Here is a 144,179-nt window from a genome sequence, read left to right on the forward strand (position 1 = left end):
TCCTTGGAGGCTCGAGGGTTTCTTTCAACGCCTATCGCCGAGGCAATTAAATTGTGTTTCCTTTTCCTAGAGACACATGCTGATGATGCTACTTCCGTGAAGGCCTTTAGCGAAAGCTCCGTGATGGGGTATCCTGTGGCAGATACGCTATCATGGTGCATCAATTACGGTTAATGTGCGGTTCCGCCAGCTCATCAGTATAAAATTATACATAGCTTATTTTTTGTTCGCATCTTAATCATTCTTAGCTTGCGCAAAGAACCAACAAATTAATTCCAGGAGAAAACGTCCAGCGACGAAAAGAGTTTCTTAGATTTTATGCATAAAATTCCATTGAATGAGCGAAAAGTCCACTCGCTAGAATTTGGGAGTACATTTTTATTCACAAATCGTACGAAAATTTGCTACTTTCCGCAAAATGTCCACGTCGACGAGTTAAATTAAACACATAACAGAAGCGTATCCTTGCGCCGATCCTTGCCGCACATACGATCCGATCCGCCTCTTTTGCATCCCATTCCCGGTCCCGCGTGGACGTGTTTGAAGATGAGTAAAACGATAACTCCATTCTCAACCGGTCGCCAGCACCGTGTGGAAGCAGTTCGTTAGTGGTTAAAACTTCCCGGCACCGTACGTGCTTGGGATGCACGGACGCAGGGTGGGCTTCGAGACGTTCGTCCTTGTGTGTTTTTTTCTCTCTCTCTCTCTCTTTCTCTCTCTTTTGCAACCCCCCTCGTTATTCGCCCAAACGCAAGCAAACGTACATAATGGTGAATTGCATCGCCTTATAATGCAAACCGAATTAAATTTCCGATTTGGCACACCGTCACGTACTCGTTGATTACACATGAAGATTCTTTGATTAAAAATAACGACTCTTAGACTCGGCGTCCTGCCCGGCATGATTTAGGAATAATGGCGGAAATCTGTGGCAACGGTCGAACCGGAATGGGTACGTGCGAGCTTACTGAAATAGCGTCGAGAATGCTCTCGAAAGGAGCTTTCCACATTTGCACAACCTCACAAGCGCTAGTCGATAAGTTATGCAGCTCAAACGCCTTAGACTGTTGCACTGTGTCCCTAATTAAACGATTTAACGCTTTCGCTTTGTCTGCTTCCACGTCACCGACTCCATAATCCATTAGGCCGAAACTTAATCGATTTACTGCGCGCTGCTTATACACGGCTGCTTTTACATTGGCGTGCAACGGCTGATGCACCAGTTGAAACCACCACCAGAAAATGGGTGCATACGTTTTTGGCGGATGCGACGGCTCGAAACCGGCACCCTTTGGTAATCGATCCGAAAACCCGCAGTGCCTTGTTGCACTTGCACAAAACTGCGTCTGACAGGCGGGTGGGTTTTGGTTTCATTTTCCACCCTTCGGTGCTCGACGATCCTGGCACGACGATCCTGGCTGCATAAAGTGGCCACAAAAGCCCCACACGGAAACCCGGTACCAGTTCAGTGCTGCCAGTGCCGTCAGAATTGATGATGCTAAATGAAGGAGCGCCATACTGGGAACCGGAGCGTCTCACATTTCCCGAGGATGAGATAAGCGTCCTGGGGGAGAGTTTTCTGCTGCCGCCGACGCCGCATGAAGATATCCTTCAGCGACAGCCTGACGTCGTTCGTCGCTCGGGATAGAGGGGTTTATCGTTTTCGGAAAGCCAGCGTGGCATTCTTTCCCGGTTGAGCGCCTTGACCGCAGGAGACGGGTTTGCGTGGGGCGAATGATTTATCATTCGCCAGCCCATTTGTTACGTCATATTTATGTAAGCAGGCAAATTATGGCCACACGCACACGCACCGGAGAGTAATTGTGCTGGCGTTCCCTGGCAATTCCCTGGCGAAAGGACACAGTGCCGCAGTGCCGTTGGGAAAATGCAAACCGACCGGTTCCAGGCCCGCCAGGGATGCGACACCCCAATCCAGAGAGGACCGGTTCGTTCTCTGGTGACTCAAAAAGCACCAAACGAGCAGTCAAACACGTCGGCCAGAGTTCCCGGAGCTGGAAGGGATCGCGCGAATCACAAATGACTGGCCCGTGGCTTTCCCGGCGATAGAATTATTGCCTACGAAACGTCTATTCACTGGCTTCCAGCGAACGTGTTATTGTTCGTGTTTGAATGCGGCACAACGCATTTGCAGGATTTCGGGAAATCGATCATCGGTTCGATTCACGAAGCTTTTCGGGAAACGCGCAACAAAACGCAAATGTAATCCTGTTTTTCAACGCAGCGCGATTGCATAAATATAAATATGTTTTCTCCAGGAATTTTTGCTCCAAAGTCGATTTTGATGAGCTTTTCTAACGCACGGTCCATTTGAAGTTGATTCGTTCGGTCGGAGTAGTTCAATGGAACGGTGGAAAATTACGACCACGCCCCACAAAGACTTTAGAGGCGATGACAAGTTAAAGCCACCCGAAGAATGTGCGTCTTTGTGTGTGATGCGAGAAGATTCTTTTCGGTCCGTCCCATGCGACAAGCTTTGGTGCACGCGGCATTCATTCGCACCGTTTCCGGAAAACCTTCCCCCCATTCAGCAATGCGAAAACGCTCGATGCTCCAAACGCTTCCAGAAGGTTGCCAGAACACCGCGTAGCGTAGCGTTTGCTCGCAGTCAAATTATGGCGATATTGCAAACTCGCGCAAATATTGCCCCGTGCACAATGCGAAGCGGCGCGATCTGTGCGCGTAACGCGCACGGTGCAATATTAATGCCGTTTTGTTTGCCGTTCTCAAAGCAGGGCGGCACGCGCCTTCAAATTACACCCACATCGGGTTGTTTGGCGAGCGGGAAGAAGAAGAAGAAAAAAATGTCACGCGAGCGTAACAATTGAAAAAGGAAATGCGTCCACACGCGGCAACGGAGCAAACAAGATATCGAGTTTTAATTTCATTGTACGGCAGCCGAAAAGAGAAAAACTCCGTTGGCGTTGGAGAGCAGAAACGTTGGGTAATTTGCCAGCCTAACGATGTTTTACATCATTTTACACGCCTCGCCTAGCTGAGGTCGAGCCCTCGGAAAGGTTAACGAGATTAGTTTCCCGGCCCTGTTATTTTCGTCCTACCTGGGCGGCTTTCCGTCGCATGTCAATCGTCACGTTATCCGATGACGAAATGCGGCGACATCAGCCGACAACAGAAATGGAAGAAGACAAAAAAAAATGACGAACGGCCCCACACTAACCATCGATCATCTAATAAAGAAAGCATCCGGGTGCGAGAATCGAGCAGTTAAATCGATCATACCAGAGCCCCGGTTCCGTTTATGATCGATGCTTTAGAGGCCGAGCAGTGCGAGCTGGAATTGGATTTGAGCTTTTTATGTATTCCGCACGGCAATCGGCGCACTGCAACGGGGTAGCATTTTCAGCCCGGTCGAGCCGGCAAAACGTGCACACCGGCGTGTACACCGGGGTCCCGGGACACTCTGGTGGTACGTCAGCTATACGTGCTCCCGGGGCGCGCATTTAGGGTGAGTTTGAGCCGCATATAAACTAGGCGGAAATCTTGGCTTAGCGCGTTGGGTGACTTTTCCGGGAACACGCCCAAGGAAATCGTGTGGAATGGGCGCACGTGCGTTCGCGTGTGTGTGTACCGGTTCCACGCACCTTCAGCACGTGCTTCGCGCGATGTCAACGGTTTGAAGCCGGCTTGGGCCACGTCACTCAGGCCACAGTCGGCGTGACACCGAGGGCGTTCGAATACGCAATTTTCCCGCGAATGCGAGCTAACCCACGCCGAGAAAAGCGCAGGAAGGAAGAGCCAAAAGGAATGGCAAACGGGTGCCAAATCTGCTCGTCTATTCTCGATGGACGCTTGTCAAAGATTGAAGCAATAAAGTGAGGGAAAAAGCTCTCCCGGATTAGAGGGCTTTTCGGCTGGCTTTTCGACAAGGGTGGGGGGTCCAAACGGATGTCGCTGGTTCACGGGCGGTAGGTGCTGGTTATTTCGTTCTGTAACCCTGCGTGTGAGTGTGTGGCCGTCTATTTTGATTTATTTGCAGCGTAATCCCCTTGCGAAGGAGGTACTGCGTTACTTACGTGCAGGAATAAAACCGCACGTTTTGATGCTAATTTAAGCGGAGTGCTGAAGGTTCGCACGGTTCGTGATTGAGTTTCCCAGGGGAAAATGAGGAAGAGTTTGGTGGTTCCGGTAAACGAAACAAAAAAAAATCAACTAACCCAATAAATATCATGGTAGCGTTTCAGCGTACAGCATCCTTGCGCGGGTTTATGGTTGCTCATTTATTTCTTCATCACAATCCCCAATCGATGGCAAACGTCACGCGGCAAAGGTAACTTCGATCGTCCAAAAAACCATCAATCAATGGTCCCAGCCCTAGCGTGGGGCGTAGAGTGAGAAAGTTACTGCCCAGGTTCGGTTGAATTACAACCATTACCGGTGCTGGGCTGGGTAACCATAAAGCACATTAAGGCGAATGAAAGTGTAACCATAGCAATGGTTTTTTTTTTGGCCAGTTTCCTTCACCGAGCACCCAAAAAAACAACCCGCACAAGATTGATTGAATCGACGCTTGCCACTGGTCGGTGAAAATGAGCCGCCCGAGTGGGATTGATTCCCATCCAAAGCCCTACCCGTCGTCCAAGCTAACGAGAAATGATTTGGCTTTTCTTTTTGTAGCTCTTGTTGCTGCTGTTGTTTCGATGCCACCTCCGTCACTCTCTCGCCCGGTGGAAGTTTGTTTAACAGATCAATTTCAATGCCTCGCCCCGCGGTGGAATTGCGACCCGAAGTTATTTTCACGACCCATCAAAGTTCGCCTAATTACAGTCCCCGGTTCGTCGGTTGTGTGCGATTTTCTTTCCAAGCATTCCAAGCGCACTTATTCGTCGTTTGACAACTAATCAACCATCGAACGCGAGCGGTCTCATGTCACTTCCGGCGCGAGTGCATGCAATGCCCCTCGGCACGGTGGTTTTTATTCAATCCCCCGAAAGCTCACTCCCCAGCATCCATTCACGAGCCTTTCGTCAATTCCTCCCTTCCGAGATACCGAGCAGGCTGTTTCATTGTGATGGCGAAATTAAAAAACTTTTCCACCATCAGTTATTCCGACCGGCGCCCACAATCATTTGCATTTTCGATTCCAGCGACCGGAACCCGTGGCGAAATTGATTCAAACCGACTGCCGAGCCTGTGGAAAGGGCACCTTCACCTTCATTAAGTAGCTCCCCTCGGCCCTCCGACACCTTTCACACCCCACCCAGCAGCCCGCGAGTTCCCGAAAGACCGAAGTAATTAAATCGTTTTTGTTGGAGTTCGCCAGCAGGGCACTTTTCGCCTTCTTGCACGGTACACGATCGTTGGATCGGCAAGAGCCGGATAGGTGAGATACGTGCACGGTGCCGGCGAAAGATGCAGCGCCTTTCGCTTGACCTAATGGCAGGATGCAGAAGCTAGGGCTGGCACGGGCCAAGGAGCCACGCCGTCACGGAAGACGACAAATTGAACCCGACGGAGCATGTGCTAATTTTTATGGACAAAGTTTCGCCGGGTGCGAAAACCCGGGAATGGGCGTTCAATATGGTTGCGCTTCGGTGTGGACGTGAAGGACGCTTTTCACCACCTACTAATTGAGTGTCGAGCCGATACAGGGGCAAGGGAAAATGGTGCGAGAAAATTGCTTGGCTAAGAAAAAAGGCGTCCCGAACGGTGACACCACTGGCGCACGCAATTGAATAGTGTGAAGCGCGTTAAGATGATGATTATCGCGTGACAAGGTACGGCATTACCGCTTCAAATTGACTGGCAGGCTGTAATTTTCGTGGGCAATTTGCATGACAAACGTTTACGACCCGGTCGCGAGAGACTCCGGGAGTGCCCGACGATGGTGCCGATGCACGTTGGGCAATTGCCGGGATAAAAGTCAAAAAAATTGAGATTTATTAAAAACTGTTGTTATATTCTGAAACTGATGGGTTAAGCTTAGTTAACACCAAAATATTATGAGCTTCAATGGCAATGAGCCTGTCAATGTCGAAAATGAATGGAAAAATTGATAAATTTTCATTTTTTTAGCTGACTAATCTTTTATTTCTCTTTGACTAAAGCTTTCACTTAACCTTTCAGCTAAATAATCGAAGTTATTACTTGGTATTGGAAAAATCCTTTACAAAAACTCACGAATTCGCAAATCATGTAAAAATTTCAAAACGGGTCACCCGAATTTATATAAAAAAACCACGTGACGCACCCTGCTCGCTAATCGAGAGCATTTCAGCGACGGATTTTGAACGCCAAAATCGGCTAATCTGAATTCGCGAGTAACAGGAGATCATGCGTCGAGGAGGTTGCATGCACCAGCCGAATTCCGTTTCGAACATCACTTGTCACCCAAGGGTTACCAAATTTAATGGATTTCCCCTCCGAATGTTATCAGTACATATCGCCGATCCTTCCGGCGCATGATAATCAGCATCCTATCTCGTTTGCTCTCGTTTGCTATCGATCCCATCGTTCTAAGCACACTGTAGGAGCTTATTGAGCGTCTTATCTTACCGGTCATAATTCGGTCGCAGCATCTCGCCGGTCATAATAAATTGTCTGGCTGCATACATTAAATCCTTTTATGATACAAAACAAATCAGCAAACTGCGTGCGATAAATTTCTGTTACTTAAACCACTGTTCCCCATATCATTGAGCATCTTTTTATCACAAAACTATATTAAACTAGCGGGATTATCAAACACGGTGTCCAGCTAGCACGCATCATTCCATAGTGCAAGCAATCATCACCTCCTATGCGCGCCTGGTACAAAAAATAGCAGCTTGTCCTTGTTGCGCTCACGTGCTGCTCCCGTTATCCGAAATAGTAATCTTTAAGCACATGGCGCACGATTTTTTATCAGCAGTTCCAACTGAGGCGTCGTTGCGCGTGGTTCTTGCGCACATGGATTTCACAGAATTCTCTAGATGGGCTACCAATATCGGAACAATTTGACCGCGCGCTGCTAATTGGGAGAATTTCGAGGGCGATTTTGAACGCCAAAATTGCCAAATCTGAATTCGCGAGTAACAAGAGATCATGCGTCGAAGAGGTTGCATGTACCAGCATGTTCATCGTAGTAAATTTAATGGATTTCCCCTCCAAATTTTATCAGCACATATCGTCGATCTTTCTGGCGCATGATAATCAGCATCCTATCTCGTTTGCTCTCGTTTGCTATCGATCGGATTATTCTACGCACACTGTAGGATCTTATTGTGCGTCTTATCTTGCCGGTCAAAATTGGGTCGCAATATTTCGCCGGTTATAATATATTGTCAGGCTGCATACACTACATTATTTTATGATACAAAACAAAGCTGCAAACTGCGTGCGATAAATTTCTGTTATTGAAACAACTGCTGCTTTGTTTTGTATCAAAAGAGGATTTAATGTACGCAGCCACACAATTTATTATGATCGGTAAAATACTGCGACCGAATTTTGACCGGCTAGATAAGACGCTCCATAATACCGTACAGTGTGCATAGAATAATCCGATCGATAGCAAACGAGAGCAAACGAGATGGGATGCTGATTATCATGCGCCAGAAAGATCGGCGATATATACTGATAACATTTGGAGGGGAAATCCATTAAATTTAGTACGATGAACATGCTGGTACATGCAACCTCCTCGACGCATGATCTCTTGTTACTCACGGCATCAAATTTGTCGATTTTGGCGATCAAAATCGCCCTAGAAATTCTCCCGATTAGCAGCGTGCGTTCAAATCGTTCCGATATTGGTGGCTAAACGAAAGAATTTTTGTGATATCCTCGTGCGCGAAAAACACGCGCAACGACGCCAGATTTGGCACTGTTGATAAAACACGTGCGCCATGTGCTTAAAAATTACTATTTCGGATAACGGGAGCAGCACGTGAGCGTAACAAGGACAAGCTGCTATTTTTTGTACCAGGCGCGCGTAGGAGGTGGCCATTGCTTGCACTATGGAGTGATGCGTGCTAGCTGGACACCGTGTTTGATAATCCCGCTAGTTTCATACAGTTTTGTGATAAAAACATGCTCAATGATATGGAGAACAGTGGTTTAAGTAACAGAAATTTATCGCACGCAGTTTGCTGATTTGTTTTGTATCATAAAAGGATTTAATGTATGCAGCCAGACAATTTATTATGACCGGCGAGATGCTGCGACCGAATTATGACCGGTAAGATAAGACGCTCAATAAGCTCCTACAGTGTGCTTAGAACGATGGGATCGATAGCAAACGAGAGCAAACGAGATAGGATGCTGAATATCATGTGTCGGAAAGATCGGCGATATGTACTGATAACATTTGGAGGGGAAATCCATTAAATTTGGTAACCCTTGGGTGACAAGTGATGTTCGAAACGGAATCCTGCTGGTACATGCATCCTCTTCGACGCATGATCTCTCGTTACAAGCGAATTCAGATTTGGCGATTTTGGCGTTCAAAATCCGTCGCTGAAATCCTCTCGATTAGCGAGCAGGGTGCGTCACGTGGTTTTTTTTATATAAATTCGGGTGACCATTTTCGAAATTTTTACATAATCTGCGTGCAAATTCATGAGGTTTTGGAAAGGATTTTTCCTGTACCAAGTAATAACACCGGTTATTAAGCTAAAAGAAGTGAATTTCCCGGCAATGAAAATGCAGATCTTTTGGCCATTTTTAACAGTCCTATCCTACCTCACGAATATATGCGGGCTCCGAGAGATATATGCATGGCACGATGGCTGACCAAATTGGATACAGACGAGTTAGGGAGGTACCTTTACCCAATCTCTCCTAAAATCTCAACCAGACCTTAGTTTTACGGCCCCAATGTGGATCGCGCCTTCCGTTTTATTGGGCGCAATTGAGGCTGTTCTAAAGCTGTCGAAGATCCTTATTCGTGAGCTATCTAAGAGCAATTCATCGGTTTGCTTCGGCCAAGACTTGGTCATCTGAATCCCTACCTCCCTATATCCTAAACAACAACAGCTGCAATTCGAAAGAGTCCTCTGAAGGAGAGAGGAATAGCATAGGTCCAGCAGAATTGCATAGATAAACTAACCTTACCCGCCCGGGATAAAGTGCAATTCATACGGTTGATGGGAGGATATGCCCACCAGCCAAGGAATTTGTAAAATTGAAGTTTTGGAATTCGAAAATTCGGAATTGTTAACTGTGGAATGAATCTTATATCATGTATTGTATTTTGTATTATGAACGCAGTTTACCGGTCAGGCCATCACTATAATAAAAAAATGTAAGAAAATTATTCCAAAATGATACTGCATCGTTTCCAATAAAACCAATTTGTACGTTCCATTTAAATTTTCCAATAAATAATGGCGCTAGACTTTTATCCCGGTATTTGCATGGGAGTGCCCACTGTGCGATGGTTGAACGGGGCCGTGGCGTTTGGAGGCATAATTCATCGACCGGGGGGGTTCGCACTCGCCAGCTGGTGCGCCATCGTCGTTAAATTTTATTAGCGCTCATTACTTGCTAAAATTTATAATGATGTCTTGCTGACGGCCAATGAAAAGTTTGCCCGGTGGGATGACGGATCGCTTTTAAAAGTTCGCGCCGCTAAATAGGTCGTCAATCCGTCGGGCAGGCAACAATAATGGCAAGCAAGGACACTCTCTCGAATGGTCTTTTGTGCGAGCGCTTGCAAATGACTTACTAATCGACGTCTTAGCCGCAATTAAACTTAAACTTTCCATCCATCCTCGTTTTTTCGGGGGCTCGATACGCCAACACCCTTGTCACACGATCGATTAGTTACAAATTTGAACTCACTGCGCTCCTTCAAGGATCCTTCCTATCTCTCGACAAAGGTGAATTTAACGTCACAGTTTAATGTGCCCAAAACGACCATGATGGTGTAATCAGTGCAGAAAGCTTGATTGAGTTTTGTTATTCTCTACATGTTTGAACGGATAACACTGGAGGTTGTTAAATGTCCTTACCCACAATCACCCAGCGGTAAAGTTGACATTAATCAACGTCAGTTTTCCAGCAGCAAATGATAGCATAAATCCACCACTCACATAGCAAAGCTTGAATCAGAATATTGCTTTCCATCGGGATCGGATGCCCATTGGAATCTATCGATTTTTTCTCCCACTCGAATTAAATAACGTAAAGCCGAGCAAGCGTTGCTTCTACCTGTCGCCAAGGGCTACGATCTAGTTGCCACAGATACGCAATCGATGAACCGAAACCGGCTTACGAAAGCTAACGCAGACAGAGCGCGCGCTAGAGAGGGAGAGAGAGAGAGAGAGAGAGAGAGAGAGAGAGAGTGAGCGTAAAAAAGAGGAAAAATCGAAGGACAACACCAACGCGCTCCTTTGCCTTTCGCTCGGACGGGCGTCCTCTGGCGAGGGACTCACTATTTTTCCGTTCGCATCGGGAAACGGCACCCCACCGGGAAAAGCCACACGGGAATGCGATCGTCCGGCCGAGTGCCGCGTGGAGGAAACTGTCACCCTTAAAGGGAAATATGGTCATGTTTATGCGCAATAATAATATTTTACGACGAGAGAAAATGGAGCAAGTTATGATAAAAGTTCTCCCACACGCCAGGGGAGGGCGATGGACGAAAAAAGGGTTCCACTTGCACTTTGGTTGAATTTTTGTAAGTTCCTGTGTGCTGCCCCCGGCTGGGCGTGGGTTGACAGGGGTTTTCACTAGCTTTTTTTTTGATATATTTTTTCTCCCATCTTGCGATGGAGTTGGAACATTTGGCCTTCGAAAAAAGGGATGCTGCGGTTCGCCACGAAGATCGGAGTTTTGTTTTTCAAATTTCGTTACTCTGAGGCGCCGTCGCCGTTCCGGTTCGCTCGGTTTCCCAAGCGCTTCGGTTCACAATTTGCGCTTCCCAAAAAGCACTCCCACATACTCGTGATCATCTATCAGGAAGACAAGCGGCACCGTTCTAGGGGCGAAGGGTGGGAAAAATAAAATCTCACACACAGCCAGTGAGGGCTTTCATCCCTTCTAAGGTAAGTGCGAGAAGTACCGACGCGCTCGCTGGCAGCGTGTAAGTCAGCCCACCGGAAGCCCGGGATTGAATGGGCAGCTGCAGCTCTTGAAGATAATGGTGCTGGTGCAATGAAGACATGAGAAAAAAAAACACCTCGAATGAAAATGTTCGAAAAAAAAAAATACAAGAAGCAAGCCTTACACCGCAGGACCAGCTAACCGCAGAACGAAGCGCCCTCGAAAGGAAGCCGAGCCAGCTGGAATGAATATGCATGGCGAACCGGAGGCGGTCTGTGGGCTATCCCGGTGGACTCTCGAAAAATGAAGACGCGAGCTTTCGAGCGCTCTATCGCGGATATCGCGCGCTCCTGCCCAGAGTTCCTCCCCAGGGATCCTCGTTCAGCTCGCTGGGTCGGTCGCGGTGGCTGATCCTGATTTATGATCGCCAAGTCTCCAAATTCATCCAATTCAACCCGAGCGCTCGTTTAAATTCGAATTCCACCGGGAGCTGGCGGATCTGGGTTAGTGCTTGCCATTGCCGCGACTTGTTGCCGAAGGGTATCGTCTGAAGTTGGGAAAGAAAGCGAATGGAAAGGACCTTTCGTAGGACCGAGAGTAAAAAAGAAACCCCCCCCCTTAGCACAAGCAACGCATCGAACGCTGAATAAAACATGAATGTTGCTTTCAAATGGGAAAATCATCAATACACGCGCATAAGCAGCGGGTGGAGCATTTATGTATGCGCTTCCATCGCAGAGCATGGTTCTAGCTCCCGGATCTGAGCACCCGAAAGTGCCGTGGCCATGAAGATTTGTTGGAAGTAAATTGCGCTAAAGTGTTGCTAAAAGGTTTACACACAGCGGTGCAGGGTTGCTGGTGAAGTCGACTCAACTTCACCCTAAGTTGCTTTTCTGGTTGGGCCAAACCAGGCGATACTTTAAGCAAGTATTTCATACCCTATTTCACCCGTGCAGCACGAGTGGATAATTAAAATTGCTTCCCAGCGGATGGGGAAACACAGCAAACGCAAAAATCGATGCCGGCAAAAGCTCCAACAATCCGCCGTTACCTTAAAGGTGACGTTTCAATCCGACCGCACCGGAATGACGGAACGAAGGACCACAGCCTCCCGGGTGTACTGTACTGCAATATCTCACATTGCAACGCTGCAACGGGCTCCAGCACGAGGCAGATGGCGACTCGGTCGCGGTTATCGCTTTCTTAATGGGTCCATAAATTCCTGCTTCTCAACGCCCTAATTGCGCGGCTGAAACAATTTCGCTGTTTTGCTCATTATCTGGCCGCCACGGTGGGTTTGTCTTCCGGTTGGTTTCCTGTTTGCTTTGTTGCCCCTTTCGGGCGGGTTTTTTTTGGTGCAATGGGGCTTTGGCTTGCTTTTTTTTTCTTCATTTCTCTCCTCGCGCTTTGTGTGCTTAGCCCTGGTCTCAATTTTTGCGCCCGCTTTTGACCTCGCTTCAGCAAAGCAGGAAGCTGCCGGATGGTCGAATGGGTTCGGGTGACTCTGGTTGGGCGTTTTATTTGGGTTGCTTTTTTTTCTGTTTTAGGTTACGTTGTTCAGCCCACCCATGCAGTTCATGTTACGGACACGGTCAGCAGTATATTATGAGAGTGTTTTTTTTTCAGCTTTACACAAATAAGTTCCAATAAACAGACGTACTGAAACGGTTCGTGTCATTTGGGTTTGAACTGTGAAGCTCTACTACCAATAATAAAATGAGTATATTTTAAAAAGCAGTGCAAAGTAGTCTTCTCGTTAATCCATCCAGTTGTTGTTGCGAAACGTGTTTTCAAACATTTCGCATTTTATACTATAAACGCCGACGAAGACAAACACCTTTGCTCAGTTCTAACCCCCTTAATTTGCTGGCTCTCGTATCAAACCACCACACAATGAGGCAAAGAGTTTTCCCAAGAAACACTCACACCGGCCGGGTTTCCCGCTTTGCCAGCAAAACCATACGGTGAGCTCGCAACACAACAATTGGAGCACATTTGTCACGCAAATTTGCAACACCTTTTCGCGTATTTCACATTTAATGCGCCCGGCTGGCGGCGATAAAGAGCTTTATCTCGGAAGCAACCCGCCGTCCCGGGGCTGCTGCTTTATAGCCGGGCAAAAATGGCAAAGCAGCGCAGGATTATTACGAGAAACACGCGACTAAGCAAACACCCGCGAACAAAGTCGCTTAAGTTTGGGTGGAAAAGTCTGTGTGTTTCTTTCCCACGTTGGCACCCTGAACAAGCTTGCTTTTTCCGTGCGGTGTTCCTTTATTCATTTTTAACGAACATTTAATGAGTTTCACCGGGACCGCTCGAAAATAGTGCGTTGTGTGTGCGTTCTGCTGGAAGCAAACAGGAAACGGACGCGCCTTGTTCGGACTCGCTCGTATGTTTTATAGTTTGGAACCGGTTTTATGGTTGGTTGTGCTGTAGTAAGAACGAGCAAATACGACTTGTTTCAGCTAAATGTATGCTCTGAATAAACTGTTCAATTTTTCACTGTTTTTAAACCATGCAAAGGATTCAGTTTGCATTCTGATAGCTGTAGGAAACCGATCAACTGTTTTAAAATGCTTTCACTCAGCGTTTCATGCACAAAAAAAGCGTAAGTTTTGAAAGGGTTTTGCGTGAAACAAAAAATCTAGCCTCATTAAACTTTATTCGCATACACATATCCAGCAAAAAAAAAAAGAAACATTCGTAAATGAAAGAAACAAATAGCGGCACGTAAGACAAAAGCTACCCCGGAAGGGAAGCTGCAAAAGCTTCAGCTTACCAGCAAAATACACACCGCAGCTGCCATAGAAAATGAACTATGGTGGAATCGTTCGTTTTCCAGTTATAAAAATAAACCTGGAACCCATCCAATCGCAGCAAGATGTACTATCGGACGCAGAAGAAGAAGCACCAGCTTGGCATTGGTCATCACATGTCTGGGGAGTAGCAAATCAGCGCCAACGTCTCGAATAGATGCACCAGAACAACAGCCAAGAAAGAAAGCCGCACAACACAAATGGTCATTCAAAACGAATGGCTTTTAGACGGCTGGGTGTCTGAAGCAAAGCAGTAAGCAAGAAAAACTAATGTTAGAACATAGATTTTTTTTTTAAATATGCTAGATAAACAGTCAGAGTATTCAGTGTGTTCAGAAAGCAAGCATTGATATAAGGATATATTGGGTAAATATTTGAGAAAGCTTCTGATTACGAGATACCATTTCTTGGATGCCAACTTGCTTGTTCTGAAACGTTTACTGGGAAATTTTCGTAAACATAACCGAGCATACACGAACGCACGTAGCTCATGTGTAATAGATCGAAGCAATTTATATATGAATAAAAAAAAAACTTTCTCGCTATCCAGACATTCCTTCGGAGCCACCACGCTCTGGCGTGGATGTTGCAAAACGGTGAAGGATTTGGCACCACATTCCACAGCCAATATCCGCTTTGTCTCGGTGCCACTGCCAGCTATTAACGGCACGTGCACGTGACGCTTCCAGCTCCCGGGGTCGGAATTTGCAGTTCACCTTGCACCGCAACGGGTACACGGATCGGGTACGTGTCTATTTCCGGTATCGAGGCGTGATTTCGTCGAATGCAACAACGCTCCCTACGTGCTGATACGTACGAAACGTGGCACAGGCTCGCGCGCACTCGGTTCTATGGTAAATAATTTGGTACCGTCGGGAGCTGGCTTGAATTCCGGACGCACATACACACAAAAAAAAACCCTTGCCTAACATTGGCTCTAAACGAACGGTTCGGATGGAGTTTAGCTGGATTTATTTTTGGCGTGTTTTTTTTTCAAAACAAGACCGTTTTCACGGAAAATTTCGGGAAGTATAATGATTGCTCGAGCGGGCGTGTACGCGCCCTGTGAACTTCAGTGCAAGAGATAACGAGAAACGCGCATTTAATCTAGCCCCCGTGTGTAGGTAATGTGCTTTGAAAAATGTTACATGCTACATCCTTCACAAGCGGCGTTCCGCTCGCAACGAATGCTGATCATCAAACCTTGCGAGCAAGAACAAACATATCAAATACCACCGTGCTCGAAATGCTCCATGCTCAATAAAGCATGTTGTTTGATCGATGGATTGATGCAATGCCAAATGAAATCATTATTTGCTCGCTGCTGAAAGTTCTTTAATGTTCATTCCGATATGTAAACCAAAAATAGAAGCTCCTAGCGTCCGCGTTTTTAACTGATGAAAGTAAACGCATTCAAACATTCCATTGGATTCGATTTCAATCCATTCGATGTTTCGTTTTAATTAAAACTATTCGTCTATTTGATTTCCACCAAAATATACCCCACCCCAAAATGTGTTTTGTAGCGCGATCGAGAAAGCAACTCCCTTTTCCCAAGAGTGAGCAAAAAAACCCATCGTTGACAATTGAGGTGGCGAAAGCGAGCGCTTGGCAAAGTGCCAGTACAGCCCTGGCACCCATTGGGTGGTGTATTTTCAGCAGCAAATATTTAGAAATATGACAGATTGAGTTACACCAGGCTGGGAGCTGGTGCAAGAAACCCCTCGGTTTGGCGCGAAGCCAACGGCTGGAAATATCTCTGGCAGCGCTTTTCACACTTGTCTTCACGGTGGCGTTGAAGTGGTCTATCAGCACCCAGGAGAATGTCGCAGTTACCGGCTATAATGGCCCAAGAAGCACAGGTAATACGATACGAGCTCACAACTTGGCCAGGGAAGCAGCCAACGAATCTTGTACCGTGGGATGTTGAGCCAATGTACGTGAATAACCGTGGCTGGCCTAGCGTGATCTTCCGTTTGAGAGTGGTTCGTTTTAAATAACTGCGTAAATTGATTGTTATTCTGCCTTCAGCTGCTCGATCTCAAACACACAAAAAAGGAGAGCTTGAACAAACGCAAGGGCAGCATTTGGTCTATAATCTCTACCGAGAACCCTTCGCTTCGGTGCTGGCGGAACGGCGGAAAATGGCAAGATTGGCGTTAATCAGGTTTGAGTGCTTTGTTTTTGATATGCATTTGTGCTTCGTCCTGCCTGGCCTGTGATGCAAAGCACCCGACGAATGATGGGAAAAGTTTACGGTTCGGAAAGATTTTTAAATATCGTTAGAATGGAGCTTTGGTGTTTAAGCGGATTAGAAGTTCTAATTGTTTCTAATTGCGATACTTTGCCAGCTGGAAGGAATTGAGCCGAGCGTGCACGATCGTTCCAGTCTACTGGCAAGCGAATGCTGATCCCGAAGAAAATCAAGCAACAAACAGCAACAATAGCTTAAGTAAAAGCGCTGTAAATATTTTCCTAGCGTGTACATAAAGCGCTCCCGATATTGTGCTTGTTTTCTGGAAAAATTATTGCACTTTTCCTCGAGATCCTTCGAAACGAAATTTAAACATTCTACCACACGCGCACACATTCAGCAACGTCCCACAAGATGATCGTGACCGGGTTGGGCTTCCTGGAGCAGGAAAATTTGCATGACGCTACAATTAGTCCACCGGCTGTACAAGTGCAGCCCTGCAGGGCTGCATTGTTGCACTGTTCGAGCGAACATATGATAAAGAATCAAACCCAAACCGAGCGTTTCTGCTTGCGTAAGCTGGCCACCGGACCCACTCATCGACGGGACACAGGCACCTCCGAAAACTGCACTTGTTGGACCAGCTGGCGTTTCCCCGGGATGCCGATGCGCAGTAGTTGCCGCATCGTGGCCAACCTCCCAGTGGTCGCCTACACGTCCGGTTCACTACTGCTGCACGTAGATGACGACGACGACGACGACGTCCTCGTCCTCGTGAACAAAGCCGACGACCCGGGGTCCGTGTATTTCTGAGGATTTTGTGGTTGGCCGGGATGCGACTGTTCATATCGAGCGATTCCGGTGCCAAAACTGCCGACGAAACCGTATGCCGGTTCGAGGTGAAACGAGAGCCCAGCTTGCAGCATACACCAACAGGTCTATTAAACAATGCCCCCTTAACGGAGAAACCAAAGAGTAAAATTGAATGTTTTATTTCTTCCTGCTCGTTTGTATTGCGATGTGTACGTTGGCCATCCGTTTGGTTGCGGCGGGTGTAAATCTACAGATGCACCACCCAACCATGTATGTAACACACCAAAATCCAGCAATATGGCGTGGTGTTTTAATTCGAATGTCCCGGTAAAATTCCACCCCCCATGACAGTCGGCTGAGAGAGCCAGCTGAAGAAAAAAAAACAGGAAAAAGAATCCTGTGGCATGCAGGCTTCACGTCCAATGATTTCCCTATCGGGCTGCAATGATGTCATCTGATTATGATGTCATTCCGGTGCTGCCCTTCCGGATTACGTCAAACGAGCGCCGATTCTAGTGACCGATTACCATACAAATTGCATTTTTTTTTCGCACACCCCCCCCCCCCATTGACGGTCGCGTACCAGGGTTGTGGCATTCACACGCGCTGTCCACCGGACTTAGCATAAATCGAGCTGATGTGCATCCCGAGAATCCCACCGGATGTGTATGATAAAAATATGCAGGCAAGATGTGGCGCGCTATAACTGCACTGCGAGCCGATGCCAGCAAAGGAAGGCAAAATAAAACGGTGAAAAGCTTTAATATGAAATGCTTTAATACTCTCTCGCGTGTTTTTTCTTTTTTTCGTTTTTCCGGCAGGTCTTAATAATGTGCCCCACGCATATTACTGTAGCGAAAAGCATCGGGTTTCCAGCAACCACCAGCATACACTCACGCCCGATTAAAGCAAACAACAAAATTGAAGCGTAAATATCGATCAGTGTATGATAGCAAATAATGTCTCATTAAATGGAATCCGTCTGGGAACAATGGCAGGTGCATTTAATCATCGGGATTTACAATCAACTTCATGAATATTTTGCCGCTGATTGACACAGCGCACAGTTGAGCCGCACCGGAAGCCGCGCACCGGTCATTCCGGGTCCCGTTTGCAGGCGAACGCACGCGTTATCAATGCGGTCCTGGGTGGTGTTCGCAGGCGGACGAGGGGTGTAATAAATTTATTTTAAACCTCTCATCACCGTCCATAAGCTTTAACGGTGCATATGCTGACGAAGCAGATTGGAGGGCTTATGGGAAAAATCGCTTCATAGGGTGTTTTTTTCTTGCCGCTTCACGTGAGCTATTAAAATTTTGTACTCATTTACCGCGTCTGGTGCGATACGCCGATCGGTAGGTGATTGTGATTGAACGTATGGCGTATTGCGCTGAACCCACACTGAAAACGGATGCGGCGCATTCCGCAAAACGTGGAAAGGAAAATGATTTTTCCAAAAATAGATAGCAAAAGGTTCGCCAATCAAATATTGTGCCCCAAAAACGGTAACGTGTTTCCCAGCAGGTGTGAAAATCCGTGCACTTTATCGTACCACCCCCACGGGGCGGCTGTCTTGAGTGAACAGGGGTGCTTGAAAGGAACTCAACAGCAACAAAAACGATGCCCCATCCAACCCCTCGAAGTGTAGCAAAAGCGGCAAGCAAACAGCGGAATAATAATAAATATTTCAATAAACCAAAACAAGTTTCCATCGGGTGGAAAGATTCCCGCACGTAATCCTCTGTCCAAACAGCCATTGTGTGTTGCAGTCCGGTTCGGTCCTAAGCCGAACCGGGGGCCCTTTAGCTGGCTGGCTGGCTGGCTGGCTGGGGCTGGAGTGCGCACGCCGGTGCCAGTTTATCCACCGTATCACCGGGGCGGCAAGCTGACCAAACAAGAATGGCACAAACAGAATGAACCCTTGTCAAGAATTATGCCAGCAAAACCGGAATGCAAATCCGACGTGTCAACAAATCAGCCTATCACTCAAATCCACCCGCGAGGGGGTGGCCGTGAGCTGAGCCCTAGTTGATAGCTTCGGACACTTGAGCTTGGACAGCTGGACGGTAGTTTTGCCTACATCGACGCTTGCGTCACACCTTACGCTTGACGCTGGCCGAAGCCGATTGATGTGTGTGTTGTGGAAATTTGATAGGTATTTTTCTGCGGATTGACGAGCGATGTGTTTTGTGAGGTTTTTAAATTCCATTTTCCACCCTTGCGAGGACAGCTTTACAATGGCGTTGGACGATCTCACACACCATCACGTTCACCTTCACACAGTAGGCTGCGTGCAGATTGATCACCATGGCAACTCACCGCTGTCATTGAACTGCGTTGAAGTAGGGATTGTTTTGCAAACAAAAAAGTGCTCACGCACGGCAAATAAAATGTACTCTTGGTGCCGACAAGCTTATTCATTACATTAAGCGAAAAACGTTTTTCTGTTCGCACCAATTTCGTACCGATTCGTTCGAGCACGCGAACAACCGTCCATTAGCGGGAAACATTTCGCGCCCCACGTGTTCATCTAATTCCCGCACGCATGATTGAAATCGATACGACATCTAAACTCATTACGCGTTACAATGTGCGCCTCGAAAACGCCTGTTCCGTAATGATTTTCCGGTTATGGCCATTCTTTGTTCCCGCCCGGCGAGCGCTTGGCGCTTTGTGTTGCATGCTGCCGTTGGTGTGTGGGGTTTTTTTTTTCATTCGTTTCTCCTCCCATTACCACCCACGCGGCGTAATTAACATTGGCAGGTACGGAATGCAATTACAACCACGTCATGTGTGCAATTAAATCGATACTGCATTACTGCAGCTGATTCCGCTGCAGCGATTTTCAATCACAAAATTCGGTTCACATTTTGCACTTCCGCGGGCGGATCATTACGCAAATGCGACCGGAATCGTGGCAACGGATTCCGCAGCAGGAGACCGACGGGCGAAGGGCTGGCAAACTTCCCGCGGGGTCTAATAAGTGATGCACGGAAATGTACCCGGTGGTTTTGCCATCGCCAACAATCAACCGTTTGACAATTGAATTGAACATCCGCATTTTGCAGATTAAATTTGCCATTTTAGGAACCGACCGAGCCAGGCAGCTGAGATGCTAATGAAAATTTTCTAAATGAATTATCCAGCGCAATCCATGGGTCAGAGAGACATAAAACGACCTTTTTGGGGAGCGAAAAATGTTGGTGACAATAAATGATTGAGCGGTGTGGAGCTTCGGTAGCACCCAAATCATGCTGTGGGTGTTTTATTTCAGCTCTCTCTCTCTCTCTACTTTGTTGGACACGAAACACGTTCATTACAGCGCCAAGCGGACCCATTTATCATCCTTTCATCGGCCCGGTCGGGATGGATTTTCGATTGCATTCTTGCATTTCTTCCCCTTCACACTGATGTATGGCGTCTTTTTCGACTGGAATTGATTTCCACCCATTTCCGGCCGTTAATTACCGGCTGAAAGCGTGATTGATCGTGGAGCTAGTTTTGCTAGTCCGTTTGTCCGCCACCCACATCGGTACCACCCACGCGTCGCACGTTTTTACCATGCACTAGAAACACGATCCTGTCGGCTTCCGCTCTGTCCGACACACGGACGTGCCCGGAAAAGCGCCTGGAACCGACCACGCAGCTTTCCACCCACACACATACATCTCACTCGCTCGCTCTATCGAGGATGTGCTGGCAATCACTGGCTGAATGTCACCTCACACTGGACCCCGACTTTGTGTGTGTGTGTGTATCTGTTTCGTTGCACTTCCGGTTCAAATTCAATTTCGCTCGTCTCCTGCTCTCCCAGTAAAAGCCTATAAATTATTTCGCTCCCGGGACCGGGTGCGTGTCCCGTTCGGCTGCTAGGACCGGATGGGACCTAGACCACATCCCACACACCCCCACGGCTTGTGTGAGGTGGCGTAGAACACGCGACTACGAACGAGCACTGGGCAATAAAGACTTTAGCGTCCATCGATTCCGAGCCCTCCCCCACGGTGCGAGTGGGGCACATTTTTCTCGTCACTCGGATGGCCCCGCTTCCGGTGGGGTGTCACCTTTTTTATCGCTCTTTCTCTCTCTCTCTCCCTTCGGGGAAAAGCTTCCAGCGGGCCACATGTGCAGCATAGTTATGGTATTGCATCTGTTGATTATTATCTTCGGGAAAAAACCCCCCCTGCTGGCGCTTCGTGGGTACGCCGGAAGGGCGAAAAAGGTTTCAATTACTTTACCGCCACCAAACAAAAGGGCACGAAATGCCGTTTCCTGCCAGCGGGAAGGGCACAGCAAAATGTTCTGTTTTACGTTGCACTTTCATTCGAGAAACGGCTGTTCAGTGTTATTGCACGCGAGCGTTTCCTGCGACGCAACCAATCATTGCAAACACATTTCGACTGGAGCTATCGATGCTTTGCTCTAATGCATTGTACCCTGGAATGCTGCCCTTCCCGGGTGGGTGAGCGTTCGTGATCCTTACGCTTGTCCCTTCGTGGCTCGTTCATCATCGCGTGCGGTTTTGTAGGAAAAATTTCATCTCCCAAAAGCAACCCGATCTCGACGCACGACGCACCCAATGCCACATTACGGCAGCATATGAGCTCGGTCTTGTGCATTGTGAAGTGGTGACTGGAGAGAAGAAAAAAAAACTCCCACACATCCGTTTCGAAAAGGACCCAGCCACACTCCCAGTTGGAGGAATATGAACGGGCGTTCGGAAAAGCGCACAGATGAACGACAACACACACAAAAAAAAAACACTCCCACATTGCTACACCCCCATGGTAGCCGTTTTCATTGTGCAAATATTTTATTGCCTTTATTCAAAAAATTACTTGCATAAATTTCACTTTGTTGCCGGTACCAGTGCCCGGTCACTGCTGCAACCAAGCCCAGTAGCCCCATGCCCGAGGTTATGAAGAGGTAACAGGCAACAGAAAAATGTGCAAAAAACCTCGCACTCCCACATACACACACACCCACTCACTCACGAAATAACAAAACATCACCGGCGAAAGAAAATTCCCCACGGCCGTTCCTTGACGCCGGCGGTAAATTGTGTGTATGTGCGAGTGTATGTGTGTTTGGGGGAAAAAGTTTCTGGATGGCTCGCAAAACTGCAATCTGTCCGGGTTGGCTGGAATGGACGCGCTGGGATGCACACGTTGCAACGCCTGGCGGCGTCCTAGCCTTGCGGGGTTTTTCGGTTGAGGTTATAAACGAGGCGATGGTTGAAAAGTTTTTCCTTCGCTTTCGCCGGTCGCAGCCCCCGCTGGTCGCCTGTGGGGTGCTGTATATTTTTGCCGGCCCAAGTTGGGCGAGATGCGCTCGGGCGATCATCACTGTTGTGCAGCCGTTGCAACCGTGAGCGAAGCATTCCAACGGCTTCGAGAGTGGCTCTGTTTGTGCGGTGGAACTCGAGCGTTTTTCCTGGCTCGTGTATTCGTGCCCCCTTTTTTTTTTGTTTCGTTCGCCTGTTTTCGACTATTTAGTTTGACATCACACATTTTGTTTCGAGATATTTTGTGTTTGTCCCGTTTGGTGTGTGTGTGTGGGTGTTTTTTTCTCATGCTTTGCCACATTATTCCTTTTGTTCAACCACGAGCGCTCGTTATGCACGCATCAAAAACAATCGTGTCCTTGTTGTGCCTGAAGGACTTCCGCGTACTTACTCGACACGAAGTTAAGCAAAGACAAAAGCAGAGGGAAAATGATAAGCGATAACAAAAACCCCACTACAATGTTGAAAGTTTTTAAACACTGTTTTAATCGTCCTGAAAATAAGTAGGAAACATCATGCCTGGGCTTAAAGGATACCACAAAAATGTCTCTAAATATGCTTTGTGCTTAGTATTAGACAACAAAAAAAAGCCATACCCTACGAAATGAAAAGTAATGCAAAGTCACGAAAATCAATAACGGCCACTGAAAGTGTCTGGTGCAATGGAGAAGCATAATTTAAACTTTTGCTACTTTGATGTTACTTTTAGACGCAAAGTTTTTCGGCTCTCGATCGGTGGATTGCATTCTACTTCGTCCCGAAATTGTATTCGCCATGAATAACCATTCCCATTCATGGAGAAAACACTCCGGAATGCAGACAAAAAAAGGGGTGCAATGCGGTGCTGCCACCGGATACGAGCAGAAGGTGCTGGCTTCAAGGGGTTGAAACAAAAAGGATGCAGTCTTTCACAAAAAAAAAAACAAAAAATAAAGAGCAGCATCCTCGAGAGTGTCACAGGTAAGAAATGAGAAAGTTTGCCAAAACGTCGCATGGCATAAATGAATGCTGAAAAGGTGCACTCGAGGGCGGTGTTGGGGAGACACTTTTCTTTAAAGAAACAAAAAACACACACCATCGGACAGCCATGCAACGGGACGTTTGTGTTTCCACAACGACTGCGTGCGTTTGTTTGGTTTAGTGTACAAACGGAAAAAGCGGACAAATGCTCGGAAAACACACACACATACACGCAGCATATGGTAATTACAGAGAGTACATTCTCGAGCCACTTTGGAAACTCTCGGAAGCCGGGATGACACACAACACACGGTTGCGCTGCAGAGCAGTTAAACTGGCACTTTTTGAGCACCTTCCGAAGCCCTTCCCGAGTGGCGTTTTGAAAACGGTCAGCCAATATCTTGTGGCCTTTTGCTGGATGAGTTTTTCACAGGTTTCCTCGCCCGCTAACCGGACGCCTTAATGCTGCAATTTCCTCCGGTGGTCTCGCATTCAAAAACATAATTTCTGCCCCTGCTGATAAGAAGCAACCCGAACGGGGCCACTTTGCGAAGGAAGAGCGCGCCGGACAAATCGGTAACTTTTTGCTCGACGTGACTTTGCACTCAACGTAATCCTTCTTAGAAACAAGCGACGAATGATAATGGAATTACTTTCACCACTCCCCGGGTAGGGTGTGCCCGAGATCAGAATCCTCGCCATCGCCGCCCCAAATGCCATCCGTCCTTGACAATAGCGACGATTTCGCGCGTGCCTTTTCGCCTACCACGCCAGCTAAAGGACTTTGCTGAAAGACGGATTATCTTTGAATATGCAAAGACAGTTGCCCCAAAAAAGAATTCAAAGGACCCGGCTGCCCGGCCCTCGCACATCACGAACCGGTTGGAATGTGCCGCTGAGAAGGGGGAGGGGGGACAAAAAAACGGAACCCAAAATGGAGTTGAATTTATGAGTTTTGTCGTTAAAATGATTCGATTTATCACAATTTGCACAAACAAGCGTAACAAAATTATCCCACTTGCTACCTGATGGTTCGTGTTTCTTTCCAGCTTAAGGATACTACCCCATTTTCCTCCAAAAGCTCCGTGGTTTGCGTTACGCCTCGAACAACAAACGGATTCCGTTGGGCCACCCTCGCGCAGAAGTGACAGATTTTGCGAGTGCCTTTTGAAGGAATTTATGGCATTTGTTCAAGCGGTACGTAAGCAAGCAAATAGTTCTCGATTGTCTCCGGGGGTGCTTTGTGTGCGCCCTGTGATCTATCGTTTTAGGGGAAGGTTTCGGTTGCGAGGTACGAACAAACATACGCATACAACATGCCCGAAAATGGGGCACGGATTTTCTTTGACTTCGATCGAAGGCCACCCACCGCTAATCCACCCGCTTTCGAGAGCGCACTTCTACACTGCGAGCCGTCAAACGGTTGCTAGGGTGACTCATAGCTCGCTTGTCAGTACTTGTCCCATTACGCTCGTTTCGCCGTCGCCATGACAACGCGCGTACCCGCGGGTTGGATGAATTCTTTCTCGCAGAAGTTTATTAAAATCCATCCGCAAGGCAGGCGCGATTCTAGCGCCCCAAAAATCTCATCCCAAAACCCTCGGCCAGAAATGGTGTCGCACCGCGTGGCGAATCAGTTTTGAATTTTGATGCGACTTTTGCGCTAGCGACGAATGCCGAGATGCGGAAGCCTGCGAGTGATGAGATGACATTGTTGACGTTTTCCGTGCCGGTGAGAAATGGTGTGCCGGCACGGTGGCTATGTGTGTTTGTGTGCCGGCACACTGCCTGGTGGCGGCGTCCCCCTTTCGGGTAATGGTGCCCATGATGAAGATGAAGTGGTAAAGGACTGCTTTCATTTCCTCGCCAGCGGAAGCACCGAATGAAAAATGATATGAATGCCTAAATAGAGGAAATGAGAAAATTTCGTCACGTTTCCATAATCAGTCGATTGTAACTGTGTAGTGATGCCGTACCGTTTCGGTTTCCAAGAAGACGCAAGCCCCGGAACGAACAAACGCCATTTCTCGCCGCTGCCGGGAAAACCTCGCGGGTGCGGTGGGGTCGGGTGAGATCTTCTGCAGTTTTTTGTCTTCCGCATTCCGCCCGACGAATATGATCTACAGCCGGTACGACATCGGTCGAAGCTCGGGAAGACACTTTGCCTGGTCGTGCACACACGCGAACATTTACACCGTGGCAAAAGTTTTAAAACAACGGATGTCGGCTTACCGGGTGGGGGTTCCGGAAAGTGTGTGAGTGTGAGAGAGAGAACGAGAGAGCTGAAGTGAAACGTGCCTCCCCGCGACGATGGAGTAAAGCTGCCACCCCGGGAAGGAGTCGTGAAAATATGAAAATATTAAAACAAATGAGAAAACGACGAGCTGAAACGGAGCCAGATTGGCGCTGAAGAGCGGCAGCTTGGCGGGGAAAGATTGACGGAGGGAAAGCGTCATAGAGTAGCAAAAAAAAAATCGTGCAAAACGAGGACAGCAAAAAAAAGGCACACAAAACGCGATGAAAACCGCCACGGCCCTTCCAGCTTGCTCCCGTAAAACGGGTAGGAGGGCTGTTTGGCGAGCAGATAAGGAAAATATTTTTATAGAAAGATTGATGAGGCTAAAATTGCTTCATTACATCTACATCGTTCGGTCATTTTTTTTTTCGCTTCCCGAGCGCCCCCGTGTGTTTGGCCGGACGAAAATTCCGTTCCGCGGGCGCGATCGTTTTTATGCGGGCGCTGGAAGGCGCACCGGAAAATGGCGCACCCGTTTCGCGTTCCTCGTGGATGCCAATCTCTTGCCCCGTGGATTTCTAGGAACTGTTTTAAGGTTAAACGCTCAAGCGATTTCCTATCTCCCAGCTCTGCTATTAGCCGGGTTTGATATCCGAATAGCGAATTACAATAAAGAGCCTTGAGAGTGCGTGTTGTAGTAATACTTTTCGATTCCGAACAATTTAAGAACAACATTTTAATAAAGAATTTCAACAACACCATGCTATCGAACCGTGGCGAAAGAAAAAAATAACAAACATCTTAATCATGCCGCTTACTGAACGACTCCATCCGAGAGGTGACAGTTTAGCATAAACTTGTGCCGAAAACTTTGCCACGTCAGGGGATCAACCTCTGGGACTGGCTGGCGGCACCTGACGGCCAAGTGAGAAAAAGGCTCTGGCGATCCTTTTCATAACTCAGCGGCACGGTGGCAAAAACAAACCCGTCCCGGACGGACGGCTTGATGTTATGATTAATTATGCGCCATTTAGGCGTCGTCTTTTGTCACCTGGTGTAAAATTAGCTGAAATATGCATAGCGTTGCTTGTATTTGCTTTTTATTTGGGTCCCGTCGTTTGCTTACCTCTCACGTGGCTGATCCCCGAGCTGTGTTATAAATACCCACGCACACCGCGTGGTTATTCCATTTCCGACTCTTTAATTGGGGTACGTTCGTTACGGTAATTGTTTCACGCTGCAGGTTATGCCCAGGGAGGTGTACGTGAACTTTTTTCGTACAGCAACACACTGTATGGTCTCTTTAATAAAACTCCCATCACCGATCAGCGTTTGGGAGCTATCTTTATCGTGAGGGTGGCTCATCTATTCGACTGCAACAGCTATAATCTCAAAACCCGGTCTCGCCTGACGCTGATGCTCGTTCGCGTTCATGCGGGCTGGAGAAACAGCACGAAAAAACTGCCGTAAAGATCCCGTAATTAATGCGTCTGGAGGGAGGTTCATCCGTCTTGTGCCGACTGCAGGCACAATCGACGTCTGAGCCATCTTGCAAAAATGCGTGCTCCAAACAGCCAGCATCGGGGTGATGGCAGCCCATAATTCGATGTGGGTATCAAATTAATAGTTAGGTTGTAAAAACTGGTCTCCGCTTTGATCTGGAGGGGAAGGCCAATCAGTTCGAGTGGCTGCAGAACCGGCACGCCAAGGGCGCCTCTAATCTATGGTTTGGCTTGATTGGCTGTAATTTTGTGCCAGACGTCGAGTTGATGAATTCATGAAAAACCAAAAGCACCACCATATGATTTTATCAAGCCCGGGTAATTAATATCGAAATTAAACTGTAACCTTCAATAACTGTAATAACGACCCCGAACGGTTATAGGATACTGGTGGAGTTTGACGTCAAACATTGAACCTAGCACAAAGCTGCCATTTTTGCGTGCCTTTCGATCAGCACCTTCGCACACAGTAATTGTTTTACGATACCCATAAAGTGGGGCTCCATTTCATACCGCCCAACGATGAACGCGTTGCATGTTTGCTTGCCAAGCGGCTAAAATATACAAGCAACCCGGTTCTCTGCTGCCAGAATTTCCAATCAAAATTGGCCTGCAGCGAACTCTGATGCTTTATGTCTGCCAGTAATGGTTATGCGGATTTAAACTGGGAGGAGCTCAGGCTATATTAAACTTTTTCCCAATCAAGCTCGTACCGTCGATTGGATGCAACGAATACTCCGCATGAAACTGATTCGAAATCAACGGCGATAATCTATCGGGTAGTATATCTGCCTCACTCGATACCATTAAAAAGCAATTTAAAAAGAAGCGTTAAGGTTGAGGTTTGATTTAAAGAAATCGTCGTGAATCAGGGTACTTTAAGAACCAATGCACAGATAACTATGCGAATTACCGATGCATGGTGGAAAAAAAAAACTCGGCGTCCTACGATAAGCTCATAGTGAGTTATATACATTTGCCATCAGTAATGTTATCAGCAATGTAAATATAGCAGCTTGAGTGATGTCACACAATCACAATTACGGGCAAAGTTTCCGCATGAAAGCCAGCCGGTGATGATAAGTAATATTTTTCTCACTTCATCAGCTGTAAGAAATTGCACAATTCACATCCAACATTGAACACGGGCCACATATGAGAATAAAGGCAGGCAATAAACCATCATTACTCGTCTCTTCATCTTCGGTCTTGCGCAATTCTTCACTTTGCAGGCCCATCCTGACTCTTCGAGTTTCCCGGGAGCGTCCCAGCAGTTACGTAGCTGGACGTAGCCAGCGTGCCCCATCGTGCGATTTGGCTCATGGCCAAAAAACATCGAATCGTACGCTGCAATCGGTGGCTGAATGGACGATGGTCGCCGTTACAGTGCGGCCCCGTTTGTAGCGTTCATGTGAACGGAGGAGCGTAACAACATTATCGTTTTTTTTTCATTCTGCACAGTCACCCTTTTCTACGGTGCAGAGACCGGGCACTGATAATCAATATAGATTTCTAACGATATTAGTTGCGGCAGATCAGGTGATGGATGGTTTCGTCGATACAAACTTATCGCGCGTACCGATACATCACAGCTGCGCTGAAATACCAGGCGCCTCCATCAAGAATCGTACAAAGCAAAGGGCTTCTGCATTGGGTACCACACACACTCGTTCTCCATCGGGAATATCGTTCGAGTCACCAGCAGGCATCCTTAACAATACACGGGATAGCTCCACAGACAACCGTTCGAGGCACCGGACTCCATCTCCATCAAAAATTGTACAAAGCACCAGGCGCCTCCATCGCACTATCGAAAGTGTTGGCGAACATATTTTATTGTAAAATGCGCTCTTTTATGAGTGTGATAGTTTCATTGTCATGCACTCGAACACACCACCGTGGTACAGAAAATGATTTTTCCTACGCTTAACAATACCGAGCAAAGCTCAAATCACTCTCCCAAGCTTGCGTCATAGGGCCCGTCTTCGTCCATTCCCACTATAGCTGTTTCACATGAGCTGCACGCTCGGGTACGTCAGTTTATAAGCGCTGACTTACACTGGAGAACCATCATTCACGTGAAGTGATCACGGTAAGTAGGGATAAATCATCCCCACCACTCGGTTCTTTGGTGGGGCCCGCTCGAGAAGAACGATCTCGCTGGCTCGTTGGCTTTGTTTTCAGGTCCCAGCTTAGCGCATCGGATCTCCTGCACTATCCATTCCGCAACCTCACCCACTGGCAGGTGATAAAATTTCAAAAAAGTGTCTTCATTCGCTTCCTTGTAGTGAACCTCGTTGGTCCCTCGCCGGCACGAGGTGTAAAGTAACCTCGATAGCCGCGGTGCTAACGGCTACTGGTGCTGCTCGACGACAGGTAAGTTGTGAATTTTCCACAGATCGCCTTGAAAGATGATGCGTCGGGAATAAATTTTCCATGCGACAGGTACATCAGCGCTGCTAACGTGACGTTGCTGGTGTTACGGAGAACAAATACGCTATCAGCAGCTCAACGTCTTACCCAGCTGCGAGCGCTCGGTGAAGACACACGTAAATTTGCACGCTCGAGCGTCTACCGGTGGGAAAGCTCGTGATGTAGCAACACGGAAGGCGTTGCTGCAAGCTCTGTGCACTTTGGACGATGCAATTTCCTCTACCTCGAGCGCGTCACATGCAAGGCGCGTGTGCATAATGGATTAGACCTCTTACGTTGAACCTAGACACTGTACACCGGACACCATTTGAAGGGATTTTGGACGCATGCACACTCTCTCAAAAATAGCAACATCTTCACGTATTGTGCGCTAAAGCTGTAAAGCTCATCGGAGAAAAAAAACCCTTAGAAGAGTTCCATTAAAAACTGTGCACGAGTAGGATGCGTGTGACAATTGAAGCGTGCGTGAATGATGTCGCTGTTAAGCGCCTTTAGAGGGCACAGTATGATGTTGCGCTTCTTGAACTTCAACACGTAGATCGTAGGGGGTAAATCCACCGGTTTAAGCAAACGCATAAATTACCCTACATGACGCTATAGACCTTCCGTAAAAAGCACATGCACAAAAATTGACAATATCCTCTTTCGTGCGCTGGCAATGGCAATCAGCAAAAGCGGTAATGATACAATTTCCTTTTAAATAAAGCCATTATGCCGCCGAGCGGTGCGTGGCACGCATATCCATACGATTCATTATTTATTGCCATATACGTTTTTTCCACCCCATTCGGTGTTTCCCATGGCAATGAGAAAAAAGCATGCGAAAGGTACACTCAATGAGCAACAAAAAAAATGAGAATAAACTCGGGGCGTGCGAGTACAATAATGATTTCAGCAACTTTACGCGCGCTGCATGACGCAACAATTTTCATAATCTCAAGCCGAACCACGTGGCAGTGTGGCCTCAATCAAGAATTAAATTTTAACGTTTTGCTGCCACCCAAAAAAAAAGTGTAATAGCCTCATTGGGGTAGGGCTTAATCCATCACATTTAAACTGCCGCGTGGCACACGCGGGAACAACTTTTATTGTTATGAAGTGAGCGCATAATAAACGGGTTCTTGCTCTCCGTTCTGCTTCCAGCCTGCCCAAGTGTTTGGGAACTTTTTCTTTTTCCGATCAAGGGGAATGTTTCCACCATCTACTGGCCACTTTACCCCGTTCAACTGCGCCAGGCGCAGCAGCAACGTCGTTGGTGAAAACCCGTCGCGTTCACGCATGGTGCCGGCGAAGCATACGCATTTAATGGGTAAAGTTTCGCCGTTTATTTGCTCGCCAAGGTTTAATCTTTCCCGGTCGCCGATAGTTTATCGCTCGTGTTTCGGACGATACAGTCGGAGGATATGGTTTCTTTTTTTTTGCTTTAAATAATGGGACATTAAAATTTGCACGCCTGAAAACTTTTGCTTCTGTAAAAAGTTTCACTTGTTGAGCTTTTGTTATGTTGTGGCTAGTATGGACCAATGCATTTTCGATTTATAATAAAATTTCGTCAAAACACTACATCAAAATAACGCAATTGGAAATCAACACTTTTCCAAACAAACAAAAAGTAACTGTTTAATTCACACTCACAATTTGCAGTCATTTTGCAGACATGTTAATTCAACCAGCTGTTTATGCTTTTATCGAATGCTGACTCGATCATTGATGCTTATTGACGGTTGACTTAAACAAACGAACAAAACCTGTTACAATAAATCAACCTTTTCGATGAAGCTCACTTCCAGCATAATCGCACTAAAAGCAAAACTGACCCTCTTTGTAGCGAGACTATATTTACATGCGAACTGCCAATTTGCAGTTTCGTCTATTGTTCTGTGGAATCGCGACACAATGAACAAAACTGCTCAATATAGCTCACGCAGGGCAAATGAAATGATGCCCACGAAAGGGCTACGTGCAAAAAGCGAATGAATAATTTTATTTACCAAACAAATTGGATGCAACGAGTGCCAGGACAATTGTCTGTAGCAACAATTCATCACAGTCATTGTAAGCGTTCAAAAATTAAATACATGTTTTCATCTTCATTCCCGTGCATGTAGAGTTAATTAAAAGTGACAAAGCTATGCACAAAGTTTAACACAAAACGAAACAGATAAAGCAGGCTTATACCAAAACCCAAGCATATATAATCAACGAAATGCAACGCACCTGCAGCGCTTCCTTTGCGCCATCTTCTTTTGAAGCAGGTCGCCGGCCAGTTGAGCCCTGAACAAAGATTGATTGGACTAGATTGAACTCATCTGTCCACTTGACCGATCGAAAATCATCAAACAAAAGCGAAACACCGGAGGCACCACCACGATCAAACGATATCTCGTGCCCAACACTTGAACAGAACCGTTTTGCATACCGTATCCTTTCCATCAGCTCCGGTCGCCGGTTTTCTGACGTAAACGTGAAAAAAAACCGTCCCCAAAAATCCGTTCACATAAAAACACAATGTACGCTGGAGACCCGATACGAGCCAGCACAGGGAGTGCTGGAAAATTGTATGCTACAGACTCGGTATTCTCATTTCCAATCGATCATTGAATCAAATGGCACTACGCACAATTACTGTACCGTTCGCAATCGGCAACCCGGCCGTATCGGGCTCCGGCAGACCAGCACTCGGATGGAAAGAATTTCTATCCCAAGCTGGGATGGATCGCATCGTGGAAAGTACAGCCAACACGGGTTTGGCTGCGTGAAACATCTGTCTTTTCGGGCCATTTCGAACTGACAATTCGATTGCGAAACGCGACCCGGTCCGATGTCCGGGTACCGGTGCTCGTCCAACGAGCACGGGTTCGGATTACAAACAATGATCGAGTAGCGGCACCAACCGGCACGTCCTATTGCGCCCATCGACTTCCAGCACGGACGACTTGCCCGACGAGCCTGATTGTATCCAAGTGAACGAGTACGGCCGTGTATCAGTTTTTAATTGTCTTTCGCTCGATCGAACGAACTGGCCAGCACTGTAACGCTGGTACGGACTGACGCACACGTACCCAATCCGAAATATCCGGCCGGATGAAATTCGATTGCACCACCGGCGACCGCCTTCGTGACTTCACAGTAATAACGCACCCAATTTCAATGAACAACACCATGACCGCTCCGGTGCTGCTAATAGGCGGGGCCAGAAAATAAAACTAAACCAGCTAACAGTAATGTTCATTAGATAATTAAGCTCTGAACGGTTCCGGAACCCAATGGGAGCGTATGAGATTAGCGCCATGGTATGGGGCAGGGCAGAGAAAAAGGGCATTTCCGCCGGAAAAGCCATCCACGGTGTTGGCTTGAATCAATTTAACCACCACCACGCGGGCCATTTTCCTTCCCATGTGACCCACGTGCATTTGGGGGCTTGTGGCATCCATTTACTAGCGCTATGGCCATCTTGCAAGCGAAAGATGTGAACCGCTGTAATCGACAGCGTCGACTTACAGACTACGTGCCGCGATAACGAATGCCGCGTGTGTGCCGGGGCGGAAAAATATGATTATGTTTATGTTTGTACAATAATAGTATTTTACGCCCCGTTCCCATGCGGCACACGAAGGGGGCTCGCTTGATAGTCCTGGTCCTGGTAAACGGGTGGAGTCAGTCCCATAAAAATGAATAGGGAAGATGGATGCACTCGCCCTCGTTCCATCGCAACGGCATCGTCGCGGGTGGTCGCCAGTTTCGTCCTCCTGCTAATGGTGGAAAATGGAAAATTTTTGCACCTCCTCTAGCGGGCGTGGAATGAGCGTGTCGCATTGAAGGAAAAGGATGCAAAAGGACGAGCGCAAAAGTAAGTGTAAAAAAAAACGACCATCTCTCGCTCACACTAACACACACACGTGGAAGCGTGCAGATGGGCAGGAAACGGAATAGATGAAATAAAAATAATCCAATTTCAACCCGATGCGGTTTCCTTATGGGGCTTGCCGCGCAGGCACCGCAAGTTTCTGGCTTTGGTAAGCGTTGCGGCACCGTGACGCCTTTGTCCAGGATGCGGGGCGCCATTGTTGTTCGTCCGCGCCGGTCTCGGGTGTGCGACAAAAGCGCACCCAAACACCCCGGTTCCCGTGTGGGTGGTAATCAGAGCGGAACGTAAAAACCCGTCCCGTCCCAGCACGTGAGCGGAGGGCGCAGATAAAATGGCACACCGCACACTAACTAAAACCACACCCGGCACCCGGCCGGGAAAGGAAGCCCTCGAGGATGAGATGGTCATAGAAGTGAGACGACAAACAAACAAACAAACAAACAAACGGATGGCAAAAAACAAATGGTATAAATAAATAAATTGGTTTCACTCGTGCCGAAGCCAGCAAGCCTGGTTGGGAAAATGCCACCATGCCACTAACCAAATGACGCCACAATGCATTTGTAAGGCGAGGGTGACAAAACTCACACATGGTGCCTGGTGCCGTGGTCGCGGGTTTAAAGCACAACCCACCCATAGTGTGCATCCCGGTGCTGGTGGATCAATTACGGAGGAAATAACGTGCTCAAGTTTTACGGGCCCGTAAGCAACACTTACAACGCGCCGGACCAGATCAAACAGTAATAATCTCATCCTCCATCGCCGTGGCCGTGACTGCTGTTGCAACCGCACCGCAACCGGAAGGTGCATCGGAATGGCCATTCCTCCTCGGCAGCCAAGGGGCACGATAAAATCAATCCCAAATGACCGTTGTGGCGGTGGCTAGGAATAGTGATTTCGTGTATTCCCACCCGGAGTTGACGTTAGTGCGCTCACCCAACCGTCTAGCGCATGTTACACCCAACACCAATGTGAGCTGAAGCTGGGTGAAGTGAATCACGCTTAAGACGTACGCTCATCCGTTCGTCACGAACCGCACATTCATCGGGATGCCTCCCCCACACACACACACGGGAGGGGAACGTTCCCGTGGCGAGCCAGAAATGAGCCACCCCAAAAAAGGACTAATCCCTGTGCCGTAGCATCGGGGCGTCCGCCTTTTACGACACCTTTGCCGACGGGCATTCCGGTACCCGGGTGTTGTGTTACATATTTTTTTTTTCTCTCTACTTCCTCCTGCTGTGGCCTTTAGTGCACAATCAAATTTGCCGGATATCTTAATTAATATCAGCTGCTTCGGCACTCCCGTATCACGTTTTACGGTGCCATAAAAATAAGGGGCTGAATCGGAAAGTGCTTGGCACGAGAAGTCCGACCTTTCCCGTCCCATTTCCAGACGTTACGTGCGCTTTAAATCGTGTCCCGTGCGATGGGGAACGTTTTGGGGCATTTGTTCATCACCTGATTAGATGAAGATCAACGGTTTAAATGTTTGATACGCAGAAGCGAGAATCGTACACTCGGACGGCGCATTCGGGTTTAACGGTGTACTGCTAGCAGCTTGAATTAAACGCCCACTCCTCCGCGTGTGGGTGTGTGTGGGTGGCACAAATCACGCGAACGCAAAATTGTATCATTTAAAATGCATTCTCTCAACCAAGCGCAGGACTCGGTGCAGTTTCGCACTGCCCTGGTGGAAACCCTGTTCGAACCGGTTTTTGGGCACTCCTTTTGCGCCTCCGGACAGTAAACTACCTTTAATGGCATTTTTACGGTGCAACAGAACCGACGCTCGGCGGACGTTGCTCTAGCTGATCAAAAATTAAACGTGATGATTTATGAAAATATGATTTACAAGTGATTTGTACGCCGCACACGAACACTGCCTGCCACCGACAAACTGCCAGTGCGAACTCCTCTCGCACACACCGGTTCAAGGTGGTTGCGTTTTGTTTTCCTTGTTTTGTTTGTTTGCCTGTTTGGTCGTCCACCAGTGTCGCCAGTGTGACCGGACCAGCATGGCACACGAACACACCACGTGGATGGGGTGCAAATTTAAACCGATTATGGAGCCATTTTGCATGCATTGTCTGACCGTACCGCGCACGTCGTCGTCTCGGGAGAACATTGAGGTGACTTTTGGCGCCTCGTGCTCCAAAAGCCAATTCCACCGGACCGGCGTGGACACCAATGGGGGGGCTTGTGCCATTCGAAAGTGGGTGGGAAAAAACAATGAGAAAAACAACCGTATCCGCACCCATCGCCCGGTCATTGGATGACGGGGTGAAAAATACGTTATGGATGAGATATGGGCCCATCGTTGGTGCATCGTTCGTTGGCTGTTACATTCGTGATTACAACCGGGTGAGCGGTGAGCGAACGGCAGACGATTAGAGCAGTCGTCAGAGCCTCGTAGATTTATACGTTTAATCTCCAGCGCTAAACTGGTGTCGAGGGCACACCAAAAGAGAGAAAGCTCAAAGGAAAAAGCTTATACCCGGGCCGCTTCAACAGCTGCATCTTCATCGAACGCGCTAACCGTGATTGAACTGTTTCCAACGTCCATTCATTCCTTTTCGTAAATGCGAGCAGAAAGAAGCGAAAAAACGCACACAAACGTTGGAATAATTTCGACATCATCAGCAAAACAGAACAGCAAGTACTCCGTGTCAGTGGAACAAATGTTCACACGTGTGCCGCTGGGTCGTTAAATGTTTCCGCCTGAATGGTTCTCTCTCTCTCTCTCTCTCTCGCTTTTCCACTCTCCACTTCCGGTAGGCAAAATTGTGCTTTCCGGTTTTGCTTTGATTTGATACGCGTTAACGAAATGCAAAATTGTACACTTCGCATGGCAGCCGGTTTACGAGCATAATGGGCATCCTCCCGGTTCGAATGGGAAAGTCCTGGGCAGAACCATCGGGACGGAACAATATCGAGATGGGTTTGGTTGTGTCGGTTGGCGCGAAAAAACCCAAAAGTGCACGCGTCCGAAAGTGTAAATGATGTCGAAGCGTAACCTCCACCCACCAGCCCGTTTACGTGGGTGTGGGTGTGTGTGTTTGTTTGTGAGTGCATTTTTGCGGTGCTGCACACCGTGCTGACCTTTTTCAGCAGCAAAATGCAGCAAAAAAAAAACACTCTGCACTCGCCACCCGTGTTACATGCAGCAGATTTAATCAACAAATGGCAGCCGTTGGTGAGCGGTGAGCATGCGGTCCGCCAAGCGCCCTTTCTGTGGAATTGCAACCGGAATGATGTGTGGCCAATTGCACAAAGAGCGCTTGCCAGGGGAGCTGTTTATGTTTAAACGAAAAAGGGATAAAAAGAGCGAGAGAGAGAGAGAGAGAGAGAGAGAGAGAGGGAGAGATAGCAAGAGAGCGAGAGAGAGAGAGAAAGTGGAAAAAAAGAAATCACTAGCAAACGCATCATGAAACATGTGGAACTACATTAAGGATATAAGCATGCTAGGGTCTGTCCGTTTCAAAGCGAACGCTGCAACCGCGCGTTACACGGCTTTGTAGCGTCATCATGCGGCAAATACGCGTTTCGCTGTGAGGCACATATTTTCACAAAGAATACTGGCCTTTTCCCCCTGCGTTGCCCTTTTTTTTTTGAATCATTGTAGCGAACGATCCCGGACGAAGATTTTGTACCGCTACGCTCGGGTGGCCACGAATGGGAATAAAATGCGCAAAAGTTTGCTTTTCACCCACGATACCCCGGGGTTTCCTTTCGCTGCGATTTCCCCGTTCATCGTATCCGCCAATGCGTGTGAACTATTAGAATGTATTGATATGGGCTGCCTCGAAACTCGAACACTTGCGGATGGGCTTTCACGGGCCCTCTTATTCCGGCCCTCCGGCTCGTGGAATTCCCCATAGAATGACCTTGTAACCGAGCTTCCGAGTCTCCGTGTGCAAGTGTTCACAATCATGTAACTACCGGCGACAGGAAAAAGGGCCACCCCGGCGAGGATGTCTTTATTTATGATAATGATTGTGCGGATCTTTATCGTCCGTAACGTCCGTTTTCAACGGATGCGGTGACCCAAACAATTTCCTTCTGCTGCCCTGCGTCTGCTTCGTTCGTTCGACTCTTTTCTTGCTTCGCCTCACGCGCCAGCATTCTCTCTCGGTCTCTTCGCAACAAGTCACCGGGTGCGGTCAAGGAGCACCCGATTGACTTCCAAAATGCGCGCCAGAGGACCAGTTTCGGCCGGAGGGGAGTGAAAATCGATATTAAGAGCACAAAAAATGCCCCCAAAAAGCTTCGATGCGAACCGGCTGCCTTGGTGAGGGCTATTTACACTCCGTACGGTGGTAGTTCATTAAAGGGCCACGAATTGTCAAGCGAATAAGCGTTCTCTTTCGGCTACAGCAAAAAAAAGAAACAAATTTCTCAAATCACATTGCCCCCAAATGTGCACTTACAAATTCGCGAGTCATACACGCGTGATGATGCGATCCTTTCTGAGGCGAAACCAACCGTGGCGAATGCATCCATCCTGCGAAAGTGCACCATTTTTGTACGAAATAGAAACCCTGCGCTGGATGAAAGAGAGACCTTCTTTTCCCCGTTTGGGTGGAACTGCTCATAATTGCATTACACGATTGCGTTCACCGATAAACCATCAACCATATAAGCGCATTCCTCCGAGTGGGGTTTGACATGATGCGGCAACATCAAAGTGGTCTCCCGTGCGAGTGGGTTCATTCTGCGGCAGCAGTGCCCAAAAGTGAATAGACGACGAATTGATGTGCGCTTGAGTTGAATCACATTCCAATCGCATCATATGCCACCGAAGCCCGTCCGGAGGTTAAGCGAACCGGATGCTGATGTTGGGCTGCATTTCATGTCATCCCTGCACGCCTCGTGGAGTCATCCATTCAGGATTTCAGGTTTCATTGCTAGTAGATTACTTAAAAGAAATTAAAAGCTCAACTCAGAGCTTTCCTGGAATGAAGCCTGAATGAAGGCTTCTGTTTGGTACAGCACGTTACAGCACATTGTGCCTGTGCCATCGAGTGGGATAGTGTGGAGATTACTTTACACGATTACGAGCGAGCTATTCGGTGCCGTTGAAAACGCAAAGCACATTCAAACCGAAGGTGGCACTAGCATCCGACCATCAAGTGCGCTTGGGGTGGCACCATCGCCATCATCATCATCATCATCACCTTGGTTTAAGTTGGCGAATGAGCACTTCTAAGGGGTAAATGAAAAAACTTTCTTTCCTAGACAAAGCGCACCGAGCAGCAAGGGCTAAGCAAAGAAAAACTATGAGCAACAAATTGCGCTGATCTCGAATTCAATATCGAAAACCCAAATGGACGCAATGGCGCTGCAGGCATGGCGTTTCTTGCGATCGGTGGGCGCTGATTCAACACATCCACCCACTTTCGTACTCAAGCCACCCTCACTGGCACCCCGGGAAAACCGTGGCGCCTTTTTTCATCATCGTTTTCCGCGAGATTACACATTCCACCGCGATGGAATCAACCCTTCCGCGAGCGACGACGTCCTGATGGCATCCCTTCACGGCATAAGGACGCGAAACACGCGGAACTATGGCGATTATCACGAGCGCAGCACAATGGAAAGCCTTTCGCTTGTGTTATGCAAATCGGAAAGCCATGTCGAAGGGAGAACAACAACAACAACAATAACAACAAAAAAACCATCCCTCGCCCAGCACACTTTAGCTGCTTTTGTTGGCCACGCCACTCCTAATCCGAAGGACCGGTCGGTGCGAAATTCCATTCCAGCGAGCGCGATCTCTTAAGAATTCTCTTAAGACGCCTTTTGTCTACATTAATTGAACTGGGGAGGATTTTTCCACGCCCCATCGGAAGGCGATTGCAAATCATTCAAGCCACGCACCCGATAAAGGGTTCGATGGAGTCAATTTTCAACCAAAGTTCCATTTCTATGCTGATCGTTGGCTCAGCTTCTCGCAACCAACGCTGCTAACAATTGGTAACAGATTCTACGAGCAGAAAAAAACTCACATACATGCAGTAGTTCGGTTAAGAAAGCGATAACGTAATATTTTTGCCATTTTCCCGTTCGTTGTTTTTTTTTCTTCTTCATGTTTCACATTTCACCCCCAACAAACTTGCTGCAGCACCAACAAAAAATAAACGCAACTTTCGAAATCGAGAAGCAGAAACCTCAAGACTGTTTCAATATTGTTCGAAGGAATCAAAATATCGTACTACTTTTCCGGGGCTGTTTTCCTCGCCGCATTCCCGGCCGAGCGAAACGAAAGGCGGCAAAACAAACTCGCACTCGCAACTTTTTTTGTTTTGCGAGTTTTTTTATGTGTTTGTCTGTATGTATGTGTTGAGTTCTTCCCTCCCTTTTCCCCGGTGCCGAATCGGTCGTGGGCGCTCGCTTCCTTTGGCACGAAATTTTCCAATTACTCTTTTGTTTTTCGTTTCTCAAACATTTCTGTTTGATCTCTCGTTCGTTTTTATTTTACTGTCCTCCACTTGCACCTTGGGTGGGGTGAGTTGTAGACTTGTCTCGGGTCTCGGGTCTCGTGTCTTCGCCACCGCACCGAGCGCCATTGTGGTTTTCCCCCGAAGCAATCATTAAACCAAAAAATCATTAGCTTCATTACACCGAAACGAGTGGAATCGCTTTTTCTACATCCCGTTTCTGGGAGCTTCAGGTTTCGGGGAAAGCTTCAAGGCTTGGTGAGAAAGCAACAAAAAAAAAACGCCAAGGGCACAGGTTGGTTACGGCTCGGCTTTTGGGTTACGGTTTTCTTTTTCTCCACCATCATTTTCTCCCTTTCCCTTTAACGTTGTTATGAGGTACCTGATTTATCGTGCTTTAACGGAACAGGCCAAACGGATCGATTACTGCTCTCGATCGCATATACATGCAGACCAATTAGCGTCCTCAGTTCCGGAAAGCTTCTGTCTTTTTATTCAGATAATTTCTTCCTTTATTTTGCACTTTAGCAAGCACACTTTGGCTGTACCAAACTTCTAAGGTAGCACTGTTTGCATATTATTACCAGCAGATGCCGACCGCGCGCCTCCGTTCGACAACGTTGTCACGCCTGAAAATGCTTCCCTAGCCCGCAATATCCGCAATTTTCCTCCTGGGAAACACTCGCCGCACCATTTGTTCCATCTTAGCGGCCTAATGGGCTGTTTTATGATGAGCTTCTCGTTTTTCTTTCCGCCTCATCGTCATCGCGCTCTTCCATGTCCCGTTCCATGTCGATCCCGCACACTAAATCATGAAACGGACGACACACCTCGGGACACCTCCGGGCACGTCGTTTGTACAACATAAGAACATAAGAACTTCGGGAGAGCTTTTTTGCCTGCCAATCACGCTCAGGTTTCCCTCCGCCGGTCGGTGGAAATTGTTTTATTTGTTCCCGCTGTTCCCGAGGCGCCGTTCCCGGGCAACAATAACACCAACGCTCATCAGCGTTATTGCTTTTTATTTGACTCCTGTCTGTGCGTGTGCTTCTTTTTCTTCTGCTTCTTCTTTTTTATTGCCGTTGTTTTCCCCACCCCCCCACTACCCGATCCCGGCACACGCGATGGTGGTGACGCCCGCGAGCTTGGCCTCACTTCAATTACAACTTTCCAAAAAGGCACGAACGCCGCGACGACAATGGTCACGCTTGCCCGGCATGTTCGAGTGAAATTGCATCAAACGAGCCGCTTGCCCGCGAAGAATGATACGAAAATCCTTATTAAAAACAAACTTCAGCGAGGCCGTAAAAAATATTTAATATCTCATGTTCCGCGAGCGAACATTTGCTCCACGGCGATCGGCGAGGCAAATAAGGCAACCTTTGTTTCTATTTTTTTCTTATTCGGTTGTGCTTTTGTGTGCCGAGTGTCCAATTCTTAAGATTACGACGGCCACTGTTTCATTAGGGCTTGTGTTTGCTACTGTGATAGATTACACGTTATTCGGCAGTTGGCGCACCATCGAAAGCTCTCGTTTAGTTGGTCATGGTGGCCCCATTACTAGCACCATAGCCTCCTGTCAAGTCTGCCAAGAACACTAGCAAATCTGGCCACTAGCGGCGGACGGCAGCGCGAACAAACCGAAACCAAAACCCATGTACAACCCGGTGGGGGGAGGCAGGCGAACTTATCAGAATAATATGAATATGAAAATGAAATATCGACGTGATAGGAGATAAAAAGTGTGGCGGAAGATAAAAATGCAAATGCTACCACCATCGACGCGCCGGCGTGCCGTCTCGTGGGTCGACCTCGCGAATCGGGGCCGTGCACGTAATTTATATTTCCAATTTCACCTACATGTGTGGGGGTTTCCGAACCGCGGCTTCTTCGGGCACGGCATCACACTCGCACCGTGGACGAAATCTGCGCGTATGATGAAGTTTTCCTTGACTTCCGGTTCCACGGGGTGCCCTTTTTTTTTGCTGTTCCATCTTTTCCGTACTCCTGGTGTCCCTTCCGTTTCCATTTCCAATGGTGTAACCCAACCGGGAGACGAGCAAAAGACCAGCACGAGACACACTAGAAAGATTCGCAACCGTAGTTCACGTTTTTCCTTGCCTATCACACGCTCGCATCTTCGGTCGTAGTGAATTATTCCTTGCGGAGGCGATATATTTTTTCTTCTTCTTCTTCATCAGCTCGCTCGAAAGGGTACGCTTCATGCGACGACAGACCGGGGTTTCGTCTGTTTGCCAACCAAAATGAGTCCCTGGGAAAAGCGGAAAAGCACACCGAACGTCACATGTGCGACCGCAACGAAACGTAGTGAAGAAAGCGCTTTAGCCAAACCTTTTGGGACATTCCATCAGGCCGGTGGAAACGATCGTACATGTTTCGATTGTGACGTTTATTTGTAGACGAATGTTTGAATGTTGGAAGGAAAGCAGTACGAATCAAAGCAATACATTTCGATACATTTATCTTTCACCTACGTATCAAACGTGAGGCGAGGCCCATTCGTGCAGGAATGGTAGACGATTTGAAGTTGGTTTTAAAAAATCAACCAGCGTAGATTCATACACGTACTTGAGCGATGTAAATGTCATTGGAAAATACACTTTTCCGAGGCAACTTTCACCTCCCATCAAGCGTAAAAAGCCCCCGTTTCGACGAAGACATCGAAGCTTAACCTCAAACCGGTGGCTTGAGCACGCCGACCTAATGGCTTGCAATGATCGATGAGGAACGCTACCATACGCTTGATAACAGGCGCCTAAAGCGGTGCGTAAGAACAGCTCGCACGATTAATTAGCACGTGCAATGTGCCTGGGCGCGTTATCGGCGAACTCAAAAGGCACCCTCGCGCGTCTGAGTTGCCTCCCACTCACCGGCAGGACCTTCATCCCCCGGTGCTATCAGTACCGGAGTCACAGCCTCCGAGGGGCTCACCGTTTCGTCACGTTCCCGGTGGAATTTTCGCACAACTTCGTGTACCGATTTCGGTGCTCTCTTTAGATCTGGGCTTTTCGTTGCTTTTTCCCAAACGCTCCCCGACCCGAACGAAGCCGGAGCTTCGCCGTTCGCTCGCATCTCTCTGTAGAGCGCACCATGGAACGCTCTCATGGCGCATGGATGCTGCGGTCGTTTGGCGGATCCGAAACGGGTGCTGGTTTTTAGTACAGAAACACGACCTGTCAGCAAGCCCGAGCGGTGCTGGTTGGGCCGGTCATGGCACACTCGGACGGGGATGGTCACGTTAGTACTAAAGTAGACGTCTGCCAAGATGGGCGCGTAGGCACGTTTCGCTGCATGTGTCCGAGAGCTTGGGTGTTCACTGTTCGGGTGGAAGAAAAGAAGCGAGAGGCTGCAAAAAGTGGAGAAAAAAATAACGGCCAAGGTTCAACCCGCACGTTCCTGACCAGCTCACAACTGGGCCCGCCGCGAAGGACGAACCGCGTGGCGAAGGTCGCGTACGCGTGGAGTGACCGGAAGTCGAAAGGAATACGAAGCCCACGGACCTGCTGGTGCTGGATGCTGTGAAAATACAAAACCCAATCGTAAGTGCGGACGTGCGAGAGAGCGAACGAAGCCGGAAAAGCGAATTGGAGGAAAAGCAGAGAGAGAGAGAGAGAGAAGAGTGCGTGTATCGATGACGCTGTTGGTTGAATTTCCGAGGAAATAAAAAGCCAATCCATCGAGTACACCTTCCCAAGCTCGTCCGCGTCATCTGACCTGCTCGTGCGTGCTCGTGTATCATGTATGTGTGCCTCTCCTACCGTGTGTGAATGTGTGCTGCAGTGAAGGCTCACGGTGAAATAAACAACTGTAAGTGCCCAACCCGGTCAAGCCACGCGGCTACAGGACACTGTGTCCTTGCTCCCGGCTCTGCGAACGACAGGGAAAACCGCCACCAAGTCACTCCCGCGGGTGAAAAGTGAGCCGTGGAAAGTTTGTTGATCATTTTTCACGCCCGTTGGTCCCACTCTGGTGGCCGGCAGCTGAACGCCAGAACCAAAAACCTCGAAGTATTTGAAAATTAGATGTGAAAAGCAAATAAATCACTTGCCCTCGTTGCCCGTTTTCCACGACTACGGAGCAAAGCAACCTGCGCTTGCCTAATGCCCTAGCAGCCGTTGCTAGGTGAACGCTTTTCGAGCCTCCATATGAGTGTGTGTGTGTGTGTGTGCGTGTTTGTGAGTGCATGCATGTGTGCCTGGATGTACGTGTGGCTTTTCCGTGTGTGTTTTTCGTGCGGGAGGGCTGCTGCGGATGGAATTCTCCCAAGTGGGTTAAATCAGAGACGCTTCGGCAAGCGAAAGCCTGCCCTGAGCGCTCGGGCGGCCGGAAAAACGGCACAAAACTTTTCCCCGAGACCACCGGGCCGGCCCAATGAACTGATGAAGCGCTGGTGGCTTTTCGGGTGAAACTTTTCCACCGACTTCGCGGCCCGGGGAGTGATTTGCGGGCTTTGCCGGTCGATCGGCGCGGCCACGGAAACCGCGCACGCCGGATTTCCCCGGAGAAGCCCCGTTGGTGGGAAGTTAATTGAATTCTATTGAAACGAGCCCTTGCCACCCCCAATGGGGCGGTGGGTCGGTGCGCGATGTGTCGAAAAGTGCGGGATGAATAAATTAAAGGGACGACGCGCAGCTTTCGCGTAATTTTGCGTATCGGAATCGCCTTCGAATTTGCCACCCTCGAACGGAGGCTGAGATTTATTTTTACCCTGACTCGACCCGGAAACTATGGTTAAACCTCAACCCCTGCGTGGGTGGTGGCGTGACGACGCCCGAAAAACAAACGTGCCCACGGTTGGCGGCGTATATGCGCAAAAGCGTAACGTAAATCAATCCGTAATCGAATTCAAGTGAGTGATAAGATGAAAAAGCCATCATCGTTGACAGAAACATCTCGAAAGTGAAAATCCGATCGATTTCGGTGAAACCGTCACCAGAGCCGCCCAAGAACGCACGACCTCCGCTGGGGGAAAATAAGAGAGAAGAAAAACAAGAAGCAGAAGCAAAAAAACCACCCTCCCAAGACAAACAGTGCGGCGCGATTGGGTGGGGGCGTAAATCGATGAAAAAACACACCACCAACTGCCGGGAAAAACAAGAAGGAAAAAACACCATCGGAAGCGAACATCAGCACTTGGTAAACGCTCCGTGCGCGATACCGAAGCGAAGAAAAGGAGGCGAGCAAAAAATATAAAAAAAGAACAAGGACCCCCGAGTCTCGATCGGGTGTAGGCGTGTAAAGGGACTCAAAAGTCATCGCTTTTAAGCCAGTCGGTGAGCGGGCTGGATCCAAAAAAAAAAAGGGAAAACCCCGAGAATCCGGCCCACGAACCCATGTGAGAGAGAGAGAGAGAGAGAGAGAGAGAGAGAGAAACACGCTTCCTTTTTTCCGTCCCTTCTTTTTCCGGCCTGCCGTTATTCAAATCAATATGTCACGGGGCGGTAACGATTTATTACGCCGGGCGCTGTTATTTATGGTTTGCGTGCAGGGCGTCTTACGCGTGTGATAAAATAATGGCATTTTACGATTTCAATTCCAACGCACGCCGCGCGGACCCCCTTCATCGTGCGGGTCAGCCCTTCCCCGGGGCCACTTGCCGCCGGTGACCGGTAATGTAATTGAAGGAAGGTGCGATCAATCTTGTACGCGCGCGAATGGATTGTGCCCCGCTTCGGTTGGGTCAGAGGCTAATCAGAGCCTAACGCGAGACGAGCTTGGGGTTGAGCAATCAGAAATCGCTTCAAAACTATCTTGCTTTGAGACCGTTGGTTTATTAGCAACTTTGTTTTCTCTCTCTCTCTCTTTTTTTCCCCGATTCCCATAGCAATGAGCAACTGAGCAGCGAATGTGTAAAGCATAGCGCATTATCCTTCGTGCATTCTCGAACGGAAGCAGCAGCTGTTTAACTCGCGCAAAACGTAGTCATAGTGTGCCCTGCGCCCAACGTCAACCTCAGGGTTCGTGATGTGCGCGTGTGTCCCCGTGGCCGGAGCAGCCGGAAACGCAACCGAGTGAGTGGGCCTGCCAATCGCCATCTTTAAATGCTGCCTCCGAGCCACGGCCCTCACAAAGCCCACGTCCGTTTCTAGTGTGGTGTGATTGCTGCAATTTACTCTCCACAAAAAGTGTGCCTATTCGGCGACAGAAGCTCGCAAGCTTGCCAACCTAACCGGCAAAGTTGTGTTGTTAGTGTGTGTGGGTGGGTGTGTGTGTGGGTGCGTGTGTCGTGTCTTCATCTCTCATTCATTCCCCCACGGCCGGCGTGAAGTTGCATGAGTGTTGGGGTGCGGCCAGGCCGCACAGCCGGAAGTCGAAAGCAAAACGGGCGATAATTATGGAATTAATCACTACCAGCGCGCGTAGCGGTTGGCTGCGAACCGGCCAGTTGAGGGCCCCTGGGGTCACCCGCAGATCGGCCACAATTATGCGCCCATTAGCCTCCGGTGTGTTGCTGCTAACGGTGGTGGCACTTCTCGGCCACGTGCAGACGCCGGTCCGTGCTAACGCGCAGCCACCGACGGAAAAGATCCCACTAGGTAAGTCCCCGAAACCGTCCGGTTTGGTAGCTGATCTGTCAACTGATTTGTACGAGTGACGAATGAATAGCCGCCCCGGATGTCCTGCGTCACCCGTGACGACATGTGGTGGGACCTGCGCGTGCGGCGTGTAGCCCCGGTCAACCTGCTTTTCAACGGAATGGGCGCTTTTCACGACCATTCTAGCAACAAATCGAATCGCCCTGCCCATTTACGATCCCTGAAATCTACGATCTACGCCCCGCCGGGGTCAGGCTTATTTATTTTTCTCCCACCGGGGTTTTTCTTTCCTCCCCCGAAATTCGTGCAAAGACGTGCAGGACATTACTGTTCCGGGATGGGGGAGTACTATAGAGAAGGAAAATCTCATATCGCTCGCCAATCGGCTTTTGTGCTGTGTTCGAAAGCCAAGCCAAACCGGGCCGCCTTTTTCAAACCCCAATCCTTTGGGGAGCTTTTATAGCTGAATGCGTCGAGGGTGAGCTGGGAAAGGATCTCGGAGCGTGTGATGGAGTGGGCGATTTTACTTCTCTTTTTATTTTCATCCCCCTTCCAAACAACCCGGGTTCATGTTTCATTTCGTTATCCTTTCCCGCGTGAACACACACACGGGTTCGGGCTTTCCCTTTTTGACAAATGGGACGATCATGATCGCCACGACGAAGGCCTGACGGCGATGATGATGATGATGATTTGAACCGGTGGTGGTGATGGTGACTTACCCCTTTTCTTTATCGGTCCCGACGGTGGGTGGTAGTGGACAAAAATAAATTGCTGTTACGTGAATCGATTAACCATAATTTGAGCCCGTCCCACGAAGAATCCCTTCGTCGTATGGCTGCCTGGGGGTTCTAGCCCAAGCCGTTCGGGTCTATTTCTTCGCATTCTTTTCCTCTTTTTGCGTTCTGAACCCTTCCAAGACGACCGATGCAATTGCAACCGAAAGAGCGAAAGGGTTCACGTAAACGTTAAATTAACATACTTAAAGCCCTCGAGGGCCTCGAAAACCCGGTCCGCTCTATTATGTTCCGGCATATTGCGACCTTAATCGATTACCGTAAGCCACCCCCCCGGGGAGGCCCGCCTCGAATCCCGCTGATCCGGTTTTGTGATGCGAAATTTTGAACTTGGCCGAATAAAAGCATTAGCCCCGGAGGGAAGGTTGGTCTTTCAGAATTCATTACGCCCATCGTCACATTCGGTACGGGCGCGGGTTTTAGAACAAGCGAAAAGGTCCCAGCGTCCGTGGCTCCGTCGCTGGCTAAATCTCCTTAAAGTCCGTGCGCTGGAACTGTGCGAACGAAAAGTTTCCGAAACCACGCTTCCTAAGCCGCCGCCCATCGCTGGCAAATGAAGCCGTCACGCATGACCGCTTCCGATCCGAAACGCATCCACGCGCGGCGAGATGAAATCATCCGCGTCCTTTTTTTTTTTGGCGTATTTCTTTTTCGCGTGTGCTTACGCTGCTGCAAGCAAACTACGCGAAAAACACAAAAGCCCACAGCCTCAGAACGGAAAGTCCTGGCCGTGGCGTTCGCGAGTGTTTCCCGTCCGGTTTCCGGGAAAAAGGCGCCACTGAGAGCACCGGAAGCGGTCGCAACACAACACAAAAAAGAAAGCCTGGTGGCGCTTTTTTTTTTCTTCCTGCCACCCCCACACCAACCGATGAGAACCATCGTGCGCGATAAATGCCCGCAAGTGTGGACAGCCACTTCGTGCCATCGATTTCTTGTTCACCCTGTGCGAACCGATGGCCAGCTCATTGCTGTCAAAAAGCGAAAGGCGGTTGAGTTTTTGCTCATCCTCTTTTTTTTCTGTGTGCATCCAAAGAACCCCCAGTGTGTGTGTGTTCTTTCGACACTTTCATCATGAGAACCATTCTTCTGGCCAGCCGCCGGGTTGATGGGACTTTCCACGGACAGCAACAGTGCCGCGGCACACGAGTGGAGCACCGTTTTCGTGGCACTGTGCGTGGTATCTCTTCCGGCTCGACTTTTAATCACAATCATGCACGTATCAGCTGCTGTTTTCAGAACGTTTCATCAGCATTGTGTCGATTTTTTGCCCCAACAGCACGCAGGAACTTGCCTTTCGTTCAGCAGATGAACGTGCACGTGCAAGTGCGTTTTTTTGTTGTTGTTTGAGCTTCAAAAAAGAAAAAAAGACAAACTCACAGCTCCTAATGCAACGACAGGGCATTAGAAATGAGTGCGAATATAGGGCAAGGGAAACGATAACATACTCGCTCGGGCTCGGGGCTTTCTTTCTCACTCAAACCCTCACGTGATTCATCAATGTCAAATCGATCATGCTGTGTTTTGCCCCAGCTTGCTGCCGCTGGCTGACTTTTATTCGTCGAGAGCTCCATTTTGCAAGCATTTCTTTTTTTGTGTAGGTTTTACCTCCTTCTGATGCTGCTGCTCCAGCTGCATGCACCATTTCCACACGTCCAACGGAAAACCCGGACGTGCTTGCCGGCGACACGCCAGATGAAAGTCGTAACACTCGGTGCTCGTTCGCTGGGCCTGATCACCGTTCGCACCTCGTTCGATCTGGTCCGCAAAAATGCTCGTAAACTCTCGAGCTGCCCCGGTGCATCTGTCTTCCGTGTCGGGCAATGCGCTTGGCGTTTCGTGGAATACACTCCGTTGACTTTCCGTTGTGGGGGCATCCGTTTTTTCGCCTGGCTGATTGCGTCTGCATCTGCATTTCTCCACCGGGTACAAGGGAGTACCATCACTCAACTCGAGTGGAAAATTGATCACGCAAGGGTACCATTCAATTGAGCACTTTGCATTTAATGGCAATGCATCATAAAAAAAAACCGGCTGGAGCGATTGTATCCTTGCACGTTCCATGAAGAAACGTCGTGTCTTACGTCCCTACTCGGCTCTTCGAAGCACTTTGTTCTAAAGAACACAAACTAAAGCAGATAGGAATATAAAATTAATTACGATATAGCTGCGGGAAAGAAAATGACATTGTGTTTCGTTGCTTTATCAGTACGGGCGAGCAGAATTCAACCCTTCGCCCGAGTCGCTTTCTACCTAACGCAATAACTTATCTATTCATGCTCGGCACAATTTGACCGCCTTTTCCATAATCTCCCCTCCGCAAATTAGCATTCACGAGAAAATGCTGGAAAAGATGCATAAATTGGCGTGCGAAGATTGAAGTTTTCACGATTATAATTCATTCATAACCTGCAATTTAAAAAAGGGTCCCCATCTCATTTTGGGCCGACGCCGTTGGACGCTGGCCACTTGATCTGTTGAAGGTTTTTTTGTTTTTGGTTTACTTTTTCCGACTCTTTCACCCGCTATCTTTCGCTCTCGCTATGCTTCAAACGTAGGTCGAAGAAGGCATTGCAAAAAAAATAGCACAAGCCTCTTACATCTTAGGTCAGGCTTTATTTTTCCCCCCACCGAACGAACGGCTTTTTTCCAATTATGCGCAGATAAACTTTTAGTTCGTCGGCGCGATCCGCAATACTAATCCGTGGGACATTTTGGTAACTCACTTTTGATACCCGCCTGTGTGGGGTATCTTAAATTTGCTTTCGCCTGAAGAAGTTTCCCCGTATATTCGTGGAAGCTTCCATTTGGCCCATTTGTGCCGACGTCTGTGAGCGAATGGAAGAAGCAGCATCAAACTATCATGCCTAAGAATAGAGAGACAAGTTTTTTTTTGCCATCCGCAGAATAAGCAAAAAAAAATATACTGAAAGCATGACATTCTTCCTTTTGCTTCTGTGAATAGCCACCACGAGGATGGCAGACGGCGAGCATTTGTGCGAGAAATTCCGAGCGGAAAATAGCCGCTTCCGCACAATGCTGGGGATGCAAAATTGACCTACAATCGATATCCGAGGGAAGATTACTCGCGGCGCTGCTTGCTGCTATGCTGCCCCGCTGAAGGACGGAGTTTAAAACAAGCTCGGTAGCAAAAGTTCGCCCCCATTGATGAGCACAAAGCGGAATAAGCGTAAAATATGCCGAACACAAGCAAAAACACAAAACTTTGCCATCGCGCGGATGCTACCGTTTGGTGGAAATGGTTGAAATGTTTCAACCGCGCCTCAGCGCCTTTCACGAGACCGAGCCGGATTAATGGTGTACTTTTTAGCCTTGAATCGGGAATAAAGATCACAATCGGAAGAACGCTTAACGAACGAACGTTTCTCGTCCTTGTTCACCACGAAATCGGCCACCAGCAGCGAGCCGCTTGATCGAGCTTTCGCTTCCGCACGCAAAACAAAAGTAAAATAAACCTGCAAATTGTTTTCATCGCCGGGGGAAAGTTTCAAATTGAAAGCAATGCGGCGTGGCGCTTTAAAATCGACGATAGGCCGACTTCCGCAACACGCCAGCGGGGGTGGCCTCCAATGAGCCACACCCAAAACATGCACTTTGTAATAACATTAATGCGGGCAAACAAAACCACCACGCGGTAAGTCACGAGCAGTCGTCATCCGGGGCTATAAGTTCCCGCTTTGCTCGCTTCGCTGATTGGCAGCAAAATTTTGGCACAACCCACCCACCCACCCAACTCGGTCTGGGAACGGGGAAGACACGTTTGTTGAAAGCTACCGCTTCCGCCGTTTCCGATGATATCTGACGAAGGGCGGATATTCGATTAAATTCAACATCTTGATGTGATTAAAAACTTCCTCCTGTCTTGGTGCGGTTCGCGACTGGCGGTGGAAAACCGCACACCGAACTAAGAAAACCACGATCCCGGATGTGTTACAGTGTGCGTGTACGTGCGTGAGTGTTTCGCTTCGTCTCGCTCGATGCTGGGAATGTCGAATTGATTGTTTATAATTAATTTCCCAGCCCATCTTGACTCACCAAAACCCCCCGAGCGCGCTGCTGTCGCTGGCAGATGCGCCCCCGCGTGTAATTTACACACTTTAACTGTTGCCGCCTGCTGGGTTGCGCGCGTCTGCCTGCCTGCCTGCTTGGCCGGAGGACTAAGGAAGCGACAAATGTTGCCAGTTTAATTATCTCTAATTTATTCCGCAACCCAAACCGGATGCTGCCAAACGTGGTGCGTAGTGAGCTTGCCGGTACGGAAGCGAATGGATCGGTTTTTAATACCGTAAGCGTACACGGTGCCACCTTTTTATCGCTCGCACACCTCGGAACCCGAAAACACGTTCCCGTGTATCCCGCGTGGGTGCCATGCGAATGGTTTTATGGTAATGGAAAACATTCCGAAGGAGCGCGCTCTGGCGCACACCTTTCCTACGGGAGCTTGGAAGATTTTTACAACAACCATTCGATCGTATTTCATCGGAACGGAATCCAGGCGGACAAATGGGCGCAATCCCATGCCAGGAAACGAAACTTTTGCAGTTCGAACCCCCCCCAAAATCCTACCCCCTTTTGTAGGGGGTGGTGAAAAGCTCATAATCTACAGCACGCCCCGTACGACAGCCATCCGAAACGCCTCAAATTGAATGTTTGCTATCGGAGATGGTTCTCGGGGCGCCCTGTAACTGGGCTCATTTATCTTTTAATTAAATCATCATTTCCATATGTGCCACCGGAAAACCCCGGAACGCTCAGCCGGCGGAACATCCGGGGGCGTTTGAATCACCCACATGAGTGTTTTTATTTCATTTTTTTTTTTCGTCGTTTGCATTGTGCAAACCGACCAGGGCCGAAAACCTTGGAATCCTTGGAGCGATGGAATCGAAGTGCGATACGCGCCGTACGCTATCGTGCCCGATCGGTGCAATCTCGCTATGGAAACTATCTTTTGAATTGAATTGCTTTGAAATTTATTCAGTTGCGTGTGTTTTGTGGCGTTGCGATAACATCGCTCGAGCACGAAAAAGCCAAGAGCTCGAGCTGCTCGCGTTGGTCGCGTTGGCGCACACATTCGAGATTTCTTTGATAAAATTATTGCCGATGCGCAATACTTCCACGAGGCGCAAGAAGCGTCGTCGTTGGAGTCAAAGCCAAAGAACTCGCCCATACCGAGAGCTGGCTCGCATAAACCAGCCACTCTCTGCCAAACCGAAACCCACCGCCAGCCACCGAAAGTTTTCGAGCTGGCGATAAAATGTGCTTATTTACATTTACACACCACCCTGGATATGGGCTTCCCTTTCGGTCGGTCGTACGGCGCGGGGATTTGTGATACTTTTCAACTTTTTAGTCGATTCCGGAACCGGAATCTCGGAAGTGGCTAGGCGGAAGCGAACGCAGCAAAACATCGGCTACATCCGTACGGGGGAGCTTGCAGGAGCACAAAAATACCGACACCGAAATAAGTGGCTCCCGTCGTTTTTTATTTCTCTCTCTCTCTCTCTCTCGGCTTCTTTCTTGCACCGAAGCTGACTGGAAACCGCATTCTGCAAACTCCCTCTCGTGATAATCGTCCCGAGTGCTGGAAAAACGGGACCGGAGCTAGATAAGGAAAACTCCCCAACAATTTGTTCGCTCGAGTGCCGGGAAGCCAGCGCTGGGGTACCAAAAAAGCACGCATTCGCACAACAGCGCCTAGCAAAAAGCTCCCCTTCTGTATCCGAGGGAATGTGTGTGTCCCCGACTTCCGAGCGCCCTTTTAACTCAACCCGGGCAAACGAGCGATGAGGCAAGAAAAAAAAAAACGACACCATCTCGAATTGTGTAGACAAGATAAATATCGCACTAATTAAGATAACAAATTGGTGGCTGACGTAAGCAGCCTTCCGAGCGGTGCACGGTTTTTGATAAGAAACTTCTTCGCCCGCCGTTCGCGCGACGCTGTGGTCTGCCCGCAGTTTACCCGAGGCCGAATCAGGTTTCGATTCCACCGAGCGATAAAGCGACTCAATGGAAGTGTGTGTGTGTGTGAGTGTTTTGGCGTGAGATGGAAAGAATCTTTAAATATATAATGCCACAGAAAACGTCTTCCTTAACAGCGCGATGTCCACAAAAAATGATATCCACCTGCCAAAGGCGATTCGAATCATCGCACGGCATAAAGACGTCCACGGAGATTAACGTGGACTCTCAAACGCTCTTTTTCCATCACCACGCCCGATCTTTCAGTGCGCTATCGTGACACAATATTTGGAGCCGTTTTTTTTCCCACTCGCCCACTCGGTAATCGCCACTCGCTGTGAGCTGAAAGAAAACGGATGGAGTCCGAACCCGCTCTGCAGCCGATTTGTACGGGTTTGCGCATTAACTGGGAAAGTACATTTTAACGCACTCCACAGCATCCGGAATCGGGACTCGGATCCTTTCTGGCAAAACCCGCTCGGAGTGCTTCATCTCGGATAAACGTGATTTATGCTGCAGTAATCGGCTTTAATTTTTTTGTTTTGGATTCTTTTTTTTTGCCCAACCTTACCTAGACGATCCTTCAACACACTTTTCCATTTTCACGTCCACTTTTCCGCCGTAGCTCTTTGCGTCTCTTTCGCATCCATTCCAACCATGCAACCCTTCCGTTTTCGCATCGTTTACGGCAGGAAGAAAGTGAAAAAAAACGAATACCAAGCCCCCTTCAGACAACGGCCAGCAAACCGGCCGAAACGGTGAAACACGCTGCTGTACATCAAACACGTGCGAGCTGCCTCGTTTTTATGCCACATTTGGCAGACTGGGTGGAGTGCGATGGATACGGGAAAAGTGAATATAAAAAAAAAGAACAGCACCAGGTCGGACTCTTCCCTGCGGGCCAGTCTGGAGATATTTTTATCCTTTGGTTTCGCGCGCGCTCGCGCGCTCGGCAAGCGCCCTTCAAAGAGTATAATCGGGATTTATATCCGCATTTATTCGGGCTGAATGAGCTCCGAGGAGGGTACTTGCTTTCGGTGTTTCGTTTTACTTTTTCGCTTCCCATGGTGCACCATAGAGTACCGGCTTCCGCCCACGAGTGCGGGAAAATCACGCCCAAAAAGGTGTCCAATGGCTCGTTCTGACCTCTTTCCCGTGGCCGTGAACGTGGCAATTTTTGCAGCCACCCCACACTTTCGGGTGTTTCCATCGCATTTCGTCCACTTCTGGGCGGAATGGTACATCGTACCGATGGCCAGGGATGAACCCACGCGAGAAACCACGCGCACTGGAAAATCCCTCGTACAAATAACGTCCCAAACGCGACCGGCGAACTAAGCTTAATTTATTTCCTGCCGATTCGGTCCGTGTTTAATAACAAGAAATAACGTTATCCGCTTGTCCGGGAAAGCGCTGCATTATACCTTTTATCTACCACGAAGCACCCATCGATGCCGGCGATGTGCGATGTCGATGGAGCTCCATCGGTTCGTTATGGTGCAATTATCATGCTTAATTAATGTACCATTGAGAAATCGAGACCCATTATTGAGCACTGTTTAATTGCCTTGATAGGTGGATCGTACTTTGTTTGCAAAATTGTAACAAAAAAAATGCAACATTTCCTTTCATGTTTGATATCTTTTAAAGCTTTTTCAAGCTCCATTTCGAATCTGCCTAGCCACTTCTAACTTCCAAGGCACATAACGAGCGAACGTGAAAATATTCTGGCGTTTTGGCAACAAAACAACGTCTTCGAAACCCGTGGTGGTCATAAATCAATTGAGCTTCGACATGGCTGCCGAAATTTATTTGAAATTATTGCCCCCAAACTACCACCCGCGATCGAAGGGCTTTCCCAGCAGCCACTAATCCCGCTGTGTGTATGTGTGTGTGTGTGTGGTCGTACAGGACGATCAATCTTCCCAACCATCCCCGAGCGGCAACATGCGTAACGATATCATAAAATTGTTTTGAATATCACCCTCCCCGAGGTCGTAGGGGTTTTCTGTTGGCTTGATGGCGAATTTTTAAGCACAAAACACGCGATCGCGATGAAGGTGCGTGTGTTCGCTCTGGGAGTCTCGCGCATGCCACACCACGCCAGCATAAATAATTCAATGGAGTCAAACTCGCGGGCCCGAACAAAGAAAAAAAAACGACCGCGTGGGTGCGTTAGCAAAAAAGCACCAGAATTTTTGCAATCCTCGTACCGCCCATGTCGTTACATGCGGCCGAAATACAGCGCACAGACGACGTTTACAACCGCTTTTAGCCATCATTTTCCGATCGGTGCGAACGCTCAAAACAAAGCGATAGCGAGAGCACGCCAAGCAAAAGTGGGCAAAAAATACAATCCGAGGGACATAACGCGCCGTAGCACAGTCGCCCAGCTCGGTACACAGAATCATGCTCGTGCTTGTCACCGCGTACCTCAAGGCGATCGGTGAGGAGTTTTTGCTTTGCCCGTACGCAACCGAATGGCGCACAAATTTCCATTTAAGCGATTTTTATCACGCCCCAGTGACAAACATCAATCAATTTTGATAAAGTTTAACGCCGATAAACGCCGAGGTCGCCCGTCACCGGCTATCGTTATTTCCATTTTCGGTGTGTGTGTGAGTGCGTTTTTTTGTTTGCAATCGCGAGTTTCGGCTGTTTTTTTTTGTTTCCCAATTCCTCCGTTACGCAGCTCCCACGCATAACGCTTGAGGCGCGTCATTTGTTTTCCCAGCAATGTCATTCATCTGAGCTTGATTTGCGCGCCCACCTCCCATCGCAGCACTTTGCCGAGATTCGCTTCACTTTTCGCACTATTGTTTTTCGATTTTTCCGCCACCCGTTTTTGGTGGCGCGGGTTTGCTTGGCCTACGCCCCCACACCCACACTGTCCCATCTGTCAATGGGCTGAAGTTTTTCGGGGAGCATTTACGAATCGAACGAGCCCGGCGTGGCCACCAAAGGGCACATTAAGGTAGCAGCGGTACACCGAGCATTGCCAATCTGCCGCGTCTGAGCTGACAGAAGACAGGGAAATTTTCTTTCACCCTTCATCCCACGAGTCGGAATGCTGCCCGGCCTCTATCGGTTCCGGCACGGTCTGTTAACGAGCGTATAAATCGCAGTCGATCGGAACATCTCCGGGCCCGACCCACGTTTTGTGCCGGGTTTTTCGTGTGATGTTCCTTGCGATTGACATCGCTCAGGAATGCTTGAGCGCAACCATTAACTTGGGTACGAGCTTTGCCCCTCGAAGCGCCTTGCACGGCCGCCCACTTTCCGTTCCGATGGAGGCGCCCAGTTACCCGTTCGATGGAGGCGCCCAGTTACCCGTTCGACGGATTCGAAACGTGTCTTTGGCGCGACATGCCAAAGGAACGCCGTTTTGTTCGTCTGACACAGATTTTCGTACGCATTGTTACAGAACATCCTGCCAGCTCGGCGATTGACGTCCGGGGTTCGAGATCCCGGGAAGAATACCTCCACGAGTGGGCGAGAGCTTTACTTTTTTGGCATCCCCCAGCACACCCACCTTACCACACCTTTTCGATCAAACATCAATCAATGGAGCGTTGCAAAACAATGTTGCATAACATCCTGGCTGGAAAGGGAATAAAAGAGGTACGGGTACGGTACGCCATTGTGCCGCATCGTTCAGGGTTGATGATTTGAATGACAAAACCATTAAGGGCGGATATCTCCGGCAGCCGGCAGCTCGACGTCTTCGTACCGTGCCGTTTGTGGGATCGGATTCGAGCGTTATTTTTTTTTTTTTTGTTGGAAAAATGGAAACGCTGGGCTGCGATTTAAGAGAGAAGCAAAAAAAAACAGCTCGTCACGTTTTTCAATAGACCGCGAGTGGGTGTGATTCGCGTTGGTGCTGTTTTTCGCTATCGAACGCAGAAAAAGAAAAACCATCACGTCAGGACCTGCGGACTGCGTTTACGTATCCGGTGTGCGGGGTTGAATTTAGAAATAATTTAATTTCCAGCTTCACCACACCGTTTCAGGGGGTTTCACTCGAATCAATCTTTCACGAGAATTTTTCCATTTCTCGTTCAACCACCGGCTCGCTAGGCAGCTTCCCGGGATGAAAAGCCCGCGTTCGGAGATGAATTTATACATAAACACGCCACCGAACCCGTGTGCTGCTTCAAATGCAAATGACCGATCGATCAGTTCGATTGATTCAATTAAATGTTGCCCCACTAGCGAGCCGAGCGTTTCTCCAGCGAACGAGTAAATACCTCGATCGATCGGGGGGGGCGCTTTTTTTTCTTGTTGTTGTTGCTTCTTTCATCCATCCCCACTGCGGGTTTTCTGCGGGACCGTCGCTGTGTGAAACCGGACGGGTCAAATGGGGATGCGATTTGTTTACCATTTTTCCACCCTTAACACAATCCCGCACAGTGGCGTTCCGATCGAAAGGAATTGCAAATGGAAGCCGTTTAAAATATTTCCCCGTGGAGCTTCTGGGTGAACGAATCGAAAAGAAGAAGAAGGAAAAAATCAACCCGAACCGAGCGTTCGAACGTCACCCGCGTTAGCGCGAAAGTGACGCCCGGATGGCACGGAACGGACCAATATAATTCTCCGTTGAACGATCATCTGCATATTCCAAAGCTCCGCCACCACACACACACACACAGCAAAGGACATCGACCAAGGCAGACCTGAGCGGTCGAGGTGGAAGCGGAACAAAAATAAATCAAAATGCCATCGGAAGGAATTTTGTGCCAACGCCGGACGGTTCGCCCTTCTCCGGTGAGGGAATGGCTCGCACTCACCTCGGCCCTTTTTGCCGAAGCGATTTATATTCCGGATTGTTTATATTCTGCTTTATTCGTCATTCTTCATGCAAATTGCTCATTCCCATTCGGGTGCTCAACGCCATGCGGGAATCTGTGCGGTTGGGCTCTATTTTCTTCGATTCCGCCGGTGGGAAAGCTCTTGCAACGCCGCTAAGGGCGCTTCTGTCAGCTTCTGTTCGCTTGCGGAAATGTGTCCCCCGAGACAAACCTCGTAAACAGAACATGCGTCCATCTGGCGTAGTTTTGTGAATCGCGGTCCACTTGATCCGCTGGATTCGGGTGTCGCAAACGTGCCTGTTTCGGCGTCGTCGTAGATCAAGCAAGACACGATGTCTAACAAGATGTCTTCCGTTGGTGGCGGTGAGAAAGCAGCGAAAAAAAATGAGCCCCCTTTAATGGCAAATAGTTGATTCGTTCAAATAGTAGAACGAATGCTAATTGCCGAACTTTTAATCACTTTTGTTTGGCAATAAACGTCCCTCCAGGCTCGTTCGCGCGATTTTGTTGAATTTTCTTTTGCGGCTCTGGCGTCTGTTGTCGCGCACGCGAGAAAGCACGAGAAAGTGCTGCTTCTTGGAACTACGCGAAATTTTGCAAAGTTTAGCATTTCAGTGACAACGTGAAAAGAATCGTCCTCTTACCTTGAAGCTAGCGCTTCGGGAACAAATCCCTCAAAATGGGAAACCATTTCAATGCGCTTTCCATGGTTTGAGTGTGTACGTTGCCCAGTAACTGCGCCCCGATGGTAGCCCCAAAGCTCGGGGAGAATTGTTTACCGAATGTGCGCCGATTTTTCTCACCTGCACGAACAAAACTCGCTTCTTTGCGAGCTCAACAAACGCCCTCCAATTTATCTTGCATCGTGCAAACTGCACCACAACTCAAACGGCCCGTTTTGTCGAAAAAGGAACTTTGCCGGGTTTGCTTGGCCACGAACCGAAATCCATCACCTCGCGCGAGGAGTAATCTCAGCGTCACGTTGCACAAAGGAATGGAACGCTTCGAAGCGTAACTTTTCCCGAAACTCGACTAGCTGCTCGAGAGGCGAGAAAAATAAATCACCGCCCGAATATTCCATTCCCGTCCGTTTGTGGCCGATATCTATTCGATCGCAAACTCGCACGGAACTGCAATTGCATCCGAACCAAGCGCAATCCGGGCCGGGTTTGGGATGAAATTCGAGCCCGCACCGGTGCGCTCGAGGCGACGGAAAAGTTTTGTCCGAATCCGGGGTTGCCAGAGTTTAATTTGATCGATTTTATTTCAATCCAAAACCCCGGGTTGAGCGATGAGCTTGCGAAATGGAAAGCTCCACCGTTTGCGCTGACCACGCAAGCGCTTTCTTTTCTCCTTCAGCGCATGGCGAAAAGTTTAGTGGGTGGAGTTTTGATTGGAATTGTGTTTGATTCCACCGGTTCCGCTTGACAACACTCCGGCAATAACGCTGAAGAATTGGTGTTCCTCGTAACCAGCTGATCGAACCGCATCCCAAAATCGTTTTGAAAATCGATCGGTTAATGAAGCTTCATAAATTTTAAGCCCCACGTCTCGTTGGGGGCGCTTGGATAACCGATCCTAATGCCACAAAAACCACCCGGTGTCAAGGTCACCCGATAAGCCACAACCAGCATCGATCCCATCAAACCGAAAAACCGGTCCGTCATTAATCACCACCACCGCCGCTGGCTTTTGGGCAGCGCTTTTGCAAACTCATCGTGGGTGTATCATGGCCCAACCACGGGCAATGTTGCAGCATAACTTTTGCACACGCAATATTTGCTCAAGTGCCGCACGGCTCGGGTCTCGCTGGTGCGTACGGGCGTGTGCAACTAATTAAATGTCATCAATCTAAATTAGGATCCAGTGGGCTTATTTTTCATCGCGTTTGTTACCTTTCCCTCGTGGGGGTGGCAACCAGCCCGTGTGACGACAATTGGATACATTTTGTCACCGACGAACCGCGCTCGCGCCATGGTGCAGGTGAAGGTGTAGAGATAGGCGAAAAAAAAAATTTCACCCAAACCTGCAAAGAAGTGACACCGAGCGACACCGAATCGACCGAGCCCGGTGGTCATTCCAGCCCTTCGAGTTCGCGCTCCAGATGCTAGTGATGATGATATTTGTTCACTACGTTCGCAATCCGTCCATCGTGGCCAGGAAAGCAGCTCATCCACGCACAGGATTGCCTTTAAGCCTGGTGCCACAAAGTGCCCCAGTGCCCTTTTGGACGAACGCGAGGAATATTTCATGAGCCACGGCTCCAGGTTGGCCGAACGCCACCATCCCAACAAATCACCTTCAATTAGATGATGCTGTGTACCATGGCCACGGTGTCGTCGGTTAGGCCAGCGCACACACACACACACACGCACATAGAGCATAGCTAATGGGATGAGCACGCGGCTCGGGCACTTCCGGACGCGACAGCCTATAATCGAATAATGCGGTCGGGTAGAGTTTGCAAGCGCTACCGAAGGAAGGAACTCTCCGGTCAGTCGAGGCTCATTGGTTTGCTTGGGCGTCCGGATCGGGCCGGTGGCCGATTCCGGTCCGGATGTTCATCGATCCAGGTACGCGGACGCCATTTGGGGTTGATGTCACACAAATTGGATTTCTACTGCTCCTGCTGCTGCTGCTGTTGCTACCGCCGCTGATGCGAGGATGGTTTGGCTACAGCGGGAAGCTACCCGGGAGTTTTACGGAGGCAAAATGGGAATCATTATTAATTAAATGGCATGCGAGCTCTCCCGTGTGCCTGCCGTGCGTTCGATTACGTCACGCGGCGTGGAAAACCCACAGAAAGTGAGTTGGAAATTCCTCGCAACTTTATCTCGACACAGCCAATTTCCCAACCGGATTCGTCGCCGGGCGATCGATATGCGTTTGATGTGGCACGACGCGCGCGCGTTCGTTTAAAGCGAACAACAGGAAAAAAGCACCATTTCGCATATGGTTTCAAACGCTGCTTGTGCTTCTTCTTCTTGCCCGGAGGAGGGAGGGACACGTTGCGAAGCATAAAACAACCGCAGGGGCAGAAGAAATGGTCGAGCAATTTCGTTCCATTTAAAGATCCTCCCTTGCGGAAAGCTCACGCCCCGAAAGCATCCCGTCAAAGCGTGTTTCATTGTACGCGCTTGTTTCGTTGAGGGGAAAAAACACGACACGGCCTACTAAGACGCAAGAAAAAGCGACAAAACGCAGCTCTTAATCTGAAATAGGTCGTAAATTTTACAGCACGATCCGCGTGTTATTTCCCGTCATGCCGTCGGGGCTGAATGATCCGTCCGAACGGTCCGGCCGAAAAGTTGCCCCAAAGTCAACCAGGTCAAAGATGAGTTCAGGGTGAGCCCTACGCTCAATAAAGCTTCTCTCCAATTGCCCCAGCGCCTCGGCCCTCGGACGGTGGTGGAAATTGTAAAATTAATAGTTATTCAAATTGCAGCTTAAGCCCGCCGGTTGTTTACATTTCGCCCCCTTTAATAGAAGGTTTATCACGCTAATCCGCAAAACAAATACCGACGCGCCAAATGCCGACTCGCGTTTGTCCGCTGGCGCCAGCAACTGGTGCCGGGCAGAGCGAACGGAATGATAATGGTAATGGTTTAAGTGTTTTGGCCCCTTTGGCCCGATCGGGAGCGAAGGTTGGCCCGCGGTGAAGTAAAATTACCCCAGCCGAAGATGGCCGACGGGACAGCGGCAATTATCGCAGGCCCTAGGGGAGGATTTTCAAACTGTAAACGGCGCCAAAAGGGGGCGCCACACGCGCGCCAGAGCAACTTACGAGAAATAAAAAAAGGGCTGCCTCGCTTTCGCACACAATACAGTGCGCTGTGAGCACGCATTTGCTAACGATACTTCGAGATATTAAGCAATTCCGTTTTACACACCCCTTTGAGCGGTGCGAGTCATTGCGCAAGGTCCCCGCATTTTCCAAGCCCAACTCCACGCTGATTTATTTCTCACCACAACGAGAGCGAGTGGGTGGCAATCGGGCGCCAATTTGTATCGTTCGCTCGGAAGTGTATCATCACCAGCTGCCATCCATAATTCAGCAGTCAATAAGAGGCCGCAAGGTTGTTGCCGGGAACCGCCACTGGCTTATACCGGTGTTATGGCGCGTTTTATCTTCACCGTCCAACCACCGACCGCGGCTCGATCGATTCCCGGTTATTGCGAGGCTGCGCGTGCATACATTAATTAAATTCTTATCACGAACGTGGCGCCAATCGAGCAGCATTAGCGCTTAATGGTGGCTTAATTGCGAAATTATTATTCCCCGCCAGCACACTTAGCTCTGGGGTCTGTTTAAACTTTCATAACGCCCTCGCGGGGGTTTTTCGGGGGCTTTTTTGCCGATCCCAGTGTCAGGGTGGCTGATTTCAAAGCTCCCAACCCCGTTTGCAGCTGAACCTCGTGAACCGCGTGGTGTGACGCCACTTTCTTTGAGCGTGTCCGCCGCAGCCCACAGTTCCGGGTAGATCACGTTCGGCAACGGATACGGGTCACGGTGCCATCGCGTTGTTTGCAGGGAAATTCATCATTCAGAGCGCAGTCAGGCTCTGCACTGACACGGCTTCCTTCAATCACTCTTAACCACTCCCACGAGGATGCTCCGGTTCGGGTGAGGAGGTGGATAAAATTTTAATTAATTTTTATCCACCCTCCGAACAGGGTCGTTTAAAGCAACGACCGCTAACGACGGCTTTGAAATGGTGGAATAGGCGTTTTTTTTTGTTGCTTCCTTCATTTCTTGTTCGCTTTTGCTTCACCCTATAACGCCCTTCGCCAGGATGCGCAGGATCCTTGAGCGAACCTTTTTCACTTGAATTATCGTGCGGTGTGACGATCCCTCGTGCTTGGGAGCAACTAGCGACCCACGACCTACGACGTGCGCATTTCGTGCTGATCAGTGGCACGGAGCCTGAATTTCAATGTCCATTTTCCGGGGTGATAAGGTGGCCGTTAAAGTTCAACCCCCGTGCCCCCGAAAGGTTAAAGCCAGCGAGTGTGCCTTGCATATTTGGCAGCTAATCAATTATCCAAACAGAGCGCGCAGCTTATCAGTACCCAAAGAGCCCCGATCCCCGGGGCTGACTGTTTGCTTATGCCGAATGATTTCGGGCTCATCCATCAAAGCCGATATCCCGGAAAAGCCGATAAACACCCCACCGTTCTTCGAAGGATCCCTAGCCACCTTACGCTGATGAAGTAATAATTATCTCCCCCGGTGGGAGTGAATCAAGCGGCAACGACAAAAGGCTTCCGTGGCTGTAAATCTAATTGAACGTATGTGCACGTTCGGCTCAGGAATTCTCAGTGCTTGATTGTTGAGGTTCTCCAATTTGCATACCCCCCACGGGTTTTGGTGTGTTTGTCGTGGACACTAGCAGGGGTTTTTGCACACCACCCGCACTCAGACGAAGGCGAATTAGTGATCCGGCTGCTTAGCATAATGGGTGGAATTATGTCGACATGGCCACACGTTCATTAACCACCGTTTCATGCGCCTGATGCGAGCAAACAGGAGGAAAAAGCTCATTTTTTTACCTTCTGTTTCCAAAAAAGCCATAAAATCAAGCCCACCCTCGCTAGCCAATTATTCCTAACGTTCAACTGGTGGCACGAAGCAGGTTCGCTTTCTGGCCAAAAGAGAGAAAAAAACGCGAACCAGCCCTCAGCGCCGAGTCTAATCACTGGCACAAGAAAACGCGTGCAACCGTTCGAAATGGTGTACCGGTTCGTCACGCAAAAATCCCCGCACGCCGGTTCGTTAGTCACGCAAGGCAGCAAGACCTTTCAGATGAACGATTGTGACAGTAATCATCGACCAGCAAAGGGATCCCTTACCCATACCTCCGACGATCCACGGTCCAAGGCTCACGAAACAATCGGAAAAGCCCGGCGTACCCTCGCGGCGTACCCCAGCGTAAAACGCCTCCTTCCCGGGATGGCCGGAAATTGTTTTCGGTGGTGGCCACCTCCCTGCCAACACGAGCATGGATTCCACCCTCTTGGGAAGGGGGGGTGGTGGTACAAAGATTTTCCACCCGACCGGTGGTAAGCCTCGGTGGCCGGGTTTCCCACTGCCGGGCCGGAAAAGCGACGGGAAATCACGAGCCGTTAGAAAGCCATTTTCTGCGAAACGCACGGCCCAAGCAACAGATACACCATGGAAATGAGCTCGCTGATGAATGAAATCACGACCCCACACCCGTGCCAGTGCTGGGGTCCCTTAATTTAACTGTCGCTTCAATTACGCGGCTCCGGGTGGCTCAGACAGTGGCAAACAATTTCCTACCCAATTTAACCACAAACAGCTCCAAAACGGGTGGCTTCGTTTTGGGCAAAAAGAGCGAAAGTCTATTGTTTCATTGTGTTGCAGTGGGTTTTCAAAGGACGATGGTAGATTATTGACGTTTTTCCTTCTGCTTTTCCACAGGTGCGATCTTCGAGCAAGGAACCGATGAGATACAGTCAGCGTTCAAGTTCGCGATGCTCAATCACAACCTTAACGTGACCGCGCGGCGGTTCGAGCTGCAGGCGTACGTGGACGTTATCAATACGGCCGACGCGTTCAAGCTGTCAAGGCTGAGTAAGTACAGGGAGCTGTCTATTGGGGAGGGAGAAAATTGTACATTTCCATTTCAACCAGCGCGTTCATTTCTCCTTTCCACCGGAAGCGAAAACAGGCACATTAGCTTTCTCGAAGCGATGGTAAAGCTGGTAAGCTATTTGGTTTCCATTTCCTTCCACCAGCAAAGCCGGAGTGGAGTAAAAAATGGCAAAAAAAAGCAGTTAATTTACACCACGCTACCATTGTTTGACGCGCAAATAGTGAAAGCACAAACATTTACCAATCGGAACCGGCGCCTGGGAATGGGAATGCGAAACAAATTTGTTAATGCACCCGCTGAGGGATCGGTTTGTGGGGAAAATTCGGAAGGACACCCCAAAGAAAGAAAACATCATTTATCTACCGCAAGATTGGCACAACCTCTTCACGCGCGTTATTGATTATTTGGTAAAGGCCTCGTCAGCCGTGGTTCCGCGTCGTTTGCAGTAGCGGCGCCTTTCGAAGGCATTTTCCTCGGCTTGATGGGGCGAGAAACAAAGCGCGAAAAACACACGAAAGAAATCCCTCTTTCGTGCGATGGGCGCGGAAAATCAACAGCACTAAATTTGTTTCGAGTGGTACTCCGAAACCACGGCACCTCGACAAACTTGGGTGCCGCCTGAAGGATGCTGATCCTTCGCACGTCCTGCCACATGACGTCCGTAAGGAACCGTGAGTTTGGGCTTTGTTTCGTAGAGGCCGGCACGCGCCATTATCGTGCTCTTTTTTCTCTCTCTCTCTCTCTCTCTCTCTCTCTTAACGTCGTTCTGGCTAATAAATATAGATATGCGTTTGTTTTTGCCTCCACACACACACACACACACATACACACACATGTGCCGCATATCCTTCCATTCGAGCATCCGGAAGCCGACGGATGGTTCCCAGTTCGTTAACGACCGTCGCATAAAAAGCATCGCTTCCAATTACAACCGTTTCCGTTTCCGCTCAACCGGCACGGGCTCGAACCCGCTAGATAAACACGGGGTGCCGATGAGACCACCCCAACACCATTGTTTTAAGCCACCGACCGACAAACAGCGCGGTACTAAATAATGAAGAAAAAAACACCCCGGGAGACATACCAAACGGGCCCGCTATTCCTCGACCAAACGCCGAAGAAAAACTGGAAATCAAACCTGACATGGGGAAAAGCGAGCACGAAAAAAAAGAAGAACACCCGAAGAACAGCTTTTGCTGCTGCTTGGGGCTTTTCTTGTGCTTTCTTTTTCCTGCTCCCTCCAGTGGGAGTACGGAGCTTTTTCTTTCGCCTTTTTTACTTTTACAGATCACGTATGTGGCCCGATCCCGAGTGGGCGCTCGTGTGCACATATTTCGAGCAAATGTTTTGGCTAAAGAGCGAGGAAATAAATTGAATTCCTCAGTTTGTTCGTCTCGCTTGCGTTTTTGTTGTTGTTGTATATTCACCACCCCCCCCAAAACGGGTGCGTCACGCGAGCGGAAGAAAATTGTGCACGAGAAAAACGAAGCCCACCATTCCAAAACAGAAGATGTCGCTCGGCTTTTTGGGTATAAAGCCCGCAACGCGAGAAAGAAAGAGAGCTTAAAGGAGAGCGAGAGAGCAGGGCAAGTAGGCACCCGCAACTCTCAAGCCGATGGCAATGAAAATATTAGATACCTTACGGGAACGGTGGAGCCTCCCAGTGGCCCACGGGACGTGGTTCCGGCAAACGAACGAAATTAAATTTGGGCCACTTGTTTTGCATTAATTGAATAACAAGCGCATGTATAAAAGAGTTCCCGGTTCGGTGCGCAGAAGCAATTAAAGCATATAATTTATGCGGAGCTCTTTGTTTTAATCCGTCGGCGACGTCGGCCCGGGGCGTTTTCCGTTTGCTTTCGCGTTTTGCGAGTGGAATAAATTTCACGAATGTGGTTTTTTGGGGAGGAACGAAAACAGAGCTACAGCCCGAAAAAAATAAAAACAGTGCAAGCTCATCTCCCTCCGCCTAGTGACAACGAGCAAAGCGAGCAAAAAACGGCACGATTAGACGTGCCGTCGGTGTGTGTGTGTGTTTGTGTACCGGGAAGTCTGGCAGGCGTATGGCTTTAGAAGAAATTGTCATTTAATTTGGTGTTATTAAATTACGACTCAATTTGCGCCTAACGAACTGACGCGGCGCCATTCGGCGATAGTTTAAATTATCCCTGGCGCTGCGCTGCGCTTCCCTGCCGTTTATAGTTCATTTCGGCGGGGCCCTTATTACGACGCCCACCCACCAGGTGCTGGAAGGTGCTTTTCCCACCCACTCGGGCCGGTTCTTGAGCCGTAATTGAATGAGCTCCCCGTAGAGCCATCCCATCCGCTGATGCCAAGCGCCCTACGTTCGTTGGCAGCGTTTGCAGGAAGATGATCCCGCTAATCAAACGGCCAAATTATGCCACCTCGTGACGGGCGAGACAATTCGATAAAATCGATCCAATCGACGCGGTGGTACGGCTCGGCTGCGCCACATAATAACGCGCCATCAATGCGGCTGTGTGCGGGTGTGTGTGTGTGTGTGTGCTCCGTGGTGTGAAGCCGGCTACGTCAGCACCAATAAGCGGCGCGTACGATAATGGGATTACATCCCCACCAGCTCAAAGATCACTTCGGGGCTAACCCCGCCGGAGGGAAGCATTTTCGAGAAGGCAGAAAATGATCCACCACCGGAGGTGGGCTTATGTTTTCGGGAAATAATTCAATTTGTCTTAAAAAATTATCCCAACCTAACGCGTGACGCACCTGAGCCAAACCAACCCAAGGCGACCCGAAACGGCGTTACGTCTGGCAACTTTTTGATCACGCTCTCGCCCGTAAAGACTACCCCGACGATGAACTGAATTTATCAAACAACCACTAACACTCCGTATCCGTTGCGTTCGGTCTTTTTTTTTCTTCCCACCCGCAGTTTGCAATCAATTTTCACGCGGCGTGTTCGCGATGCTCGGTGCCGTCTCGCCGGATTCCTTCGACACGCTGCACTCGTACAGCAACACCTTCCAGATGCCGTTCGTGACGCCCTGGTTCCCGGAGAAGGTCCTCACGCCATCGTCCGGCTTTCTCGACTTTGCCATCAGCATGCGCCCGGACTACTACCAGGCCATCATCGATACGGTGCGGTACTACGGCTGGGACCGGATCATCTATATGTACGACTCGCACGACGGTAAGTGAGAGCCTGGCGTTTTCTTTTCTCGCTTTCGAGTTATCCTTTTTATGTGCGTGTGTGTGTGGTTTTCTTTGCCGATATAAAACCCGATACAAACCCAGCACGCGAGGGTTTGACTCCGTATGCTCTTTTTGAACGGGAGTTAGCTTGCCGCGAACGTCAAAGACGTGCTGATCGCGTGGCGGAATTTATTAGACAAACAACTTCTCGCACGGTGTGCGCACTTGCGTAAGGGTTATAAAAAGGGCGTCTAGTCTTTGTTGAGGAGGTTAAATGATGAGAGAGAGAGAGACAGAAAGAGAGAGAATAAAGCAAGAAAAAAAACAGCTCCCCATACCCGTGTGGGGGTTGGAATTAAATCGGTTACATGCGCATTTCCATCGGCAAAGGCTTTTACGGGCTGCTGTAAAATGCCCACCAAGCGTGCCTCGTTACACGATCTCGAACACGATCCGACGCCATAATAGGCTCGCACGGACGCGTCCTGTTCACGTGCATCGTGGCTCTAAACAATTTCCCCCAAAAAAAAACACAAAAGCGGAAAACATGACGGTAATTTTCCATCACCGCTGCGTGTAGTGGGAGTTCTATTCAAAGCATGGGTTTTCCGTGATCAGGAGCTCATGAAAAAAAAACAAAAGCACTTTCATCCGCGCACCACACGTGTACGAATGAAATAGATTTGCGAGGTTTCTAAAAATGCTACAACCGCTCCACGGTGAGTGGAATTTAACGAGCTTCCAAATATGTACCGACTGCAGCCGGTGGCAGAGCAACAAATAAAACTTCATTATACGCTTCCGTTGGGCGCTTACGTGTGAGTGTGCGGAGCTAAATATAACCCAGCGTTATTAGCGTGGAATAAGCACACAGCAAAAAAAAAAAACCTGAAGCTGGAAACATGCCCAAGTCACTAGTCCCACCATCCCGGAAGGGAATCGCGAACACATTCTCGGCTCGATTTTCTCTCCCAACCGTGGGGCTCCAGCCACGAGTAGCGTTATCGGAACGGAAACCCAAGCAGCACTTATCGACCTACTTTGTTTTATGAAGCCTTGCGACGAGTGGCCTCAACACTGGCAGGGTTCCATCTGTGCACCAGATCAGCTCCTGGATCTGTTAGGACCCGCAGCCTCAGCGTGCCAGGCAAGCGCGCAACACTGTGTGGCTTCAGTTTTGCCTTCAGCTCAAGCACCACCAGAAGGATACTCGGGACAACTTGCGACCTTCACCCACGAGGCATCCATCCCCGAGCACAGAGCATCCGTTAAGGGCGAGTTGTTTCGAGGAAGCATCATCGAAAAGGGGCACAAAAACAACCACCATCGTCATCGTCGTCGTCATCCCCGTCGTATAGGGGCAGATTTTCGCGATGACACGAGAACGCCGTCACGAAGCCCCACTCTAATTGAGGCAGTTGTTTTGAGTACTTTGTTTGTGATCGAGCGTCACCGTCGGAGTGCTCATTCGGGTATTTGTACCGCCATCGCCACCAGCCGTACATTGTTGCATCGTTGGCGTGACGCGGGCGTGTTTTCACGCATGCACAAATATTACGCCGAAACGTATTACGCCAGTGAACGCATAAATCCTCCCGGGACAGTGGCGCAACAATGGCGGGGCTAGAAATTAAAACGCGATGGCTCTAAATTTGTTGCGCAAAGTTTGTCCTCCCTCAAGCAAGCGTGTTTCGTTTAGAAGCTTTTTTTTTGGGCGGGGCGGGGGGACGGACGGACGAAAGGGTGAAAGTTTTCCAAAACACAACCACCACCACCACCAGCAACGCTATTTTATGACCACCGGGAAAACGGGTGTGTGTGTGTGTGTGGATGGAAAAGAAAGAGTGCACTTTTCAGCGCGAAAGCGTAGAAGCGTAAATCCCACCCCAAAGGAGGCCTTCCGGTGCTTGCTGCGGCAAAAAAAAAAACCGGCAGCAGCGAAAGAATTGCAACATTTTTCACCCACCCCCCCGGTGGTAAAGCTTTTTCATCCACCGCCTTCACGCCACACAAAGCCAGCACACATTAGCGTATGTTGGCGTTGGGCACGCTGTTCATTTGTATGCCTGCCGGCACCATGCACAACGGTTGGGTGTGGGTGGGATTATATTATTCCACCCACCCCCATCCCCGAGCTTTTGCGGTGCACCACAAAAGAAGAAAAACTACCACCCACCCGAGAGGGCAGAGATGTGCGCCAAAGACACATGCCGAGTGCCACAACAACCGCGAACGTGCGGAATGAAAAGTGCGGTACCGGAATGCAACCGTAGGGGGATAAATTCCCGCCTTCCCGAGGGGGTGGAGTGGAGTTTGGGTGAGTTTTGTTTCTGTGCCGACTGCAGGCACACGATGAAAAGCCACTGTCAGAGCAGGCCTGGAAGCGGAGGGCTCATACGATAAGAGCTCATATGTTAATCGATGAATGGGAAAGCCTGAAGGACGACACTGCGCCACCGGGAAGATAATACGCTTCGTTGCAGTTGGTTGTTGTTGCTTTCTTTTTCATTTCTTCACGGTACCTTTCACCTCCCCCTCCACCCCCCCTCCTTCCCAAAGGGGACAGACACATTTGCTTGATTCAAATCGGAAGCCATTGCAGTGGTGCGGTGCGTTTCCGAATCGGCCAAGAACAAATCCATCCGCAGCCGTACTAATTGCATCTCGCAAAGTTTAGCTCCAGTCGGGTGAGCCTGCACTTCAGTTCCGGTTGCTGGTAGGCTAAAGTTTTGCCCCGACTGAAGGGGGGAGGGAATTATCCTTGCGTTCCAGAGCGAGTGTCTCTCTTCCGGGGGCTGGATTTGGCAGCAAGCCGTAAGCAAGTCCTGTTCGACCAGGGGTGGATATTCTATAGAACACGCCGCCGGTCGAACGTCGATAACTTTTACCGACAAACAATAAACCCGGTGGCGCTTCTGGATGGAGAGAGTCCCCTGTCGAGGGAGGTGGGTGAAAGTTTATCTTCACCGAGGAAGACCATTTGCGAGCGAAGTATAATTGTTTCATCATTTCATTGCACACCCGCGTGGCCGAGTTCCGGTTTCACCGGACCTCGGCTCCCTCAAAAAGCGCCATAAAGAAACCGAACGGACCGGTTAGGAGGGGGGCAATTATGGCTTCAATGCTGTACCGTACCACCGCGTTCCAGAGAGGATCAATTTTACGTTCCATTGCATTGAACGATTTGTTGATTCACTCGACCGTCCGAGCTACATTGTTGCAGAAGGAATCGGGGGAAAAAACCGGTTCGTCGAGGGATTGTTTAAGTACCACGATTGATGATGTTTAAAATCCCTTGTTTGTGTGCGTTTGTGCTTCCTCTCTTCCACTCATGAGGCTCCACAGGCTGTGTTCCAGGACGATCGTTGGCGGCGAGTTCTGTGAACGGTGAAGTTTTTTGTTTTAAAACACGGACACAAATAACACGAAACCTGCAGGGGCGGCTCGGTAAAATACACGCACACACAAAAAAGCCCTCCAATGTAATCCTTCAGAAACACTACACCCGGGAAAGCTTCCAGGGGCGAGTGAGAGACAGAGAGAGAGAGATAGAGACAACGAGTGTTCTGGAAGTGAAAGCCGCTCCTGAGCTAACTGACGGCGGTAGCACTGCTGACGATGACGGGGTGGTGACGCGAATGCATAATTTCCTGCAGCAACCTCGGCCCCATTTCCCGGTTTTCCGCGCCCTTTCCTGCGACCGGAACTGGTGCAACAACCGGCAGGACTTCCTGGCACCACCAGTTTCAGTGGCACCCGTTCCAAGCGTACCCGGTGTACTGGGATTTAATATTCCGGCGAACTCGAAGCGAGCGAGTGAACGGGACGGATCGGCGTGTAACTGGAGCAGAGCACAATTCCGGCCAAAAAAAAAAAAAAAGGAGGATAGCTGGTGGTGAAATGTGGAGCCAGAAGTTTGCCAGCCTTCCGTCAGTCGACAAATTTCATTTCCCTGCCAGCCTGGCAGGGAATGAAGCAAGACAGAGCAAGAGAAAAACAAAAACAGCGATACCATGCGGTGAAGGGAAAAAAAAGTCACACACACAAAAAAAGGGTAACAAAAAAAAATAAGCACACAAGTTCCGGGAAATCCTGGACCACCGGAAGAGGCGAAGAACGCTTTCAACGACTGCCAGTTCATTCGGCCGTTGCCGGGAAGGATCAGCCTTTCTCGCGTGGCAGATCACGCGTCGATGCGTGCGTGCATTTTTTTTCTTACGCAAGAACTCTCGAGATAACTTGCGTTGGCAAGCGAACGCACGTAGCTCTCGTGTGGCGTCTCGATTGTTTGGCTTAAGCATGAGCTGAGTGGGGATCTTTTTCACCTTTTCTTTCTGCTGTCGGGGAAAAGCTCAACCGAAATCGGAAAAACAAAAAAAAACGCACGCCAACAGAGCCACACTAACATCCAAAGACGGCCATTTAGCGTTGAGGACGCACCGAAAAGGAAGAATTTAAAAAAACCCCTGCCTAGACTGATGGCACGAGATAATTCACGCTCATTGCAGGCAAATCCTGGGCGCTTCACCAAAGCACCCGAAAAGAGGGTGAAAAGCGAGCAAGAAGAAGAAGAAGCGGATGCCTGCAAACACAAAAAAAGCAGCTCAACAAACGAGCCGACGAGCGAAATATTTATTGCTGCAGCAAACGCGAACGTCCCTTTCTGCGAGGTTCCAAAATCCCAAAAGTCATCGAAGCGACCTGGCACACGGTGCAAGGTCTGAAATGGACATCCTCGGGGAGTTGGCCGGGCATTTCTCATTTGCGTCCGGCTCAACCGGACACACACACGCACGCACACGTACGGATGAGGGAATTGGGCCAACGGGGCGCGTGCTCCATCATCGTCCGCGCGGCACCATTTTCGACTGCGGATATGACGCGAGCGCGCGCGCGCGCGCGCCCGGGTCTCGAACCTTTCATCCCGTTTGCGAGTCATGTCCGTTTGTTGCCGCGGCCGCTCAAGGACTGCTAGGACTACTACGGCCGGGCAGGATCTGAAGCCCTTGGCGCGCGAAGGGAACCGAGATGAAAAGAAAACACGGCCCCAAGAACAAATGCAAACATTAAGCGGCGCCCTTAATGCCGGGAGTCGTAGAACCGTTTGGGGTTGATGTTTTGGGGGGAGGGGGAGATGAAAGGGCGAGCTGGTGTGGGGGGGGGAAAAACCCGGCACCAGCTACGGGTACCGGTGGGTGGCATTGTGCGCCTTGCCATGGAAATGGCACACGACTGCAAAACTCTCCCCGGGGCGGCGCGCATTCGCGCCATAAATGGCATTAGCTAAGGGTTGTAAGGGGGGCGGGGGGGGGGGAATAGGAAGGGGAGTAGTACCACCATTTTGATGCACCTCTACCACCCCCCCCCCCACCCCTTTGGTGTCGCATTCATCTTCATCAGCGTACGGGCGCGTGAATGTATGTACGCTGAAGTAGATGAATAGTGCCCTCCTGAATGGCGCTATAGTGTCCTTTTCAAGACGGTCTTCCTTCCACGGGCCTCCGGAGCTGTCTCTCGCTTCTTAGTTCCCGCACACACACACACACGGTGACTTTTGAAGTGACAGCCGACCCGAAGCGGAGCGTTTTACGGTGACAGTTGCTTCGCGGGTTGCTCCAAAGACGCCCCACTCAGCTAACAGGCACGCTTTCGTGGAGAATTGTGATTAACACTTAGCCGAGACAATATAAACTTCAACGCCCGCACGTTCTCGAGCACGCGGGTCGACCGCCCGTCGGCTTTGGTGAAACGTAATCCGGTGCATTAATTGAAATCCACAAATGGATGCTGGCCCGTCGACGCTTCGGTCTCGTCGTTGAGAGAGGCCACGGTGACAGCGGCGTCGAGTTTTCCACCTACAACCGGAGGTGGTTAGAGAGCGTGTGTGTGTGCCTCACAAAGTGCCCAAAGAGGACATTCTTTTTTATAAAGCCACCCATTCTAACATCGACGCCTTGCGCTGATCCTCGAATTGGGGTGTAAAAATTAACCGCGTGCGCTTGTAACGGTAGATAAACCCTCCTCGAATGGTTGGAAGTGGAATTTATGGACCCAGAAGACTCGAAACTCGCGTGCCACTGCCCAAAATAGGGGGGAAGGTGTCCTTTTTTTTGGGTTTTTATTTCATTCACCATCACCACACCCACCGGTGCCGGGTACATAGAACCGAGATTGAAACATTCGCTGTACGAAAGCGACGCGATAGTCTATCGATAACACCAGTTGCCACCGACAGTACTTCATGTACTGGCTTTTCGACGTTCTCGCACGCCCACACGACCACGGCCACATAAATCCTCATTCTCGCACCCCCCCCCCCTACACCGCGTTGGGGTGTCCCTTTTTTTTCGTTGGCGCCCTCGCACCCGGGAAATGGCCATCATTTTCCGATATTTATTGTAGTTTTATGTTAAATATATCAGTGCCATGATTTATGTAGCTCCATTTGCTCGCTCTCCCTTTGTCACCATGTTGCGTGTGTGAGCCCCCCCCCCCCCCTCCCTTTGGTGGGAGTGATGTTCCTCCCACCCCCCGGCAATCTCCATCGTGCCCGTCGTTCATTTCTAAAGCTTTCCTGAGCAAGCCCGGGGCGTACGGATGGCCACAGCGAGGGTTGGAAAAACCGCGGAAAACCCCCCTTTTGCACACGGTGCGGTTGAATAATGAAAACACGTTTTCGTACTTTGCGACAGATCATCAGCGGCTGATAAAGTCAAATTTCTACAAATTGTGACGGGCCCCCGGGTCCCGGTGGTCCATGTGTTAGCCGCGTCAAGCCCGAGCGAAAGCGAAAGCGGCAACCGCTTGGAAGGAAGCGGCTGATATCATAACTTTTATTGCTTCGGGTGCGATAAGACGAGTCATTCCACATGTCGCCGTTAAAGCGTTCCACACTAGCGTGAATCCCCCTTCAGGGAGCGCTGGAGAAAGTGGCACAGGAAGCGCGTGAATCAACCGGGAAGTGGGGGAATTTATGTAAATTCGGCACCCGTCTAATCTCGTGCCGCTCATAACTCATGCTCGTTGGGAAGGGTGGCCCCAACAACATTCCTTGGAATAATAATGATGAGCAACAACGACGCGATGGAGCATGGAGGAGAAGCAAAAAAAAAACACAACACAACGAAACAAGCACACGAACACAAACTACCGCGATAAGATGAGAGGCTTTGCATAGGCTGATATGCGAGCGGGCTGATCCCGCCGAAGCATTAGCAGCTAGATAAATCATCGTTAAATTGATTCATCTCTCTGCGGTATGCGCCCAAAGTGGCGCCTTGTTGCGAAAGTGTTCGGCGAACTGCTCAGCCCACCAAATCCTGTGCATTTTCCCGGGACTGTGGATTAAACAGGGCCAAGGATTGCGTTTGATGGGATATTTTACAGTTCACGTACGCGCCGTTGCCTACATTCAGGCGCTCGCATTCGCTCGCTTTCAAAGCGAACCCTTCCTTAACGAAATTTTCCGAAAACCTCAACCTTCCACCATGCTTTAAGCACGCTTTTGAAGCACGCCACTCACAGGCGTAGCCTTTTTTTTTTTGTTGCCTCATGCATACATGCATGAAGGGGCACTTTTCATAAGATGAGAATGAGAGAGAGATGAAAAAAAAAAAACAACCACCTCAAACCATGGCACGTCACATGGCAAGGTCAAATGTCGACACGATAACAAAGGGTGACTTGCCACCCACCGGTGTCCCTTCCAACGGGGCATCCCAAGCGTCGTGTACGCGGGCGGGCGTCAACTGTTGGTAAAAGTATTTAATATTGTTGAAGGCGCAAAGAGCCATTGACAGATACTTTCCGCACGCGACAGGGGCACGTGATGGAAAACGGCAACTGCGAAAGGTTGAAGCATTCCCCCCAACCTCCCAAAGGGTGGGCTGGTGTACGCGTGCGGCATTGTGAATAAGGTAATCAGAAATATAATAATATCAAAACTTTACATCTTTGATGTAGCGCACGATGCACGATGCCTGGGACGGAGCAACGGTGAAATATCCACCACATACTTGAGCGAAAGTTGCTCCATCGCTCCGGGTCCGTGGTTCTACCTGGCTGGCATCCGATCCCGGTGCTCGGTTGGGTTCGGTATCCTCGCTGTAAAACTTGGCCATGGCCACCGTACCCGAGACGTGGCTGGTGGCATGATTAGACGCGCGTCACCACGAACTGAAGCTTGGGGAGGGCCAATGTAAGCGAAACGAAAGAACGACCCATCGTGGGTGGGTGGGCAAACTTTCCCCATTACCGTCCCGTTTGGCATTCCGGCGTGGCCAAGATCAAAACCGTTACGTTCTGCCCGTTCTGTGCCCGGTTTCGGAAGGGACCGAGACCACAACGCTCCAAGATAAATCACAGCCCTCCGGATCTACGGTAGGAACACCAACGCTCGGGTCCGGCCGCATGTGCAACAGTCTCGAAAGGATTGAGCAAAAATTCCACGACAAGCGCACGAAGGACACGCAGGGCCGGCGGGTCTCGAGATTACGTGTCGATGAATGCGAACGATGTATTCGTGACCGGGAGCGACCACGGCTTCCGGCGTGCATGATGAAGCGTTTGATCTCGGTTCGGCCACGTGGTCGCAAAATGGCCCCATGGCCGTGGAAAGACCTGGGCAATTTTGGGACACATTCCGGGAGTGCGCCGGTTCCACACCCGAGGCGCAGTGGAATGCCTCACTCGTGTCACGGATGTCCGCGGATGATGTGGCAGAGCTGTGAACCGGAACAGGATGTCCTTACGTGGGCAAGGCTCATTTAGACGAGGATTGCACTCGAGATTATTCACAACGGGTGGTTTTTTGTTGCCTGGTGATGGCACACAAACGCGCACACACACGCAAGCAAAAAGCACCCTTTCGGGCTCACGGGGGAGTGTGATTTGTGATTCCATATTTTTAATTAAATCACCTCCACAAAGAAGTGCACGAACGATGCATCCCATCCTGGTGCATGCTACGACGGAGAGAGTGAGAAAGCCAACAAAAGGGCAACAATGTTACTCGACGGGAAGGATGCATGCAAGATGATAAGGCATATACGCTAGCGTCAGAGAACGTACAAATGAAACTGGAATGGAATCCCGCGTGGCTAGGACATTGCGCTGGAAAGGGAACACGGAGAAAAAGGACGCTCGGAATCATCATCAGCACAAAGTAGCACCACTCCGTCTGCATACTGGTACGGATGCTTTTGCTCTGACTGCTGTTCATGCTCCTGCTGCTGCTGCTGCTGCTGCTGGCATGGTGGGATAGAAAGCAAGAGCGAGATGGAGATAAAAAGGACATTCCACACAAGCAAACAACGCTTCGGCGAAGGCGTAGAGCCTTCTTCCCGGTGCACGAGGCGAGGCGATTTGCGATAACTCAATCCAGTCAAACCAACCGAATCAACCATCCAATCTAGGGCGATGTCATGTTGCAACAAGCTCTACAATCACCCCCATCGCGCACCTTCACCAACGCTCGAGTGTCGCTTGCACTGGCGCTGTGCCTCGTGCCTGTTTATCGTGTGCTATATGGCCAGTCACTTTGCAAGGCGCGTGGAACGGGGCAGGAGCGCGCGAACAGCAGGGAAAACAATCGCACTGGGAAAACAGATGATGCAGGATGCGGGATAGTAAAGAAGAAAAAAACCACCCGTGAGCACAAGAAGAAAAAGAGCAACCGGTTCTATTTGCAGAAGATACGAGCAGCTTAAGGCGCGGAGAACGCCGAGAAGCGCTCGTTTCTTCCGTAGCCACTTTAGTCCTTTCGCATGTCCTTTAAGGCGCTTTTTCCCTGTCCTCCAGCAGCAGCAGCAGAAGTAGCAGCAAAATCGTGCGCTCGAAAGTCGAAACGAATCGCAGCTAACGGAGGATAAAAAAAGGCCAAAAGATTGACGGTTCGAACGTACGCCCGCGCTGGATGCACTGCACCTGCCGTGCATCGACGTCGAAAATCGAAAAAGCCATTCGGTGGGCCATCACATTTGAGTTTTATCTGCATGTTACCCGTCGTATGTTTATTTTATTGTATCAAGAACCGGTGGATTGCGCAAAAGCTCTTCCCCAATTTGTGGATTTCGTGGGTGCCTTTTCGCTAGAAACGACTTTTTCGCGTTCGAAGTGAATTCTGCGCCATTCGCCCGAAGCAAAGTCCGGTTCGATTTTAATACACCATGTAATTTTGGGTGGGTCAGGATTCCTCGAATAAAATGCCCATGATCAAACGGTCCACACACACACACACAAATGGTCATACGCTTGGTCGAATTCCAAGAAGGGCCACGGATCAAAGGTCCGATTTTTGCATCGATTCGCTTTAAACGCAATAAATAGCAGCAAAAATGCTGTATTGCTTTTTGCTTTTGCTCCGTCCCATCTCAACGTGGCTTCGTTAGCCGAAACGTTGTGCGAAATTTTAAGCACGCAAAACGTCACAACCGTCGGTAACAGGACCCTGGTAGAACGCAACGCACGCAGCAAACTACCACGGAGTGGTGCTATTTTCAGGCCGCGTCACCACACAAAACCCGCTGGTGACCGCTGGCGTCACCGGTAATGGCAAAGATGGCGCATTTCCTGGTGCAGGAATTTCATTACATCCTGCGCGCTGCCGATGGCCTTTCAGGTCCAATTTCCGCTCGAACCGCTCGATGGCCACGTGCCGCCACAACATACCATCACGGACAAGTGTCAAAGGCCCACTGTGCCGAGTGAAAGGAGCGTGCGATGGTGTGAGAGCAAACAAAGCAAAAAAAAAAACAAGAAACTCAACACTCATCTACGCAAGCAGCCAATCGGACGGACGGGAAGTTGGAGCGCGCGCAGAAATATTCTATATTTAAGAGCACCTAATTTAGTCCCTTCAGGGGACCAGCCTCCTTTTGGGGTGGGAAACGATGTCGACGGTGTATTATCACTCGGCGAATGGAAGGAGGCACGCCAGGACGCTTTGATAACTTAATTAAACCCGGCTGCAAAACCAACGGGGGTTCCATCCTCTCGAGGCTGCACATGTCCGCTCGTTTAGATCAAACATTTCCCAGTCACCTCGAGCGGGTCCTGGCCGGGATCGGGTGGAATCGCAACCGGAACTGGGAAAACTTCGCTCGAGTGGACAAGCATTCAAGACCGGGGACAGCGAAGCGTTTGTTTAACTTTACAACACAACGCGACAGTTCCTGGGGAATGTAACGGATGTAGTTTCCAGGATCTGGCAGGATTTTCCAGGATCTGGCAACCATCCCGAGAAGAAGCGGAGATTTTGCTGCCTCTTTGGATCCTTGGATTGTGTGTCCTTCGCGTGTCCGTCGCGTCGTGTTTGCACCGGAGCGGTGCGTTTTCCCTGAGCAGTACGCTAGTTATGACAAATAGTGCATGGTGGGGTAAACTTTTGCACACGCCCGTCCGTGTGCGCGGTTTTGGAACCGACCGGTTGGTTGGTTTGTTTGCACCAAAAAACCGAGCGCACTCAAGTTGCGCTCACCGCAAACTTAGCTATCCGATTCCACTGGGTTGGATTGCCCGTGGACCTGTATGACGCGTTCGCGGACACGTTCGTCCTTCCGGACGGTTCGTGGACTCCAATTTCGGTCGTCGGAGAATTGTGTCTTATGCGATGGGAAACGACCTCGGCACAAAGCCGGCGGGCACGCTCGATGGACTGGATTCGATTTCCTCGTGAGCGTGCTATTTTTGTGCTCCACTTCTTCCATTTTTTTTCTCTTTATCTCTCTCTCGCTCTCTCTCTCGTTCACTCCCCAATCTGCACATGCAAACCCGATGGCTCACGTGCGGGAAAAATTCCCGGGAATGGCGTCCGTTCCGCACCCGAACCAGAGAAAGGCGGAACCCCGGCCGCTGGCGGGTGTTGATTTTATGTTGACATTTACTTTTCCCGAGCCCGTTTTTCCACGCTTCCTGATGCAATAATCTGCCCTTTTTCACGAGCCACGGGAGCCTTCACGGTGCCCCAGTCCGGGGTCAGTGTGAGGAGCCACGAGTCGAGTGTCTTTTGCTCCGGGAAAACGGTAGCCCGCTTCCGAACGGAACGAGCCGAGTTTCACGCGAACGAAGGGATGCTGAAAGTTGTTTTTTTTTTTTGCACTCCACCAACAAGTCGTTAAAAAGACGAAAACACGAAACACCACAGAGAAGTGAGCGAAAGAGAGCGAGAGACAGAGAGAGAGCGAAAGAAAGAGAGAGAGAGAGAGACTAGCGAAAAAAAAACGTATCTCGCCGCACATCACGAGCGAACGGCACGGCCTGCTATAATGGAAAAGGCAACCATCGAGCTGGTTGCACGGTTTGTGATAGAAATAGGATATGGATTACAGGCGGGTGAGTTTCCCGGACAGCGACGAACGACGAGTGGCCTGGTGGAGGAGGCTATCAGGATTACGAATCACATTTCGGTCGTTTTCCCCATTTTAACGAGAAAGTCAACAAATCGGCTGGTCTGCGAGCCCGGGGGCCGATGATTCCGGACGCTAAAAGCCCACGCCTAGCTCCGGAAGTGGAAAGCTCGCTCCACGAGGACCTTCGTGCCGTTCCGGTAGCGGAATAAACGTAGCTCATCCCCAACCATCCCCTTTTTGGCCTGGTTGTGTGGTCCAGCATCACAAGCCCAACGATGAACGGGTGCTTTGTCGGGTTTATCAGGCGTATTTTGCAAAACGTCCCCTGGAAGGACTGGCCCCACCCCGGTACCCGGATTGGTGGTTTAATTGCGTATTGGAATTGGAAATGCTCACCCTTGATTGATGCTTTCCCACTCGGCAGGCCATGTGTGCAACGTTTCCCACGAGAGTATCGAATGGTGAGCGAATTTTGATTCACCTCACAAGGCGCATTAAATGCCACCCAGCTCGACGGATGGGAAATGTACCTTCCGGAACATCTGGCCCTGAGCTTCCGGAAAGGTGCACGGATGCACGAATTACCGACAATTGCCGACCGACACTCGTAGTCCCCCTTTTTTTCTTGCTCTGATGGTAGATCCTTTTCCCCGATGCTCTCTCGATCGCGATCCATCTCCTGGCGTTTCGTGGCACAATCTGTATCGCAAGGATTTAGATGATAATGATACAGCTTTTTTTGATTTATGGGCTGAAATTCTCATCCTCCTCGAACACCCCGAGGGCAACCCAGGCAACGATTACGACCGAAGCGCACGGCCACACAATGGCATTAAGGTTTAACATAAATACCTAATGCTTCCCCTGGAAAAGCGGTACCACACTCGCTAGACAATATGCTCGGGCGCATTACGCTCCACGCGCCATTGTTGTGCCGGCACTGAGCCATGTGCTGTTCGGGAAGGAATAGGGCACATTTTAGTGCCCAAGTTTCGGTGTTCTAAGCACCCATGACGGTGTTTGAGCTCTAGCTCTTCAGCACCACCAGCACCCCAAAAACCGACTGCGCCTAATGCCAACTGCGGCAAAAAGAACCCCCGAGAGAAGAGTCAGAGATCCGGCGCAACCACAGGCGCAACATAATCTCCGGTCTGGTGTAGCCAGCCGCACCACAATGGGAACTTTCTCCCGGGTGAAGAGACAGGGGGGAAGGGATGGGATGCACACATACAGTCACACACGTCTCCCTCCGCCACCCTGCCCCCGAAAACCCCAACGATCCACCTTCATCGGCCTTTGCCGACGGGGGCGTCGTACATCATTTCCCTGTTTTATGCATGACAACGTAGCGAGATAAAGCGAGCTTCGAACCGGCAACAACCACCCCCACCCCCGGGAGGGGGGGGGGTGGGATGCGGGTGCATTATGTAAAGGGGTACGAATGCTGTCAAGTGCATTGCGAGCTGAAAATGCCACCATGCTACTGTCGCCGAGTGGCGAACGTTGGCCCACGCACGGGGCCGAAGCTTTCTCGGGCTGCTCCCGGAAGTGGGTGTCCTGCCAGCCCAACCGGAACATCTCCCGACGTTGCAACAACGCCCGGTCCACAGCACACATACACACACACACACACACCGTCTGGGACGCACACTTACACCTCAACGCGCTGCTTGAGCGCGGAGTGCCGGATGCCGGGTGTTTTTCGCAGCGCCCCCGATGTAATTAGTATGAGAGTGTCGTCCAACCGAATAAATAAGCTCTTTTCCGCATTCATCCGTTATTTTTCCTGACCTAAATCCCGCAATTCTTCCCCCCCCCCGAGAACCACGCCACCCACCCGATGTGGTTCTTGGTTTCGGAAAAATTACCACCCAGCTGGAGGGGCCGTTACTGCGCGGTGGAAAGCTGCGAGCCGAAAAGAGGGCCGAAAAAGTTTGCCCAATCGTTCTGGAGGGTTCAACTCGCTCTCGCTCACACTCTCTCTCTTTTTCACGGCTTTTCTCACCACCCCCGCTTTCCATCTTTCTCGCCCCCGCACTCTCCACACGTGCCTACTCTACTTCGTTAAGTTTTCCCCCGAAAAACGCGCTAGTGTCGAGGTGTTAAACGAAGTGCCAAAGCTGAAAAAGCCGGATTAGGGCCGAAGCAGCAGCTACGCGACGCCAACCACCGAGGGCATCGGGGGCTCTGAGGGCTCCCGGATACCCGGTCCAACCAGCGTCCATCCGACGCCCACCGGCACTCGTCGTGTGAGCGGACAATTTCCCGGCTACATGTACGCGGGCGTGGTTCGGATGGAATGGCGGCCGTTGTTTCATGCGCGCCCCATTCCGCTGGGCTGGCTGAAATCGTGTTAGGATTTGTGATGTTCCTTCGAATCGGTGCCGGATTCGGGGAACCGATAAGACGCTCTTTTCCCAGCGGTACGGGAAAAGCGATACGGGAAAAGCGACCGATGGCGTGAGCCACGGTTGGTTCACGGTCGTCCCGGTGTTACCAGAATGATGGGGAGGCTTGTTGAGCGCCTGGTTGCACGCATTAAATCCGAATGGTGTCAACAATCGGTTCGAAATGTGCAAGTGAGCGGTGGTTTTTATGGTTTTTGCTTGGTTTTTCCAGCGAATGAGACCAAACCATGATGAGGCCAAGTTGAGCGCGGTGTTCCGGGCTCGAAAGAACATGTTACGATGATGTTTAAAAAAAGGTTTCCACTGGCTAAGCTGAATTGAAACGAGCAACAGTCCTATCGATCGCACACGATCAGAAGGCCAGTTCCAGAATCAATGCAAGGGATACGGCTGACGATGTTTCTTCTTTCTCGCCCGCCTCGACAACTCAACTGGCCTATTATTAATTGAGAATTTCATCCCTACCCACGGGCTGTTCACAAACACCCGGCCAACCCGGGTTCATGCGCGATTTTTCATCCCACCGACCATCGATCGTCGATTTCAGGCAGCGAGTGGAATGCTTTTAGGAAAGAATTTTTAAAATGAAATAGCACCGACTTGGCTGGACCGCTGATAAAACTCATCAATCATGCGACCTTTAAGTGAGACAAGCAAAAGCGGAAGTGAATTCGGGTGAAAATATTGGCAAAAAAAAAAATACACAAAAACAAAGAAATTCAACCGAACCGGCGGAAACTTTTTTCGCCACAAGCTTTAAATTACTGCGCCATGGGATGAAAAGCCGAAGCCCCGGTCCTAAGCGAGGTATTTTCTAGCCCCTTGTCTTCGGCCTGGCGCACTCCTTCTCGGAATCGCGCTGCCCTTTCAGATGGCGAACGTCCCCTTTTTCCCGATTCAATCAATTTCGTCTTAATTACCGGCCAGGAAAAGGGTTCAAACGGCACACCGATCCAGGACAGCCGCCGAGAGCCTGCCTGTGATTGATATTTTGCATCAATTTCTTATCGCATGGTTTGGGTTTTTTTTTGCGCTCATTTTGTGCCTCAATCTAACCTTTTTAAAATACACAATTATGCCGCGAGATTTCTCGCGGACGTTACTTGCACATACACACGCGCGAAAAAAAAACGTGTATCCCAGCTGCCGATCGCAGGCTCATGATCGCAAGCGCTTACACGCACCGGCGCATTTCTGTTCGCTAGCTTCGGCTCCACTTTAATCAGCAAATAAGCGTCTGCCGCAACTAACCGCAGGCTACAAATTTTCATTTACTTTCCCTCGCGGTCTGCCGGTCGCGAAAAAGTAGCGAGAAAACAGAAGAAGAAAAAAAACCTCCCAACCATTATCGACCAGGGTCGCTCCGTTTTTCGCTAGCGGACGCGTTCCACGGCACATTTATTATTTTCAACAGCGTCTCATTTTGTGGGTCTTCGGTCTTCGGTAGCTTTTCTCGCTCTTTCTCTCCTCTTTTTTCACCGTTTTCCACCAACAGCATAACACTCGATCAACCCACGCCAGCCTCTTTCCCAGCAAATGACCCACCCACGGGTCGAACGAGCGTTGTGCACCCTTTTGTGGCGGCAACCGCGTGGCAACTTTTAATTCAATTTAATTTAATTTATTTCATTTTGTCATGCACTAATATTACGTATGGATGTTTGCGTTACTTCCGCCCCAAGCGCGTTCCGTATCCTGGCCACCGTGGGCAGGGTGTCTTCCCTGCATCGTGGCGCGTTAGAAAATTCTTTCACTCGACGCTGTGAAGCGAAGAACATTGCTTCTCCAGGCGTTCCGGAGCCGTTCGTTCGCTTTTTCACACGCGCTATCGCCACTCGCATGGGGGCGCATGGGTACCGAAGAACGAGGGCAAAAGTTTACCGACGGTGTACAAAATGTGCCCTAACCCCTCAGCATCCTTGGGCCGCAGGCCAAGCCTTCGGATTCTTCCGCCGGGTTTTGGTTCCGTTGCAGGGTTTCTCTCGCTCATACCTTCGCAAACGCCATATTCCGGTGGTAGTGGTGGTGCTTGTATTGCTTCATTTCAAGCCCCATGTCCTTTTTCTCCATCCCTACGCCATACGATTCGGTACGAGTTCTTGAAAAACTCCCCAACCCAACCCAACCCAACGCAACCCGGCGTTCATCTTAATGGCGCACGGTGATAATAGCAGAAGCAAAAGCACCATCACCAGAAACCAACCGGCAGTAGTTGGCGTCCTTGCGTACGGTGAACGCTTTGCCCATGTGTTTTATCCGTCACCGTCCCAAAATCCTGGACCCCCGGAATCCCCACTTACACAATGGGCGTCCCCTGAGCTAAGCCATCTCGAGCGTGTTTCGTTCGCCTTTTGTTCCCCAGGAGCCGCCCGTCACAGATTCCGTTTTATTTTACGTCTCTCCTCGTTTTTTTCTCTCCTCATTTCCCATGGCACCCGTGGTAAGGTATGGAGGGAGAGCAAGGACACCCTTGGTGATGGGGGGGAGGGGGGGGGAAAGGGAAGAGAGGTTCTTCTGCTGCCCCGAAGAGACACTCCAAACACCCACAATTGCCATCGTGCCGGTGGATGCCACCGGAATAGATATGTATATTTCCCAACACAGTTTGTTTCGTCTCTTTCTCGCACCTGCTGGCTCTGTTTCACCTTCTGTTCGCTTTTGCTCCTTCCACCCGACCACCCGACGGCTTATCCTTGGCCAGTGCAGGACACCTTTCTGGCCGACCCAGGGGGTGGACGGAAACGCCGCCTAAGGCTTTAATTCAATACAATTTATTCTCTGTACGTATGCCAATTTTCATTTGTCACCCTTGAGCCATAAGCCGGTCGCTCGTGTGTCCGGAACACAAAAGCCCGGCCTTTGAGGGGACGGACGGACCGAAGGGTGTGTGTGTGTGTGTGTGTGGAGGCTCCGGGCGGTGGATACGCATCCCTAATGGGCTTCATGAGGTGGCCCTGGAGAGGACACTTTTACCTTTACACTTGTCAATTAACATCACCTTTTGGCCTTCGCAGAGACGAACGAAAGCAGGCCGATGCTGCCAATCTCGGCTGCCCGGGGGCCGGATGTGGCCCACCCGCTCACTCGCCCGAGGGCTTGTGGGCGTCGTCTCGCCCATTCTATTTATTTTTCTTTCGTACGTTTTTTTTTTATTCCACTCTGTTTGCTCTCATCCGTCCCTGGTGGATCCTTCGTACCTCGGGAGATTGCTCGCTTTCAGTGGGTGCGCGAACTCAAGTGTGTGTAGGAGTGTGCGATTCCGTTCCAGCTCTTACCGCATTCCGTTTCTTGTGCTTTCTCTGCTCACACCCCTATTCTTTGCTCTTTTTTTCTTCCCACACCCTTTGCAGGACTCCTGCGACTGCAGCAGATCTACCAGGGACTCCGGCCGGGCAACGAAACGTTCCACGTCGAAACGGTCAAGCGGATAGCGAACGTGAGCGATGCGATCGAGTTCCTGCGCACCATCGAGGAGCTGAGCCGCTGGTCCCGGAAGCACATCGTGCTCGACTGCAGCACCGAGCTGGCCAAGGACATCGTGGTCAGCCACGTCCGAGACATCACGCTCGGCAAGCGCACCTACCACTATCTGCTGAGTGGGCTGGTAAGTGTTTTAACGGCACCGCACCGCATCGTTTTGTGTTCGCTTTTCCGTTCCGTTGGTGCAAAACATTTGCATTCGATTCGTTGGCGCGATTGCCAGTATCCGCGTTGGCCGGGTGTATTTGGAATTAATAATGGAAAGACAGTGATTAGTTTTCTTCCTCCGAATCCTGCCAGACTCTCTCGCTCTCGGTCGGTGTGGCATGAAATTAATCTCATTCGAAACGGGGTTGGTTTCCCCGTGTAATCCAGGTCCTTTTTCCGTTGCCATTTCCTGGCCAGTTTTCCGGCTCAACCCGGAGATGGCACCCGTGATTGCTCTGTTGCGCTGGTGCGTCAATGCTGTCCACTTGGTTACGATTGCTTCATCCCGGTGATCCTTTTGCGAGTGGGGCAATCAAGGGCCGTACCGTCGCACGAGAACTTGCAATCAACCAACCGGCGGTCCCAGCAGGGCACGGTCCGCGAACCGTATGGTGGCAGTAAAACTAGTTTTACTGGGTTTTATGCCTTTCCCACTTAGACGTCCCGTTCGGTTTATAGGAATGCGGCACCAAGACGCATCTCTCCAACACACCCACACCGGAATGCATCCCCTGGAAGCTATCAAAATCAAATTTAATGCCCTTTTCACGCCCGATGACGTCATTGATGGGAGCTTTTCGCCACCCAGCCCAGCGGTTTTCCCATGGCCCCAGTCGTAAGCCCAATCGAGCTCGGGTTGGAAGCACGAAATTGCACGGCTTTCTGTGTGTTCGTGTGTGTGTGCCGGCGCTCGTTCGGTGTCTCTTTCGTGCTGTTTAACATTGCATGAAATTGCCTCCCATTCCGGTGGAAAGTATGCATGTACACCGGGCAACCGGATGGAGTAGTGCCAACACCCCAATAGGGGAGGGTTGTTCTTTTGCCCGTTCCAAAACCCACCAAAGCCACGCAGGAAAACCTCCTCCCGAAAGCATGTGTGCGTGCAGGTCGCTCGTCTACCAACACGCCCGAGGAATGCCCATTAGCCCGTGGCGCGTAGAACACGGCCAATCACGGTCTTCTAGAGGGCGGAAGAAGGTGATTAGCCCGGCCATAAACACTCGCAGGCCACCGTCAGCAAAGGTTGCGGCCGAATTCGAGATGTCGAAACCACACCAACTTTCGACTCAACGTCGTCGTTGGAAGTTTACATATCCGGTGAGTCCGGGGGACCACCCGTAAAGCTCGACGATGATGATGACGGGCCGTGGCCGGAGTGGCTTTGGTCGTTTGGAATGCTGGAAACCAGCTCGCGTTGACAGCACCCTCCGGTGCTCGTGGGGTTTGGAGAAGCGTTTACTTAAACAGCTTACAGTTTACGCGAACTTCTGGATTGGTGCTGACAACCCCGGTAGCCCGGTTGACAATGGTTGGTCTAGGATTATGTGTGGTCTCGCAGAACGCTACCGCTACGATGAACGAGAGCGGTATTATTACCGCAGCATTAAGCAATTCCGCTCGCACCGCATTATGAAGCGCACCGCACCTTGCGCGGGACAAGATTGATGGGAGATTCCCTTCCTTGCCCGGTTCAACTGGGAACAAGCGCGTCTTATGGTGCTGATTTGGCCTTAAGCCTGACGATGGGGATAGGCCCCACCCAAGCTTTGTTCGTGATTTATTCGCACTATTTTCACAGCCCCCGGTTACGCGCTGCTACCTCGGAAGCGTTTCGGGTAGAAGATCTGTTTTGACGGGATATTAAATAAGCATAAAGTGTAATGCGTTTTGCATACCCTTCGGAACGTGGTGTGTACCGAAGGTGCTGCCGAAACGCAAACATTACCCGGGATCGCCTGCGGGCGAAGGGATAAACGGATCCTTCACACGAACAAAGGAACGGCAAGTGGGATGTTTTTCCTTGCATAAGAAACCCGGGAAAGTGAACGGGCACGGGCGGCTTCAATTAACAGGCCACCGGGATATATTGCTAACCGTCTGGTGCTTCAGTAACGTCAGGTTCCGTCTCGACCCAGGCATGAACCTAGGGCAAGCCGGTCCATATTATGCTTCCCGCTCGTTAAATGGTTCAATCATCTGGAAGCGACCGAGCTACGGACGCAAGAACGAGCGCAATAATACCATCCGGAGGGTGAACGCGTTCACCCTTTTGCGCTACTACTCGCTCATTAAAGTTAACGTAATGTGTGTTTGTGTGTGGCTCCGGTTCCGTGTTTGGCCTGATTGTCGGCTCGTGGTTCTTCGAGCTTTACACGAGCCAGCCCACCGGGACCGGGAGAGGTATCGCTCGTATCGCTTGGTTCATATTTAATATTTCAATTAGAGCGCATCATAATTTAGCAGAAGGACTTCTCGGCACAGGCACGGCAGCGCGCTCTCGTCCGTATGGCTGTACGGCGAGAATTCATCCGATGGAAAATTATTTATGGCTTCCCAGGGGGCCGCAGGATATATGGGGTTTGGATGGGGCGATAAGCTTGATCCGGTGTGCCCGTTTTGTGTGAGGGAAAACGACCGCTTGTGTGCTTCAAGAAACACCCACCAACGGGCACTTGAAAACTACTAGCACCCGGAAAATGCCACCCAGCAAGCGGCAGCTACTGCTGAAAATTCGGTGCCGAAAAGTACCACGTTCCTGAAAGCGAGATAAGTAAAATACCACGACACATTGCACATTCCGGGCGCTCAAGCTGTGCCAACGTGTGTCAACATTTCCTTGCCGGAAGAGGGTGTGTAAAAACCGACCCATCTTTTCACCCGGGGTTCTGAGGGCAGGAATGTTCAACTGCCTTACCGGACCGAAACCGGATATGCGGGCTCATCTTGGCGTCCATCGTCAGCTCCGAGTGCCCGCATGTGGTGGTTTATTTTTAACTTCTTTTCTCCCACCCACCACGAGAGCAGGAAACCGATGCTTCATTCATTAACCGGTGGAGGGCCGAACGTCCCAAAAAATAAAAGAACGGCTTTCCCTGCGCACCGACAGGGATGCCTTCCTTTCGACGCTTTTTTTGCCCTCACGCTGTGGTTCTTTTTTTTTGCAGCTTGTTCTGGCTTCTTTTCTCTCTTTCTCTCTGGCTCCCACCGTAAGCCACAGAGTGAAATATAATACCCTCCATCGTGGGCTTCGGGGCAAACCCGGAGCCTCGAATGGATCAGGATTATAGGAGGTCCGGACGACCGACAAAAAGAACGCGCCCTCCGCTCACGAAAAAGGGCAAGGTTGGCTTCATTAACAAATTACTTTTAAGCCGTGCTAAATGCATGCAGTATGAGCTTTCTAATCCCTGTAATCCCTTTGTTATTGCGCTCAATTTTCGCTCCCGACCCTCGGAACATTGTGGATGAGGATCTGCCGCACAGAGGCGCCGAAGATGGGTTTGTTGAGAGGCGGATTCCGAGAGTGGGCAAGAAAGAGACTCACTGGTTCAGGGTGTGCATGTTTCTTCCCGTGTGCTTGAGCTTTAGTTGCCCGAGTCGTTTCGAGGCACAAATCAATCCCGTTTAATCAGACCTTCCGGCATCCAGACACGAGCTGCATAACGGAACAGATGCGCTCGGAGCACTCGATTCACTAATTTGCAACAAGCTTCCACGCGGGTTGCGGCTTTGCCTGCTTAGAACTAAATAAATTACACTATCGCACCAGGAGAGAGCCAGCCAACGGAGCTTGTGGTCTCCGGTGCCACAAGAAACAAACACCGCAAAGCGCATATTCTGGTTCGTAATGTCGCCTCCTGTAGACGCCTTCGCCTGGCATGTAAATACGGCATTTGATGATGCATGGCATGCTCTCGGGCCAGCAGCAAAGGTCAAACCACACGCACACCGAGAGAAGGGAAGTGACAGGGACACAGCAGGACATGATGAGATGCGGCCAGCTCCGAGTGCCCAGTGGAACATGAAACAAATTGAATTTTATTCAGCTGAAAATTTCTATTTGCATTCCATTTCAAAGGAGGAAATTGTTGTGGCCCTTGACCACGGCCTTGTACAGCGTTGTGGGAGCGAAAGGAAAGAAGACGGGACATCCGGCAAGGATCCAGCTCACGCTTGGCTGCTTCCGTTGGCCCATGCGGCGCTGGCACATCTTCGATGCTGGCTGTCCCTTTTCAAGTTAGCCCGACGACGGCAAACGGAAGGCAAATATGTGCTCGCCGCTACCGACCAGGACCGGATATGGCGGATGGTCATCCATTGTTGGTCGGTTGATGACCCCACACACACAGCAACATCACATCATGGCAACATCGGCCCACTCAGCGATACCAGCCATCGTCAATGGTGAATGTTCGCGGGCGGATTTCAAATGTGGCCACCACAGAACGGTGTGTCTCCGTCGTGTTTCCGCAGCCAGAAACACGGCCAAAGGTGGCTAGCCGCAACAAGATTCGCAAACAAACCACACCGAAGAGCGCCTAGACCCTGGGCCGGTGGTAACATATGGTAGCATACGCGAAGCCCACCCACTTGCCGAACGATCAATGTCGACCGGAAAACCCAACCCCCGGAAGAGAGCCATGCTTTCGACTCCATCATTTCGGTCGTTTCCCCATAACGGAAGGGTTTTCGTATACGCTTCGAGCTACTCCCCTTCGGTGGTGGGTAAGATCCGTGCCCCGAAACCCCGAACCAACCCCGAACGAGCACGAGGAATTATTTCCTTACGAGCCACGGAGGACGGCTGTTTGCTGCTATTTAGTTGTTTGCGCCGCTGCGAGCCCGATTCCCACCATCCGTCAAACGAACGGAGCTGCTAACCGACGATACACCCGGGAAGGCTCACCTTGGCGTGTGGTTGCAGGTCAGTGGGACGAGAGCTTGGATGCCATCGTCGCAAGTTAACGCCATCGCAAACCAGCCTCGGAATGGAACGGAATGTTGCTAATTGCTTTATACCGTAACACACCGACAAACCGCAGCCGATACAAACCAGGAACCCTCCCGTGCCGGGTGTCGTTTTGTTTCTCCCCGAGGCGTTGGTTTCGAGCTTCCGATTCGCCGGTTTCGCTCTACGGGGCGATTCAATGGTCAATGTTATGCCAGGTTGGACGGTCGCTGAGATGGAAGGAATTCGCTTTGTCGCTTGAAATAACAGTTACGGTTACCGAGCGCCAAGGTAACCGTGTGGCCGGTCCGGGCGGTTAGCTTCTCGTAATGATACGGGCACTCACGCCGATCCGCTGGTGCAGCGTAATTGCGTTCCGGCTTACAATGCGAGACCACCGAGGTGTATTGGGTGCTGTATCGGGAAAGAAAATTCCCACCCAATGCTCAATAACCGCAGTAAGGGAGGGACTTTTCCCTCAGTGTCTGGCTCGGATTTGCAACACGGAAAACGGCACAGAAATGCCAGTCGTTGGTTGGTTGATTTGATTCTACCAGCGTTGCGCTGTCGTGTGTGCTGGTGCTGCAAAACGGATCTCGACACTCAACTGGTAGCAACGTTTGACAAATTTCACAAATTGAAAGCAAGCTCTTGGTGCTCTGGAAACCACATTAAAGTACCGATAGTCGTGGGTTGGTGGTAAACATGGAAAACATTGCCCAAGTGGTACGCAGAAAAACAGCACGTTTCTTTGATGCATGTTACAAAATATCAGCTAAGAGAATGCAAACTGATCAATGTAGGGGTATTGAGTATTTATTGTGGTCACACTACCGATGGCTGGCTTGTCGAGAGTTGATATTCTTAAGTATTCGACAAATATTCTTAAGTTGCTACAAACGCTGAAACGAATAACCTACTTCGATTTGACAAGAAAACAATTATTCGAAATGCTACCTTTAACATCTACAGATAATCATGAGATATATTTTGTTTTACTCAATAGCTGACCATCTGATGGAGACGCCTGGTGTTTTTCGTTAGTCGATAAATCTGTATTGGCTTACCACATTCTTTCCTATTGTTTCTAATAAATACCATTAAAACTTAACACCAAACACTTTTCTGTAAAACTAAAAATCTATTCATTGAATTTGTAGCTCTAGTCATACCAATTTTATAATTATCTATTTGATTTGAATAAAAGCATCATTCGTCAATGGAGACGCCTGGTGTTTTTCAGATGTCGAAAAATCTGAACTGGCTTACAACATGTTTCCAAATAATTTCACGAAATTTCCAATAAAGCTGTTAAACAAAATAACCTTCTAGGAAATGTGTTGCAGTAAATGTTTTGAAGATACACTATGGAAGAATCATTAAGTCATACGACAAGCTCTGATATCAAACAAATCAAGCACATATGTGTTCAAATTTTCCCCAAAATTTGAATTTAGTTTTGGATAAATGATTCGTCATTCAAGTATTTATCAAATGTATGCCATTTATCAATTAAACTTTCCGGTTTGAATATTATCTATCAAATTTTGATGACGCATTTTCTCTTCATGGAGCCGTCTGGTGGTTGTAAACCTTTATGGAAAGAAACATTTGTTTTTATTGAAGATGGTAATACCTGCTCCATACAAGGGTTCGTAAAGCATTCAATTGTTCCGGTGATCACTAAGTCATAAAAGAATTCACATAAAATAATTTATCCGATTCAAGTATCATTTAAATATCAGATGGCAAAAATTTCCCGAAACAAAATGAATCGTACGACTGAAGCACAAAGCGACACTCACAGTAGAAAAAAAAACAACCATGTCAACAAGAGCCCAAGCCTCGATCCAATCGAACCATTCTCCGAGAGATACGATGCCAGCGGCACCCATTTTAAAATTATTCTCCATCTGCATTGAACCAAATCGTGCCGGAAAAAGTACGGATCCTAAATTTTTATTAGTCTCCATGTAAAGCACACATACACCCACACACAAAGCCCATCTCGTGATGCAAAATCTATCTGTGAACACTGCGAGCTGCGAACAACCGAAATAAAAAAAAAAGAAACAACCCTCCACTCAAAGTGGTAACTACCGGATCCATGTCAGCCGCTCGTAATGCTCGCTGGTGCGGTGACCGAACCCACCACCTTCTGCCACACCACACACCCACGCTCAAGCGCTCGGGGTTTCGTTAACGTTACCAAAACGACCATTAGTAACGACCTTCGGCCGACCCATCTCGTTGATCATGTACCGTTTATCTTGTATGCTTATTCCATCTATCACTTACCATCTTATCTAACTTTTACGGTTCCTCGGTTTTTATCGTTTACTGTGCCCCCCCAGCTCGACGGGGCCCGGTGTGGATATTTTCGGGGGAGGGCCAGCCCGGATCGATGGAAACTAACCTCGGCACTCGGAGATTTCCGAACGGGCCTCCCGTCACCGTCCCGGTCGGTCGGTTGCGATTCATTCGATCCGGTGTATCGTATTTCACTGAAGAGAAGGAGAGAGAGAGAGAGTGCTGGGACAACATGAACGCTGAACGCTTTCCCTACATCACCACCCACACACACACACGCTGCGAAAAGAGGACGGCTCGGAACCGTACGTGGAGTAGCGTGAAATGGGATCGGGCTGGGAACGCTGGCACCACGGGTGGGCCAATACACCAATTTAATAGAACCGGGAAGTGAAGCGTTCGGTACAACGGCAGCAGTCGATATATATATGATTTAACATAAATAGACTGCCCCACACGATTCTCCTCACCCAGCTGGTCACACTCCTTTTCTCTCTCTCTCTCTCTCTCTCTCTCTCTCTCTCGGCGTCGGTATTTTGCTAGTCACATCCGAGCTTTGCCCTATCTATTATCTCTAGCCCATGCATAACACATGCCGTGCACAAGTGCGAACCCCCGAGGGCAGCAAACTGCATAAGTATGAGACCGGTGGCAGTACTGCTTCATTTCGGCAGGCCACCCACCACAGGAACTGGGGCCGACCCGATGGATAGGTTGTCAGGTTTTCTGAACTCGTGTCCGAAACTGGCGGGCTGCTTTCCCACGAAATATGTGCAAGAAAAACAGCACCCTTGAACGATGTGCCTCACGTGCTTTACCAAAAGCTTCGTACGTGTGTGGGTGTGTGTAAAAAAATGCCCTGCACCTGATCGTGATGGGTTTGCCGTTTAAATATTGGAAAAGTTTCTCCCCAGCACACTGCGAACGCACGCGCTTTGCGTGTATGTGTGTGTGTGTCAGTTTCGGTTTGTGAGCGAATTTCGGCAAAATTCCATCCAACGCTGAAGATGTCGATGTCAGCAGCAGCAGCAGCAGTAACACTCCTCATCCAACCGTATTGTAGGTCCGTCAACTATGCACACATCTTGCGTGGGGTGGGTTAAAGCACCCTTAAAACATTCCCGTACCAGGCTACCTCCCATTCCGGGAACAGCTTTTCTCACATCTCACCAAGCGAATCGCTCAAAACTTCTCAATTCCAAGGCGCATGGGTTGGGCAGATTTATTATTTGCGAGCCCACGAAAGTAGATGAGAAGTACGATGGAAGCAAAGAAAAAAGAAAAACGATTCATTGCGATTGAAAAACCGCCTTCAAATCGCGGCGGCAGGAAAATAAAACCATCCACCCTCGGTGGATTGGAGCCATTTTTCTTATCGCTACCGATTGCCCATACCACCCAACCAACCACCGCCCCACAATCAGTGCGTGTTTTTTTTCGTGCCCCTACGTGCAGCTTATCTCAGCCCGCTCTTTCTCTCTCTTTCTCTCGCACTTTCACTTGCAGGTGATGGATGATCGCTGGGAGAGTGAAGTTATCGAGTACGGCGCAATCAATATCACCGGCTTCCGGATCGTCGATACCAGCAAAAAGTACGTCAAGGAGTTCCTTGATGGATGGAAGCGATTAGATCCGACCACGTCGCAGGGCGCCGGCAAGGAGCTCATCTCGGCCCAGGCCGCCCTCATGTACGACGCCGTGTTCGTGCTGGTCGAAGCGTTCTCCAAGATTATGCGCAAAAAACCGGACCAGTTCCGGGCGTACACGATGCGCAACCGGGGCCAACCATTCAACCATCCCGCGAACGGGACGCGAACGCTCGACTGCAACACCTCGAAGGGCTGGGTCACCCCGTGGGAGCATGGTGATAAAATTTCACGCTACCTGCGCAAGGTAAGTGCGCCAACACGCGGCTGAAAGCCGTGCCAACGACGTCCAGCTTCGGCCTGGCGTCCACAGCCGGCTGAGGCGCATCCATCCCGAGGCGAGGTCGTAGACCCAAACCCGGTGGCGGGATTTATGAGACCATGATGCATTATTATGGCGTCCCGGTACCATATTTATGCCGCCCTGGGTAGTATTGGTTGCGTGCCCGTTTGCGTGGCACACTTTGCGCTAGGCAGTCGCTTTTCTTGGCTCGTGGCTAAAGTGCACCAGCGGCTAATATCCGGCGCTTCATTTCATCTAACAACCACTCACACACGCTCTCTCTCTCTCTCTCTCGTTCTCTTTTTATCTCTTCGCTTTATCTTCCCTCTCACGGAAACCACCCCCAAAATGGGTACAAATTTTACACCTTTCCCGGTTTCCACCTGCTGTGGCTGGTGTGCTGGGCCGCTTTATTGGACCTTTTTGGCGATGGACCAACGACCGATGCGCAACAAAACGAAACTCATCCCGACCCGGTGTTTTTACGACGTTGGGCGAACGAAAAAACAAAAAAAAAAAACAAACGCACACACACAAATCTCGACCGTTCGCCCCAACCGTTTGCAGGTGGAAATATCGGGCCTTACGGGCGATATTCGGTTCAACGAGGACGGTAAGCGCCAGAACTACACACTGCACGTGGTCGAGATGACGGTGAACAGCGCGATGGTGAAGGTGGCCGAATGGTCGGACGAAGCCGGTCTCGCCCCAGTCGTCGCCAAGTACACCCGCCTCAAGACGGACACGCACTACGAGCGAAACAAGACCTACATCGTGACGACCATCATCGAGGAGCCGTACATCATGCTGCGCCAGCCGGAACCAGGCGAAACGCTCGAGACGAACGAACGCTTCGAGGGCTACTGCAAGGATCTCGCCGAGCTGGTGGCGAAAAAACTCGGCATCAACTGTACGTATCGCTTGGCCAGGGGACACGGGTTTGTTTGCATACGGCACCGACACGAGGGCACGGCGTAATTTTCGACTTCCCGGTAGCCCGGTCGACCATTCCATCCACCGAGCGTTCGGGTATTGACTTGACCATGTTTGCGAAACAATTTTGAAACACACAGCCTACCTGTGGGTAGCAGTACGCGCTGTCGGTTGTAGACACTTCATTTACCTTCCGGCTCAACGCAGCGCAGTAATTACGGCACCGAAAACCCCTGCCATCAGGGTGACACTCAGGCTCGCTCCTCCGAGTGCTTCTTGAGGCGCTGGCCTGCCATCATGGTGGTTGCCTTTGCGGTTCGATACGTTCGGAAACGCACGACGGGATGCGATAATTTCACCGCTTTTAATTAAAACCTTCTGCACGGCTAGGGAACGGACCGGCACCGTTTCGGGGACAGGGTCATCGATTATTCATGGAAGCTTTTTCACTCCGGCAGGCTGTTGTTGTTGTTGTTCTTTGTGCCCGTTTCGATGCTTCGGTGATTGGCATCGGTTTTCCTGGAAGCCGGAAGAAATCCGGGCACCGAAGCACCAGCAAAACACGGGAAATGGATCCCCCGGGATCATGTAAGGCGATATTGAGTTGTTGATTTTTGCCCAGGATCGGCAGCTATGTACCCTTTTTTTTATGGGAGTGTTTTTTTTTTGTTCGTTCGTTCACTCTGTCTGATCCCTATGTCTCTCTTACTCCCGCGTGGCTTTCTAACTTTCACTGGCAGGTTTTGCGCGCTCAAGCTCGATGTACTCGGTAGAACTCGGGGCTCATAAATCCATGGGATTTCCATGAAATCGCACGAACAAACAGCGGCAAAACTGTTTACCGGCCCCCATCTGGGATGGGGCTGTATGAGCAGGCTAATAATCTCTGCAGTTGTAACAACAGGCAAAAATGGCTTCCTTCGAACGCTGCTGGTGCAAAAGTTACAGCGCACAAACACACCGAAAAAGGGGTGACTGTTTGCTGTTGCACAGCACCCTGGATTGGCAGCCTTGAACAAAGTGAGTGCAAAACTCAGTGCCTGTGGTGACCCGTTTGCAGCTAAATTAGTTTTGTAAGGCACGATTACGCACCCAATTTCGTGCGGGGTTAATATTGCCTCGCACTGATTCCGATGGGTGCTTTAAGCGCAGTTCAAGCTGATCCTTTCGCGCTTTTGTCCTGTTAATCGACATCGCTGACTAATCACGTTTCGAGAGCTAGATAAACACGCCTCACGCTCAAGTTCGCCAGCCGGGCTGTCAGCGAGATGGCTGGATTGGGAAGCGGTATTAATTCCACCCATCCGGGAAGCATCATCAGCATGCTCGTTGCTGATGGAAAGCTGCTTCATTTTCGCTGAGCTTTTGCCGCTCTCAGCACGGTGCTTATCGTGGATTAATGCACAATATTTCGCCGTATTTAATTGGTACTCTCGGAGCGAAACCAAACCTCCAAGCAAGCAGTAGCTCGCGTGTAGCCACTTGTGCGTTGATTAAAATCGACACACGACGTTCCGGGAAAACCCCCGGTTTTACATCTCCACGCTGCGGTTAAGCGGATCAGCGCACCCGGGAAGCGGCTCCCGGAAGTTTAGAAAAGTTATCGATATGCCTGCAGCCACAGGCCACAGTTTTTCGGTAGGTGTGGCGTATCGTGACAAGGGTACCGTATTTCATTAGCTTATCAAAGTGCCATGAAACGATTTGTGATCTCGGGTCCTGCCCGTAAGGGACGCTGTGAGACAGTGACGTCCATGCCGGCACCATCATGCCGGCTAGTTCCGGCAGCCCATCGCCGGCGACTAGTTTCACGAATCTTTTTGAAAAAAAAACCCTTTTTCTTCCCGAGATGGCCCATCGTGGCGTAAACGGGCCCCCACCGACCAAGTGGACGCCGCCGGGGAACGGCCACAAAAAGCGCCAAGGATAAGCAAAAGTCCACTAGCCGGGAAAAACTTTTCTTTCGCCCCCCAAAGTTTATATTTGAAAACTTTCAAATTAGCTCCCAAGACGAGACCCGGACCTGTCCGGTTTGTTTGAAGTGCGTAGCGAGGGCGCCCCGTTTTAAGCAGCTGACCCCGGAAACTCCCGCATGGCACGACGCTTCACAGCAAACCCCGAAACGTGGCTCCCAAATTATCTGTCCCATTGCGGGCTAGGCGTGTGTGGGTTCATATTTCCTTGCAGCAAAGATGAAACAAGATTTGCCAAAACGAGAACAGGCCAGCCGAGAAAAGCTGGCAGGGGTTTGTTTTAAGGTCGCGGTGTTTTTTTTTTTTGGCTCTTTACTTAAAAGTCTCATCGCTCTCTCTCCTTCCCGGCTTATCGCTACAGACGAGCTGAGGATCGTGAAGGACGGTCAGTACGGTTCGGAAAACCCCGACGTTAAGGGCGGCTGGGATGGGATGGTGGGTGAGCTGGTGCGGAAGGAGGCCGACTTCGCCATCGCCCCGATGACCATCACGTCTGAGCGGGAGCGCGTCATCGACTTCAGCAAACCGTTCATGTCGCTCGGCATCTCCATCATGATCAAGCGCCCGGTCAAGCAGAAGCCGGGCGTGTTCAGCTTTCTCAACCCGCTGTCGAAGGAGATCTGGGTAAGTACGCAGTGGGTGGGATGGGGAGAGGGAGGGAGCTAATGAGATCCTTCCAAACCTCCCCCCACCCCCACACACACACACGCTGGAGGTCAGGCCACCTGGGTTTTGGTGGTTCGAGCCTGGTAAACAGCATTTAGCTCACAACCCGCGGGTCGTTGGCCCTAGGGGAAAAGGATCTGCCTCCCACTAAATGCTTTATCTCGCGCTAATGCCCGGCCACCCCCGGTATGTTCCACAGGTCTGCGTTCTGTTCAGCTACGTCGGCGTCAGCATCGTCCTGTACATAGTGTCACGCTTTTCGCCCTTCGAATGGCGACTAGTTAATTATAACGGTAATTAATTTCTCTGTCCAGAGTAACCGGATGTGCCATCCTGCGCCCGGGGGTTGCAGTGTGTTTCGCTGGCTCTCGTTCACACACACACACACACACACACAAACACACGCACACGTAAAGTGACACCGAAGCTCCGAACCGGCCAGCACGTTCAACCGGCCGGATTCGGATGAGTTGTGAACACTTCCGGCGGAACACAAGGCACGCTTGCCAGGGCGCAAGCCAAGGACGTAACTTATCTCATATGTTCTCTCTGTTCTCCTGTCTCTCTTTCACCCACACACACATCCTGCACACGACACAATGATGGCCGCCACGGGCACGGACACGACGGTCACTGTGACACACTTTATGGGCGCATATTCTGCCTGGCCGGAAATGTCAGGCGAGCAACCGGACGCAGTGCCGCAGGCGACGGTAAATGAGTTTAGCATTCTGAACTCGTTCTGGTTCGCCCTGGGCGCGTTCATGCAGCAGGGCTGCGACATCTCGCCCCGCTCGGTGTCGGGCCGGATCGTCGGTTCGGTCTGGTGGTTCTTCACGCTCATCCTGATCTCGTCCTACACGGCTAACCTGGCCGCGTTCCTGACGGTCGAGCGCATGGTCACGCCAATCAACTCCGCGGAGGATCTCGCCTCGCAGACCGAGGTCCAGTACGGGACGCTCATCCACGGTTCCACCTGGGACTTCTTTCGGGTAACGTATCCGTGGTGGTGGTTGCGCTGGAAAGAGAGAGAGAGAGAGAGAAAACAAAAAAACCACCCCCACGAGCAGAGCTCCATTAATTTCTATTTTCTCGTTCGTTTGTGCAGAAATCGCAGATCTCGCTGTACAGCCGCATGTGGGAGTACATGAACCTGCACAAGCAGGTCTTCGTGAAGACGTACGATGAGGGCATCCGGCGGGTGCGTACCTCCAAGGGCAAGTACGCGCTGCTCATCGAATCACCGAAGAATGATTACACGAACGAGCGGGAACCGTGCGACACGATGAAGGTGGGCCAGCATCTGGATGCGAAGGGATTCGGCATTGCCACGCCCTTGGGCTCACCGTTAAGGTAAGCTGTGACGTGTGCGAGCGGCAAGAGTATCCTCGGTGGGTAAGATGGGTAAACCACGTCAAGAAGGGAAAAAGTTATCCCGTGACGCGGGGCAACATGCGCCGTGTTGGGTGTGGAAATAAACCCGCCATCTTGAAGCAAACGTGGAAACATCGTGGAAGCCTTTTTAAGCGTGAAAAGCTCTATGAGTGCGTAAGAAAAGTTGTAGCAGGCGTGGCGAAAGCTCACAGAAAAGCTTCTGGAATGGGGAAAGCTTTCGAAAATCGCTTCTGGCGTCGATTCAAACATGGCGCATTGAAAGCTTTCAATGGGAAGCTTTCGGTGGGGGTTAAAGCGACACTTATCTGCGCACATTTAGCATTTCGCGTGTTTTGTTCGAAAATGGAATTACGTCAGCGTGCGTCTAGTGCACGGGCATTCGAGTTTCGATTGTACCTCTGAATGCAATTCACAAACGAACGAAAATTGCACCCAAACCCACAGTTGGTTTCAGCTAAATTTGTGCTTTTGTGCCGAAGAGCACAAAAAAAATGCCAGTTGTTGCATGAGTTTCAATCGTTAGGTTAGGGTTTTGTTTTTTTCGCCACGGCAAAATGCACTTAATTCACCACCGCCGGCTTGGCCGGCATTCATTCCCCCAATTCGACTACGAACATTCCCATCCGAGGCCGCGCGCTGAAGGGCTCAACCCTCCCGAACCACAAGCAGAACCATTTGTCCCGTCCCCGGGACAAACGTCACGTGTGACGAATGGAAATGGACGCAAAGCCAAACAAATAAAGGGCCCCCCTTCTCCGGTTCGCGGTGCAGGCGTGCGAGTTCGCATGACTCGACGTGAACCGCCAGCTAATCACCAGATGCGGGTCCTTCGAAGGCAAAGCAAAAACGCTTCGACATGCCAAAATATTTACTCTCCTCGCGGGACTCCTCGCAATGCGGGACCCTTCGCGTGAACACATTTGTAAGCGACCTTAGGACGACAAATTGTGAAAACCTCCACCGTGCCCTTTTTGTCCGTGCCGTTGTGTCCCAGCCTTCGTGGCCCGCTGCACGCAAGGCCACACCGCATCGGGTGTCCTTATGAGTGTGTGCTTGTGTGTTTCGGGAACCATTTCCTAGGTAGTCTGTGGTGTGTGTTTTTTTTGTGCATCTTGGGTTTTTGCTGCACCTTAAAACGCCAACCATCCTTAGCCATCTTTCCTCGTGAATTTCTCTTCGTGGATCGACCGGAAAATGTGCAGCAAAAAATGGCACAAAGCGCAGTAGAACCAAAAAAAAACATGGAAATTCGAAATGATAAAAAATCCCGAAACGCGCGGTAAATAGGCAAACCAGCCGACTCGCACGACTCACAACCGACGTGCAACGGGCTCGAACAAATCAACCGACCGTGTCCCATTAGTGCCGCACGGAAAGTCCGGCTCTCCCTGCGATCCTCCACACCCATGCTTGCCACAAGGACCTCCCTTCGTCCGGGTTGTAGGTCACCTCAACGACCCGCGTCACGACAAACGAAGATTGAGCGTCGTTCCACTGCGAGCTCGCTCCGTTTCGCGTCGTCGCCCGACATTATTTCACTACTGCATAATGAAGTAGCTGCAAGTGCAAGAAGTCATTCATTTGTCCCACCACCCAGCGGCAGGGTGGGGCGCAGTCATCGTCGAAGCGACGCTCGCAAAATGGCGCTTGTGCTTCGAAACAATTAGCAATCACGAGCCCGTAGCGTGGAAGAGACACCGAGAAACCGGTTTCGCGTTGCTGCCTTCTCAATGCTAATGGTGCACCTAGTCGGGTGCATCCCTTGAGGCGCATCCTTTCTCTTGACCGGCGGTGAAGGTGAAGCGCATCTTCACCGGAGAACCTTCGCCACTGCACCACGGGACATTTTCCGGCGGGTTGGCAACTGATCCGATTGAGATGGTGGCGCCGCAGTCGCTGCGCGCGCGAAGGATGCTTGCTTGGGGCCACGTCTCGAGTGGGTGGTCCGGAACAGGACGAGACACGCCCTACGGGTGATTTGGAACGTGACGCGCGTTGAGGAAGCTCGAATACGAGCCCCTACGGCTGAGCTGGGTGAGCTGTGCATCTGCGGTACTCGTGGCATGTGCCGCACTTCGGTCGTGTGGAGAACTCAAAACAAACAGCGCACAAAAAAAACAAAGTGTGTCGATTCCCTCGGGAGTGGGTGTGATAAAATGAAGCCCAAGCAAACCCCTAGTTCTCGATTCAACGTGGTTTGTGCTAGCAGTAGCTTGTGCTTTTTTGACATTAGGGTGCGCTTGCTCGTCTGTCGCTGAGACTGGCGTAATTTTTATGATGGCAAATCACTCACAAAGCGGCTCTTTGTGAGCGATATTAAGCTGCTGGATAAACACCCGTCTGCTCGTTTCGTCTTAGGGGCGTCAAGCGTTAACCGAAGGTCAGCCTGAATTTGTTCCACAAGAGCACTTTTGGCTCAATTACATCAACAGCTTCACACACAAGAGCATTCATTCTGTCGTATCCCTTTCTGGGGAACATTTTTAGAGAGGATGTTTGATAGGATGCTATGGGATGCTTCACTAACCGTAATCTTCTCTTGCTCATCCCCCACAGAGATCCGATTAACCTGGCGGTGCTTTCGCTGAAAGAAAATGGCGAGCTGACGAAGCTCACCAACAAGTGGTGGTACGATCGAACGGAATGCAAGCACACGGACAAACAGGACACCTCACGAAACGAGCTGTCACTGAGCAATGTGGCCGGCATCTTCTACATCCTAATAGGTGGACTGCTGGTGGCACTAGCCGTAGCCCTGGTCGAGTTCTGCATGAAGAGTACGAACCGGTCAAGCAATCGGATCCCACTATCCGACACGATGACGTCCAGCTCGAACTCGAAGAACCGGCTTACGATGCCACCACCGGCGCGGGAGTACGATAATGGCCGCATCGGGGTAAGTAGCCATCGCGAAGGGACCCAACGCGTGCAGGCCCTTCAAAAAAGGGGACAGCAGCGAGCCGTACTAATTGCAGTATCCGTTCTAGTACTACACCCCAGCGACGCACACCGACCCGGACCCGATCCATGCCAACTCGCACACGCAGGTTTGATGTAAGGAGCCGCCGGAGCTGCGCCTGTGACGTCCACCGTACGCGCCCACCATCCGGCAGATCGTGGCCAACAGCCGCCACGATGCGTCCACGTTGCTGAAGCGCGACAACGTCCCCGGCGGAGTGCCCCCGGTCGTTCACGATAACTCGTGTCTATAAGAGCCCGGTTCTTATCCCATCCCATTCTCCCTTTCGACGGTGCTTCTCGGTGGTCGGAAAACTCCGACGGTTGTGCTTGGGAAAAGAAAAGCGCAACGATCGAAGCTTCCGACCTTCCGGAAGCGCATCCTTTGCTGGCCCGCGTGCCACCAAGCTCAGATATCATTGGAGGAGCTTTTGACAGCGCGACTGTCAAACCGCGAACGTCAAACGAAACGTCAAGCGTCCTTACGCACGGCGAAACGTTGAAGACATTGAGCGTTGTACATAGAGTAGGGATTATCGGTGACTTTTTCTCACTCTTTTCCCCCGCTAAGGGGGGTGTGGGAGCGTCTGGTTTGTTTGAGTTTTCTTTTGCGCCATTCCGTTACCGAATGCCGGATGTTAAAGTTTTGTTTTCTTCTTTGTTCTCCGTTACGAGGTAATCAAATTACTAGCGGTAAGTTAGGCCGGCCGCCAAACGGTGAACGCAAACGGTGCACGGCATGGCGGTGCGGAATCACTACGGGCAGGTTACGGATAGTCAAAATGAAGTAAAATAAGGAGTAAATAGGAGCGACAGGTGCGACCCCTTCCGGTCGTGCAGTAGTTAAACGCGCAATGAAGCGTACATTATCGAAATGGACTGTAAGTAATGGGTGTAGGTAAGTTAGTGTTGCAACATAGTACGAAGGAGAGAAGCGCATGAAAGGGTACCTATAGAACTGACGAGATGAACGAGCACATACTCGAAAGCGGACTGAACGTGCGGGGGCTGGTGTGGGTCGAAAGCCCGCGAGCTAGCGCTAGGATAACGTCACAACCAGATTACAACACAACAACAGCAAACTACTTATGAGCAAACAAAATGAAAGCAAAAACAAACACGAAACACGCGAGACGCATCCCAGCTGTCTTGGTTCAAAACGAAACGAAAATCAAACCGAACGTAAGAGCAGTTCTTCTGATCCTGATTCTGAATCGAGTCCCAACCACTACCGTTCTCTTGCCGTATTTTCTCCGTATTCTCTATTCTAAAGTAAAACGAAAGACTATCGCAACACGCGAGCAGTTAATGTAGCAAAATCAAACCTGGAAACTGGACAAAACGGATGCCGGGCGTTTGCAAGCCAATCTCGACACACAGAACCCACACGACATTGTGAAGTGCGTTGAATTTGAGCGGTGTTTGCAGAGTGTTGGAGTAGAGAAACGAAATAAAAAAGTATCCTATTCTGAACAGGCAAGCCGAAAAATTTACACAACATAACCGAGAGCGTGCGCAAGTAAACCCGTGTTAAGGTGAGTGAGATGAAAATATGATACAAAACGTAGGCAATGGGGATGGCTGAATCGAAGGTCCATCGGCCAGTGGGCATGAGTCGGTGGGTGAGTGTAAAAAGACATGCGGTGCACCTTCAATCCCGCCCTTTTCGATCCACCCCCTGCGTGAGCCAAAACAGCGAGTGATCAAAAACAAAAGAAAAACAAAAACTGTATAGAGTAAGACCAGACTAAGCACTTTGACTAAAGTAAGTTATTAAACAAACAAGCAAAAAAAAAGTGAAGAGTAAACTAATGAAATAAATAAACCAAAACTCAAGCCATGTAACTAGTAACTTATCCTAAAGCCAAACAAACGACACAAACTGTTCACCCCATCTCACACACTGACAACACCCACACATACTCCCGAGCAAGCGCAATAGGGAAAGCGTTGAGCACGTGCGTGGAAGGGAATAAAAAAAACACATAAGGATTAAATTAAACAAAGTGGAGACGGTAACAGCATCAGTGTGTAACATTAGCAAACCGCAGTGACCGGACTTGGGGAGAGGCAGTTGACTCTCGCCAAAACTATCTACACACAGCCACATATACACACCCACACGTACATTTATGGCATTACCCATCCAGAGGCATACGGAGAGGCATGAAATGGAAAAAGAAAACAAAACACTGTTCAATAATTAAGCTAGCCGGTAAGCATTAATTCGATCTATACAGGAAGATATATAGGTTGACTTTCGTTTCGAAACGCCGACCGTTCGGGTCGGGACGACTGCCTGCTAGGTAGCGCGATCGGATAGGAGCATTTTCTCGGTTCGTTTCGATTTATGTGACTGTTGGGTTTAGTAAAAAGAAATGGAAAGCAAGAAGAAAGTAAGCAACATACAAACATACACACACGAAACAAGCATAAAGCCAGTGTGAGTGGATAGAAAAGAGGGGAGCGATAAAAGGCAACTATTGGCCAACGTGTGTATTTTGTGGGGTTGGTAAGCAAAACCCACAAAAATCATGCCACATTACGAACATTTGTTGAGATCGTTTGAAAATAAAATCGAATTCCATAAGAAAATTAATGCACTCTTTTTTTATGACCGCACGCGGCGCGCGCGCGCGCGCTCGCTTTGCCAACGTTGCATCCTTCCGGTGGTATCCTTTTTCGCCGTTTTTGTGCCGTTCCCCATCGTTCACACTCGGCCCTACCGTGGGTCCACTTGTTTCGCCGTATGAAATGAATTATTCAATGAAACTGCCCCGGATGTCGCTTGATACGGGTACCAGCAACGAACCAGCATGCCGTTTTCGAGCAACGCGCATGAAGAAAATAATTTAAGATCTGCAAAAGAAGCTTCCCGGTACCCGGGCGGGTCATAAAAACGGGCCATCGTCAAAATGGCGCAAGTGGCCTTGGGGCGAAATTTGGGCCACTTCCGCCATGCGCGACAAGCACCTCCCGGCGAACGGTTGGAGGGCGCTTCTTTAATCCTCTTACTATAATTGACCATTAATGTATCACATCGAAAACGTGCTGCGTAACCACCGACAATGGCTTGGTGCGTTTTTGGTTCCTGCGCCGGCCGGCCATCCTATCAGACAAATCAGGGCCAAGTGTCTTTAAATTAATCCGCTGTTTTACGGCTCCACCAAACGGGTCGGCTTGGCTGCATTGTTTTATTTCCGGTCAGGAGGGTGACTTTCCGTGCCCTGTGAGTGCGAAAAGCCTCACCAATTTGAGTCAAATTTAATCCATTCATAAAAATGAGGGCCGTTTATTATCTTCTACAAAAAAAAAACAGCTCGCATCGCATAAACATTGATTTTTTGATGTGCCGTTTACGGCAACGCGGTTTTTTTCTCTGTTTAAGCTGTGGTGCATTTGAAATTATCACTTTAGCTGCTTTTTAAAAGTTTCACATCAATTCACCGTTTCACCGTGCAACGTGCATCGTATGCATTACGTTCCTCGGTTCTTCATTTCCATATAGATAGCTTTTTTTTTTGAGGGAACCACCTCAACCAGCTGGTGCGAGTTGAGCCTGCTTGCATTTTTCGCTTCCAGCTTTCTTTTGCACACTTTTGCAACGCTAAATATGCTTGTTTTTTAAGAGAAAAAAACCCCTCATGAACGTAAGAAAAGCTCACAGAGGCTTCCAACTTCCATTTCGGTGAGAACCACCAGGCGCCTCCATCAACGAGGCATTATTTGTGAATTATCTCACTTTCTAATCCGCAAGCGCTAACAATCCACGTTTTTATCAATTTGAGTAGGGTAGTTTTTGTGGTTCATTGTTTTTCTGTCGTTCCCCAACGCAAAAGTGTCATTGTTCGGTATCCCCTTTCCAGAAAACGTTTCCGCGTGCAGATAAATCGTTCCCGACCACGATTCCCCAAACCACGCTTCTTCACCACCTGAACCTGGCCAATCCGATCCCACTGTTGCACGCTTAGCTTCACCCGTAATCCCTAATCACAGTGGGGCTGTTGAAATTAATGATGCACTAAATAATTATGATAAACAGCATCGTTATCGCCAGCTAAACGATCGCCGAAAAACCTCGCGCGCACGGCCTTTTTGCTCCCCTCACGAGCTTTCGTTTCATGAATAAAAATCACTCGATCAATTATAGAACGGAAACGAAGCTCCCAAATACCACCCACCATCCATGTGGAGCCCCCGCCCCGAACACTCCGCACCGCGTGGCCAAAGACGAAAGGCGGCGAAACATTCAATAAACAGCCTCGTTACCCAGCGCCCGGCCAACCCGATCCAATGAAATGGAAAAAGGGTTTTAACGGTGGGATTGCAGCACACAATACAAAACACACACACACACATACACACAAAGCTCCTAGTGTTCTTTTGGCTTGGTCAAATGCCGGTTGCCTTGGGTTTCACCCACCCACGAGAGGTCGTCCCTCGTCAAGGCTTATCTTTCACTTCCCGAAGCACCCGGCGTGGATTCGTCTCGCGGGAGCCCTCATCTTGATGAGGCGCGGGAAAACATTTGAAAGAAAAGCAAAAGAAAACGAGCGAGAAGGAGCTGGCGAGAAGGGAAGCTTTGCTGGCCTAAAAACACCACTGTTGGGTGGAAGCATCTTCCTTTTTGCGCTGCCCATCGTCACCCATCGTGGATGCCATCGTGATTCTCGTCATGTTTCCCTTTGTCATCATGGGGTGCACGTTTGGATTACGGTGCGGCATTGCGGTATGGCCGGTGGCAGAAAAGTCACCATCAAAAGGCACCCGCTAAGGGGCCAGCAAAAGGTTCCCACCATTGACAACCGCCACGCCGAAAAAGGAGCGAGAATTGGACTGAAAATGAGGAAGAAAAAAAAACAACAGATCCCAACAGACAGAGACTACTACGATCGACATGTACACTGACACAAACACACATGCACACATACACATACGCCACCATAGTGTCAAGCCGGAGGGCAACGGGCGATAGTTTGAAATTGGAAAATAAATAACTGAAAAGGAAACATAAAGATTATATCTTATCATGGACGGGAAACGTGACATGAAACGCAATTGTTCCCGTCACGAGGACAACGCCGGCCAAAAGGTACCGTGGGCCACGCAGGACGAACACAATACTCCAAATGGGGAGGGGGCGGTCGGTCCGAGCTGGGTGGCGTGGGAAAACGGCTCGACGGCGAAAAGGTGCCAACCCGGCGGATGTACACAATCAGCAAAGCAACTAGGAAACGGTGGGACTCCTTCGTTCGCCCCCCCTCCTTTCGAGCGCCACCTTCGAGCGTGCCGGTTTCCGGGACCGTTGGAAAAACATTTCCCACGCCGAAGGAGTGGTGGAAACAAAAAAAAAACAACAACGAAAATGAAAGGTGAAGGTGGGAAAAAGCACGCCCCGACCGACGGAAACGCCCGGACGCCCAGTACTCGCGTACTGTAAGTGGAAACGGAAATTGAACCCACCCTTCCGTCCGCTTGGACAGGATGCGAGTGTTGCGGTGTTGCGAACGCGAAATCGCTTTACTTCCGGCCGTACGCGAACGGCCAAACCCCTGGAACGCGTGCGTACCGTTTCATCGCGCGGCCGTTACGGCCGCGGAAGCTATCAAAAATGTCATAATCGGATCATGTCCAATGGGTACCTCACCCGGGGGCAACAACAACGAGAGAGAGAGAGAGAGAGAGAGAGAGAAAAGAAAAGCGGTACAAAAATAAAGCACCGACCCATTCGCCGGCCGAGGGTACGTGCTGGAATTAAGGACCGCGCTAAATTGTAATGCCCGTGTCGTCCGGGGGATAAGACCGGTGCTGTAAAACACAACGACGACAGGTGTCTTTCAAACGAGCGTCGGGGGTGGGTGAGGGGGGAGAGGGAAGCGAATACACTACCACCCACCGAGCGTTTTACGGCGGCAATTAACATAAACTTCTTCCCGGGGCTCAGTTGCAGCGTGAATGCACACGCGAAACCATTTGCTTCCGCGCGATGGTTATCGTGTGAATTTTGATGCCGCAATCGATCGTACGGAATGCCGCTCAGCGTTTTAGTGCGGCCGTGGGATGAATTTTATGCCCGCTAAGATGGTGACAATCGTGATTGTGATGATGTAATATGTTAGCGAGCGCCATCCACTCGGTTCGAGCGAATTAAGCGCGCTTCGCTCAATGAATACTAGATTGAACGCGGGGAGGCATTTTAAGGGCGTTGGTTGCTTAGATCGTGCTTTTTTAGGACTTAAGCAGAAAACTAATTACAAGTGCCTTCGGTATGTATACCAATTTGTCGCTAAACTATGCACTTAAGTAAACTCTAGCTTATCGGGATTTTAGTTTCTATGTCTGCAAAGTGAAAAACAATATAACCGTGCTTCAGTTCGCTTGTTCGGCGTTGTACAATGTAAGAAAATTTCTTCACCTCCATTCAATACTTCTTGCGCACGACAAAAAAAACCTCCTTCTCCGGAGCTGCGTGATTTAATCATAAACCCGCTGCGATGCAAACTTTGCACAAACAACCACCACGAGCTTTTAATGAGTCGCGTAATGAGTTGCCCAAGACGAGACAACTTTTTTGCCGCCCCCAGGCCAGACCACGTCACTGGCGCATTCTGTCGCATGTCCGTTCCCGTCCAGGCGGCTTTGTCTACTGGCCAGTGGCACACACACACACACACACACACACACACACACACACACACACAAAGCAGCTAAACTTCTCGAGCAACTACGTGAATGGAAAAAGATTAAAGTAATCAAAACGTGCCCCCCCCCCCGGTGGGGGTGGTGCATGAATTGACGCGCAGAAAGGCGTCGGATTCACGCACCGGTTGTCGGCAGGTGCGTGAGATTTTCCGAAAAACGTGTCCTTTGCGTTATCCCCAATGCGTGAGGGTGTATTTCGCCACTCCTTTCGTCACCTTTCGTTTCAACCGGATGGTGTCGTTTAATGGTCAGCCGGAGTGAACTCATCCTTCGCCGTTGGCTTTCTGCAGGTGCTTCTTCGAGGCTAAGGTGCACCAAAAGAAAGCAAGGAAAATTAGGAGAAAAAATACACACACACACATACACAGGCACACGCAACTTCCCGGTGAAGGGATGCCATTTAGAGGAAGATGACCAGCCCTAAGACCGCAGCAATTATGACAGCTGGCACAGGTTTGCCTGCCAGCTCGGCCCCCAGGATACCGGGAGCCTGCAGGCGTAAGCAGAATGGCGACACAAATCTGTTCCCGGATTCTCGGACATCCGCTTGCCCGGGTGCCCGGGGCTTTGCTTTTTCTCGTTCTTTCGTTAAAATGAAATAATGAAAGCTGGCCCTCGCAGAACCCTCCGTGTCAGCTGGCACGAATAAAAGACGGTCCCCTCAGCTCAGTTTGATGAAAATGAAAGAAAAAAAACCACCACGCGCATTCCGAAAAACCGGGTCGTGCTAGGATGGCCTCCTGCGTCGTCCTGATGGGGCCACAACCCGGACCTTCGGTTCTTAGATCGGAAATAATAATAAAAAACGACAGCAGCCCAACGTGGAATGGAGGAAGCGTGCTTTTTTTTCCCATCTTCTTCAGTCAGTTCCTCGTTTTTCCTCAACCATACACACACACACACGCGCGTACACGTAAATGAATCATTTCTCAAATTGAACAGACCTTCCCGGCTGGGTCCGTTCCACCACCGGGTTTCGCCTTACCCCACCCAGGTTCGGCGGTTCCAGCACCATGATGGATTGTCTCCGGGAATGTGATAAATTGGGTTTTAGCGGCGGAGATGATTTGGATTTCTCGAACAATTTCCACCACCGTCATTCGCCAGCGCACACCCCCAGTAACCGACTTACTGCCTTCCATTTTCTTCCATTCGCGTTCACGCCCGCGAAGCACAGCGCCCCCACGTTGCGACAAACAACTGCCCACGCGGTGGCAGCTATTTTGAGGAAATTTCACCCCCAGCATTCGCTTGAGCCTCGAGCTCATCGTTCTCAATCTTCATCAAAGCGCAAACTGGGGAACGGAACGCAGGGACCCGCTTTGCAAACCGTTTCAAACACACAAATCATCGGGGATGAACATAATCGACATGAATAATGTCGCCGGCGGTTACGTCTGTCCGTTTGACGGCTTTTTTTTTCCCCCGTACAACGGTGGGAAACGGGCACGGAGGTGGGTGAGAAGATGAGCGAGAGGGGGGAGGGGGGGGGTCGAATATCGAGCTCCTGGGAAAATTATACCACCCCCCATCCACCCAGAGACCTCGTGTAAATCGAAAGAAATGCCACGGCGCGCATTAGCGTATTGATTCACGTTTTTTGGCGTGCGCGAAATTTGCATACGCCAATCAAAACTGCGCTTTCGGTGCCAGGCCGTTTGATGCCCTTTTTCGCACGACTCGTACGCCGTTGTTTTAAGGTTAGGGATTTTTGTTTTATTTAATCCACCATTTATTTCCATCCTCCCCTTCCCAACACGCGCTGCTCGATATTTCTTAATTTGCCGATCCAGCGGCAAGAATAATGTTTACGGAATTAAGCAAAAAAAGAAAAGGAAGGATCAAAACCACCGACCCACCCACCCACCGACGAATGCTTCGCTGGAGGAGCGCAGTTAACGCGTTCAGGCTCGGTGGAAATTCGTTTGATTGAACGAACAACTTAATTACTAACTAACAACCGCATTTCCTGCAAACGGGCGGGGGCGCGGGCGTTCATCATGAAAATGGCCGCTTCTTTTTGATCTCATTTTCAGTTTTTATCTTCTTTTGTTGCTGGTTTTCTTTCCTGTTTTTTGGTTTTTATTCGCGACCCTTGCTCCCACACGCGCTTGCTCGTGACGATAGCGGTTACGCCGGATAATTGGTAATAATTAAATTAACTCATTTAATGCTAACGATTTCGGACGGCCTGGTGGTGCCCCTTTTCGTCCTCCCATTCCGAGAGGCCATTTTCTTCGCGGGCCACGATTCATTAGCGTAAAGGGTGCTGCTTAAGGGCGCCCAGAGCGACGACGTAAATCGACGATACGACGATTCGCTGGTGCAGCATGATGGATTCGTTCCGCTGGTTTGGGGCAGACCTTCCACAGAGCAGAGATTGTTGTATTTACTCACACCCTTCTCTGCCTCGAACGGAAGGGGTTGCATCCACGAGCAGCCTCAATCTGAAGCTCAAGCGGCAGGGGTTTTCGGGCCCTTTTTGAACGCCCAACGGTTGGCCAATCCGTACGCGCTGCTTTTTGATGTCGCCTGGGGGCCTGGAAGGGCTGCCAGGGACGGACCCTTGGAAATACTTATGCACAAAACGGGCCAAAAATCTCCCTTTCTTGCCCTTTACGAAACGAACGAACGAACGGGGCGAAACATCTTCGCAATTAACTGCTGGCAGTGATCCAAAAACTCGCACCAGATCGTGGCCCCGATTCCAATCCTCCGGACCGATTTAATTGAGAGTGCTTTTGCCCCGGGTTGAAGAAGGGTTTTCGGGGAGCTTGGAAAAGGACCACGGCGTTCAACCCCTTACAGTGGGCTCAACTCGTGCGGCACAAAGTACCCTCGAGTACCCTCGCGGACGGTGCCACTTTTTTGACAGCGCGAAAGAAATCAAAAGGACATCTTGCCGATCAGCTCCCCAGGACGGTGCGACGAGAGCGCATTGTCCTCAAGGGCTGGCCACTTGTAGTGACTGTGGGACGTCGGGATGCTTGCTTTAAATTCCACCAGCGAAAGGTACGCTCTCGAGAGACGACCGCGAATCGAAAGCGACCAGCGAGACGGATTCAGGCGGATTCGACGACGCTGCCCACCGACAAGCGGCTCTTGAAATTAACCCCAATCAAAGAGGGGACGCTCGCTGACAAAAGGACACACACACACACACACACAGAGAACTGGCGACCCTTCGAACGGAGGGCGTTATTAAGTTTGTTGCACTTCACCGAACCGGGCGTCGAGTGGCAGTTTGTTGCACCTTCGTTTGGCTTCGAGCTTCGAGGGTCCTTGCTGCTTCGTAAACCGCACGTTGCAGCAATATTTCACAAACCCATCAAAGCAATGGGGTATTTTAATGCTCACCACGTTCGCCCCCGCTCGATTCGCTCGACCACGCTTTAGTTGTTTTTTTTTTTTCGTCAATCGCGCCCCATAATCGATACGAGAAGGACCCGGTGATTGAGGGGGCATTTTGGAGGGTGGTTTTTCCAAGCAAAAAGCTCGCGAAAAAAAATCTTCTTACCCGTTTACAGTAGGGAGGATGAAGAAGAAGAAGAAGAAACCCCTACCACGCCAACCGATTTACCGATAGAGCCTATTGGGGTGGGACAGCTTGTTTTCTTTTGCTTCATAGAACAACCTACATCACCCGGACGGGCGAGCGTATAATTGCGAAACCAGCGAGCAGCGGGCTACACCTACCACCCCCCCCCCCCACCTCCAGGCGTCCGAAAACCTCTGCCCCCGTTGGTTCTAATCTGCTACATCGGTGAAAAAGGGATTCTCATTAAACAAAAGTACCCCGCTGGGGGGCCTTCCGTCGGTCCGTCGGTGGCCTTCCGTGGCGCAATTTAATGATCAACTGTTTCCACCCGGTAGCAATAAGGGGTGCCGAAGGGGGAGGGGAGAGGGAGGTGAAGCGAACCAGTTCCCCCACCCCCCCCCCTACCCGTGCAACCTGTGCCACAGTTTGGCCAGCTCACACAAAAACCGACCTTTCGCAATTCGTTTCGCTTGTCACGGGCAGACGGAACGCGCAGATATGATATGCGTCCGGGTCGTTGCCACAGCACGAAGGGCGGATTGAAGGATGGGCTAAAGGGGGAGTTCAGAAATGTGCCCTGCTGACGTGAAGAGGCAGCGAAAGCGGCAGCGGCCCCACCCGCACACATACGGTTGCGATAATAGGATCACTTGCTTAAAGCGTACTTGGAAGTCAGTCGGATGTTATTAATTTATAACATCACCTTTTGTACTTCATAATTCAAAACCATGCAACCCTGAAAAGGGAGCCCGTGCGTGTGTGTGTGTGTGTGAACCCAGGCCCGGGGGTACATTTTTAACTCCTGGTCCTGGGTGGTGAAGGTAGCTTCGTGGCTGGATGTGGAGAAAATTAAATCTCTTTAAAGGCGAGACCTGCATAATAACCGACCGAGAAAGACTATCTGTCCAGTGGGAGGAGAATGGAGGGTTGCCAGTGATGAAATCATCTTCCCGGTTGCCAAACCTATCCACCCACGGGCGGTTCCGCTTGTGTGCGCTCCACACGTAAGCTGCACCTTTGCGTACATTTGCATGAGCTGGCGGCGGTACGGCGTTGGATGAACCATTTTCCGCTTTCCATTTTGACCCAGCCTCGGTTCTTTTGGCACCGAATGGAGCTTTCCCAGCACACACGGTTCTTTAGCCGGCGAGTAGCCGTTTTCTTCCCAACTCGCGCCAGTCGTAAACGCATCATCATCGCCATCATCGCCACCTTGGATGGGTCGTTTTTTTTTTTTGCTTTCTTCTGCTTGTGCTTTGTTTCGCTTCCAATCAACGCGCCGATGCGCGTGCTCTCGCTCGCACGTGCAAAGCATGGCATGCTGCGCCGCGTGGTCAGTTGCTCAATCTCGTTTCCCAACGCGCCCCGCTGGTCGGGAAAGGAACCAGGTGCTGTCGGAAAATGGGCACGCGAGCTCCCACGCTCGAGTGTTTGAATATATTCATGACGAGGCACGGTTGACCCTACGCGGTCACCCTACTCGCCACCTATCCGGCGACCCAATTTGCTTCCACGCATCCTCTCCCTATCCACCGGAAATACCTCAGCTCCTCGTCCTCCCACGCGCGTGTGGATGCTCCAGTAGATACAGTAATTATTAATATCCAACATTAATTATTAACGCTCGCATATGCCTACGCAGCCCGGCGCCAGAGCAGCCTCGCGCGCCAGCTGTACCATCATCGCGCCGTCATCGTCAGCAGCACATCCGCATCCTGCCGGGTCAGGTCCCATCCACCACCCACCACCTCTCTCACACACCCACGTCCAGCCACCCGTTTTAGCCGTGGCTGCGAAAACAACCTCGCCAATTTTTGATCATTTCTATCTGCCACGGGCTGGCACGGCTGGAGCTTTTTCCTTCTTTTTCTTTGTGTGTCCTCCTACCTTCGGCCACCAACCGGTGCCCCATCGAGCTGCTTTCTGGGAAAATCTACTTTAATTTCCATCCTTCCTTCCGCCTTCCATCGGTACGTTACGCTCCGTTCGTGTCTTACTGGGGGCTGATTTTTTTTTCGTGCTTCCTTTTTGTTGATTTTTCCCTCCACACATTTTGTTTCTTCTCGGAGAGCTTTTTCTTTCTTCGCTTTCCGACCCCCCTCTCCCTTCCATTCGAAGCCTGGCATTCCTAGCGACCCTGGCAAATGGCATTCATCACGCCATCTCGCCCATCTTGCCCCGGTTTGGCGTTACGCGATTGGGATCCGTCTGCCCTCCCCGGAATGGGAATGATTTCTCGGGAATAAAAAGGGCAAAGTTGAGGGATCCCCTTTTTGTCCCACACCGAACGTGTTTCACCCAACATTTGCAGGCCCCGTTTGCAAACCCCTCCCCGAAACGGCACAGATGGATAGTTGGAAACTTTATTAGGGAAATTGATTGTATCTACTTACCTGACGGGCGTAAGTTATGGGATCACGTGTACGGGGTTACGCACATCCCGGCCATCGATTCGGTTGCTGCTAGAGCTGGAAACTTTAAGGGCCAGCGCCATGCAGCATGATTTTGAAATGAATATTCAGTATGTCCAACGACACACGCGCTTTATCGCTGGCTCTCTATCTTTCTGTCTCTCTCTCTCTCTCTCACACACACTCTCTGGTTGTGTTGCGAGGCAGATTTAAATGGAAGCTGGAATAAAGCTCAGCTTGGGAGCTCGGTTGACTGATAAGAGATGAAAGGATAGAATATTTGAACATACACCACGTGCACGTCCGGCTGAGGTTCGCTGCAAATAATTCATTCCAAATCCATTAGAGCGGTCGGACGGATTTCCATGTAAAAAAATTCAAATATACGGATAGATCTGATTCATGCCGCTGAGATCTGATAAAAACACAGAAATGTGAAATTTGCGTAGTATATTTTTTGTTTTCCTCTCGCTACGGCTTACATGGTTGTATTGTGTTTGATAAAATTCTACTTATCAATAGTACCCATAATCTACATTGTTCACCATCATTATGTATTTAACAAAACTGAAAGAAGATGAAGAAAAAAGTAAACGAAATGGCAATGCAAATCAGGTGTATGAGATGAGAAAGCTAAAAACTCACGCCACTTATTCGTGACATCGTAACATCGGAACGCTTTCCTCCTTATGGCATGTGTTTTATTACATAGAAACTCCAATTACAACTTATCTTTTCCACGAAGTTGTCGCGGTACGCTTTTACCCCCAGCTCGAACGGGATTGCATAAATCAGCCCGCGTTATAATTATTCCCACACCTTACCAGCCAGCGGCGGTGAGCAAATGGCAGCGAAAAAAGCACCACACACCGCACACACACATAACACCCACACAAAGTAATTCCGCAGCCACCTGAATCGAACCAATAAATCACATGTAAAGCAGAGCATAATTAATGCATCAAATTTAACATTACAATTCCGCCCGTTCGAGTCTCCACCACCTCCCCCTAGCTGGGAGCTCTCGTAGCGCGGGCTGGAAGTCCGATTCAATGAAAGAGAGACGGTAAAAGTAAATAAAATTAAAAAGGAAGCAAGCAAACAAACACTCACACGCGCGCGTGAGAAAGACGCGTGGTTCCTCTCGCGATGGGGTAACAATAAAATAAACGACAGCCGGAAAAAAAGAGGTTGGGGTCTGGAGCGGGGTGTACAAAAGCCTCCCTGCGCTGGCTCCCTTACACATGCCAAACGCTCACCAAGGATTCGTTCGGTATTCGAAAAACGTTTCCACCCGAATCCACCCTGTCAACAGCAGTAGCAGCGACCGGAGAAAATATATATATATATATGAAAAAGCGAAGATCAGTTTGGGAAGCAAAGCGAACGAAACGAATGGCGTGAGAGCGAAGGGTGACAAAAAAAAGCATTCGCACCGCTTTCCCGGGGCCGCTTTCTCGGCCAAGTGGCGTACAATCTGTTTAACATTCATTCCTAAACCTCCGAACCGGCCGATCCCGGGGCCGCCGCTTGACTGCGGTTCAATTTCCAATTCATCATGCGCCGCGCGATATGCGCGCATAATCCCTTCACCAAAGCTCCGGGAATCGAATGGATGATGTTGTTCTGCTTGTTTCACTCTTTTTTTTTTGTTTGCTTGCTGCTTCCTCTTCTGCCGGTTGCAGCTCATCGCGCGGTTGAAGAGTGCCCGGGCGATAAGCAAAAGAGCCGCGCGAGAACCCGGGGCGAACAAAAGCAACAAAATACCGAGCTGGAGAACAGCAACAGCAGCAGTAGTAGCAGACGGGACCAAAAAAAAAACCCGCAACGCACGAAACACCGCAGAGCCCTAGCCCCAAGCGTAAGCCGCACTTGGGCTATCTTGGTGCGCGCGGGCTTTTCCGCTTTTCCGCGGCTCGCGCGAACCGGAGCCGTTGCGGCGCGCAACAAAAACACAGAATCGCAACACGCAACCACCCATCTCGCGCGCCGGCGAGATAAAGCAAATGAACGCGTTCCATTATTCTTTCCCGGGTGCTTTTCTCGTGGTTCGATTTTTTGTTGTTGTTATTGTTCGTCCTACGTTTGTTTCGCCCACTTCCCCGGCTTCTTTCTACTATTTTTCTTTTTTTTTTAGACCCATCCAGGCTCTGCGTTGTTGCCTTTCCTCGCGTTTGCTCAATGAATGGCCTACGGTGTGATACGATCCGAAGCGTACGGCGGGCGAATCGCAAACGGGACGTACACACAGAAAAAAACAGAGCGCCTCAATGAACGAAGACTGTTGGCGGGTAAAGTGGTGCGGGAGGGTGACGAAGATGAAGTAAGAAGCGAATGAAGGAGAGAAAAAACAGGCACGGAAGCTTCCAGCACACAATCGGCCTAGCCACCGGTCCCCGGGAATCGAATTGCTGCCCCAAAACACGCCCCAGCGTTGGGGTCGGTGACGAATGGAATGGTTCGCCTTTCGGGTTCAGCTGGAAGGGCGGCAGGGGACACACACACAAAAAACGTCCTCCCTTTCGCCCATTAAGCGTCAAATCAACACACCACCAGGAGCAGTGTGGTGGAGGGTGGCGAGAATGGTAAGGAAAGAGAAACACGCACACACACACACACACACACACAAAAGCAATCTTGAAACAATGAGAAAAGGCACCCTGCCGTGGCCGTACCCAAAAAAAATTGGGAACACATACACACCCACACCCCGCGTACACCGTAAACAAACGGAAGAAAACGCATTGTTTTTCTTCTCGCTTCGGACCGCGTGGGGAAGCTTTTTCTTCCCGCGTGGCTGAGTGTTCGGTAAACAGCAAAGCTTTTGCATCAAACAGCATGCCATGTCCTGAGTGAACCCGCCAGTGAGTGAACCCGCCGATGAGTGAGTGCCTCGGCGCGTGAGTGACCTGTGAGTGACCCGTGAGTTTTATCTGCTGGAGCACGCGGTGCGGAGAATTAAGCGATCGAATTGACACCACACGCGCACACACACACACTCACGTAACGGGGACCATGAAAAAGGACACTCCTGTGCGAAAGCTCGCCCGTTCTCTCACTCTTTCGGTTTCTCTCTGTCTAGTTCTCGTGCGTTTCGTTCGCCTAGCAGATTCCCAGGGTAGCGCAGGCGCGCTTTCATCTTGGTACCGAGCCAAACGGACCGATGCGTCGACGGTTCGCCCTTCGCCGTTCTATTCTCCGGTTGAGCGGCCGTTCTGAGGGCTGCTAGCCACACAACACGCTCGTGGGAGAGAGAGAGTATGGCTTGCAAAGAAAAAAAAAAGCCCGCTCACAGATACACACTTGAGTCGCTATGCGAAAGCTTCTAAACTGTCAGAAAAAGCGCTTAGAAACACCCGTGAGAAGGATGGAGAGTGAGTGAGCGAAACAGTGTAAGGACAAAAGAGACCCAGCCGATGGCCCAGTGAGTGTGAAAAGGAAAGCAGATGACCCGTAATAGCAACCCACAGTTGACCTATTCCACTGTGATGAAACGTGCCACTAGGAAGAACTTACGGTTGCCCACTTTTCGAGAAGCCTGGCATCATTTTTGCTCTCTTTTTAACCAGTGCTCTCCCAAGTGGTGGGTGAGTGTTTGCGTGTCTTGCCTACGCACTAACGCGTAAAACGCGAGCACAAACACACGAAACCACGCCAAACCGTAAACCGTAACGGGAGCAGTGTGCCCGGTTTACTCCGCTTTCGTGCTTTCGTTTTGTGTGGCCCACAATTTGGGCACGTCCACACAGGCAAGCGGAGACTGCAGCCGGACTAGATATGTACTCCCGTGAGGGCGCGTTGCGGGGGTTGATTAGCCACCCCCCCCCCCCCCCACCTCCAGAAAGGTTGCCCATCCATCCGTAGCAGGGGGTCCCGGGCAGTAAATGAGAAGCTGGGAGCTTTTAATCCAAAACCGGGGAACGCAATGGCCAGCACCAAAGGAGATGCACACATACGAGAGCACACACACACACGCACAAGCACAACGACAAACGATGGATCCCACGCACCACCGGGAGTGGGACTGGGCGAGTTTGCGTTCGCCGCGAATCGGTGCGTTTTTATTTTTGGCCACCCAGCCCACCCGCTGGCGAGTCGTGAAGAAAACGGGTCTTCTGGGAACGGGTTGCGCTCGTCAAGGGTTACCAACCAAGGGATCACCACCCTTGTCCACCCCCCACCCCACGGGTTGGTTTGCAAGATTCGGTTGCGGTACGTGACGAGCGTCGTGGGAAATCTGCTCGACCGCTCCCTTCGGTGGCTGGGTTGTAGCTTGTTTGGTTCGTTTCGGATTTCTGTTTTTGCTTCCCAATTTTTTTCTTTCTTATTTCACCTCCCATTCTCCTCCACCCACGCTAAGCTTCGATGTGGTGCAAGAGAGAGCGGGGGCAATAAATAACACCAGCATCACAACAAACTCCGCACCGGGAACAGTGGAATGGATGGCAAAAAAAACCAGCACAAAAAGCGAGCGATGCGCGTTACATATTACAAGGCGAAGTTTAGCGGAACAAGTTGACAAGATCACAAGCGCCAGAAAAGGGGTCCGGTTCCCCACTCGAGAGGTCCTTTCTGGTGGTGGCTTTTCCGTCCCCATCATCTCATGCTCACTATCCACCCCCTAGCCCACTCAAATCTCGCGTTGGTCCATAAAATCTAGGTCGCTCTACACCCAGGAAGAAGGCAGGAAGACATGCCGTCACGCTGCCACAGGTACCCGCAGCGGGGTGGCTCGATACGACAAATCCGCGTGCCCGCACGCCCAACACCACCCTGCCGGTGATTGCAGGTCCTCGTAAATCGTGCTCTTCTCCCAAGCTCTCCGTGTGCTCCGTGGTTCCCTCGGTTCCGTGGTTGGTTTTGCAGCAATCGCGTAATCTACCACCAGCACCAGCAGCAGTACCATAACCTGCCAGCCCGGTAACGGTCGGCAAAAATCGAGCCTTCGGCTTCTTCCCGCAGCCCCCCCCAGCACACAGGGCGTTCATTTTATTACGGCATTTTCATTATTGATGCCAAAAAATATGGTTAATAAGGGCAGGATATTAAAAAAGGTACACCGCGGGTGCTGGGTGGTCGGGTACGTCCCGGAAAACGAGGGTGAAATAATTCCTCCCAAGCACGGGGAAGTGACGTTGGAAAAGCTCAACCACAACCGAAACGCCACTGGAAGCGACTCGACCTTCTGCTTCGTTGAGGTGTGATATGTTACGAAAGGATTTAAGCGAATTATACGCCCCAGATAAATAGCTTGATTTTTGGCTCTCCTTTCAACGCTTCCGCGTGCGTTCACTTCCGGTTGGTTCAGGCAAAGAGAATCAGGCAAATGTCTGCGCTGGCAGAAACACCGATTTGCCTGGGGACCCATCAATTTCGAGGCCGTTCTTTACGATGGCGCATCAACGCGCCGCAAACTTCAAAGCCAAACGGGAAAGTCACAAAATCTTGACGAAAAATCACCGAGACAAAGCGATCGTTCGTTAATGATGCATGTGATGCGGCGCGTACCATCTTTCGTGCCGCGGGACATTTAATTGTACATTGAGTTGAAACATTAATTAAACTAAAACCAACCGACGGCAACTTCCTTCCCAGCACCCGCCAGTACCGTCGGAATCGATCGTTGGGCTCGCGTACGTCGCAGGCTTTTTATTACCACTTCAGTGCGTTCCTTTCGGCGCATAATCTTTACCATCCACCGTTCATCGTTCATCTCTATTTCTCTGCCCGGGTGCGGAACCCCCCGGCAATGGGAAGCGAAAGTTTAAAAATTGATGAAAACCAAAAACCGTTTGCAAATTTATTCCGAAACTTTCAAATGAATCGCCACGCTTAATGACGGTACCGGAATTTGCCATCCCGAAGCGGTACACGTGCGATGGAGGCGCCCAGTGATGGAGGCACCCGGTGATGGAAACGCCACGATAGGCAGGACACACGGTGGGAGCGAGTTCCCCGATGGCAAAGACGCTCGGTGCTAAAAGAAACCGATGAAGCAAACAACCGTCGATGGAGACGCCTGGTGCTTCGTTGATGACGTATCTTCCCACCAACCGAAACGGTGTGGTATTGCGACCACACGCGGGAAGCGCAGAGATCCTTTCCCATCCCCCATAAGCCCAACACGCGAAGGCCAAAAAGGCAAATGTCGAGCATCGGTCTCCGGTGATGGTTGGGAAATCGATGCAGAAAACACCCAAACCCGGTGGCCCGGATCGTACGCAGGATCGTAAGTTTTCGGAGTATTTAGGAGCCAGAAGAAAGGGCAGGCAGATTGAACTGGAGAAAACCGCACGGCCCGAGCAATCGATCCCTCGCACAACAAAACGCCCCATTTCGGAAACTTACAGCGCCACGATAAAGCTGTCACAGTGTCATCCTGCGAACAAAGCGCCCTACACCGTCCGGGATAACCAACGACGACGACGACGATGACGATGATGATGACGGCGACGCTGGCAACGATGACGACGACGGCGATGACGGCGACAACGGTGGTACCAACGCGCCCGGAGTGCTGACGACGTTGACTCGCAGCGATAATAATTAGCAATAAATTATTATTAATATGATTTATGCTCGGTGGTAAAATTTGAAAGTTATTAAAAGTGCCGTACCTCTTCTGGCATCGGGTGGGCCACACCCACCGTACGCCGTCGGTCACCCCCTCGTTTGGTGACGGTGAAAACTCCAGCCCCAAAACGCGAGAGTGACCCAAGAAAAGCCGACAGATTATCAGGCGGGGAGTTGTGGCTCGATTCGGGAGCACAGATTAGCCCCAATGAAGGGGGGCATTTGCGCAGCATCTTTCACCAGCGACAGCTTCCATCACTGCCCGGAGTTGGCTGAGTCATTGAAAGAAGTGGGAGACATTTGCCGTCGTCATGGAAACGCTCCAAGGATGACTGGCTGTCGGACAGTTTATTATTCTATCGTAGAGATTCAGCGCAAATTTCGAGGGAAGAGTATGAGTTTGTGCGTGTGTTTTTTTTTCTTTTTCGAACATTATTTTTTTGTTTGTTGGGTGTAGATTTCCTCCCACACGCACCCACCAATCATCGGCTATCAATTTTGGCATTACTTCCTCCCCCCCCCCCCCGTCCACCCGCCCATTCACCGTGCATTCAATTAACGCAGCCTTACGCAAACAACCGTCACCGATAAGCGTATCGCGACGAGACACTCCGAGGGCATAAATGTAATCATGCTCCTCGCTCACCGCGGTCCATTGCGCTCCCCGTCTCGATTTCCCAGCCACCCGAACCACCGCCCCGTTTGCTGGACCGTAAATGAGCGAACCCGAATGAATGAACCGATAAAATTGAAGCACTTTCTGCGGGTTCTGCGGAGCGCCAAACCAGCAAAGCAACCGTGGGGCTGGGAATGGGGATTGGCCAAGTGAACCGAGGGGAACCGGTACCAAGAAAGAGGTGCGAGTCTGCCGAGCGCATGAAATGAATATTTTACATCACCTTTGCCATCACCTTTCGTGCGCTGGTTGTTTCATGGGTTTCTTTCTTTTTCTCTTTCATCTTCTTGCCGCTGTTTTGTGTATGTGTGTGTGTGTGTGTGTGTGTGTGTTGTTCGCATCTCGTCCCCGGTTTTGTTTCGCTCTGCTTTATGGTTTATCGTGGCTCGCTGTGCAAGTACCTGCCGCATGGATGCCTGCCAGGCCTAGCGTAACCAGCAGTGGGCCAGCGCTTTCGGTCCGGAAGGCGTCCGGGCTGGAGTGCGAGTCCTAAAAAAACCACCCCGGACGGCCAGGGATGTTGCGCAATGGCGCTCCCGAAACGTCGAAATTGCGGAAATGAGTTGTAGTAAGTTGTGCGGTTTACCGGTTTCGGATGCGAAAGGATACATCCCGGGCCCCCGGTCGCATTTGGTTGCAAGCCCGCCTCTCGGTCGAGTTCCTTTTTTCTTTATCGTCCTCCCTGTGTGTGTGTGTGTGTGTCCTTTTTTGGCTTGTTTCGTTCCCTGTCACGCTCTTGCTCTCGCTCTTTCGTTCACTCTCTCACTCTCTCTCTCTCTCTCGTGGCATTTTCATCGCCCGGTGTCGGCAATGCGCAAGTGGGTAAATTTCCTGTCCCCTTGCAAGCAAAAACCCAAAAGCCCCAGGACCTCGAAGCCCACGGACGGTTGTGCCCACGGACGTACGATAGAACGATCTTTCATCCGGCTGGCGGACCGAGAATATGCTCCGTACAGTCTCGAGAGCCCGTCTCGAGCCCGCTTCGAAGCCCGATCGACCGCATTCAAGCGCAGCGTATACACTTACTATTTTCCAGCGCTTTTCACCGCACAAGGTTCGGGGGTTTCGAAACGGTGCAGAAAATTAGTAAATCGATCCCTACCGCGCTCGGTGGGATGCCTGGGCGCTGCGAGGGCCCACAGAGCCACGGAGCCGGGTTTGAATGGGTTCTAATTAAGATTAAGAGCGGTTCGGTTCTCGGGCCACATGGGGTTCTCGGGTTTCCTCCCCGAGACTGGGGAGACCGGGTAAATGAGATGACGCGCCCTGCGAGCCAGCGGAACGCGTTCGAACGCTATTGGGTTTATTAAGAAATAATTTTATCCCACCCTCCGTTCCGCGGCTCGGAAAGCGAGTGGGCCCGTCGCCCCGGTAAAAGGGACCCTCCGTGAGTAAATTATCTACTATCCGCGGTTCGTTAGCCACGAGAGAGGGAACCGAGAAGCTCGAGACCCTCCGCTGTGGGATAATGAGAAAATATCTTGTTTGAATTTACTACTTAGTGCAGCCGGGGTGAAATCTGGCGGCTTCCGTTCACCGGAGCCCACCGGAAGCCTTCTTTATTATGCTCGTGCGTCTCACTGGTGGGTGGTGGTGGGGGGAGAGTAGGAGAGGTGGGTTTTCCGAAACTTTCCATCGCTCGATCCGCACGCTCTTCCACGTTAGAGCTTTCGTGGGGTGGCGTGGGTAATTTACGTGACAAAAATTACCCCTAATCGCGTGTCCTGGTGCGTTTTGAAAGCGAGCTAATTCCTGCATTCGTGATCGCATTTGCAAACGCACAAAAGAGAAGGAAAAACGAACACACACACACGCAACGATAGCAAATAGCAATTGTGCGAGAAATACCTTCACGCCATCGCGGTTTTACTTTATGACTTTAATTCCGTTTCCTGCGGGCTGACGCGTGGGACGCGTTTATTTGCTCGTGCATTTACGCGCAACGCATTTCTCACGTCGTTTTAATGCGATTAATCAGCGTGCGAAAGTTTCACCACCCACCGGCCACCCCCCCCCGGGGTGAGGTGTTGCGATGGTCACGACGGGTGGACGGATTTCCATATTCAATCTTCGATCGGCTTAGTTTGGTATTCCGCGCGAGTGCCAAACTCGCGCTGGAGCGATGAGTGATTGGGAGGTGGGTGGTTTTGGGGGGGGGGGGGTGTTTCACGGCCCACCGCGGACGTCGCACGAATGCTGATAAGCTTGACGGATCAACCGGTCTCGGGCGTAGTCTTAAAGCTTTGTAGGGACACGCGCGCGAATGAAATAAGCACACTATCATAACCGAGCGTACGAGCATCCGCAAAAAGAAAAAATACGCTCACTGTGGGGGAAATCAAATTTCGATAAAACCACGGTGCAAAGTTTTTCCTCATTTTCTTCATTTTGCACATCACCAGCATCGGCCTTCCCTCCTGCCGAAAGAGCCATCTTTCTCACTCTCTCACTCTCTCTCGCGAGTGTTCTCTATGAGCCTGCTAGACAAATATTGCCCATGACGCAAGTGGCCACGAGCAGCAGCAGGCGAAAACGGCTGTCCCCGCAAACAACGGCGTGGCGACGAAAAGTTTGTCACACCGTTTCATCCCCCCCCCCCCCCATTTTCCTATTGTGGGCCTATCCGGACACCCCCACCGTCTTCTTTCTCCACAGGCGAATCTTGTGATTGACATCGGGAAAATGAATAAACTTTCCGCAGTGTGTTTCGGGGGCGCTGTTTTCTACACGTCCCAGGATGGCTGGGACGTGCGGTGGGCGGATGCGGATGCATTTTTCCACCACCCCCCTTCTCGTCCAGTGGCAAAAACTTTCCTTCCCGGGTGGCCGGCTGGTGGTGGCACAATTGCCATCTTCGGCAGTCCGCCCCAACGTTATCTAATGCCAATCGAAAACAACTATCCGGAAAGCTATCGGAGCAAACGATAATAATAAAAAGCAAAAAAAAAAACGAGAACGAGCAGACCATCGGGCGAAGTTTCGCGCTTTTGCGACATTAAATCAAATCATGCGCCACCACCGGCGGGCTGGGACTGCGCCGGACCAGGACGCGCCACTCGGAATGCCAATTGCATACATCTTAATCTGCCGCCGAAATGATTACATTACATAAATTAATCTAGCCGAATGAATACTTTATTTTTATTCGCTTCAGCGGGACTATAAATACTACCGTCCGAGAGGACGGCAGGAAAACAGGCCACACACTCACACTCACCCGTTTGAGCAGGGGTTGAAGTGCACTTCACAGCTGACCCAATGAGGCGGCGACGTGCCTGGGCGATGCGAACCATTCGACGGCGGTGGTGAAAGCACTTACCGGGCCCCGGAGAAGGGATTGGAAGGGTTGGCACCGTGACGTTGGGAGGGGACAAGACACGCGACGCGACAAGTTTTCGGTGGCCTTAGATGGAGGGGGTGGGAAGATTTATGCAAAAGTTCAATGTAATTCTAAACCCGATCTCGCTCCCGATCCGCCCGAGTGCTTCGCTCGAGTGCGCCAAGCTTGTGCTAACCTACATATTTATTTCGGATGCTGCCGCCTGGTGCCGCCTCGGTTGGCCAGGAACGTGTCGAACATATTGCTAGCCATCCTAGCCGACCGGGCCGACCGGAGCCACGGCCGAAAGGAACGCGGACGCGAAAAAGGGGTAATGTAGTGAGTGCTACATTTTCCGGTTGACTTTGTCCTAGTTTTACATTATTATCATCCCGGGAGGTATTTGTTTCTTCTTCCTTTTTTTTTGCGTGCGGCTTCGTTGCGTTCGTCTTCGTTTTAGTGCTGTTGTTGGGGCTTTCTCGCTCGCTCTTTCTCTCTCTCTCTCTTTCTCTTTCTGTCTCACGCGTTCGCTTGAAAACAGATCAACCAGCGCTTGTCGAGCGGCACCAATGATGGCCGGGCCCGGTTTCTACATCATTGCATTTTTACGGATCACCAGCGAGCTTATTGTCCGTTACGGTGACACGTGTTTTATATGGGATTTTTTGTTGTTGTTGTTGCTCTTATTTGCTCCAAAGCACACGAAACTGATCGAAAGGATTTTATATCGCTACAAACAAATTTAAACTTTTCTTTACCCAAAAATCATCACGGATTACAAACTCCTAAGGGTCTCTGTGTAAGGTTTTGAAAAATTAACAATCTGCTACATTTTTATGCAGAATTTCCCTCAAACAACCAATCCCTTACTGCTTTATTTTGTTTAATTCATCACAACGCTTCCGTAATAAACGTGTCATCAAATGAAAACCCGCCCCTTCCAGAACGGTGTACAAAAGGTGCACCTCGGTTCCTGTTCCAACCGCGGCTGGCTTCCAAGTCAGGCAAAAAACAAAACATTCCTACATTCTCATCCCGTGCAGGCTCCAAACCAACCAATGCCAGTTCATTTTCCACCGCAACTGCGAAAGCTACGGAACGGTGTGTATCGCTTGGCCTACGCGACACTCGCAATCGCACCCCTAGGAAGCTGCCCACGGCACAAATCGCCCGCAAGCCCGAAAGGGAAAAATCGGAACCCGCGATTCGGGGCCCGATTTGTGTTCACCTCACAAACCTTCCCTTGCCATCCTTGCGCCTTGGAATGCTGGCCATTTTGGCTGGTGTTTTGAAACACCACGGGTACGGGATTCGCTCGAGCTCTCGCTCGCTGCCAAAGCTTCATCTCATCTTTTCCAGCGAGGGAGCGAAATTGGGCGGAGGTCAGAGGTCGAAGCTATGAATAACCTCAACCTTCCTTCTCCCCCCCCGGGGTTGTCAATGTGTTGGTGTGGGAGAGCACAACCCGAACCACCGACGATCGAGCGCCTTGAGTAAGGACGAACTTTCGGCGAGCGAGCTTTGACCACGAGAACGTGAGAGAGAGAGAGAGAGAGTGAGTGAGAATGAGCGAGATGGGGAGATTGGCGCAAATGCCTAACGGAGAGAGAGGAAAAATCACTGACCGAAAACGGGAACGAACGCAGGCACGACCCGTGTGTCAGGTAGGTCCCGGTTACAGGGCCTTGCCAAAACGGCACAGCTCAGTCCGTCGAGGAAAGCTCTGGCAGATGGATCGTACGTCAGGACGAACGGTGCCCACTGCTGAATGGGAGTAGCTTCACTGCGCCCCCAAGTAGTGTACTGCAGCAAGGTCTTTCGCACGGTGGAAAAGGTTAGTTTGTGAGTGCCGCAAAAGGGCGGAACAGTGGCTCCATCCGAGCTCGTGTGCAAAGAATTCTGGCCGTTCCGTTACGGACTTCTCCCGTTGGCCATTCCGATCGATGGGGTTGAGTTTTGCTAGGTGCGGTTCGGACAGCACAAAAAAAATAATAACCAGCAATAACAACGCGAGACAAACAGTAGTGAACGTGTGTGCATGTGTGTATGTGTATGTGTGCCATGGCCGGGAAAATTCGGGTGTGGAAAATCCGTGCCATCCGTGTGACAGCTTCAAGCTTCGCCCGAGAATATTCCGCCCATCCCAAAAACCCCGTACGAGCAAACGAGTTTGAGCAATAACAAAAAAAAGCACACAAACACACGCACGTACTCTCGTACACACACACATACATATTCATACTACCCAGCGCAGGGGCCCCGTGCAGCGAGATTGCTTCTTGCTCGTTGTTGTTGCTTTTCGCAGCTCCGTAGCGAAAATTGTGTCGAATTTTTCGCGACCAGCTCTCGCCACACCGCGCAGGTGCGCCACGGACGACCCACGGACGGCTGAAGCCTGCGTTCGGGTGAACGTGCGAAATCCCGACCCGCCGATGGCTCGAAACTCGAAACCCGAAGGTGTACCACCGCACGAAAGCTCCGAGCCAGGACACCATCGCGTACCTGTGCGTGCACAGGGTGTGGAAAAGGCGCTTGGAACGGAGCGTTAAAGTGTCCGCTGTGTTGGTGGCGGGAGAGAAGCTTTCAGGCTCCGGGAAACCCCTTTGGTCGTGAGCGAAGCTTTGCCTTGCTCACGACAAATCCCGTTGGCGAGCAGAAGGTAAACAGTGAGAATTTGGCACTAACACATGCTTGAGTGGTGCGCGCTCTCTCACTCTCTTTGGTGTGCTTTGATACGCTCGCGAGAAAAGCTCTCGTCCAGGCGAACTTCACCGTTCACGTTGTGCAAGGCTGCTCGAGTGACGGATCGAATCCGTGGTCTCCTGGGTAAGGACGAACCCAGCACGATTACTTTCAAAATACACACACACACACACACAAGCACACAGATCCTGGGAGAGAATTTCACCAACACACACACACACACACTCGCCCCTATTTTGCTCCCTGAGAAGCACGCACCAACCAACCCCAACCAATGGGGTGGATTGGAGCTTTTTTGGTCCTCGGCTCTGCTGCCTTGGTCGTGGTGTGGTTTGGACCCCCTCCTGTATCCTGTACGGAGCTTGAAGGGCTTTGGTTGAGTGTGTATTTTTTATGCGTCCCACCCAAAATATGTCAGTCTGAGATAGGCACCGAGGCAGTACCGATGGAGCTGGCGAGCTAGCTCCACGGAAAAGGGATTCGGCAAAACGGTGCACAAGTTGTTTTTTTTTATTTGCCCCATTGGAGAAAGAAGAAAAAGTAGTCGCAAAGCGAACCAGCCCCAGTGTGTCCAGTAGGTCAGCGAAAGATGGTCGCGCAGGAAAAAGGGTTGCCTTCGGCGTGAAGCGAATTACATAAATCATGGCCTACTCGCTGGCAACGTGACTGCGCTAGCTGGTGGCATAAGAACCGGACCCGATCCAAGCACACGTTGACTGAACGGACATGTCGAACTGTCAGTGCCGTAGACGTGCTCGTTCAAGCTTGCCGAAAAGGTGGTCTAAGTTTGTCTCAAAAAAAAGAACGTGCCGCGTGTGCCATCAGGAAAAGTGGGGTTTTTCATCAGTCAGTGGATCACTTGGGCCACTTGGAACAGCATATTTTTCCTTTCCCTCCAGGGAGGCCTCGCGAAAGCAAGTGTTTTCATTAGGGGCAGGAGAGATAAAAACACACCATGTAGCACTCCCACAGGGACTCAAGCTACACCGAGGCTCTAACGCAGGGACGTGCATTAATTTTCCCGATTTCCAGGTGCCAGTAGGTCAGTGTGATTCGCTCGAGCGAGAGCGAAACGAACCGTGCGCGTGAGTCCGGGGCGACGCACGAGAGTGAGCAGGAATGTGAACGAGTAGCAGAAGCAGAAGAATAAAAAAAACCTCAACCACGAGCGTGCGTGTATGTGTACGTGTACGTGTGTTCACGCTGAAAGCCCGAGAGCGAGAGGCACCATAGTGCCCTCCGAGCCAGCAGCAGCAGAAGAAGCAACAACAACAACCACAAAAAAACCGAAACGGGAACGAGATTCGTCCGGAATAATAATGTGCTAGTGGCTGGAGCGTGCTGTTATTTTCACCAGCCAGCGGGAGTGGGCCGCGGTGGTGAACGGTGGGCGAAGATCGAGCTTCGAGACCTTCGAGAAAAAGATGCCTTCCAACGCTGGTGGCCAGCGCGACCGGGAAGCTCACGAACGGAGCTCACGGATGCCGGAGTGTGTCGGTTCCGGTGGCCAACCTGGCCGGGCACCGATGGTCCCAGGCGCAACCGGAAACCGCCGGCAGGTGCGGTGAAATGGACACGAGTCGGTCCCTTTGCCAGTAGCACGCGCAAGGGTGCATAGAACGGGTGGGAACGGCTAAGGACGTGGACGACGCGCGATTCCCAGGACAGCCGTGCAAGGTGTGTGCGTGAGCGAGAGTGAGAGAGAGAGAAGGCGAGAGAGAGAGAGAGAGAGTATGTGCACAAGAAGGTGAACGCAGCTCGAAGGTGCTGTCCGGAAAACTCGACGGACGGATTGTGCGTGTGTGTGTGTGTAGGGTGTTGCGTTGCGTGAAAAACTCGGAGCCCTTCGCGGGTTGCGTGCCGAAACGGCGGTGACACTATGCGGTGTGTGCGTGCACCTACCGTCCGGTCGCGTGTGTGAGAGAATGAATTGTAGTGCAGTTTGCACAGGTGTGACATAGGACCAAGCCCTCTTACGGAGGGATAAAAATAAAAGAAGAGAAACACAAAAAAACGACGGAGCAGCGGACGACTGGACGCGCTGTGCCTGGCGAGCAAAAAAAAAAGCAGAGTAGCGTTCCAGGGTGTAACCTTCACCCGTTCGAAATCTCGTGCTCGTGCGAATCGTGCGATCCGGCCTTGTCCTGCCTTTGCACCAACCGTACCGCAACCGCACCGTGTGGACGTGATCCGTGCGCGAGGATCATAAATATAGAGACCCACTCACACGCGCGTGTGTGCACCGAACACTGAGCGCCTGCGATTCCGGCAACGAGACCCAGGACGCAGGACGAAACACTGCAGCCATCATGTCGCTAACTATCGAAGTTCCGCATGCCAAGAGCCCCTCGCTGGGTGTCCTCATCCTGACGCTCAACTTGGCTCTGTTCCTGCCTCAAACTATAAATAGGACACCACCATATGTGCTAGCGGGGTAAGTACGGGAGAGATGAATGATTGCCAAAGATTGGGCCTCGATTGGGCTGCGGGCGGCCCATTCCTTCGTCCTGCTGGGTACATCCGCTTGGATGGGGAGGCTTGAGTTACACCGCGTGGTGCTGGAATTCGCACGCAATCGATTGGTTGGCGAGCTGAGGTTGAAGGCTTCCCAGGTTGGCCAGAGGCAGCATTTTCGGGAGGTTTTATTTCTTTTTCCCCTTTACCCGGCGGAAAAACCTGCACCACCACGGTGCGCACAAGAATAGGTGAAATTTTCTTGGGCGTTGCTAACAATGCCAACCAAATGGACCGTGAGCGAGAACGCGCGTTCCCGGCCCGACCGGAACCGACGAGCGAAACTTTTGCGAGCGAACCAAGGACCCGAAGCGCCCCAGGAGCACAGGAGCCCGGTCCAAGGATTGCGTGAGCGAGCGAGCGAGCGAACGAGCGCTCCGTTTGGCGAGCGAGCGACCCTGATTTTTCCTCACCAATATTGGCGCCGAACCAGGGGGGTGGAGGTGCTCACTGATTCGGGTTTCCCGGCCCCCGGGTGGGTGGATGAGGTGCGATTTTCTTCCGCTCATCTTCGAGAAGTCGTTCGCAAACATCCTTCGAAACTGTCCACCAGCGCTGCTGTCTGTGGTCTGATGTGCAAGGCGTGGAAAACCACGGCAGTGGGTGGCACACACACACATACACACGCGCGCGCGTGCACACCAATTGAGTCGAGCGATGCAAACAATCGAATCGAACGATTCATCCCAACTCCGGGAGTTCGCGAATGCTCGGAAATTTTGCCAAACAAAATCGCACTCGCACAAGGACTCGTCGATCGATTACTGCCTGTGCGCTGTTTCAGACCATCGTTTCAAATCGATAGCCCCGTTGGTGGGTGGTGGGTGGAACTTTTTCGTCCCCCCCCCCCCCTCCCCATCTACCTCGCCAAAAAGAAGCTATCTGCGAGCGTGAAACCTGATGGTTGAATGCCTCCTAGCACCAGCTGTCGGCCCAAACGCGAGATGGGAGCTTCCGACCTTTGGTGAACGTACCGCGACGCGGGTACGTTCGATTTTGTGGTCTCAAAATCCGCAAGGCGACCACCGTAACCCCCGCTTCGGGGGTTCGAGCAATTTTGGGGAAAATTGAAAGCTATTTTCACCTCAAACACCCCGCGAAACACCGGAACTGTCAATCGAAGCTAGTGGAAACTACCATCGGAACGCGATGGTGCACCTTTTGGGGTGGAAAATTCATCATTTTCCCCTAAATTGCCGTTGCGTTTGGTGGATTTTCCTTCCATCCATGGGCGCGTGGAAAACCACCAAAACAAGGAAAACGTTTTCCGGACATCCGGAATGCAAACGGTTGGAAAGTTTGGTCAGTGCGCCTTTTCGGAGGGAGAAATCTCATTATCCTCGTCCAACCAACCACGGGGGCCCAGTTGAAGGCCTGAGACGTATCACGCGTTATCGCGTCAATCAGAAAGGGTAACATAATATTTAACATTCGCTCGTGCGTGATTTCGGAACGTATGAACCACACCAGCACCGGAACACTGACGGGTCAATACCAACACCCGGGCTCGTGCTGATGTTTCTTGCATTTAATTTCCAAAAAACCGGGCCTCCGCCCTTCCGCCGAAGGGAAATTTGAGCTGACGGAAACACGTTTGTGCTGCGAGCTCACATAATCCGGCATCCAACCCCAGGAGTGGGCTTAAGCCGCTTTAAAACCCTGCAGCTCAATCGTCAATAACGGCTGCGCTATTTTTGACAACTTAATCAACGAAAGCACACGTGTGTATTTATTCAAGCAAAGCGGTTGGCGTTCATCAACATTTTGATTATACACTCCCATCGTCCAGGGTTGGGAAAAGGGGAAAAAAGAATATAACAAGCACACACACACACACGTGCTCTCTCTCTCTTTTCTCTTCTCCCCGTGCAACTTCATGGAAACCGCACCGTTGGATGTTTAAAATCCCCATTCAATTATATCCACCCTCACCGGGCGGTTGGTTGATGCTGCGCCGTGGAATGGAAACGACCGGGCACATACAATCCCCCTCCCCCCATCCTCCCCTCCTCTCGCATCACACCATCCCCCGGAGGTTGGTGAAGCCACTCCATCTTCATCTCCCACGGCGCGTGATGGCAATGACGTCATTCGCTCGGCATGTACCTGCGCCAGTGCACCATCGCTCTTCTTTTTCACTGTCTCTCTCTCACTCACTCTCTATCGCTTCTTGCTTTTGTTTGCTATTGGTGCTCTGGCTGCTGCTGCCGCTGCTGCTTCTTCTTGTTTGTGCCTCCTGCTGTTGACACACTCCCGTCAAACCGATGAACTGTTGCCACCACGGGACAGGACACGGCCAGGACGCAAATGGTGTCGGCTGCAAATTAGCATGTGGAAACGCCCCGGTGCTCGCTCCGATCGCCGGTGGGTGAATAAATAGGTCACACGGATTCACGGGCCACCACCCAATCGCTTCCCTCGCACACGTGTTGATGTTTGCACGGGTGGGTGTGAATGGGTGGGGGCTCGTAAGGAAAATTGGAAAATGCCAGCCAAGATGAATCTGACCGCTAGAGCGGTGTACGGCAAGAGCAGTAAGTCCCCCGGGTGATTGGTCCGATCAATATTAAGGGGTGCAAAAATGGTGCTGCTCATGAATATAAAGCCGTCCTAGGCTAGCGTAGGTCCAGCGAAGCGTGCCGGATCGTGCCCCGAACGGCCAATGCCGTATTTGTTTGTCACGTTCTTGCTGCAGCGGTGATGGCGTGATGTCCTTCCGCGCTTTGCTGGTCGCCTGACTTGGGTTCGCATTTCACGCGATGCCAACTCGGGGCTAGGGTGCTGCACTAAAGAGGTGGAAAGAAGCAGGGAAGCATAACAATAAAAAGAAAACCCAAAATCATTGTGAAAGTGTCCCCACCCCAATCGAGGGACCCCAACGAGCGATGTCTTAACGGGCTGCCTAATTTATCGCCTTATAGCAGTGAAACCGGTATGCAAAATGGGGAGCCCACAACGAAGTGCCTTTTTCGCTTTCTCACCCCTTTTTCTCTCTCTCTCTCTCTCTCTCTCTCTCTCTTGCTTTTTCTCGCCCCTTTCTCTGGGGACTCTGCAGCGAACGGGATAATTTTGTCCCATTTCGAACGCCCCTCGTCGAGTGTTCTGACGGCGATTAGCTGAGCTATTTTTCGCCGGATCATTCCATCGTCCTTTCGTTCGTTCTCGCTCATTGGCCGAGGCCGGCGAGCCGTGTATGTGTGTGTGTGTGTGTCTGGTGGTTCCGTGCGGGGAGCAAGCTACTTATGCATATGACTACTGCAGTCAATCACGCCACCGGTGCCAGCCTTGCGTTATTAACTGTGGCGAATTGGGGAGGAAAAACCCACCTCCCTAGTGGCACCGAGGCCGTAGCCCATAGGCTGCACACGGTTATGGTGCCAGGACAAAGGAGGTTCCCCTCTAAATCAACCGGCGGTTTGCATGTTTCGGCGCGCACTGTAAGATTTATAGCCCCGTCAGCCGGCCGCCGGCGCACGGTCACTCGGGCTTTGGGGCACGAAAAATTACCGAGCCAATTAAGCGGCGGCCTACCGCGGTGTGGCAGCAGCGCGTACTGAAAAGAAAATGTCCCCCCGGGTGAGATGAGTGAGCGAAAGGGCGTGTGAGGGGTTCAACAATGACCTAAAAGAGTTTTGTAGCTGAGCTCGTTCGTTCGGTGGCGTGTGATTTCATATTACAGCGAAAGATTAGGGAGGGACATTTTACTGTACTTTTGTTGTTGTTGATTTTGCTTTCTTTCGCTTACAAAACCCTTTCGAATGACCTTTGATTATCTTAATATCATAATAATAAAACTAATTAAAAACTATGGCGAAAAAAAAACACCACTTCAGTTGAAGATAAATTGGCGTGGCAAAGTTTTGGGGTCCGACCCAATTTCTAAACGGCAAGAAAATTGGCTACGTTGTGTGACACAAATCAAAGCAAAAAAGAACCAGAAGTATACTACATTGAGTTTATTTTTATGCATAGCATAATTGATCATACAAGTACGCATAGTGTGTGAATGAATTACACTGCTTTGAGCGTCCATCGAAAGTTTTGTTCATGCAACTCTCGAACATATTGTTATCATTTACAAAGGGAAAAGTACTGCCCCAACTAACGCAACTAAATTCCAGATAAAAGAGCACCAAAACATGCTAGCTAAAATTCCCACCCGTCCAACATTACCAGCTATTGTTTCGCACAACTTTTGCTGCATAAGCTCCCTGCGATGTGTGCCAGCCAACAGCAAACGCCTCGCCAACGTCCGTGCGCTTGAACGTGAACTTTCCGGCCCCGGCGGGATGTGCCTTGTGCTGGAGAAATATGATAAAAAAGGGCATACCGAACGTAACATTATGACCTCGCCATCGTACGCGCTTATCTGTACGACAGCGCTTTTTATCTGACGGTTGCTCGTAATGCGCCATTTCCAACCACCCCCCGGGTTTTTCCGCTGTTTTTCGTAATCCACCGTACGCGAGTGCACTATCCGAGGCCTATGGTTGTGGTTGAATGTGCTTCCCGCGTGTTGCCAACCAGCACCGACGCCGGGCTGCTGACCTACTTGACATGTGCGATGCAGCAGAGCCCCGGTGCAACAGCATCCCCTATTTTCACGACGTTGCCATGGCACCCGGGGGTTTGGTGGTGAGTTTTTCTCCGTCTGCACTCGAGCAACAGCATCATCGACAGAATGGGGCGTGCGGGTTGAACACGCCATACGGCGAGATTACCCTCTTACGGCGCGATTATTCGTTTTCCCTGGCCCAAGCAACAACCGCACCGGGCTCATGTAGCACGCAGCTGCACCCGAAAGGATAACGGATCGGGCAAGGACAGAACAAATATAGCCCATCTCATCGCAGGCGGTGGCGAAAGCGCGAACGGGATTCCGGAAATATCGAACCACTATGGGTTTTAATGACTTTGTAAGAGCGAACCATGTGGTGCGAGGTTTTCCCATGTTTACAGATCCCCAATTTAAGTGCCGTGCCATCGAGCCAAAGCACACGCCCGCCATCCTTCTCACTCCTTCCTTCTGGTTCCTGGTCGTATTTGCGCGAGCTTCGCGACACAGATAAAGCGAAGAGCGGCGTTAAATTGTCCGCTTCAGCGTTCGATCGCCTCGGTGCGATAGCTTCCGTGTGCCGAGGCTCTACCGGCACTTGAGCGCGATTCTGTTTGCACACCGAGCAGACGATGGCGTAGTGGCGTAGAGCATGAGGGTTTATTTTTTCACGGCTCAGTAATCTTCATTAGCCATGACAAATAAAGGCCGGGAAACCGGAACGACCAGCGGTGGCCGACTGCGGCCGAGCGTCGTTTATCTCAGGAGGGAAAAATATTATCGTTCATAAGGGTGCCGCCTCTTGTGGGCCCTTTTGTGTCGATTGCTTTCGGCCCGGCGGTTAGTCATTAGAATAAATGCCATTCATACACACGCAAGCACTCACACACGCCGGTGCTGTGGTTGAAAAATAAAGTACACAAAATCACTCCCAATGGTGTTTTTTTTTGTAGCACAAAGTACGCTTGAATATAAAATATTTAAATTTCAATATATCCCAACGTGCGCCTTTAAAGGCATGGTATCTCGCATGAGTGGCTTGAACCACCAGGCGCCTCCATCGCGAGGGTTGCAAAAATAAATCCCGTTACCATGGCTGCAGGTGGAGCAATTTTAGCGTCAAACCCCCCCCTGCAAGAAGTGATGCGCATCCGGAAATATAAAAGGGGTTGAACCTCAATAAAGAAACTGGCTATAAATAAAGCAAACGCGTCCCTCCGGAACCGAGAAGGAACGGTACGGAACCCGTCGCATGATGGGCATTCCAGGAGTGCTTGCATGAATGTCCGGGCTGAGAAATTGTACCTTTAGCTCGGTGCATTCCAATGCATTTCATTTGCCAGTGGATCGCCTGGAACTGGAGCTGGGGATGGTGCGCAAAATCTACAATCTCACCTACCCCTCTATTAAACGCGACGAACAACGTGGTGCTTGGCGCTTACGACGAAACCCAGGGACGCGATGGGGTACGGAGTATGGACCCTGGACCCACGATAAACCGTTCTCGCGCCCACCAACCGCTAGCGTGCGATGGCAAAGCCAAACCGGTGTGAAATAATTTTTAAGCCAACGAAGCGTAAAATTCTCATTATATTATGCATATTTGGCTTTCCCCCGGCAAGACGTGCCACAACGAACGGGATCCTCTGGCTCGGTGGCTGCCAACCGCACCCACGAAGGGCAACAAATGGAGGTGGGAAAAAAGGGACATAAAAAGAGAGAAACAAACCCCCCACACGCGAGGGCCCGCACACGGATGGGAGCAAACTCTCAGCATCCGGTTAGCGATAGAAGCGATTTCCACCGGATGTCAGCTCGGAAAACTGACAGCACTAGGAAACTAGCACACAGTCCCTCATGTGACAGCATGACTCCGACATGTTAATATACCGTCATGGGCTGCCACACCGATTCCCGAGCGTGAGCTTTTCCCGCAACGGGAATTTTTCCTCCCATGCCCTGTGCCGTGTGGCGGTGAAACTTTTCTCCACCGAACAATCGCGCCGAGGTGAGCACGCGCCGATCGCGTTTGTGACTTGAACGGACCACCGGTTGGCTTGTTTTATTTCACCAATTTCCCAGGGCATGTGTGTGAGTGTGCTCAGCCGCAGCACGGGGGCTTTACCGTCGGGGGAAGTCAAAAATAAGTTGGGTCCGTTAGGATAATTAAAATCTCAAGAGAACTACGTGCGCTATTCGGACGCTCGGTGCTCGATGGCCGTCCTTCTCTAGCACCACTTCGAGAGCACTCTTCATGCCACGCTGAGCCAAACGAAACTCGAAATGAAGTTATCGAAAATTCATTCCGACTCCGGCTCGAAAGTGCGCTTGTATTATGATCCCTCCCCGATGGTTGCCACGGGAGAATTTCGTGCGGCTTTGGGTGAATCGCGAGTGAGGCATGAAAACTTTCCCACCAACCGAGTGAAGCATGGCTCGCTGTTTTGGAAGTTTACTCGAGGAATTTCATAACCAGTTTTACCAGGTGACGGTGAAGCAATGTACAGGTGGTACTGGAACGTGAACGTGAGCTCCATGTTACCTATTCCACTTGGCTAGTCAAGGATCGTTTCCGTCGCGAATCGTAGATCTGTTACCCGTATCCTTCGGTCTATGGTTCCTTCCGAAGCATAGACCGTGCATCGGTGGTTCTCATACGTGCTGTCGAGTTGTGCTCTTCATTAGGATGAAACTATGATTGAAGATATAATTTATAGCTTGTGGAATCTTTACTCACCTCCCTTTTCTCACATTCAACCGCGATTTCGTTGCTGTTGCTCTTATTTTCAAAGCATACCGCTTACGGCCGCTGATTCCAACGATCGATAACGAGCAGCGAAGCTCCTTAAAAAGTTCGATAGAGAATACAGCAAAAAAGTAAAATATTGATCCTAGCAAACAGAACCATCCCATACATAAAACTGGTCTTTTTCACCACCTCTAGAACGACCGCTCGAAACATATTTTCACCTCGTAAAACATTATTGCTTGCCGGTGCAGAACTCGCACAAGTGCCCTCGAGTGCATTGGCAACGCCCTTCGGTGGGTAACCTTGGCCACCGACAGGACCACCAAGGCTCTTATCGCTCCGATGATCCAGCGCTGGCGATCCCTTATTACGACGCCACCGACAAGCACCTCTTCGAAGGTGCCTCTCGAAATGCCATTCTTTGGTTGGAATGCTTTTCGATGGAAATAAAACATTAAATTCGGGGTGATTCGGGATTTTTTTTTCTTCTCGCCACGCTCGAGGCTCTTCTTTCATTTTAATGCCCCAGATCACTCCTAGCGGCGTTAACTCTTTCGAGCGCTACGAATGGTGGCAGTTGAAGCGGGTCGACGCAGTTCGGTTCGATTTTTATCGGTCCGTTTTATGATTTTTCGTACACAACTACGAGAAAAGTCCTTCAGCTGTGCCACGCTCACGGTGCGAAGTGGGCTCCGTGCCCCTTTCTGCTGCAGTTAATCCCTGCAAATATATCAAAGCTTCACACTCCATCTCGAAGTTGCCGCTCGGCGAGGAAAATGGGAAAAAGCAATATCATCACCTCGGCGACGATCGGGGAAGGGTGTGTGTGTGTGTGTGCACGCGGCAAGGGAAAGCACAACAAACAAACGGCAGCGAGGGCGCTCGGGCAGTAAAAAAGGGTTCGTTTTTAATTTCTTCCAAGCCCTGCAATCACGTGCGCCCCATCGGATGGATTTGCCGCGCGTGCTCAGGTGCCCGGAGTGCAACCGGAAATCCACCCTCCTGAAAGCCCACTGGCGCACCCACCATTTTATTCGATGCCGTTCTCGAGATTGCTTCCCGAACAAACCCTCGGTACCTGGGCCCAGCTCCAGGGACGTGCTTTTAATGTCCCGTGCGCTCCTGCGACCGAGACGACGGAATCGACGAGCTCGTTATCTGCAGCAAGGAAAACCCATTACCCCAGGCCAGAGACAGCCCACTGGATCGGGAGGGATCTGCTGAGCCTTACAATTTATTCCTTGATCACCACCATCGGTTACTGCCCTCCCGGAACCCCACAGACGACCCGGTGTGATTAATGAAAACGGATTTGTCAGCGTTTGCCAGCAAACGCGATTGGGGATTTATAATCAGAATTAATAGTTTGTTTTCGCCGCCACCGTCTCTGCCGCCATCTCGGGCTCTCCTTCCAAAGGTGGTAATGGTGGCCGGCCAGAACCTTCCATCATTCACCACGCGGCGCACGGTTGTGTAGGGCTTACCGGGCTTCCGGTTCCCTTTTTTCTCGGCCTGCGCTGCGTGCGCATTGCAAATGAGATGGATTTATCCTTCGCGAATCGGTCCCTGCGGAGCACCGAAAGAGGATTGAAAACGATTCGCTTCTCGCTGCGCGCCTAATTCCCTTCGCTCTTATTTTTGTGTGTCTTTTTCTTCCTTTCTTCGCGTTCTTGATTCCGCCAACTAATCCGCCCAGATCTGCTCCACCCGGATGTTGCTCACTGAGGCCCGTTTTCGAGCCGAGACTTTGTGCCGCCGTTATGCTTGCTTTCTTGCTCCATCGGCAGGGATGCGCCCGCGGGAAGGCGTTATCCTCGATTTCCGCCGCCCAGCCCAAGGGCCCGTATCTAGGGCAGGTCAACTCGGTTGTGCGCTCCGAAAACTAAGGCGCTCGGAAACGTGGAACTTGAAGCGGAAAAGAAACGTACCGAATGCCCCTGCTGCTGTGCTTAAAATGAAAAGCTTTTCCAACATCCCTTTACCCGACCCGACGCGGATTCCTTTAATCTTCAACACCCCTTGGTCCACTCCTGCGTGGCTGATGGAATCTTGGCCCAGAGCTTCAAAGCTGAAAAGCATTGCTCCCCCGGGAACCCAGGGAACCAGTAAAACGTTTGGGTGGAGAAAAGAGAGGTGGAATCGTAAAAAAAGACCCCGGCTGAAGGAAAAGCAACATAAATTTGATTACAGCCCTGGCAGCGAACCTTCCCCGCTTCTCAGCTGCCTCACCGGGTGGAAAAAGGGGAAACTCTGAATGAAACCACCCTGAATGAAATGTCATGTAGCGATGGCTTTCACTTTACCCGTGCGGATGGGTGGGTGTGGGTTGTGGGGATGAAAAAGAAGAGACCGAGAACCCAATGGACGGATGAATAGATGGATGCTTGATGGACATATGATGTGAACGCGAGCGAGTTTATGAGCCCTGGGAAACGGGTTTTAACCGGAATCACCCGCTTGGATGGAACTGGTGGAAAACTGAGCCGTGGGTGAACGTGGAAAATGTGGTCGCAGCGGGAGAGAATATCAAAAGTGGTCGTAAAACGGAACGAGGGTGGTGCCGAGGCTTTGAAATCATTTCCAAATCCACCCTCACGCTCTTCGCGTTAGGTTGGAAATAGTATTTGATTTCAATTCGGCGCCATAAATCGGCGTCCTTCTCTGGCATCTGATTTGAGCATCTAATCGAACGAGTATTCTGGTGGAGCCTTAAATACACAACAACATCAGTTTCACGTGCTCGGGATGCTTTCAATACCAATAGTAAATAATTGGTTGATTTCTATTCATTAGAAAAACTACTTCCATACGATGAGGGACGAGATTTTCCAAAATCTGCTTCAACCTCCATCAACCACCGCTCCCAAAACACGGCCTTTGGGCCACTTTGTTATCTCGAGCGAAACGTAAACAGGCGACCACACTTTGCACTCATTTGTAAGCTAATTTCCCGCACCAGAGCTAAACCTCACACCGAACACTATGTTTGCACCGTAAGCTCGCACGCACACGCGTGCACGATGGCGACCCGCTAGGGGGAACGAGCCCCAAAAGGACACTGCTCAAAGACCGGGGTCGTAAATTAAACCTTTTAAAGCAACGGCACGGAACGGACCAGTTTCCGGGGCGTCTTCACAACGTCTCGTTCCGCCAAGCGCTCTGAAGCTCCAGGGTTGGGGTCCTTTTTATTACCGGAAATGGAACCAACGCTGCCCGGGGGGCAGTTCTCACCGCCAGCATCGGTCGGTTGCCATGCTGCCAGGGGTTGGTTCGTTCATGCTCGGGCAGAAATAATTGCGGGAGTCTCGGGTTGGTTGAAAATCAAATTGATACCGCTCCTGAGCACCAGGCAACGTCAGGGAGCCTAGAACTTCTGGCATGCGGCTGTCGACTTCACGCACACAGGGTGGCATTCCCTCGGGTGCCCCCGACTACGCCCAACGCTTCGTGGTTACGCTCTTTAGTGCGTTCGCCATAAATTATGCACGGTGGTTGAGCGGGGCCGGCGGCACAGGGTGTCCTTGGAGGGCCATAATAGTGCCTTCGACCGCGCTGCCGCATGCCAGCAGACCGACGAGCTGGAGCCAGCCGTGATTTCATGATGGCGTAGCGGTTCGACGGTGACTCCTTGACTCGTGGGCGGGCGAACAGCGAATCATGACATGTGGCGTGCGCCCGAATGGTTCGAAACGCGTGGAGCCTGATCGGTGCTTGACTTCAAATGGACGGTGGCAAAAAGGGCTACCAGGCCACTTTTGGTACTGTGAACGGGCAAAGTCCTTCACACGGTATGGGTTAAATTGATAGCCCCACATGCTGGCCAGCAACGGAGCACTCAATTTCCTCACGACTGTTCAATTTAGGAACCTGGGAGCTCGTTGCCCGGTGTGGTGTTTTGTGGCCCGGTCCTGCTGGCTGCAGGACATTAACGGGAAAAATAAAGCATGACCAGAGAACATCCTTTACAAAGGTGCGAACAGCATTACGAGCAGCATGCGTACTAACACAGCCTCAGTGAGACGCGAGCATGAGCCCAAATCCGCTCGGTCCTTTTTGGAAACGATCCCGGGAAAGAATGTTCCCGTTTGAGCCCGTTTCATTGTATTGGTCGCTCGCTGGTTTTTGGCAAGCTTTCCACCAAAGCTCGCAGCGTTGCTCTCGCGAGGCGTAATCCTCCACACGAGGCGCCCGTTCATGATCATTTTCCATTAACAACACCACTGCTGAACGCTCCCCGGGACGCTTTTCCACACGAACCAAACCTATACACACACCAGGGTGTGTTTGATCCTGCGAACGCACACTAAGAAACATAAAAATGAGAGCAGCATGGAATGCGAGAGTGATAGAGAGAGAGAGCGGGCGTACATTAAGCAAGGTGCAAAAAGCATTCCAGCGCGAGATGGACGAAATCTCAAACGCCCCCGTACAACACCCAGTTGTGTTTGCTGAGCAAAAACCACACCATCGCTCACTGGCAGCTGGACCGACCACCCCAGAAGGTGGGTGGGAATTTTTCCAGCTTTTCCTTCGATTGAACACGCGCAAGCAACAATTGTTGTGCAACCGCGCGTGTGTTGGAACTGGGTAAGAAAAAAGAAACAAGGAATCACTCAAACGTTCAAATTCCCGAGCGGCCCCATTCCGTGACTGGACGCGTGTGCTATTTCTCTCATGAGCCGTCGTGTCCGTTTATCACGCCTGCCCGTTAAATGTGACGCCACTTTGCGGCTCGAGTAAAACGCTTGCTGTGCCGAGAGTCTTTAACACTTCCGTAGGCGCGTTTGGCGCGTCTCTTTCAGCTGCGGAATCGAAGGCATCCTTTCGTTGGATGTATGTTGCCTTCCAAGAAGCGGAACGAACCGGACGGGTAATGCGTCCTATCGTAAGAGATCCTCAGCAACGCAAGGATCCCGAGTCGCTCTTTGTTCTTCCAGTTGAACGAACTTTCACCGCGACAAGGCGTCTCTGGAGCCGGGGAGTAAAACATTCCAAATGGAAGCAGGATTTTTTTGCCGATATAAAATGCCTGTAAATATGCGACCAACCTCCCTGCGGAAGGGTTCGCTGGCAATTTGCAAAGTTCAATACGACACGGTACGATTGAATAATTAAAGCATCCACAACTTATTCCGTCGGATGTGGCCTGCATTAAGCATCGCTGCCGGAGCTAGCTGGAACGTCCGCACGACCAGAAGCACAACTTTTGATGTACGGGAGGGGTTTTCGTTTTCATTTTTTTTTTAATGTTTTTTCATCCTGTTTGCTACCCCATCCCATTTCGCTCTGGAATTTCATTAATTCTTGTGTATAAATTTATCTTCCACCCAAGCGTGAGCCGGCTCCGAGAGCCCGGTTCGGGCGTTGGGAAAATAAGATGAAACGGAGCAGCAGCCACCGGGTGCCGGATGCCGGGTGGCTCAAAAATTTATTATCAATATCAACCCCGTGCAAAATGCTGCCCGGTGCAGTAAAGCGCTGGCGATAGCGAGTGTGTATAGCTGTGTATGTGCGCCAAAAATTTCCCTTCACAGTCGACACCTCCGGCCACGGCTTGGTGAACCTTTCGCTTCATTCCCGCCATAAACATTCGCACACGCCCTAGAACTGGGATCGCTTTCGGGCGAG

At 50.4% G+C, this 144,179-nt stretch overlaps 2 protein-coding genes across 3 annotated transcripts in view; both read left to right on the top strand.

Annotated features, from left to right (window-relative positions):
• Positions 1 to 45,902: 45,902 nt before the first annotated feature.
• LOC128725616 (glutamate receptor 1-like) lies at positions 45,903 to 102,906 on the top strand. 2 transcript variants are annotated; one of them, XM_053819374.1, is made up of 12 exons: positions 45,903 to 46,104; positions 64,131 to 64,283; positions 67,217 to 67,474; positions 85,582 to 85,835; positions 94,464 to 94,850; positions 95,454 to 95,796; positions 98,154 to 98,416; positions 98,658 to 98,751; positions 99,140 to 99,450; positions 99,567 to 99,811; positions 102,410 to 102,749; positions 102,841 to 102,906. In XM_053819374.1, exons 1-12 carry the CDS (start codon positions 45,903 to 45,905, stop codon positions 102,904 to 102,906), a joined length of 2,916 nt encoding a protein of 971 aa, XP_053675349.1. The 2 variants fall into 2 exon arrangements, with proteins under 2 accessions (XP_053675349.1, XP_053675350.1); XM_053819375.1 differs by lacking the exon at positions 45,903 to 46,104 and having other exon boundaries at positions 64,169 to 64,283; positions 98,658 to 98,755; positions 99,114 to 99,450.
• A 24,836-nt stretch (positions 102,907 to 127,742) lies between these two features.
• The window catches only part of LOC128727342 (gamma-aminobutyric acid receptor subunit beta), a 69,498-nt gene continuing 53,061 nt past the window's right edge, over positions 127,743 to 144,179 (top strand). Inside the window, exons 1-2 of the mRNA XM_053821246.1 lie at positions 127,743 to 127,864; positions 129,766 to 131,167. Coding sequence (XP_053677221.1) covers positions 131,043 to 131,167 — 125 coding nt within the window. The 5' untranslated portion in view covers positions 127,743 to 127,864; positions 129,766 to 131,042. The remainder of the gene's footprint in view (positions 127,865 to 129,765; positions 131,168 to 144,179) is intronic.

Source organism: Anopheles nili, chromosome 3 (assembly GCF_943737925.1).
Source record: "Anopheles nili chromosome 3, idAnoNiliSN_F5_01, whole genome shotgun sequence".
NCBI lineage: Eukaryota > Metazoa > Arthropoda > Insecta > Diptera > Culicidae > Anopheles > Anopheles nili.

Bases quoted from the DNA above. Each gene is read 5' to 3' on its own strand.
- LOC128725616 (XM_053819374.1), top strand. From the start codon at position 45,903: ATGGAATTAATCACTACCAGCGCGCGTAGCGGTTGGCTGCGAACCGGC. The intron at 98,417-98,657 runs GTAAGTACGCAG...TATGTTCCACAG, and splicing joins CGCTGTCGAAGGAGATCTGG to GTCTGCGTTCTGTTCAGCTA. The intron at 99,812-102,409 runs GTAAGCTGTGAC...CATCCCCCACAG, and splicing joins CCCTTGGGCTCACCGTTAAG to AGATCCGATTAACCTGGCGG.